Source organism: Ictidomys tridecemlineatus, chromosome 3, assembly GCF_052094955.1.
Source record: "Ictidomys tridecemlineatus isolate mIctTri1 chromosome 3, mIctTri1.hap1, whole genome shotgun sequence".
Lineage (NCBI taxonomy): Eukaryota > Metazoa > Chordata > Mammalia > Rodentia > Sciuridae > Ictidomys > Ictidomys tridecemlineatus.
In genome coordinates, this window is record NC_135479.1 from 204,908,600 (window position 1) to 205,052,078 (window position 143,479).

At 47.6% G+C, this 143,479-nt stretch overlaps 1 protein-coding gene across 4 annotated transcripts; it reads left to right on the forward strand.

Moving 5' to 3' along the window:
• The first annotated feature begins 14,845 nt into the window (after positions 1-14,845).
• Positions 14,846-114,553, forward strand: Hunk (hormonally up-regulated Neu-associated kinase). Of its 4 annotated transcripts, none has more exons than XM_005323539.4 (11): positions 14,851-15,936; positions 54,528-54,820; positions 66,558-66,613; positions 72,386-72,521; positions 82,082-82,209; positions 90,204-90,339; positions 95,086-95,248; positions 99,058-99,141; positions 103,705-103,752; positions 108,712-108,895; positions 111,296-114,553. In XM_005323539.4, the coding sequence occupies exons 1-11, from the start codon at positions 15,676-15,678 to the stop codon at positions 111,952-111,954; spliced, it is 2,148 nt and encodes a 715-aa protein (XP_005323596.1). In that variant the 5' UTR covers positions 14,851-15,675; the 3' UTR covers positions 111,955-114,553. The 4 variants fall into 4 exon arrangements, with proteins under 4 accessions (XP_077900655.1, XP_005323596.1, XP_077900656.1 ...); XM_078044530.1 differs by lacking the exon at positions 14,851-15,936 and adding an exon at positions 30,705-30,845; XM_078044531.1 differs by lacking the exon at positions 14,851-15,936 and adding an exon at positions 44,915-45,178.
• The last annotated feature ends 28,926 nt before the right edge of the window (positions 114,554-143,479 follow it).

The window sequence follows — 143,479 nt, forward strand, 5'->3', positions numbered from 1 at the left end:
TGACCATGGCCCTCAGCTCCCCCATGCCTCCTCCAGGTTTGCCCTGAACATCGCTCATCTGCTCTGGGCTCCCTGTCCTGGGGATCCCCCCCGGGCTTGGCCATTGGGAGACCACAGCCAGAGCAGAAGTGGACAGAAGAGAGTGGCCCTGCTGCCTACCTCCCCAGTGGGGGTTATAGGTGCAAGAGCTGCCGTTCTCTGCCGGGGGCCACGGCTTGTCCTGGACCCCGCTCCCTCCTCAGCTCCTTCAAGCCCAGGAAGTGAGGTGCTCCTTGGGGGGACTTCCTCTCCCCTGCCTCCCTCAACCCTGCCGCCTTTCATTACTCGGCCTCTCTCCACTGAATCATCATGCGTTTCCCTTCCTAGTGTGCCATCTGTTTGCAATGGGAAGGAACCTCAATGTGACGCCCTTTCATTTTTAAGATGACATTTTGGCTTCTTTTTTTTTCCCCCTCTCCCCTAATTCAAACTGTAATATATGATGACCACAGGAAACTTGGAAATTAGAGGCGCACAGCAGGAAATTTGGAGGGATTATTATTCTGAGTGTTCCTCTTTGCTGCTAAATGCCCAGTCCCTGGGTGGTCTCCTCGAGGTCCCGAGCCTCACATCCATGTGTATGCTGTGGACGCCCACGTGGATACCTTCAGCCACTCTTCTGAGTTCCAGTTTTGTGTGACCAAAGCCTCGTGCGTGCTGGGCGAGGGGTCTACCATGGAGCTACAGCCCCAACCCCAGAGCCTTTTGGCTGCGTCTACCTCGTCTCCTTTCACCTCTATGTCCCCTGTTCAACACTCCATTCCTCCTTCAGGGGGCTTCTCTTAGGGCACCTGGTGCATAAGGCTGCCTGAGTCCCAAACCTGGAGCCCCTGGTAACCATTTCCCCATTACTCCCAAACAGGCTGACTGTCTCCTCCCCACCTCATTTTGATCTCCTCACCCCACATGAAGGTGTAGGATGAAGGCTTTGGGAGGTGATTAGGCCACTCGTGAGTGGAAGTAGTGTCCGTAGGAGGGAGTTTGGACAGGTCTCTTGGGCCATTTGAAGACCTTTGCAGAGAAAGGTGCCATCATAGGAAGGGGCCGTCACCAGACACTGAATCAGCCAGTGGCTTGATCCTGGAATCCTAGCTTCCAGAACTGTGAGAAATAAACATTGTTGAAGCCCTCCAGTCTGGGAATTTTTTTTTGTTACAGCAGCTCAAACTGACTAAGACACTCTCGAAAGACACTGACTAAGATTCACCTCCCATATAATAAAAGCTATGGGAATGTGGTCTTCCTCCCTCAAAATCTTACTGTACTGGAATGAAGTGAGCTGATACAGTGCTTACACGATAAGTGACATTGAGGTCAAGGACATAGGCTTGGTGACAGGCTATGACGGATTTTCTCAACAGGCATCAAAAGGAGGATGAACTTCTTTGGGTGATCCTGAATCCTTTCCATTTAATATTTTCAGATTGCTGTTGACTGTGGGAACCTGAAACCTCAGAAATTGACAAGGGGGCCTGTTGTGTTTGTGTGCATGTCTTTGTACTTTTTTTTTTTGGTACCGAGAAGTGAATCCAAGGGGCATTGAACCACCGAGCCACATCACCAGCCCCTTTGTATCTTTTATTTGGAAACAGAGCTTGCTAAGTCGCTTAGGGTCTTGCTAAGCTGCCGAGGCTGGCTTTGAACTTGTGATCCTCTTGTTTCAGCCTCCTGAGCTACTGGGATTACAGATGTGTTCCATTGCTCCTGGCTCTTTGCACCCTTTTGAAGGAATCCTTTTAAAGACAAATACCTAGAAATAAGGTTGCTGGGTTAAGAAAGATTTATAAAATCTTTTATATTTTTTAATACAGTGTGAGTTTCTCATTTCTGAGGAACCAAAGTTGAACATTCGACAAAATTCTCCTTGTATACCTTATATTTATTTTCCTGAAAACAATAAAGAATAAATGTATTCTAAACATTCACCTTTATGGATTTTGCTTTGTTATAGTTGGTATTTCAATAAAATCAGAGTGCTTCTGAAAAATATCAGGAGGCTTTCTAAAAATATCACATCATGGCAAAAATGTTCAGATTCAAAAATGAAATGTGTCCATCGTAATTGAATCCCAACTGCAAACCAATTCATCTCAGTTCCAAGGAGCAGAGAACATTGCACAGTGAGAGTCGTGACTGTAGCACATTACCCGTGACTTGGAAACTTGCTTGAACAAAAATCAGGAGGCTAGAGGTACATAAAGAGAAAATTCAAGCTTTAGAGCAATACGGGAACGCCATACTTCATCTCTATATACTACATACAATGGCATCCTTTAGGTTTTAGTTTTATTAGGGAGCATCCTATTTGCTATGGCCTGGGTATAGTGGAGTTCATGTACTGGAAGCGCAGTCTCCAGTGTGGCAGTGTTGAGATGGTGGAATCTTTAAGCATGAGCCCTAGTGGAGGAGAGTCAGGTCACTGGGGACACTGAACCCTGGTTAGTGACCCTGAGAGAAAGTTGTTATATAGTAAGTGAGCCTAGCCCTTGAATCTGTCTTGCTTCCTGTCTTACCATGTGACTACTTTCTCCCTTTCTCATGGGATCCAGTGTGGTAGTCTGCATTTCTGTGGTACAGCTAGAAGGCCCTCACCAGAGATTGAACTAATGTAACTTGATCTTAAACGTTCAGCCTCCAAACTGTGAGCTAAATAAACCTCTTTTTTTTTTACAGAACTCAGCCTCAGGCATTTTGTCATAGCAACAGAAAGCAGACTAATTCATTGTCTTTGCATTTTTGCACAACTTTAGTTATATTAATGATGAGTGTTGAACTGATGCACAAACTATTTTTTACAGCCTAACTAAACTTGTAAAGAAGCATGGTATGATATAATACAATATAATATTATACATATAATAAATCTGATTTACAATGTATGGTTTTTGTATAATTTCTAACTTTGTGTTTTAAATTCTACATGCTTAAAAGTACTCATTCCATGTTTGGTTTCATGGCATTTAATATTTAGTCTTTTCAGTGTGATGGCTACTTCAAGAAGATAACCATATAACAACTATGTATGTACGTGTCTTTAATATGTCTATCTATTCTCTTTTGAGTCAATATCAGTAGAGCAAAATGCCAAAGGCTTCAAGTGATTTAATAAGAAACAAACGTGATTGATAGTGATTTTCTTCTGCAGTACTGTAGCAGCATCTTGGAGCAGGGTTCATCTTTAATGACACTGTTGCTATTACTGATGGCAGCCTGAAATGAACACTCATTAGATCTTTGCTCTTGACTTTTCAAGTTCTTGACTTGTTCCTGTCTCTTTCCTGCCTTAGTTAAGTGAGCTGGCATTGTGAGGAATTCTTTGAAACAGCTTTGATCTTGTTCAAGCCACAGCTTTGTCTACTTGAGTAGGTGACTACGGGCTCAAACCTGGTTTCTTTGTTTTCTCCCCTAGCACCTGGGGAACATTGGCACTCTCTCTCTCTGGGATCTGGAAGATGAATATTAGTACATGAAGACTTTGAAAGTTTGAAAAGATGAGATAACTAGTGATTTAAGATCCTTTTATCCTTCTTAAGTCAATTCGATTTTTTTTTTCAGATGTGCAATAGGATGTATAAGTTTACTCAACAGATTTGGCAATACTTATTTTTTTTTTTCTTAGAGCAAGAAAATTTCTGTTAGATCAAGGTATGTGTACTTCATTTCAACCAGGAGTTTGAGGGCTTCAATTATTCAGGGACTGTGCACTTTGAACATGATGGGTCAAGGTTGACTGGCAGGGTGCGTAGGACATCTGGATTTTGAAGGACAACAGAGAGAACTGAGAAGTGTCTACCTTATTCTCTTTCTCCCTCTTCCCTCTCCTCTCTCTCTTTTTGTGGGGCCAGAGTCCCTTAGGAAAGAATCCAACTCCTCTTAATAGGCTCAATTCATAAGTCATGGTGGCATGAGACACTATCTCAGCATCTTCCCCAGCTCTGAAGAATTCCATAGTGTTCACGCTCAGGTGCATGTCAGTGTTCGATGGTCCTGTTTAGAGTCCATAGAAATTGTAAAAAAAAAAAATTCTCTTTAGATGTTTGAATTATTAATTAAAATTTCTGAAAGTTCAGAGGAACGTGGATATCTTAAGTAAATCAAAATGGAAATAGTCCACTATCTCAATTCACAAAAGCATCTCTTTCCTACATTTCTTTTTTCCTGAGGATTAAGTTATTTCTTTTTTTAAAAAAATTTTTTAGTTGTTGATAGACCTTTATTTCATTAATTTATACGTGGTGCTGAGAATCGAACCCAGGGCCTCACACATGCTAGGCAAGTGCTCTACCACTGAGCCCCAGCCCCAGCCCTTAAGTTATTTCTTTTGAACATATTTCCACCAAGTGGCTTTTACTATGGTGCCTGGCCACCTTCAGTTTCTCTTGGAGGTAAATACACACCGTTGGTTGGTGTCAAACTTCGTTTTTTATACTTGTTTTCTTTTGTACTGTACACTGCACCACCAAAAGCTACAATTTTGATTTTAATGAAGGTGGACCTCATTGAAATCTTTTATTCCATTTTTGACCCAAGGCTGGACTCTGAATTTTCTGGAATGCATCCTGATGTCTGTTGGTTGGACCTTAAATGTGGATACCTTTGCTGATTCTGAGATGGGTTTGTATTTTGAATGGTGTGCTTTTGCTCTAAACAGAGGATTTGGTTTCCACGTTTATCTTACTTTTCAAGTCCGAGTTTCCTTGGAGCACTCACTTATCTTCACTGGTGTAGGCTGGACTCCTGCTTCATGTCCCTCCCACAACTATTTCTCACCATTTGCACAAGCTCCATCTTCCCTGGGGAGGGCAGCCCCTCCTACTCTTTCCTCAAAGCTCTCATCCCTGAGAGATTGACTTAAGAAGCATAAAAGGATCTTATCCATCCACAAGGGCACAGAATCATCACCTCCTGCAGGCTCCACCGCTTACGGCTGCTGCATTGGGGACTGGATTTCAACATGGATTTTGGAGGGGATACAAGCATCACGTTATAGCAGCAATGAGTTATATTCCACAGGAAGATGCGGAGGACCTTCCATTTTCTTAGCACTAAGGAGTGTGCTGGTGAGAGGACACTACTGCAATGAGAAGCTCCGTGGTGGCAGTCCCAGGGCTGCCTGCAGGAGGACACGCCATTGCAGAATTGGCTTACGGGATTAGGCATCAATAAGTTTCATGGGACTGTGAACTAACAGAGACCAGGTGGCAGTCCTTGACTACCGGGAGCCAAGAGGGTCAGTTATGGTGAGGAAAACCAAAGTGGAGAGGCAGCCAGGGAGGGCTCCCCACAGAGCCCTGTGGAATGTGATGTGAGGGGCAAGACAGATGGCAAGCAAACAAGGACGTTATTTCATTTATGCAAATAGAAGAAGTCAAGGATGAATGATCAGGAGGCTGAGGGCAGCTGGCCAATCACCAAACCATGATCCTCTGCTCCATTTCCAGACTTACACTAGTTTTTCGGCCTGTCAACTGATGACTGAAGGAAAGGCCAGGCCTTTAGGAAGCAGGACTTTACTATATTACAGCTAGCATGCACAGTGACGATCCAGCCAATCTGTCCCCAGAGGGACCTGAGGCCACTCACTTGGAGAATACAAAAGAGAAAGGTGTGTGGCAGCTGACCTTCAAGATGGAATCTGTGGTTCTAACCTCCTAGACTGCACACCGCTGTGTGGTCCTTGTCCATGCTAATAAGGCTGAGCTGTGTCACCAACAGACAATGTGGAAGCAAGGGAGTGTGCCTTCTAATACTAAGCCACAAATACATGATGGCTTCTCCCTTGCTCTTTCTTAAAGATCAACGCATCTGGGAAAGGCCAAGGGACATCTCATAAGGACACTCACATCAGCCTTTCCAACGGTTCAAGTGTTCTGGTCTCCTGGCAGCAGCCAGAGTGGAGTTCCCAGTGACAATCCTTGAAGTGGGATCACTGAACCTCAGTAAAACCTTCAACTGGCAGCAATCTCCTGAGAGATCCCTGAGCAGAACAACCCAGGAAAGTCATTCCCAAATTCCTGACCCACAGAAACTCTGTGAAGATGATAAATGTTTATCGCTATTTGAAGCTCCTATATTTGGAGATAATTTGTTATACATTGATAAATAATTAATATAGGGAAATACCCAAACACTTCAATGACTATTAGGCCTGAATTGATACCCAAAGACCTGAAACCTCATCATGAATCCCCTGATGAAGTGGGGGTGGATAGGGGTGAGAATGTCAATGGAGTTTCGACTCAGGTCAAAGCCACTGAATCTATGGATTTATGGGATGGTTTTCCCCACAGTTTCCAAATATACAATTTGTAATGGTCAATTTGAATCGTCAACTTGATTGCATTAAGAGATGCCCATGATCAAGAGGTTTATGGGTGTGTCAATGAGGGTGTGTCTAGGAGTGATTGGCATGTGGGATAGCCAACTGAGATGGAGACCCTCCCTAAGCATGAGCAGCACCGTCCAATAGGACGATGGCTTGGATGGAATAAAAGTTGGAATAACAAGGAAGTAGCAGCAGATGCAAGCTTGATTCTTCTCAGGTTCTTGATTGCTGCTGTGATCATCTGAGGATATTGGACTCTTGCTTCTTCACTCTTCCAAGGCAGACTCTGCCCGTGAATCTCCAGAAGCCTTCTGTGTCAGACTAGGGTGGCACCACCCTCTTGTTCTGGGGCTTCAGCCTCCTGTACTGTGCAGCTACTAGTTCCTCCAGCTCTCCAGCCTGCAGATAGCCATTGTGGACTATCCAGCTTCTGGTTATATAAGCCAACCTAATAAATCTCCTTTTTATAATTATACTTCCTGTTGATTTTGTTCCTCTACAGAACCCTAATACACAAATGGAATGGACATATCTGGTACCTGTTACAATTGCTGCATTGATTATCTGGAGTAAAAGATATTATAGGGAGGAAGGCCAAGTGAAAGACAATTGCACATCTCACGAGAAATGCCAGAGATTAGTACCACGCTTAAATACTTAAAAAATACAGGTGTGGGGCTGGGGATGTGGCTCAAGCAGTGGCGCGTTCACCTGGCATGCATGCGGCCCGGGTTCGATCCTCAGCACCACATACCAACAAAGATGTTGTGTCCGCCGAGAACTGAGAAATAAATATTAAAAATTCTCTCTCTCCTCTCTCACTCTCTCTTTAAAAAAAAAAAAGGATACAGGTCTGATTATTCCCAGCATATCTCCATGTCACTCAGCAGCTGGCCTCTGCAAAAAACACTGGATCCAGGACAATGACAGTGACCACTGCAAATTCCAATAGAAGTAGCCCAAATTGCAAATGCCAAAGCAGCACTGTTACTAAAATAGGTGAATGCAGACTTTAATATGTGGTATGTGACTATCAATCTGGTGAATGCTTCCTTTTCTAGTATCATCAGAAAGGAGAAAAATTAAGTTTGCCGTCACTCAGATCAGATAATAGTATATATTTACAGTCTTTCTTTGGGCTATTAACATTTCTGCCCTCTCTCATGTATAGTCCAAAGACCAACTGGGCATCCTGTAGGACATCACCTGGTCTCCTGTTTCAATGCCTCAAGTCAATGGGATGGATGAGCAAGGAGCAGCAAGTGGACTGGAGGTTTTAGAGAGACACATGGGCTCTGAATCCTGTCACTTCAGCCCTATGAGTCTAGTGTTCTAAGGCAAGCTGGGCATTCACTTCAAGGTCAAGCACAAATGATTGCATCTTGCAGTTCCCATAATGAAGAAGAAAGCACAACATTGGTAGGTCTCCTCGTTTCTGGGAGCACCTATTTTATATTTGAGAATACTCTTTTGACCTATAGCCTGGCATACAAAGAAGGCTGCCAGTGGTAAGGTGTAGAAGAGAGAGATCTGTTGAGGATCCAGGCCATCGTGCAAACAGCCCCGCTGCTTGGGCCAAACGATTCCGCAGACCTTGGGTTATAAGTGACATCAGTGGCATGAAAAAGCTGCCAGGTGTGGCTTCCTGTAAGCCTCACTGGGAGAATCAGAGCAGATCCCTAAGGTTCTGCAGCAAGGTCCTGCCACCTAAAGTGGAAAACCTCTCACTCTTCAGGGAAGAGCTGTCGGTGTTCTGCCACTGCCTCTGGTACAAAGGGAGCATGTGGCAATGAACACCAAGTAGCCACTCTTCCTGCTCAGCACGGGCTGGGTCCTTCAGACTCACCAGGTTGTGAGGCTGGGAATGCTCAGCAGCATCCACTGCCAAGACAGAAAGACGCCAGGGTGAGGCCTGAGCAGGACCTGAGGGCCAAGTCAGATGCCCAAGCAGCCAGCCCAGGCTGCCCAGTCCCTGCCACTGTGCCCCAGGGGCTGTCCCTCAGCTCAGTCTTATGGCTGCATCCAGGAAGAGCCACCAATGACCCACTCATGAGGTGGAAGAGGCACGAGCTTGGATCCCGGATGGTGTGTGTGGGTAAGAGCCACAGTGCCTGCACTACAGCCCTGTGGATGGAGCTTTCATGTGCACTGGGTCATCTTCCTGGCGTAGGTACAGAATATCCACTCCTTCCCTCCCTCCCAGTCTCTCTCTCTTTCTTCCTTCTTGTTCTAGTTTGTCATCACCCATCTATTTATCTATTTTCCCATCTAGCTATATCGCTACTAAGTACCATCTAACTTTCTATTTCTTTATTCTTATCATCTATTTTCATCTGTCATCTATCTATTGGTCTATGTATCTCTCTCTAATCTACCAATTGTCTATCTATCACCTATTATATCTATGATTCTATAATCATCTATTAACCTCTTTGTCAATTATCTATCATCTGTCAATCATCCATCATAGGTAGAGCTACCTTCTACCTTTCTACACACGCAGAATGAACAACAGCAACAAATGGCTTGTCCAGAGGATCATGGGCCTGAAAGGGGAAAACCTGCAAAGTCAGGGATCAGGGGTGGAGGCATGCATGTGGCTGTGGGCACAAAAGCATCACACTCACCAGAAAGTCCCCACCAAATAGGCGCCGAACAGCCATGTCTGTTTTATTTTATTCTTTAAAATTTTTTTCTTAGTTGTAGTTGAAAACAATACCTTTATTTTATTATTTATTTCTATGTGGTACTGAGGATCAAACCCAGCTGGCACATGCAAGGCGAGCGCTCTACCGCTGAGCCACCACCCCAGCCCTCTCTGTTTTATTTTAAATGTATCATTTTTCTGATTTACGTGGTAGATCTTTCCACTCTGATGTAAGACTGTTGTGCTAAGAACAATAACCAAAATAGCTTCTATTTTTGTAGTATATTTACATAGATTTGCCTCATTTTGTCCTGGCAACCATCCTGGGACTTCAGAATGACAGGAAAGTTCTTCCCTTTCCAGATGAAGAAAGAAGACACTCAGAGATGATAAGCACCTTGTCCAGGGCAGTGGGGCCAACTGGTGAGGGAGGTTCTGATCTGAGCCTAAGACCTGCTTCCTGGTTCCTGGGGCTGCCTCTCTGTGCTGTGGAGGAGTCGACCAGCAGGGGGCGCCTGCCTCTTGTCCGCATCCGTCTATCTGTGCTAGGCAGACTGCTATGATCAGGTCAGCCTGGGTGCCTTCCCTGAATAGGGAATGGGGAGTGAGCTCGGGCCCAGAGTGCTCTTCCTCTGTGTCTCTGTCTGCGGGTCACACGGTAGAGTTGCCCGGTGGGTGTGCTGACTCTCTAGGTCAACTACTGCAGGCTGTGCCCAGTCCCCAGTAAGAAATGGACAGCACTCTGCCAGCCATCACCAATAAGCTTAGGGCTAACACTAAGCCTTCCTTTCCTACAAATTTCCTGTAAATGTGGATCTTGCGATGGAGTCGCACCTTGGTGGCATGAATACTGTTTTCCGGTCTGCCCTTAGGTTGCATACTTCTCTGGCAGGACCCAGTTTTGTGGTGTTTCTGTCTTTTGCCTTCTCATTCATTGTGGGGAATTGCAAATTCATAACCACCACAACTTTGTATTGAATTCCTCCCGGGGGTCAGCACCCTGCATAACCAAAATCCCAGCCCTCATGGACATTCTGGAAAAGAAGACAAACAATAATCAAAATAAACAAACTATGAGATGGCTGTAAGTGCCATGAAGAAAAACAAAGCAACCAAGGGGAAGAGGAAGGTGGGGTGCAGGGGGTGGGGAGAAGTCTGGGGATATTTGCCTTGTAGAGCAAAGGTCAGAGAAAAGGCACACACAGAAGGTAACGTTTGAGTAAAGACTAGAAGTTGGTGAGAGAGCAGCACTGTAGGTATTTGGAGGAAAGATACTCCAAGGATGTGAATATGTAATGCACCCACTAGGGGAGCAGCCAGTGTGGCTGGAGTACAGTGGGTGGGAGGGGGAGGGGAAAACCATGATGGGGGAGAGAAGCAAGTGGGGTGAAGATCCTGGGACCTTGTAGAGCCAGGGGAAGATGTTGGAGTTGATGTAAGATGGCACACTGCTTCCAGAGGAGAAATGTGTGCAGGGGACACTGTGTGATGGTGTCTTCCCCATAGACTATTCTAGATTTTATTCTTCCTCAATAGCCTCTACCAGGGATTTGGAGTCAGGGACCAAACACCAAGATGTGAAGTCCTAAAGCCCTAGGCTGCCCTATAGTGGAATGTGGGGGTACACTCTTCTTCCTGAAATAGCCATTCCATTCAGCTCTGGGGGACCGAAGGAGGTACAACCATGGTGAGCGGTGCTTTCCTTGGGGGCAGCCATGGGCATTGCTTCACATTTGCTGGAGCTGAGCATCTACAATGTGCCACGCAGGCACAGGTGCTGGGATATAAGTCCCTGCCTTCTTGGACCTTAAATCCAAGAAGGAGCAACAGTGAATACATAGACAGCTGATGTGCATTCTTCTAGTGCCTAATGATGAATGGCAATGGCAGAATGAGCAGGATGTGAGACACAGAGTGGTGACCAGGAAACCCGGGATAGTCTCCCAACTTCTGATGGAGAGACCAGGAACCTGTGTGAAGTGAAGAACTTCAGAAGGTTTTCAAGAACTGTGTTGCTGGCAGAGTATATGGACTCAATATTTGTATCCCCATACTCCAAATTCATATGTTTAAGCCTTAATCTGCAATGTGATGGTTTTTGTAGGAGAGATTTTTGGGAGGTAACTAGGATTAGTTGAGGTCATAAGAATGGTACCCTCATGACTCAGGAAGGCATCGGTATCTTAAGGCTGCCTAGTCTAGTTATTCTGTTATGGAAGCCTGAGCTGATGGAGACACAGATCCAGGCTCAACAACACACGGGCAGCAAGGCCCAAGGCTCTGAGTAGGGAAGCGCCTGGTAGCTCTCAGGAGGAGCAGGAGGGTGGATGATTTACTCTCAGGATGTGGAAAACTGGAGGGAGGCAGGGGTCCCAGCAGGATAATGCAATTGGGGTATCTTTTCTGCAGGGGTCAACTGAACAGTTAAGGGGGCAGGGAGATAATGTGATCTGTTTCCCAATTTTAAGGGATGGTTTTGGCTTGTTGTGGAGGAAGCAAGGGACATTGATTAGGAGGTGAGAGGATGGTGACTTGAATAGTGTGATACAGGTGGGAGTCTGAGACGTAGGATTTGCTGATGGATGAGGGAGCAAAGAATGACTGCTAGATTTTTGGTGAACTTGGGTGAAGCCCTAGGACAGGAGCAGGAAGGTGTGTGTGTGTGTGTGTGTGTGTGTGTGTGTGTGTGTGTGTGTTCCTAGGTGAAATCAGATAATGAAGAAGCTTAGCCACAGGACTCTGGATTCAGGGAAGAAATCCATCCTGGAGGTCATGTTTGCAATTTATTAGTAAACAGGGACTTCTGGGACATTCTTCAGTGACTTCTGTGTTGTGACGATGACAGAGTATATGGATGGAAGAAGTGAACTAAACACTTTAGATGCATGATCTCACTCAATCCCCACAATCCCCTGATATTTCAGCAGATTAATGAAACTGAGGCACAGAGAGATGCGTTGTCATGATTCATTTTTGAGAAGTGCTTCATTGCAGGGTACTGGTGACAGCCTGTTCCCCAACATGACAGGCTGCCTACATATACTTTATGAATGAGGAATCCTATCTTCCTCAGCCTCAGCGCTGTGCACATTCCACTGCTGGGTCTCGAGACAGACAGAGACACGAGACCCAGCAGTGCAATGTGGTGGACACGAGTTCTGGGGACATGGGTTCGAGTCCAGAGTCTGTTCTATGAGATGGATGCTTTATTTAGGACAATGAACGTACAGAGTGCTCAGGATGTCATCCGGGTGCTTTTTTCTCATGCCTGCTGTCTTTGGTTTCTGTCTGTTCCTTAGCCAGTTACCAGGCAGCTTCTGCCAGCCTAACCCCTTCTAGCCAACTCTCATTTCCTGGCCGTGCCAGCGTGATTACTTCTAATTGTCTCTGACTGCTTCCAGCTGGGTCTTCTAGCTGTCCTTCTGTGGGAGCACACAGACAGCCCCTCAGCCATATGGAAGGAGATGGGGAAGGAGAAGAGGAAGACGGAAGCAGCTGGTCCAAGTCAACCGAGTCCGCTCTGCGAGGCTCTGCGGCCCTCTCTGATTGGTCATGTTTTTTAAAGGGTTAACTCATCCAGGTTGGAGAATGGCCCTTCTTTGACAAACGATTATATTTGTTGGTCCCCAAAGACAACCAACAACGTAACTAAAGATGCTCTTAGAGTTATTAGTAATGTCTCCCCCAGGATAGATGGGGTCTTGCTATCAGGAGCAAGAAAACTTCACTTGAGAGTTAGTGAATGATTATTTTCATTCATTCAACAAATATTTATTGAACAATGACCATGTCTCAGGCACTGTGCTTTAGGCACTGTAGGGCAAATAAAAATAAAATCACACACAGCCTCCTGCTCTTAATTAAAAGTGAAGAAAAACATTCATAATAGGTGAAATGCATGCTATGGAGTAAGAGAAGAAAAGGGTGATTAGTTTCTTGCAGCTCATTGGTTAGAGAGGAGGGACAGGGAATATCTGTGCCAGGTGAGAACGGGTCAGAGACAGCAGACTGGTGGTGAGTATAGCATGGGTAAAGGCGTGGAAGTAGAGAAATCCAAACCTGCATGAAGATAGCTGGTATGTAATGCCCAGAGAGATCCCAAAGGTGGAGAAGGCCAGAATTGAGTTTGGGCTAGTTCTAGTCAATCAGATATTTCCTGCATCTCTAATATTAGGGCAATGCTGTACTAATTCCCTAGTCACTCCTTATTAAACCTGCCCATTTCAGCGATCAGGACCTGTAGTTCAAAATGCAGTTGCCAAGCCTAGGCAGGGTAGGATTTGGACTTCTCTTTGGCATCCATCCCAGTTGATGGAATTAGCAGTGAACTTGAATCAAACCGAAGCAGCAGGCTTGAAAAATATTTAATAGGCCTGGATTTTCTCTCCTTTTCATCCCTTTCCTGACCTCCACCTCGAAAGGATAATTGAAACATTTTAGGAAAGAAGATCTCTATTTCATTGTGTCTTCCACAATTTGCATGGAGTTTTGTTTTGTTTTTGCCATAAAGACACTTTGATGAACAATCTCTGAAATTTGCCTTTAAACTGTAATAAATAAATCTCTAATTTTTCATAAAGAGTTTATGTCATAAAATTAAATTCTTTCAAAATTAATACAACGTTGGAGAGACTCCAAAACCTTTTCTGATGGAAGATTTAGAATGATTTTGATCCTAAAGTAACCCCCATATTCCTCATTCATTAAACATTTGTTGAACATCTACTCTGCAGGCTCTGGCTGGTCACCATCTCTCTCCCACGTTGCTTGTCCTCTTAGAATCTGATTACTAAATTAGAAACGCGAAAGCCAGCAGAAATTGTAGATGTAGACCAGGGATTTAAAAAAAAAAAGTCCCTTAAGCACAGCAAGAGAATTAAAATTAAAGTGTATCTTTAATATAGGAAAAAGGGAACAACCGAGCGAACCAACAGAAACCACAAAATGCTCCATCATAATAACAAGGTTGGTGATATGTGGCACGAGTGGTTCAAAGTACCATATTCGAAATCATATCTATTTAAAATAGAAAATTGGTGTTTCTCTGGGTTAGTTTTCAGATGGTCTGGGAGCCCCCAAGCCTGGATTAACGACAGCTGTATGCCCCTCCCCCAGTTTCCCAGCACTGAGGTGGGTTGATGTCATACTTGTTTACTGAGGAGTAAACAATGAAAGGAACTTTGTTAGGACCAAATCCGAGGTTAAGTTTGCATTAAACGCGGGCACCTCAACAGGTAGCATTTTACAAATGCCTCCCTCCTACCTACTCTGCAGCTTCTCCCTTAGAGAATTCCTCATTTTTCGGTTCAGGAAGATGTTGGAGATCCCGAAGAGGGTCTGTGTTGTCAGAGCAGCTGCAATTGTTTATGCGAGATGAACATAGCCCCAGCGCTCATAGAACAAAAGCTCCGAGGTGCGGCGCGCGCACGTCCAGCTCAACCTGCACTCAAAGGCGGCATTTCGACCCGAGGCAAAGAAGGTGTAAACGTACACGCAGAGGCAGCAGACGCCCTGATTCCTACGTTGCAGCCGCTACTATTACGCTGGCGGCTGCTCCTCCTCCAATACAGCAATCGGGTCTGCGTGTGAACAGGGGCACTCGTCCTGCCACCTCCCCCATCCTTTCTTGGACCCATCCATCTAGCCATCCATCCAGGGTCCAGCGGGTCCTATCGTGCGCCAGGCTCTGAGCTGAGCACTCAACCCAATCCACAGTTCACAGGGTTCGGGAGCTTCTCCCTCCCTCCCTTCCCCACGCCCCGGGTGGGTGCAGCTGGTGGGGGGTATTTCACTGCCCAAAGGTCCAGAAAACCCAAACCCAGAATCTGGGTAAGCCGCAGAGACGAAGACTGCCCGACTTGGGCGGTCCGGGAGCGCGCGTCTCCGAGGCCGCGCAGGGTCCCCCAGTCTGGCGCTCAGGTGGCTCCGCCGCCCACTTCGGCGCTCCCCTCCCCTTTCCAGCTAGGGGCGAGTTTGGCTGTTGCGCGCGGGGAAGGAGGGGCTACGAGGGATTTGAAAGTGCACAGGCTGCGGAGTGGAGCTCGCATCTGTTCCCGCCGCCCGCGACCGGATTAAATTTCTGCAAATTCAAACTGAATGGGGCTTTCTTCTACTGCCTTCCAGAGGGCGCTTGCAGCCCGCCGCGAGTTCCTCTCGGGCGGGAGCGCCTGCCCAGCGCAGGGCTAGGAGCAAACCAGCCGGACCCGAGCCTGTGAGGGCCAGACGGCTGCTGCGAGGGCGGAGGCGGAGGCGGCGCCCGGACTCCGGGACCCAGCCACCGAGACCCAGCCACCGACCGCACCTCTTCCCTGGCGTGCAGATCCCTGCGAGCCCGAGAAGGGGGACTGTCATCAACCCCCTGGACGGTATCGGGGGCGGCATCGCGGGTCCTGAAAGGAGCCCGGGCGACCCTCGGAGGAAGAACTTCTTGGGGGCGGGTCCTGGAACGCCCCGTCGCCTGGGCGGCCGCTATTGTCTGCGCGCTGCTCTCGGTGGCGCGGGGGGCGTGAGCGCGGCGGCCCCAGGAGCTGGGCACCGAGACCCGGGCCGGGCGGGGCCGTGGTTGGGGTGGCGGCGGGAGGAGCTGGGCAGCTTGGGAGCCGGAGAAGGAGGAGCTGCACGCGCGGGAGCCTAGTCCTAGCAGCGCGGGCTGCGGGCAGGCGGGATGCCGGCGGCGGCGGGAGATGGGCTCCTGGGCGAGCCGGCGGCGCCGGGTAGTGGCGGCGGCGCGGAGGAGGCGGCCAGGCCGGCGGCGGCCTGTGAGGGAAGTTTCCTGCCGGCCTGGGTGAGCGGCGTGCCCCGCGAGCGGCTCCGCGACTTCCAGCACCACAAACGCGTGGGCAACTACCTCATCGGCAGCAGGAAGCTGGGCGAGGGCTCCTTCGCCAAGGTGCGCGAGGGGCTGCACGTGCTGACCGGAGAGAAGGTGAGCTTCCTGGGCGCCGGCCTCTGGCCCGCGGGTTACGGGCTCCGGGAGGGAGCGGACGGCCGGACCCTGCAGAGAGCATGGCACCGGGAGTACCAAAGCATCGTCCCGGGCCAGGCGCCCCCCACTCCACCTGGCTTTTCTCCCTGGCCAAAAGAGGGGTCGAGCTAAACGCGCACTCAGCCCTCTCCGTAGGGGGTCATCTGGCACCTACTGATGGGTGGTCTGGGATCATTTTCCTGGGGCGGGTGGGGGGTGGCGACCGACTCACCGCGAAGTGGTCCCACGTATCCTTTTTGCTTTTCGAAAGGCGCCACCTGGCGGACACCAGAGCAGGGGGGTCAGGGCGCAGGAGTTTGGGGACTCTGCGCTTTCTGTGGGTAGGGGAGACAGATCCTTGGAGAGGCAAGAATAAGAGATAGAGGACGACTCTCACGGGCGAGGCGGGCGAGGCGGAAGGGCCGATTAGCCGGCCTTAGGGGTGGCTTAGGGTTTGATCCCTTCCTAGGCTCTGGGGAGGAGCTGGGGAAAGGCTGAAACCCTACAGATATTCCTCTTCACCTCTGGGCTGGGGCAGCTAGGGGATTTTTGTGCACAGATTTCAGATACCCTCCCTACACTCCACCAGTCTGTTCCTCAACCTGCACTTCTCTCCATTTGCCCCTCCCACATCTGCATCCCATGAGCACCAGCCAATGCTCACCCCTACCCCTTTCTCCCCCCCACCCCACCCCTGGATCCCTCCCATCCCTGGGTGGCAGCTTTAGTGCAGACCCTGCTTCTTGCAGGTATAGATCCACACAGACTTTAGAGGTTGGGAGTTGTGTTCTTATCTTTCTAGAAAAGGGGCAAGTAAAAGAGGCCCTCCTAAAGACACGGAGGGACACCTCTCTAGCCAAGTCAGAGTGGGATGGCCAGGTGTAACTTGAGGAGAAACCCTAGAGACCACTTAGTTTTGAGGCTGGGTCAACCCCGGCTGTGAGGCGTCCCAGGCAGGGAGTTGTCCCAGACTTGGAGCTATTCCAGGTTGCCCAGCTTATGTCATCTAAGACTCAAGATTCCCCCCAGGCTGGGACTTGCTCACACTAAAGGGGAGCAGCCCCTCTTGGAGGGAGGAGGGAAGCTCAGGGCTTCCTAACTGGGCAAGTAGCCAGAGAGCCAAACCCTTCTGGCCTCAGAAGTGGATCCTCCATCCAGACTGCTGTGAACCTGGTGGCCCTTCCTGCCCTGCCTGCCTTCCTGCCCCAGCTGCTCCTCACCTTTAGTTTCCCACCCTACTCCCCACCTTGTTCTGGAGCCCCTTGCATTTGAGTGCACACCCCCATCATCCTTGTGAATTGTCCTTTATTTCTGTAGCCATTTCGATTGGGGGACTCCTTTATTTTGGGTGAGTGGGGTAAGAATGAGGAGTTTTAAAAGGTGCTTCTGGACTTCTATGAAATGTGAGGGTCCAGTATGAACTCACTACAGTAATCTTCAAAGAAAAAAATAAAAAAGCAAAAACAAAAAAAAAATCACAGCCCTCCGAATTTCTACTCCAAAGGGAGCAGGGAACACCTTACTTCTTGGTTAGAATGGGCTATCCTCCTTACCTGTGGTGGGTCTGTTCAGGGCACATGGGTGTCGCGCTAATTGGCGAGCTCACTTCTGTCCCTGTGTAAATGGGTGGTAGCATTTTATCTCATTTGGAATGTATAGGATTCTGTCTGGTCCTGCATGTTTCCTCTCTAAACATAGCAAAAAAAAAAAAAAAAAAAAAAAAAAAAAGAGGTGAGTCCCATGCAAACCAGGTAGTGGCAAACATTATGAGTTCACTTTGGGAGTACACTCATCTCCCTGCCCTGCCCACAGCTTCTCTGGCTACTCTCCACTTTCCCTTGTTGGGCTGTGCTTCTACTCCTCACCGGTACATTTTTGCTTCATAACATAAAGCTCTTGGCCTTGCTGAACTGCCTGGGGATGTATTCAGAGCTCAACAGCTACTCGATACTCTGCTACTCGGAGTGATTGGGTTCTGGAGCCCTTTACTGGGCCCCCTTGGAATGCAGGGAATTGTGGCCCAAATGAGTTACAAATGAGGAGCTGGGTGACACCCCCAGTGTTCCGCTCCTCCCCCTCCCATTTTATCTTTCTTAATTGATGATTCTCACTTCATCTTTGCAATGAGAGGAGGTATTGATTGGATGTGAAATTATTTCCCTGGACCAATTGATGTGATGTGATCTAGTTAAGGACAGTGGTTCCTAGTGGGGAGGCAGAGGCCAGGGAGGGATGTTTATGTTGAAAAACTTGGTTTTCCAGCTCTGTTTCTCTCCAGCGTGAGAACCAGTGCTTCCATGGCTGTAAGTAAGCATTAGGAGAAATCTGGATTTTAGTACACTCTGTTGCTGGCTTTAAAGAAACAATGGTGTCATTCATAGCATTTATCTCCCAAATTCAGCACCTTTAATGCTTAACTAATAGATGTGGAGTTTAGCAGATTGTAGAGATTAAAATGTGTGGTGGTTTTGTGTGTGTATGTGTGTGTATGGGCATGGAGCTCTTGCATGCATGACTCTGCTTGGGAAGGATCACAGAGTTAATGAGTCTCCATTCCCACTCTTGTTTTGGGTATTGCCTTAATAAGTTTGGACCAAAACATAGGTGAAAGCAACCTCAGGCTGTTTGCAACCACCAGTCCTTTTTAGAAGGAGCAGGCTTCAGCTGGGAAGCTGTACTGAAGTGAGCAGATCAATCAGTGGCAGACCTTGATATGAAGGGAACCTGGAAGGCAACCCCCTTCCCCTATTTTTTCCTCCTTTCTTGGGGTGCATACTTTTTAGATAAAGTACTTTTCTTCTTTTCTGGGGGGGAGGGGTACCAGGGATTGAACTCAGGGGCACTCAACCATTGAGGCACATCCCCAGCCCTATTTTGTATTTTATTTAGAGACAGGGTCTCACTGAGTTGCTTGGTGCCTCGCTTTTGCTGAGGCTGGCTTTGAACTCGCGATCCTCCTGCCCCAGCCTCTGAGCCGCAGGGATTACAGGCATGCGCCATGGTGCCTGGCTTCTACTTCTTTTTTAAAGGAAACAGGCTATATGGAAAGGGAAATGAAATCATGAACATGATTTAGAAATAGATGTATCCTGCTCACCCACCCGGAATGGAAGGATTCAGGGCAGGTTATCTTGGAAAATCAGTTCATGCAACAGGATAGGGAAAGAGAAGATGAGGGGTGCCCTGGGTTTCTCCTGTTTCGTAGCTATGATCTCAAACTGTGTACTTTGTGTTGGGTGATTTCTGCCATAATCTGGAGTACTGGTGGTCGAAGGCATCTGGGGAGGTGGTGATGGTGGTGATGTTTGTGTGCGTTTTCAGTGTGAAACACATTTCCAAAACGCTGTGAGTGAAATTCTCTGTGTTTTGCCTGGAATTACTGTGAGTCTCGATGACAAAGGAACCACTTTTTCCTGACTTTCTTTCAGGCTTTGATCCTATCTTATGCAGAGGCCTCTGTTGCTACTGGTGCTTGCAGGACAGTCTTTTACCTGCTCTGTCCTCTGAAGTCGTTTGTTTGGAAGTAATTTGAATCTAGATGGCCCTTTTACTGCTTGAAAAGAAAGGATGGCTTTAGGCTGAGACCTGATTTTGCCCCCTCTGGTTTTGAGTTAATGTAACCTCTGTAAATCTGGCTTTAAAAATGAATATTCGCTTGATCCTATGAAATTGTTAATTGGTACATTCTCATTCAGGGCTGAATTGAGTTGATGTTTAGACCAGGAAAATGATCATAGAATTAGATTCTGAAAAGTATCTCAATGACTTTGAGACAGAGAACCAAGTTGCAGAGCAGGAGCACGGAGTAAGGACTTTGGAAAACCCGGAGCACGTGTGCTTCCCGCCCCTGGTATTGGTAACTGACATCTAATGCACAGTCTCTGGCCCATAATAGATTATTATCACATTTGATAAAATTGATAAAATATAGTTAGACAAGCATTATTGAGCAAAGTGTAAATGTGTATCGAGAGTAGAGCTGATTTGAAAGGCAGGCAAAACTCATTATAAGGGCAACCAGAGTCACCCATTACCTTCTTTTGAGATTAAGAGGCAAAATTGGGTACATAATTACTAGTTAGGATGTTTAAATATCTTGTTCTAACCTTTGGTTAAAGAAAGAAAAAAAGCCTGTTTATCACTTCATTATCTATTTGGGGCTAAAAATAAGGATTGCGCACTTAGTAAGTTGTCAATAATCACGCAATAGAGCATGACAGTGACAGATACCTGGAGTGAAGGAGTTACTAAAAATACAATTTACTATGTTTTGCAGAGCAGGAAATATGACTAATTTTAGAGTTGGCCTTTTGGCAGATCTGTTTTTAGCAAGTATTTCTGAAACAAACAGGTGTTAAATCCTGTATTTCTTTTTAAGTGCTAGAAATTTAAGGGGTAATAGCTCTGGGAACAAGAAATGCTTAGAGAACTGGAAATTCCTATTAATCCCCAGCAGGGACTTCTTGGCAAGAAGGAGGCGTTTGCAAAAGCACCTGCTCAGTGTGTCCTGGGTGACAAGGCAGTGCCTATAATTTCCCAGATTGCATGCTGCAGTTGCGGGCACATTCTTTTGAACTTTCTGCCTGCCTCATCTTTTTGAAGTACTTGGGAATGGTGGAAATTGGCACCTAGAGCTGGGTTCCTAGTGTTCATTGATACAGGTCCCGGGGACTTCAAAGGGTGGCTTCGAGTCAGCGTAACAGTGCAGAACGGTGCCCACGAAGAGGAGTACAACCCTACATTTTCTCTGCAGGAGTTGGTTCCTGTACATAACAATCAGACTCGGGTCTGCAAGAATAGAGAGTTGTGCATGCTGCCCATTGTCCCTGAGCAGCGTGGCAATCATCCATCCCAGAGCTTACCTTCCCAGGAGGGGTTGGGAGTGGCCAGACATGCCCACCCAAAGAGATGGGCAGGCTGAGTGTTCTCTGTAGGAAGGCAGTTTGGACTTGAAGTATCCTTTCCCTGGGAATATACACCCTGTCTCGGTTATTCATGGAAACCTGGAGACTTGCTCTCTCGGCTAATTGCAACCCAGTAGACAAGACTTATTTTAGCTAAGTGCGGCAGACACTTCATTTGCTCAGCGAGGGCGCTGGCCACTTTCAAGTGCTGACCTGCACTGAATTTCGCGCTCTCTGATGCGGGTGCCACTGACTAGTAAGGTTCTAGCAGGAAGGAGGGAGTAACTTATGGCCTGAATGCTACCTGTGCAGTTTGATGCCTTGGCAAACCTGAGAGAGCTTTCACCTCTCCTTTATCATCCAGTGGTATTGAGTTTTATGGCTTAATGAGAATGTGCCTTGCAGTTTCTCATTAGATGCTGGCAGCAACCTTGGGCAGGTGAGAACCAATTTGCTGGTGTTTTAACTTGCATTGCCTAAGGAGAGGGATGCTATTTTGGTTAGCCTTGTGTCACTGTGACCAAAAGACTTGACAAGAACAATTAGAAGAAGAAAAGTTTGTTTGGCTCATGGTTTCAGAGATCTCAGTCCAAAGATGGCCGACTGTTGCTTGGGGCTCGAGGTGAGGCAGAACATCATGGTGGGTGGGTGTAGAGGAGGAAAGCAGCTCAGGACATGGCAATCAAGAAGCAGCAAGAGCTTGCTCACCAGGGTCATAATATATACCCCCAAAGGCATGCCCCTAGTGACCTACCTCCTCCAGCCACATCTTACCTGTCTACAGTTACCACCTAGCTAACTTAATGCACTGGGTAGGTTAAAATTCTCATAACCCAATCATTTCACCTCTAAACTTTCTTACATTATCACATACCTGGGCTTTTGGGGGACACCTCATATCTAAACTGTAACAGATGCTCTGAGTAGATTTACTCTCTGACTTTCTTTGTTAGTTTGCCAGGATGACTATAACAAATGATCACCAACAGTGTGGTTTAAACAGCAGAAATTTATACTCACAGTTCTGGAGGCCAGAAGTCCACAATGAATGCCTTGAAACTGCTCTAGGGGAGAATCCTTCCTTGCCTCTTGTGGCTTTTCTGGTGTTTGCTAGCAGTCCTTGGAATCCCTAGTTAGTAGCTTTCAATGCTGCAATCCATGTTATCTCCTATGGTTTTCCCTCTGGGTATTCTGTTTCCAAATTTCCTTATCCATCTCCTTATAAGGACACCAGCCATAGGATTTAGGGTCTACCCTCAACTAGTATCATCTCATCTTAACTTGATTAAATGTACAAAGATCCTATCTGCATATAAGATAGCATTCACAGGTACTGGAAGATATCTCTTGGGGCTAGGGGAGCACAGTTCAACCCAGGACCCCTTAGATCATTAGTATAGTGTTGCAGGTGACTTCCTGGCAAACTGACCTTGGGAAGGAATTGAATGTGCTTTCAGGGAGTACACAGCAGGGCCAATGCCATTGAGGGAGAGGGTGTGGGGGAGGGGGTGGAAGGGACAGAGCAGCAGTGTGCAGAAGGAGAAGCCAGACTCTCATGCAGTCTGGAGCAAAGCTCTGCCTAAGCCGTGGTCAGCCCTAGAGCCCAGCTGGCCCTGGTCCCAGTTGGACCTTTATTACAATTCAGGGATCAGGCCCTGAGAAGGCAGCATAACCTTGGACAGGATCCATGTTAAGGGCAGTTCCTGGGAAGGTCTCACAGCTAGGAGTAGGAAGCTGGGGGAGTCATCCACCGCCTGCTGAGAGGGACTGGGCCAGGCTCTTCATCTCCAGCACAGCGGGGCAGTCTCCTCACTTCCTGCTCCAGTCAGGTGGCTGATGGGCAGGCTCCGCGTTCCAACCGCTCTGATCTAAACTTGGCCTCTCCTTTCTCTTCAGTTTCAGTGTTTGGTCCTTGTAGGTTGAAGTCTCCCTTTGCTCTGTGTATTTTTCTTGGCAGAACTTGGTGGCAACGGAGCCTGGCTGACCTGTCACCTGTGTGCCTGATTCAGAGATGGTATCGCCTTCCGTGGGAGAGACCCTTCTCCCCTCATCATGAGTTGGGCCAGAGTCGTTGAGGGGGTGGTGGGAAATGGGTTTTGACAACTAGAGTACCAGTTCAGACCTTCTGATGGACACCGAGACGGCTCAGGGCAGAACCACCTTTGACGTCCTCTTATCGCCTTACTGTGCCCACTCTGCCCTAGCACGCAGTTCTAATTCCTGGGTTCCTTTTGTTTTGCGATCATTTTTTTTTTTGTTTTTATGATGCATTTGGTGATGTTTTGGGATAGGTCATACAGATTCATAGTCTGGAATTCAAAGTCTTTGCAGGAGCTCACTGTGAGAAATAGCTGCCTCTTATATATGAGCCTCTGTTCCCAGGTCCTGTGTCCCCAGAGGTGACCCCAGGTTCTAGTTTCTCATGCATCTTCTGGAGGTGCCCCATATACACACATGCCCATGTGCATATCTGTAAACGTGTGGGTGTGCACAGTGTCTTTACACTGTACATGCTCTTCAGTACCACATTTTTGTTTTAAACTTAGCACTTAGCAATAAGTTTAAAACAAAAATGTGGTACTGAAGAGCATGTACAGTGTAAAGACACTGTGCACAGTGTACATGCTCTGTAGTAGTTCTTTAGAACTACTACAGAATTGCCTCATTCTTTTTAAACGCTACATAATATTCAGTATATGGAGATAATATACTGACTTAACCATTCCATGTTAATGGATATTTAGATTTTAAACATTTTGGGAATTGTTATTTCCATATTATGCTGTGATATGTATGTATGTGTATATATATATATATATATATATATATATATATATATCCATTTGTTATTTCGTAAATGTTTTCAGTATATCTGAGGGGTGTTTTCTGTATATCTTAGTATTAGGCCAAATCATATGTCTGTTTTAACTGTTGATAAATAGTGCCAAATTGTCTCCCATAAAGGATGTCCCAATTTATACTCACAACAACTTGTTTTAGGGTGTCTGCTTTTTTGTGCATTTTTGCAAGCAAAAAGGATATTTTTATACTTTTTGATCTTTTCCAATGTGGTAGATTAAACATGGTATCTTGTTTATAGTTCCTCTTATTTACAAGGGAATTGAGTATATTTTCCACAGGTCCTTGGCAGTTTACATTTCATTTCTGTTCACTTTTCATGTTTAGTCCTCATTTTTTCTCTTGGGTGTTTGATCTTAGTGATTTGTCAGGCCTCTTTGTATATTAAGGAAATTAGTTCTCTTTGAGTGATATGGTTTGCAGGCTGCTTCATCTTTCCCTGTTCCTCATTTATTCTTTGTCTTTGTGTCTTGGTGGTTCTTGGTATCTGCAGAGGTTACTTCCTTGGATTATACTAACTAGAGGACCACTGATGGGTTGGGTGTCCACGAACCTCTAAAGATTGTATATGTAATCATATTTCTGGGGAGAGGGTTTATGAGGAGTTACTTGCTTCCAAAATGTTAAGAGCTACTGCTTCATTGTCAGCTGTACTGACTGCAGAGAGGTTTCTGGGTTACTGGGACAATGGTCTGAGTCTCCTTGATTTGTTAGCATCAGTGTCATTGGGCTAAAGTTGCAGATCATACTCAGGTTAGGTGGGTTGGTGGCACAAGCAGGACCCTAAACTAAGCATGCCTGATTATTGCCCCAGCCCTGCCATGATTGGCTTTCAGGGGACAGGCATGATCAAGAGTGGACATTAGCATATTTGACCCTAGCTGGGGTAAGCCAAAGAGGCATCTATGTCTCATCACCTCTTCATAAAACAGGCAATACAGTTTATGGTGGATTGTTGCTTTGGTTGTTTGGAGATGTGATGTCTTTAGAGATGGGGCCTTTGGCGGGTTATTAGATCTGCTTCCTATCTGTAATTAGGAATTAATTTTGTCCACTGTGTGTGGACAAAACAAGAAACCATTTAAATGAACCAGGAAGCAGACTCACCAGACACCAAATCTTCCAAAGCCTTGATCTTGGACTTCACAGCATCCAGAACCGTGAGAGAGAAATTTCTGCTATTGCCAAACCATTCATTCTATGGTATTTTGTTATAACATCTCAAAGGGACAAAGACAAAGAAAAAGGGGGAATGTAGAGGGAAGCGACTTTTTAAGGAGCAAGAACCACCATGGAACTTGGACACCGAATGCACTAAGTCAGCCGTGTGCACACGTGTTAAAATATGCCTTGGCACTCTGAGTTCTTCCTACCAAGAGTCCCCTGGGAGCAGCAGTGGTGGGGAAATCACTGGGTCTGCTGGTCGGAATCAGCATCAGCGTGGCCTCACTCTGACAGCTGTCCCTGAAATGCCCGTGTCCTCTGTCACCTCTACTCTCCTCAGAGCGTTTCTCACTGCTGCTTGGGCTGCAGTAACTAACTGCCTCAGACAGGGTGTCTGCAACAGCAGAGGCTGTGGGTTCCCTGGGGGTTAGAAGTCCAAGGTCAAGGTTGTGGGGGGGAGGGCTGGTCCTCTGAAAGCCTTGAAGGAGGATGGTTCCAACCTCTTCCAATTCTCAATGGCGACTTCTGCCTGTGTCTTCTCACATTTTCTTCCCTGGAGGCCTGTCTGTCTCTGTCATAACAAGTGTCCCCTTGTATGAGGACACTAGTCCTACTACATCAGGGCCCACCCTAATGACCTCACTTCAACTTGGTAACTTCTGTAAAGACTCTGTTTCCAAATAAAGTCATTCTGAGGTATGGAGGGCTAGGATTCCTATTTATGAATTGAGGGGGCACAATTTGACTCTTACCTTCACTTGACCCTGTGTATATTTTATGGTTTGGATATGAGTTGTCCCCCAAAAAACTCCTGTATGAATGCAGGAATATCCAGAGGAGAAATAGTTGGATCATGAGAGTTGTGACCTAATCAGTTCATCCTAGTTTGAATGGACTGACTGGGTGGTGATTGTGGGCAGATGGGGCGTGGCTGGAGGAAGTGGGGCGTGGCTGGAGGAGGTGGGGCGTGGCTGGAGAGGTGGGGCATGGCTGGAGGAGGTGGGGCGTGGCTGTAGGAGTGGGGCGTGGCTGGAGGAGGTGGGTTGTGGCTGGAGGAGTGGGGCGTGGCTGGAGGGGTGGGGCGTGGCTGGAGGAGGTGGGGCGTGGCTGTAGGAGTGGGGCGTGGCTGGAGGAGGTGGGTTGTGGCTGGAGGAGTGGGGCGTGGCTGGAGGGGTGGGGCGTGGCTGGAGGAGGTGGGGCGTGGCTGGAGGAGTGGGGCGTGGCTGGAGGAGTGGGGCGTGGCTGGTGGAGGTAGGTCGTGGTTGGAGGAGGTAGGGCCATTGGGGTGAGCCCTGGAAGGGTGCATCTTCCTTGTGGCCCCTTCCCCCTCCTTTTCTGTGCTTCCTTGCTGCCTTGAGGGGAGCAGCTTTCCTCTGCTAGGTCCTTTCCTCCATGATGTGCTACCTCCCTTTGGGCCCAGAGCCATGGACTGGATGCCTGTGGACTGAGACCCCTGAAACCGTGAGCCCCAAATAAACTTTTTCTCCTCTAAGTTGTTCTTGTCAGATATTTTTGGTCACAGCGACACAAAAGCTGACTAACACAGTATGTATTTCTGTGTCGATGTGCTTTTCGTTCATCCCCCCACTAGACTGTAAACCTGGTGAAAGTGGACCACTGCTCTATCCCTGGTACCTAGAGTAGTACCTGGCACAGAGAAGGCTTTGGGTAAATAGTTTTGGGATGGATCTAAGAAAAACCTTCCATCTTCCAGGACATGCGTACAGCCTCCTGGATGGCAATATACAAATTGGCAGGCTATGGATCCGCAGGCGCTTTCTGTTTCTCTTGCTCCTTGCTGCTTCTGGGAACGAATGCCTGAGGTTGAATGGGTTGCTTGGCTGGCGCTCTGTAGAAAATGTTGTCCTGGAAATAGCCATGCTTTCTGCACAGATTTGTTAAGGTAGGCACCTGAGGGTCTGAGTGACAGGTGATCAACAAGAAGCAGACAAATATTTTGCAGTGACACAGGACTGCTAATGGACCCTCAGCTCTTTCCTGAGAAATGTACCAACACTGCAACAGATGGGAGAAGCTGCTATTTGCAAACATACATTTCTTTGGATGTTTCCCATGGAGATATATGTAGGTTTGGCGTCTGTCTCTTTGACTATATTTTTTTTTATAAGTTTATTAGTCTCCAAAGCCAAGTTCCTGCCAAAACATTTTATAATCCTGCTTGCTTCTCTTGCCCATTTTCTGAGCCATTGGATTCATTTTGATCCCCCTGCCTGCGCGGTACCTCTGCTCTAATCCCCTGCTCGAGTTCTAATTGTCTAACATCCTACCTCATGGCTTTGGGTAAGTTGTCAGGCCATCTTCCTGAACCCTGTTTGGACATTTTTGTTCCATAAGGCTTTTCTCTTGGTCATCTGCTCTTTGCCAGAGCTCTGTGTGCAGCAAGAATGGGTGTCCACCAAGCTCAGAGGGCCACCACAGAGTCTGCTGTCTCAGTGAGGGATGATAGGAGGAAGTCCAGATTCATCTTCCTGGAGCAGGATCTCCAAACACTGAACCAAGGAAAACCTTCCATGAAGAAATGAGCTCATGTACTTTTCTTTGACCATGAGGTGGTGACTGTACTGATAACAAGGATAATGATTAACCTTTATAGGTTGCACATCATCTGCTGGGCCTTGTCCTCGATGTTTGGCTGCAAAAGACAATATATACCTCACACAGCCTCTTGTGGTAGGACCTGTTGTCCTTATTTTGCAGAATAGATTGACCAGTGTCCTGATTTGCCCAGGACTATCTCAAGTTTAATACAGAAAGCCCCACATTTTAGGAAAACCAACAGAAAATGGCAAAACCAGATTGAGTATTTGGAGTCTTAACAAAGAGTTTCCAAATGAAAGAATTAGTAAGCAGCTAATTAGGTCACTAATCAGTGATGAATGAAAGCTCAAAGCCCTGGACATAACTGCTGGGATGGGTGTTGTAGGCAGTAACCTCCACATGGTCTGGGGACTGAGAGACACCTTCCTGCACCTACAGTTCTGGTCTGCTATTTATTTACTTTTGTGTGTTTACTATGAGATGAAGAGCTTGAGCCAATATGTATTTCTCTCTCTGGGTACACACCCACAAAGGTATCTGTGTGTAGCATATGTATGCACAAATGCATATGCACTTGTATGTATACTATTAAATATAAGTTACAGAATACCATGCAAAGTTTACCATGCCATAAATTTGTTGCAGGAGACTTTCTCAATGAAGGAAGCAGGGGAGACTGAGTTTCTCAAGTTAGCATTCAGTCTAAATTTAGTTTCTCTTTTTCATTGGAGGAAGAAAAACCTAGGGGAGGAGAGAGGTTTTTGAATCCAGTAGTAAGTGTGTGTCTTAAGTGCAAGTGTGTGTCTTAAGTAGCACAACGTACAGGCCCTTCGAGTCTGTTTGTTCAACCCTCCTCTACAAGAATGGACACAGAATGTTTATTAAAAGCAAAATAGAATACCTGGTGCGTCTCCGAGTTTAATATACAGACCATCTGGAACTAGACCAGCTTTTTCAAGCCTTTGCATAGTTCTCATTTGAGCTGAGAGGGGACATCAGAGACAAATGGAATGAGGAAGTGCCTGGGGTGAAAGTAAAACTTTAGGAAAGTTGGCTGTAGAGTCTGGGATCTGAATATTTTAGTGTTTTATCTGAGCCCTGCTTCAGTGAAGCCAAATGGATGAAGATAAGTGTTATCACTTATGTAATCGGGGTATTCATTGGAATTCCTGCTGTTCTGATATAGAAGTCTAGCTTTCCAAGTGCATTCTTTGTTCCAGATTAAAAATTTAATTAGAGAAACTAGTCTATGACTCAGTTCTCCATTGAACATTTACATTTAATAATAGGAATAAAGAAAGCTTGTTTTGAAAACACTTCTGCAGGTTTGTAATGTGTCATTCCCATAGGATGACATTTTATTCTATTAAAAACTAACATTTGTGAGCAGTAGTTGCAGTTTCAAGGCCAATTTGATGTAATAAAACTTGAATTTCCCTCTGGAGGGCAAGTGCTATGTGACTATTGTGCTCCTATCTAATTCATTACTCTGAGATGCTTTTTCTTAGATCAGGAATGGAGTGTTGAAGTATTTTTTTTTTCTTTTAATCTTTCTCGCTTTTTTTTTTTTTTAAATCATAGAGGGCCATTAAAGCAGCTGATAAAGTACCTAAGAGTGTTTGGAATAAATTTTTTTTTTTAATTCTAATAATCAGATGAAGAATGTCTTCCAGATTTTGAAGGGATTTATTATTCAACAGCGTATGTACTTAAGCACAGATAAATTGTCCAATATATCAGTGCGGTTCCTATGATCAACTGTGATTTTTTTTTCCCTTTGCTGTGGTGCAGGTAGAACCCAAAGCCTTGTGTATGCCCCACCTGCGTTCTTCCACTGAGTGCCCTCCACCTAAATGTTTTCAAATAATGATTAAAAAAGTATTTTTGACCAAGTATTTAGCAATATAAGATTCCTTTAATCAATTCAGTCACAGGTGCATTTTAGAATAGTTGAGGTTTTTAACACATTCAAATGAATCCTGGGCTAATATTTGTTCCATGAGGCCTAATATTTGGTAATTGTAATGTGCTTTTTAAAAATACCCCCTACACCTACTCTTGGCTTGCCCTGCGCTTTACCCATTCTGCTTCACTATTGACTCCCCCTCTGTGTTAGATGACTTACAAAAAATGTTAATTTTCTTTCCGGTGAATTAAACAGGACCCCTCCCCTAAATCCTTGTGCCTTGTGGAAAACAAACAGGAACACAAATAAGAAAATAAAAATCATCCGTAATCACACATTCCGTTGTAGATCACTTGATTTTTCTTTTTCCCTCTTTGAATTCATATGCTCCAAAATTGTTCACATTGTGTTGCAAGTGTTCTTTATTTCACTGATAACAGAACATTTCCCCATGTTCCTTTATAGTCTTTAAAAATTTGATTTTGATAGCATTCCATTCTTTGAAGTTACTGTTAAACCAGTAGAGTAGGGACTTTTGCCTGTGTTCTCTAATCTGTTGCATAATGGTGACATGTACTAAAATATAGGCTTTAGGGATGACAGCTTTGGTTCCCATCTTTTGGCTCCTTAGTATTTGGGTAATCTTGGGCACAGCATTCAAAACTCTTTTTTTTTTTCCCTATTGACGATTGAACTCAGAGGCACTTTAGCACCTCCAACTCTCTATTTATTTAATTTCTATTTTGCTCAGGCTGCCTTTGAGCTTGTGATCCTCCTGCTTCAGCCTCAGTGGCTGAGATTACAGGGATGCCCCACCAGGTTTGACTTCAAAGACTCTTAACTTTAGTTTCTGTATCTGTACAGTGGTGTTAATCATGGATAATCAATGGGTATTTGGTTAAAAAACAAAGCACACACACAGAGTTAGCTTGAAAGCATTCATTATTGTTTTAGTGAACAAATGGCAGTGGGTTATTCTCTTAATCCCACAGCTATGTTTAAAATTTAAAGGTGTAAATTAGGCTCTTTCACATAGCAAGAAACAGATCTGCGGTTTATCAGGGGTGATGGAGTTTCACTTTTGGGATAAAGGGGAGGAAGCTAATGGGGCCCTTCTGCTTTAATCACCCCCCTGAGGCCTGGAAGGCTTCTGGGGACCCCCAGAGGGGCCAGATGTCTGCATTCCTCAGATTCCACTTCCCTCCTTATCTGCCTCTGCCTTGGAGCTGCCTTGGCAGCTTCTTTGGCTCCTAGAAATTATTCCTCCAACCAGCCTACCCTCTGCCTCTTGGCTTCTCACTGTCCCTGACATTTCTGGGGCTGACGACATAGTGCTGGGGAGGCTATGATAACTGAACACTTAGCGGCCTCACCTCCTCCTTATCTTCTTAGCACTGCGTGCCTTTGGATGGCAGAGTCATTTTCACAGTGGAAGAAAGAATACACCTATAGGCGATGCTCCACGAGTTCCCAAATTGGTATGGTCTGGACAACTTCCTTCCCCATGTTCTTGTTTTGGTAGCTGCCTCTTTGCTCCACAGTCAGAAAGACATTTTACCGTCCTCAGGGGGTATGATTTCCTCCACATTTATGATTTTGGGGGTACCTAGCTGCATCTGTTATCTAACCTTTGATTTGCGTGATCTAAGTTTGAGTGATCTAAGATCTCTTTAGGGGTTGGGACTGGGTTGAGAGAATTTTGTCTTGCATTCCGATGGCCAGATTTTCTGTGTTTCGATTGCTATCATGTCCCCAAGCCTCCCATCCTGCAAGGCTACTTTATTCCTGTACCTTTTCAGCTACACTTGGCCGCCAATTGTTGTATGATGTGGATAGCGATGGTTTCCTGTTGCCCGTGGGACAGGAATGCTTCTTGAATTAGAACTAATTCTGGAGTTTAAAGTATTAAATGTCAAACGGAAAGAAAGCATGTCTGAGACTTCTTTGTTGCAGAGGGAAGGGCATCCCAGGCCTAGGGGAAGGGAAAGGAAGACAGGAAAGGGAAAAAGAGAGAAACACTGACGACTCCATCCTTTTCCGTGTCATTCCCTCTACCCTCCTGGGAAACTCTTTCTGTTTCTGTAAAGGTCATCTTAAAAAGTTTATTTCTTCATCTAAAGCCATTTGCTAAATGGACTGTGAGGTCAGTCTTCTCCTTACTGGGAAATTTCCCAGTTATAACTAGTTTTAAAACAAACTAAAACAGGACTGGGGATGTAGCTCAGTGGTCCAGCACGTGCTTTGCATGAGTGAGGGCCCGGATTCCATTCCCAGCACTGCAGAAAGAAACAACAAAAAACCAAAAAAGTACCAAAACATATTACCTTTCCCTGACTATCCAGATGACAATTTATTTTTCATTCAAACGTGATTGCCTTCTTCTTGTGGAGCTGCCGATAACCTGTATAGGACTTTTGTACAGATCAGTAAAGCTATACCTAGGCAAACCAATTAGAAAGGGCATCACCCTGGGAAGACCCATTAGAAAAAGGCATCCCTTCTGAATAGGCCAATTAAAAGAAGATATATCCTCGAGTGGACCAATTAGAAGTCTCCTCTTCTGGATGGACCAGTTGGAGAAATGCTTCCTCTTTGAGTGGATCCAGTTGAATGGTGCATGGTTTAGCAAGCAGCCCCATTTCAGGAGAAAAATCTGCCCTTTCCTCCAGGCACAGAAGCTGGCAAGCCAAGAGAGGTCTGGGTTTCTGTGCCCAGTAGTATTTTCCAATGGGTACTGGCATCTAAAGCACCAAAGACTCTATAAATAGGTCCAAAAATCAGATGTGTTCTCATTGGAACCTGCCTTGTAGAATGGGAGCTGGGCATGAATCACAGACAGAACTCATGCTGTCACAGTGCAAAAGGAAATGTTTCCTACTAGGGTGACAGATTAAATACTCCAGGACTTCTGGATATCTCAAGTAAAAATCTGCAAAACTGGTCCTGGTCTGTCTTTGGCAGTCTACTTTGCTGCTTGCTTTAGAAGAGAAGGAGAAAAGCAAGACGAAGAATCTGGGTGAGAAATAAATTCACTGTGTCTGTGTCAGTCGCTACCAGCGAGACACAAGACATCTTGCGGCATATATAACAATTAGGGTCTTGGGGAAATGCCCTGCACTGGACCCTCAAGACCTATCACCTTCTGTCTCCGGAGCCATCACTCAACCTGATGCAGGGCCCAGGGCTCAGACTTCCTGTGTGTTAAGAGCTGAAGCAGCTGTTCAGTCTGGCCTGAGAGACCCCTGGCTAAGTTCAGGGAGAAAAATCTCAAAGTGTCGATTGCTTGTGGGGCCCCCCTCTGTGCTATTTCTTTCTTGGATGAGCAAATAGTGTGACAATTTAATAAGGGACCTGTGACAATTACATGCAAATGGAGAGAATGGAATGCCAGAGCCTTTGAACAGGGATTTTTTTTTTTTCTCCCCTCTGGGAAAGGAATGTGGCAGTTTTGGGTTTCTCTGTGTGTAATCTGAGAGGTACATCCATCTCTCTGTGACAGAGGAAAAATTTCAGCATTAGGAAAGGAACTTATGATTTATAACAAACAGCTGGGTGGGCCATGCCTCACTGGTGCCTAGGCAAAAGTAACCTTTTAAAAATAGCTGCTCAGCATGGCTTCCGCTTCTAGAGAGACTCCCTAGGCTGGTACTTAGTGTATTGCAGTGACCCCAGAGACGCTGTCATTCTGAGCATACGCACACGGAGGCCCAGGTGGAGCCAGGGTCACCCTAGACCTAACAAGTCTTGCATATGCCAAGGTGTTTGCCTTGCTGAATTGTGTCCCCCTAAAAGGCAAAAGTTGAAGTCCTACCTCCCAGGACCTTGGAATGTGATTTTTTTTTTGTAGATACAGTCTTTAAAGATGTAATTAAGATGAAGTGAGGTCATATGTATGGGCTTTCATCTGATATGACTGTTGCGCCTGTAAGAAGAGGAAATTTGGCCACACATGGGGGTGGCAGGGGTGGAGCGTTCCTATGAAGACACGTGGAGAAGGTGGCCATCTGCAGCCCAGGAGAGGCCTCAGGAAAAACCAATGCTGTCCATGTCTTGATCGTAGGCTTTTCTGATCTCCAGAAGGATGAGGAAATATATTTTCTGTTGCATAAGCCACCCTGTCTTTGGTGCTTTGTGATGGCAAGCACCAAACAAGCCAATGCCACGTTCATAAATCCAAATTCTCGGGGTGTACTGAGTGCTCAGGCGAAGGCTTCCAGAATGAGGCTGGGACACTGCAGTTAATTATTAAGACCTCTTGTGAGATCCTTTTCCTTCTTCAGCGACTTTTTTCCTGTGGGAAAGAGCCTGGGGTCTGCCTCTCACGCCCTTGCTTGTTCATTTCTGCTTTGTACTGAACCATATTATGTCTCGACCAGGACACCTGTACCGGAAGCAACCTCCTTGGAGTCAGGAGTGGATCTTGCTGGCACACTGCTGGTTTGCTGTGCGGTGTGGTGCCCTGTGCTGTCTGATTAGGTGGAAAAGGGGGACGGGGGGCACAAAATTCCTCCTTGAAAATATTTAGTTCCAGAAGTAGTTTCTTGATTTCTCTGGCATATTTCTACAACCATCAGAAAAAAGAAAAAGGAAAAAGAAGTGTTTTGAGTTTATTGGAATTTCTTCAGGGACACGTTTTAGATATACGGAATTATTAGAATGGCCCATAAAGGCGTTGGTGTTAATTGTTTATGGAATATTTGCATGTGATTAGTTTGCATAGAATTTGCATGAATCTAAAAGGCTATGCTCTGTGGCTCCCGAAGTGTTCACACTACTTAAAGTTGTCATTACCGGTAGCATGGTGTCATGGGTGATCATTCTCTGGGGTTCCTGTAACCAGCTACCTCTGACTGTGGGGCTTAAACAGCAGAAATTGATGGTCTCCCAGTTTGGAGTCCAGAAGTCTAAGATCAGGGGTTTGCATGGTTGGTTCCTCCTGAAGATTGGGAGGAAGGGTCTCTCAAGGCCTCTCTCCCGGCCTCTCTCCCAGCTTCTGGTGGCCTCAGGGGCTCCTTGGCTTGGCATGGCATTCTGCCTGAGTCTTCACGTTGCCTTCTGACTGCGTGTATCTGCCGGATTAAGGCCTGTTCTGATGACCTCATCTTAACTAGATCATTTGAAAAGTAACCCTATTTCCAAATAAGGGCATATTCACAGATAGTGGAGATTAGGACCCTTGTGTCTGTTTTTGGATGAGGGACACAATTCAACCCATAGCATTATGCTGTGTTTTTCCTTACTATCTCCAAGAAAGATTGTCGGCTCCTCAAATCAAAGAGCCAGAGACAGGCAAAGTCCAGGGGCAGTGGAAGGGATGGGGTCTTAGGGCCCAGAGATACACAGTTGTTCCTTGGTATCTGCAGAGGGTTAGTTCCAAGATCCCCTTAGATACCAAAGTCTGCACACGTTCAAGTCCGTTAAATACAGCAAAATAAGTGTTGCATTTGTATATAACCTGTGCTCATCCTTTTACATACTTCAGATCTTCTCTAGATAGCTTTTCATACAATTTAAATGCTTTGTGAATAGTTGTATTGTTTAAGGAATAATAACAAGGAAAAAGTCTGTCCATATTCAGTACAGGTGTGATATTTTCCATCCATGATTGGTTGAATTGTGGACGTACAACTGTGGATACGGCCTGACTGTCCTGTCCGGGCATTGGTATTCCTTGGACTTGGGGAAAGAGCTGCGTCTGGACCCCCGGGTGGCTGAGTTACCCTCTGTTCCCTGTGTTCCAGGAGTAAGGCGAGGATGACCAATGTCAGACTGCCTCTGCCTGAAGTGAAGTATTCGGAAAGTTTGAGAAAAGAGAGGTTTTGTAAAAACTAAGAGATCTGATATTTAAGTGGAGCCTTCACCATCCATGAAGCTTCCCATTGACCTGCCAACAAGTATTTAAGTATAAGAGGAAAAAAGCTCATTCTGTCCTTGGCTCCGAGGAGGAAAGGATTTTAAAAGTCAAGGCCGGCGACAGTTCCCTGCTGGACTGACCCCACTACATTCTGTATTAATTTCCTGGGGCCACTGTGAGAAAAGTCCAACAGATGAGGGGTATGGTTGGGCTTAAGGCCATGGAGATGGTGGAGATGTCTGCTCACCGTCTTGAAGGCCCGAAGTAGGAAATCAAGCTGCGCTCCCTCTGAACCTAGAAGGAGGCTCTTTGCCTGGCTTCTAGGGGTGGTCTGTGTATGTAGTAGCCTTTGGCTGCCTTCGGTGTTCGCTACTGGGGGTGGTTTGCATTATTCCTTGGAACTCACGTGCTGGAAAACTAGTCCCCAGTGCACAGTACCGAGAGGTGGGACTCCAGGTATTCAGTCATGGGGCTCCACCCATGAATGGATGATGCTGTTCACATGGGACCCGGGTGGTTAGCAGCGGGATGAGGCCCTCTGTTTGTCTTCTGCACGCATCTGCTGGCCCTTCTGATTTTCTGCCATGTTATGACACAGTACAAGGCCCTCACCAGAAGCCAGGCAGAAGCCAGCTCCTTGCTCTTGGATTTCTCTAGGAACCACGAGCTAAATAAATTTCTTCCCTTTCTAAATTACAAAGTGTAATTACAGCAACAGAAAGCACATCGAGACCCTCGTCACTCTAGCTCTGCCTCCATCTGCACACGGCCTTTCCTCTGTCTGTCTGTGTCTCCTCCAGCCACATCAGATTAGGGGTCCACCTAAATGACCTCTCTTAACTGATTATATCTGCAATCCTATTTCCAAGTGAGGTCACATTTGGAGGTCCTGTGGTTAGGACTTGGACGTCTATGTTGGGGGGAACCCAGTTCATGCCACAGTATGCTCTAAATCCAATCCGTTGTCCTTAACCCCTGAGCATTCCATCTCCCCATTTCCCTCTTGGCCATTTTCTGCTTCTCCAGGCCACACTGTCTCACTTCCTCCATCCTCCCCAGGCCCCTGGGAGTTCCATCTCTGGCTCTATTTGGATTTTTCTCCTGTTGCCCAGTGACTCTGCCATGGTCTGGTCTACCCTCCTTCACCCTCTCCCCTAGTTCCTCATGGCAGAATCCATCCCATCTAGAACAAACCTTTGTCATTCCACAGTCCGGCCAAGAAAACCATGACCAGTTCCCTGATAATCGACAGAGCAAAGTCTGAATGGAGTCCTGTGTCCCGGGCTCCTGAGGCAGTGCCTGTGCTACTTCAGAGTTTCTCCCCCAGCGCCGTTGGCTTGGGGTTGGCGGGCGAGGTGGGTTCTCTGTGGGGACCCGTGGCTGCCTCTGCTCTCTGCTGTGCCTTTCCAGCCCTGTCTACTGAAATGCCATGTGTGCCACAGAGCCTGCCCCCGTCCGCCCAGCCTGGAGCACTTTGTGCGTCTCCTTGCTCTGCCTCCTGCATCCCCCCTCGCGTTCCTCGTGGCATCTGGGCATTAAGGAGTGTTGTTGACTTCCTCACTGAATTGGAGGATTGGTGAGGGTAGAACCAGTCTCAGTGATTAAAACAAACGAGCAAAACAACCACAGTGATCCAGAGCACGACGGTGCTGTGCCTGTCATGATTTCTCACCGACAGTGGCTACTGAGCCAATCTCGGGCTAGGAAGATCTATGTGGAAGCTCTGGCTGCACTTTTGAGATTTCATCATGGTCCAAAGGTTTCCTCTTTGAGTTTGCCTCTCATAATAAGGCCCTCCTGAGCCCTGCGTGCACAGGGCAAAGTCAGTCCTGGGGTTATTGTGGTTTATTTTTTAACTTCCTGATGGCCTGGATGCAGAGGGGTTGGAAGGAATTTCCCAGACAGGTTTCAGGACAGACCAGCTGCCATAATCCTCAAGTGCTGTACTAGATTCCAGGCACTGCCATTAACAATGCACCAAGACGCGGGTGGCTTAGAACAACAGAAATGTACAGTCACACAGTTCTGGAGCCTAGAAGTCCCAGATGGAGGTGGTGACAGGGCCACGTGCCTCTGAAGGTGCAGGGAAGCATTCGTCCCAGGCCCCTCTCCCAGCTTCCCATGGTTCCTCGACGTGGCAGCAGAACTTCAGGCTTCCCAGAGTTCTCCCTGTGCATCAGCATCTACATTTCCTCTTTTGGTAAGGACGCCAGTCATCCTGGATTAGGCTCCGCCCTAATGACCTCATCTTCACTAATTGTCTGCAGTGACCCTGTTTGCAGATATAGTCACATTCTGAGGCCCTAAGGGCTGTACTTCAACAGGAGCTCTTTCAGGAGACACTATTGAACCCATGGCCAGTACTGGCCAGGGCTCTCCTGAGGGTTTGGGAGTGTCTGCAGGGTGATTTGTGCAGTGCCGCAGTCTGGCTGGGCGCAAAATCACCGAGCCACCACAAAAACCTTGTAGATTCAAACAGCAACTCTTCATTCCCGAACTCTCACCGACACTCTACCCACACTTCCCGGGAACACACTGCCTCCACCAGGCTCCGCGGCGCCAATTCTCCCAGAACCCTGCGAGAACTCAACGGGAACTCCAAAGGAGTGGGCGCCTGAGGCAGCAGGATATGCCCTAAACCTGGAGCCGCCCTATTCCCAGTAGGATCCACCCTAATCCCTGAGCAGGGTCACCTTTCAACCCCAAATGCCATGCGTCATTCCTGCTTGGCCATGGCTCTCAGCAGTGCAGGTCACTGAAGTTCCTCAGGTCAGAGGGATACTCCCTCAAAGGTGAGGGGAAGGGGGTGACCATCTCCATCCACCCATCCTCTACTCCTTGAGAAGACAACTTGGGGATTATACATCTGGCTGCTGGTACATAGCCGGGAGTTCTGGATGTGGAGGCCCCAGGCTGGTGACCAAGAGTGACAGGCCTGGACAGAGGGTGTAGGCAGTGGTCAGCCTGCTCTTCCAGCAGCCGAGAATAGCAGGCCCTCTTGGAAGGAGACTTCAGGATCTTAGACTTAAGGACTGAGCATCATACACATCTGTCTTAGCTAACGTCTAAGTTTGTCAGTTGCCCTTTTCTGTGGGCCCTGACCCACCCAAGCTGCCTCTTCCTTTGTAAACCAAGTTCGGATAACGAGTGATTAAAACAGATAGCAGAGGTTATCTTGTAGGTTGCAGTGTATATAGGTTTGGGAATTATGCTTTTGAAGATAGTGCTGTTTTTCCCTGCTTACACTGAATTATCCCATGTAACTACCTACAATGACCTAGGGCCCTGACCCAGATCCCATCACACTGCTAGATGTCAAGAATCAGCTTGGCCATGCATTGAGAGTCAAATTCAGGCCCAACTGGGCGACCCTCGGGCGAGTTTCTTGCTCTGTGTAAACCAAAGAGGGAAAGTACTAGAATCTTCATGAGGTGACACAGAGTTGACATGAGACATGTAAAATGGGTCTTGCTTGTCAAACGCTTACTAAGTGGGACCAGTCTCAATTTGAGCTTTACAGGGTATGATGAGTGTGGCCCCAGTGTGCTTCTTTTTGTTTTCATACTATGTGGTTGACAAAGAAGTGTCCAAATCAATGTTATGCCCATTGACAGCTCCACCAGATAAGTTAGACCAATTTGAATACATTCATCCCTCGGTATTCATGAAGCATGGGTTCTAGGACCTCCCCAGCCCCAGTGGATACCAAAGTCTGTGGATGCTCACGTCTTTGATGTCAAATGGCATAGGATTTGCATATAATCTACACGCACCCTCCCTTATACTTTAGATCATCCCTAGATTACTCAAAATACCTAATACAGTGTCAATGCTCTATAAGTAATTGTTGTACTGTATTATTGGGAGATAAAGACAAAGAAAACAAAGTTTCTACATGTTCAGTGCAGAGCAGCTGTAGTCTTAACTACAGAGGATGTGAATGAGACTCTGGGCCAGGGATGGGACTCAATGGTGGGAGACCACAGCAGGGAGTGGCTGCATGTCATTCTCATGGGTTTATTGTAGTGTAGAGAATTCAAGTTTTGCTTTTTGGAACTTTCTAGAATCCTCCCCACCCCCACCAACACACATAGTATTTTCTATCTCAAATTGGTTTACTATTTGGAGGTGGAATCCAGGGATATGAAGGACTATTTACAAAGTTTAAGTTTTATTGCTTGATTGGTTCATCGATCTGTACCATGGATGGTGCTTAATTATGTTGTTTGTGCGATGATGAAAATAAAAATGTGTTCAGTATCATGGGATCCATACTACTGATCCATTTTTTAAAAAATCGTATAAATCAAAGTACCTAATTCTTCTTTCTTTCTTTCTTTTTTTGATGGAGAGGGAGAGGTTGGATTTGCAACCAGTACATCTTATTTCCCATGAAAGCAACATTAAAATCTTTCCAACCTTATTTTGACATAACAAAGCTCCACTAATTGTGATGAAAGAAACGGATAACTGATGCTTGACCCAAATTCGCAGAGTGGGGACCCAATAGGATAGGAGATCACAGACTGAGAAGAAAAACTCTAATCACAGCTATTCCTCCACTAAGAATTTTTTAAAAAATCTCAGAATTTAAAATGTGTTTTCATAGTTGGTGATCACATTCTTCTAAATGGGAAACATCCCTTTGAAGTCTGTGATAGTCTACTTTCTTGAAATGATTCTTTCATCGGACTTGACTATATACATATTCATGTTGTTGTCTGTTTTTATTTCATATCATTTTACTAGTTTTTTTTAGCCATCGGAATAGTTTTAAAAAGTTTTCTAAGTACTGAATATACTATTGAGTTGAAATTAATTCTTGCCCATTCAGGTTAGTTTATTCTTGAAAAAAAAAATTACCTTTATAGGGAGGTGGTTGATGAAATGTTGAATTAGAAATCTAACATTTTAAAAAGATTTCTGAACATTAATATCTTGGATAGAATTCAATGTATTTCAGTCTCGGAGTAGCCATGGTGCCTTGTGTGACGCTATGTGAGTCCCCAGACCTCCATTAGATAAAGCTTGCCCCTCCCATTATTGGGGAAAAAAAACCACCCCCAAACCAACCAACCAAACAAACAACACTAAAAGCATCGAACACTAACAGCACCACTAAAAGCACTAGTCCTTCCTAAAATGGTCACGTTTTCAGAGGGCTTGTTCCATTCTGCATGTTCAATGAGATGAGATTCAGAGGTGTTTGGAGAATGTAAGTGCACTGTTTCAAGTTAATCTTCCTAAAACATTCTCAGATTGTATCTAATAGGATGAACAATATTGGTTTAACATGGTTGGTTTCCCTCTTTTTGTTTCCTGCTGGCTGATTTAGGTGATGTTACTCTTAAGTCATCTACCATTTAAGAAAACTAAACAAAGTCAGTTGAAAAAAAAAATTGCTTATCTGGTTGCTTATTTGGGTGGAGACTATGCATTTCTCATTCAATGATTTCCTTACTGAACTTACTGAAAGGGTTTTAAAGGCTTCTTTATGGGATTTGGTACTAGTTTTTTTTTTTTTAACTGCTTTAATGGTTAAAATTGTTTCTTCCTCTTATCAGCTTGTGTCTGTCCAGTATTCAAATCATGGCCATACACCAATGAATTGCCTTTTAATGTTCAAATGTGAAATCCAAGATGCTTTTCGACATGGATTTGTTTTAAGGAAATCTCCTTTGGAGTCTACTCTTTTGGCCCCTTTCAGTGTCTTTATGTTTTCACTAAATTTTGTATGGTAAAGAGTAAAAAAGAGCATTTATCTGATGTTTCCTAAACTTTGAGCATCACTAAAAGCAGCTGATTAAAGGAAAACTCATGTATGAAGGCAAATTAAAAGTTGGTGGCTTCCTGTTTCAAAGATGAGCTGGAAGCAAACTTGTGCAGAGTTAAGATACGAAAGATACATTTATTTGTGGAAAAGTTAATAACTTAAAAAAATAGTAAGTTTGTTGAAATTCACAAGCTGGGAAAATGTGGGACAGAAAAGCCCCGGGTGTTGTGTTTGCTTGGAGATTTCTTAACAACTCGCTGGAGCTGAGTTTGCTCAAGACACATGACTTTCTGTAGGCGCTTGGGCTTCTGTCCTGTAGAATCTGTTGCTTCCTTTGTTATCACTAAAGTCATTGACAAGTTTAACTGGAGGTTGTGGGCTGAGTTGTGTCCACATTCATACCTTGAAGTCCTAACCCTGAGAACCACAAGATGTGACTGTGTTTGGAGATAGGCTCTTGAAAGAATTAAGTAAATTTAAATGAAGTTGTGAGATTGGGCCCTGATCCCATGATGGGTGTCTTCATAAGAGGAAATCTGGGTCAGACACACACAGAAGTCCATGTGACAGCGTGGCCAGAAGATGCTACAAGCCAAGGAGAGAGGCCTCAGAAGAAACCAACTCCGTTGGTGTCTTGTTCTCAGACACTCTGCCTTCAGAGTTGTGGAACCGTGGATTCCTGTGCGTTTAGCCACCCAGTGTGTGCACCTTTGTCATGGTGGCCCTAGCCACCGAATACATGGGAGATACTAATGAAAGTGACCGAAAGAGCAACCTGGATTAAAGGGAGAAAAAGGAATCAGGGCCTGAGTCGGGATCTCAGGCATTCTCCCCAGGCAGCCCTGGCCCTGGCCCTGGCCCTGTGCACACACAAGTGCAAGCACATGCCCACCTCCCACTGAGTGCCTTTGTTATCTGCTTGTGCATTCCATGCTCTTCCTGAGAGCCATTATCTGCAGAGCTTCTGAATTCCCATCAAGCGGAAAGGAGGATTCATGGAGTCCTCGCAGGAACACAAATTCTGCTTTATTCAGACTGACACAATAAAGGCACATGAATAAATCAGAGCTGAGTGGAAAAAAGGCCTAGTTTTCCCTTTCTGATGAACACAGCATGGAGGCTGGCCCTGACACTGAGCGGGGGATTTAGGCGGAGGGGAGGGAATTCTCCTGTTCCTGTGACATAGTGGAGCACCTGCAGAGGTGTGCTGAGGACCGCCTGTGAATGGCAGCCAGTGGCTCAGGACTGGGGTCAGGCGCCATGGGAAGGACTCCTGTGCTCAGTGTAGTGCACAACTGTTATTCCAGCTTTCCTTTTCTGGAGCCACCACGTCTGTCCCTCCTCGGGGGTTTTTGTCCGTCCAGCCTCGCAGCACCACCTCCCTTCCTTTCCTCCTCTCTCTTTCTTTCCTTCCCCCTTAGCACCATCTGCTGATACCCACGGTATCATGATCCCACTGTGCTGTCAGAAGGTCCCGTGTGCTAAGCGCCTTGTGTGATTCACCTTGGCTGCCATTTTTAATCCCCAGGTTGCTGGTGGACAACTGAGGTTTGATTGAGGTGAAGTTTCTTGGTAGGGATTTCTCAGCACTGGAACTCTGACGGCAGGTGGGTTCTAAAAGGCATGATTTAATTTTTGCCTCAAACGTGTATGATTGGCCACGTCACATGGCTTTGCCTGATGAGAAAATGGAGCACATCTTCATTTCTTTACTGGACTTTTTAATTGAGGGCGAGGTCTTAGGCAGGTAGTGTGCTGGGTCCCAGCACTTAGGGGGTAAGTGATCTGGAGAAAGCCATGTGGCTAGAGCTTAGCTCTCTACTTACAGTCACTTCTTGCCACAGGTGGCTGTTGGAGTGTGCCTAAATGTAAAAGATGTGGGCTTGGGGATGCAGCTCAGTTGTAGGACACTTGCCTAATGTGTGCACAGTCCTGGGTTTGATCCCTAGCACTGGGGAAAAAAAAAATCTGCTGCAGGTATATACATGCACATCAAACTTCAAAGACCTAGTACGAAAAAGAGCTTATAAAATCACATGCTGAGATGATCATGTTTTGGATAAATTAGGTTACAGAAAATATGTTAATTGACTTCATCTGTTTCTCTTTACCTTTTTTATGCGGCTACTAGAAAATGTAAAATTATATATGTGGCAGGCATATTTTGGTCAGACAGCACTGGACATGTGGCTGAGCTATGATTTTAATACATATATATATATATATATATATATTTTTTTTTTTTTTGGTACTGGGGATTGAACTCAGGAACACTCAACCACTCAGCCACATTTCCAGCCCTATTTTATATTTTATTTAGAGACAGGGTCTCACTGAGTTGCTTAGTGCCTCGCTTTTGCTGAGGCTGCCTTTCAACTTGCCATCTTCCCGTCTCAGCCTCCTGAGTTGCTGATATTATAGGCTTTGCACCACGGTGCCTAGCCATGATTTCAATCTTTTTTTTTTTTTTTAATACTTTATTTTTTAGTTGTAGTTGCACACAGTACCTTTATTTTATTTATTTTTATGTGGTGCTGAGGATCGAACCCAGGGTCTCGCACATGCTAGGCGAGCGCTCTACCGCTGAGCCACATCCCCAGTCCCATGATTTCAGTCTTAATCCAAATGTTGTACCTGGAACTCCAGGAGCTTCTCATGTATCATTCTGATGGAGGAACGTTGGGATGCTCAGAGGTGATAGTGATTCATCCTGATCAGTAATTGACTCCATAGTTCTGGGCCGGAGGTGAAGCAGAACATCATGGCGGAGGGTGTGAAGGAGGAAAACAGCCCAGGACATGGCAGGCAGGAGGCAGAGAGCGCTCCCCTAAACAAGGAAAAAATATATACCCCAAAGGCACACCTCCAAGGATCTACCTCCTCCAATCACACCCTGTATGTCTACAGTTACTACCCAGTTAATCCAAATAGGTGGATTAATCCACAGATTAAAAACTCTTGTAATCTAATCATTTCACCTCTGAGCATTCTTGTGTGTCCCACAGTTGCCTTTTGGGGGACACCTCGTATCTAAGCCATAACAGGGTACATTGAAATTTGATGTGGTGTTATAACAAGGTGAGCCTAGTTAATTGCTGAAGATGGTAACTTTTATGTTATGCATTTTTTTTTTAACTGCAGTAAAAAAGTAAAAAAAAAAAAAAAAACTCATGATGAACACAAATGTAAGGGGTGTCTTCTGGGAGTCATATAAAAGCATTTAAAGAATGATAAGGGTTTGACCAATAGCAACAGGTCTAAAGTAAAAATGGATAGAATATAAGGTAATTAGAATAAAATCTGTTTCCAGAACAAGAAAAGTGGAGAGGGAGGGGAGAGGGCCTGGAGCCAGATCATGAAGGACATTTATGTCTCATCAAGGAATCTGGCCTTCAGATTTGCCAGCACCAGTTGGTGCTATGACTATCCTTGGGAAGAAACCCTGGGGCCTTGACTTGAGAGGGAAGGGAGAGGGGAGAGGGCTACCTGGAGAGACTTGGGGACAGGCTATGAGGAGGGGAGGGGACAAGGTGCCAGGTGGGGATGGCAAGGCCTGAACTGCAGGTGGGTAGGGAGGGCTGGGGTGTGGGCTGCCTGCTTGGAGTGTCTGTCCCCCACACAGTGGGGCCGCCTCTCTGAGTTCACTGTGGCTGGTGGGGGGCAGTCATGCAAAACCAACCCCTTATCTTTTGGATTCCTTGCCTCTGTGTGCAAAATTTTAGATTATGTAAGTGGGTGCTTCCTGTCCCTTGTCACTGACTGACTTTGGAGAATTAGAAATGGGGCCCAGTTGGGAAAAAGTGGCGCAGAAAGAGCTGCTGGAGGAGCAAATGGGAATTTGAGAGATTTGTCCTGATTTTTAGCTAATAACATTAATCAGTTGGCTTCAGAGACCAAGCGTGGTGGAGGCTTCCTACCATGAATTACACAGGGTCTCTGGAAACTTGAACTCTACTGTCTTCCGCGCCTTTTGCACGCTTCCAAAAGCCAAAGAAAAAGGAGGTTTTCATTGCCTGTTTTAATCAGTACCTCACCTTCCATTGAGATTACTGAGTTTTGGTGAACTCTGACCGGGAAGCAATTTGGGTTTTAGTTGGCCTCACTTTTTCCTTCTGGATCGTAAACCCGTGTTGACGACGACGAAGGAAGAAACACGTTGTGTCCGGGTCGTGGCGGGCTTTCTGGTAAGAGTTCCAGCGACCTGCAGACCGTCCTGGGATGTCAACCGGCTCCTACCTGCTCCCTTTCACATTCTCTCCTCTCCTGCAGGAACGGAATCCTGGTTTCCCACCAGCAGGATGTGTTTCCAGGGTGATTTGTTGAGTGACTTGGAGCTGGAGCGGGGCAGGCCCAGAGTGTCGCTGGGAAAGTGGTTTCAGAACTCCACAGGGTGGGCGTGGGAGGGTCTCCCAGTCCTGCCCCGAGAGCCGGCTTTACCCAGCACCAGGTTATGTCAATGTGGACAAGATGGGTCCTAATGAGCTCTGTGATTTCAACTGGGGGAGAAAGCCTTTTTCCCTTCTTTTCCCAAAATGGGGAAAGGATACTTTCTCCCTTCCTCATTTACAGAAGGAGAGATTTGAGCTCTCAGCAGGAAGGTGGCCCGTGGGGAACCAGGGGTCAGAAACAGATGAGCTTGAGTATATAAATAGCAGCAATTAATGGGCCCCTATAACAGACAGCCCTGTGTGTTTGCTGTCTACCATCGTTTCTCTGCGAATCGGAGCAACACCGAAATTAATTATGAAGCCAGCAAAGGATATTTTCTGCTTCCTGTTAAATAAGTATCATCCACACAGGGGCACGTTCCACCCCGATGCTTTTGCACACATCTTCTTTGGAAGAAGGCGTGAAACCAATTTATTTTCAAAACGTCCCACCGGGTCACGCTAATTAGCACAGTTTTCAGCCCTTTTACACTGAACTGGGGCTTAGGCTGCAGCGCAGAGCCCTTGGTCTCTTGCATTTTCTTCCTGGCACTGGGGGCTTCCCTTTTTGCCCACCCTGCCCAATCCATTTCACCCAGCCTCGTCAACCAGATTTTCCTGTTTATAATGAGATTTGCTAAGCAAGCTATACGAATAACTTGGTTAGTCTGCTCAGGCTGCCGTAACAAGATACCTGAGACTCTGCCGTTGTAAACCACAGGAGTTTATTTATTTTCTCACAGTCTGGAGGCTCAAGTCCCAGATCAAGATGCCAGCAGGCTTGCTGTCTCCTGAGGCCCCTCTTTGTCCTGCATGTATTCATCTTCTTGCTGTGTCCTGGCATGGCCTTATCTCTGCGTGCACACCACCGGTGACTCTCTTTTCTTATAAAGTCACCCGTCCTATTGGATGGGGGACTCACTCTGACGTGACCTTAATTAAGACCTTATTTAACCCTAGTTCTTTTCAGATGCTTTTTTCGAATACATTCACGTTGAGGGTTAGGAGTTTGACCTGTAAATTTGGTAGGGGATATAACTCAGCCCGGACAAGTTCTAGTTAAGAGAATCTCTTTTTAATCCAAGTATACTCGGATTCTTTCATTCATTTAAGAAATATTCCTTGTGCGGTGCTGTTCAGGACGCCGCGCACACCGTCAGTAAAGAGGACAGGACCATCCCTTCCTTCCTGGGGTCAGAAAGACCCCCACATCCAGTCATGTGCACTTCTGAAGGATCTTAGAGGTGCTAAGTGACGCTGGGAAAAGAGTCTAGAACCAGGGGGCTGTGAGCGCAGGTTGTGTGGTTGGAAGTGGGGCCTGGGAAGCCTCTGAGAGGGGACATTTCCACGAAGTCTTGCAGGTGAGTGACAGTGTGTGGCTGAGGCTCCAGGTGGCAAGGCACCTGTGTCACCCAAGGGCCAGGGAGGAGGTCAGCAGGGAGAGCTGCAGGGGAGGAGGACAGAAACAGTGAGGGGATCAGACAGCATGGATGGATGGATGGATGGACAGATGGATGGGCTTTGGCTCTTGGGTGTGTTTTCTTGGATCTGGGGAGTTTTCCTGCCCTCCTAGATTAGCTGCTCTGGCGAAGGTGCAGATGGCTCAGACAAGTTTGGGAGAGAGAAAGTGTATGCGGCAGGAGCTCCACCCAGATTTAGCCGTTGGAGTGGGAGGGACTTTAGAGGGGCAGGAGGGGTTAAGGGTGAAGAATGAGGGTCCCCTGGCCATGAGACCCAGGGTCCCCCAACAGCCTGCTTTAACATGGGCGATGTAAGCTCTCCCCTAACCCCCAGCTCTTAGCCGTGTCTTTAGGAAGCGAGAAACAGTTGAAAGGCTTGAACTTGGCAGCGATCTTGAATTTCTTTCTCGGCTCAGACTCACCCAGAGCCATGCAGGATCCTCTTATCCACTTTCTAGCATTGGCATTTAGCCAATGGCTGCTGTCCAGTCCAGTGTGGAACCCACCAGACACCCACGTAATTGGGGAAGAGCAGGAGTGGAGCCATCCATCTGTCCATCCATCCATCCATCTATCCATGCACATATCCATCCTCCACCCTTGCTCTCTTCCTCCATCCTCCTTCCTCTCCCCTTCCCTGTATGCATTGGCTCTGTCACTATCCAGAGCGCGTTCACTGAGCTCCATCTCTGTCCTGACACGGCCAGGCACTGGGCATCTGAGGGTGAGCCACCTTTTGGAATATCACAAGGACTGGTGCCAGAGGGGAGTCTGGAAGTGTGTTCTAGGGAAAGAATAAATGCCTTGAAGGGCGAGAAGGACTGGATCCAACAGGCCTGACCCCAGAGTCTGAGTGGGGTGGGGCGGGGGTCTGGAGTGGGGAGAAATCTGTGCTGTGAAAGAAAAGTCCTTCTTATAATCTGGTGAGGGATGGGGAAAAACAGAAGAGGGTAAGAGGATTGTGGATGCTGGGGTGGGCCACACGGTTGTAAGGCTCTCTCAGAAAGTGGCGTATTTCGGAGGGGGCTCTGTAAACTCTGCATTACAGTTACTCACTGGCTCAATCCATGTCCACGGGTGGCATTGACATTTGAGCGTTTCAGAGGTGGAAGGGAATCTTTGGTCTGCCTATCTTGTGTTCCAGGAAGCTGAGGACTTAAGTAGGCAGAGATGTCCAGGAACTTACACTGACCCCCTGGGGGACTGGTAGCTTTTTCTACTTGGTCACTCATTCCTTCCCTCCCTCTTGGCTCTTGACCTGCTAGGTGCTGGGAGGCCAGATGCAATTCCTGCCTTTTGGAAAATACAGGGGAGGGTGTCACAAACAGCCACGTGTGGGTGATGGATGTGACAGTGGGGGAGGAGTTGCAGGGGGGAGCAACATGTAACCCGAGGCCAGAGAGAAGGAGTGGGAGTTGGGAGCCCTCGTGGAAGGGAATTCCAGGCAGGGGTGGGTGGGAGTCAGAGGACAATAGAGGGGTATAACCCAGGTCTGTGCAGCAGTCAGGAAGGAACTGGAGAGGGGTGGTTAGGAGGTGGAGGGGACAGGGCCGACCCGGGATAGGGTGGTAGAGGAGAGGAGGGGTTGGGGCTGAGGAGGGCAGCACATTGGACCCACCTGAGCATGCCCTTCCTGCGGCCCTTGTGAGGCTCAGGGGGACAGGGCCACAGGCATGTTGGAGCTCAGGAAAGAGGTGTGAGCAGGACAGGTGTTTGATGGTGTTGGGAGTCAGGGCAGTGGAGGAGGTGGGCATGCACCTCCCTGATGGGAGGAGGGGAGAGGCCTGGGACAGACCTACCAGGCTGATGCGCCATGTTGCTTTGCTGGGACACCCTGGACTTTCTGCAATGGGGACAGCAGGATGAGGTCGGGAGTGGAACCATGATGTCTGACCCCAGCCTTCAGTGAGCGATGGCCAGCCCCTTGTTCCCGTTCCTGTAGGTAATCCTGTAGAATCATAAGATGCTTGGATGGTCCATTAGTTCTGCTTGGTAAGACTATAGAGTAGCTTAAATAGCAGGCATTTGTTTTCTTGTGGTCCTGGAGGCTGGGTGTCTACGAGATCCAGGTGCTGGAAGGGTTGGTTTTTCCTGAGACCCCTTTCCTTCGCATTTCAAGTGGCCATCTTCTAGCTGGATTAGGACCCACCTTTAGCACATAATGTACATTAATTGCTTCTTTAAAGGCCCTGTCTCCCAATACAGTCACATTGGGGTTAGAGCTTCAATAGATGCAATTTAAGGGAGACACCATTTATTTGAAAAGAAATAGTCATCTTGAACCACTGCAAAGAATCAGAATCATCCCCCACAAATGGTCCTGAAGAGCCCATGTGTTTTCCTAGCACATACTTGTTACCTAGAACAGGATTGGGTGTACTTTAAGTGCTTAATAAAAGTTTGTTGAAGAAGGGGGGAGATTCTTTTCAGTTTAGCACACACTAGTCATTAAGAAACCAAAGTGTTCTGGAAAGAAAGCTTTTTTTTTTTTTTTTGGCTCCTTTCCATGTAGAAAAAAAAAAAATCAGTTGAGCAGGACCTCCCATTCCCTGTGCCTTTTGATTATTTAAAACATTACGGTATAAAAGGGCTTTGATGAAGGATGAGTTTTCTAAAGTGCAGCATACATTGTGTAATGCGTAACACATGCATGTGTATTTCTGAGATATTAAAAAGGAGTCTCTTTGATCAGTACTTTTTTCTTCCTCTCCGTCATACGGAAGGTTCGTTTTACGTCTGACTTTTCCTTTTTGGAGATTGGACACATTGACAATTCTCGGTGTGGCTCAGAGTAATGAATTTTTAAAGGCAAGGGAAGGGTGATTCAGGGCGAAAGGATGAATCTAAAATCCTGTTAACTCGGATCCTGTGTAGACAGTCTCCCCTAAGTCAATATTTAAAGAAGATGGGAGACTGGACGGATAGGAGACCACTGTTGTGGGATTTAAATGTACTTTTACTCCAGAGTAAAAAAATAAAACCACTGGAATGTGGTTCAGGTTCTTGTTTCATATGCTACAACTGTGAGTCAAGGAAATGTACCAGTTTTCCTCTGCTGACTCCAGCTTGGATGCCTTTCCACTCTCTGTACAGGTTGATTCATGGCAAGTACAAAAGTAATGACAATAATGGCATCCATTTAAGGCGCACTTACCATGTGCCAGACCCTGTACTCAGAGCTTTATGTGCATCGTCTTGGGGACCAGTTGGTTTATGGGAGTGTGTGCCAGTACTGCTTCCCGGGGATTTTGTGTGTTCCTCATTCTTTTCTCCTAGTGTGTGACAAAGCCTTGGAGCATGAATCCGATTGTTTTCCTCTGGCCCCTGTCCTCGTGGATTGGGGCCCCTGTGCATCCTTTCTTCCTCGTCTCTCTTGGTAGAGCGAAGCTCCCATTCCATCCCGTCTGCTCCTTCCTCTGGGTTGTGACATCTCTCATATCTTTTATTTCTCCACCCTGTGGCTGCTGCCTAGTGATGGAGTTCTACTCCTTTTTTTTTTTTAAGCTTTGGAGGATTTCCATTTCTTCTTATGAGCTTAGCCAATTTATTTAAAAGTTGATTTTGCTGGTTTTATTCATCTTTGGAAGGCTTTTTTTTTTTTTTTTTTTTTTGATGGAGAAAGGGGCACCATGGTGGACAGTTGCCATATTATGAGACACATCTTATTCCTTAATTAATGAACGAAGTTGATGAATAATCTGTTGTTTTCTCCTGTCACATGTCAGAACCATGCAAGACATCGCTACTTAGTTTTTTGGGCATTTGGGGGGCAATCTTGAAAACAGATTCCACTGTAGAATTCTGGGAGGCTTTGTAGCTTGGATCCATTGAAGAGCCAGAGTTATAATTTCACAGGAAATTGTTCTGCCAGGTGTGCACAGGATGGCATTGAGCCTTAGACATTGCCCTGAGCCCCTTCCCTCTGGTACACACACACTCACACCCCCCAGACCAGACTGGAGTTCCTAGACAGCATTGCCCGCGACAGTCCCCCACCACGTCAGGGGATCGGCAGAGCTGGTATCAGCCACAGGTGTTCTCTCTCCTGTTGTCTGAAACATGCTAAACTTGCTTATTTTACTGCCATTTGAGAGCAGATTTATTTTTCCTTAAAATAAAAACTCTCCTGTCCATAGCCTATTTTAGTCCCCTTGTTGTACTCGGCTTTTACCCTGATAGAATCAGTGTTGGACCTGTGTTGCCTGCAAACCTGATTGCTGTCAAATTAAACTCCCTGTCTCCCTTGGCCGGCCATTGATGGCCTTTTCCTTAGTTTCCCACTTATCCTCCCCCCCCACTTTCAGTTGTTGTAGATGAAGCTGATAAGCGGTGCTGTGTCATCAGAGTGGCCTTGTGTTTTTACCGGGTGTCAGGTGTCGGAGCTCGTGAGTGTAGAGGTGGATGGAAACAAGTAGGTGCCCAACTGGTTCTTTTTTTTTTTTTTTTTTAATATTTATTTTTTGGCGGACACAACATCTTTGTTTGTATGTGGTGGTGAGGATTGACAATGGAGAGGGAGCTGAGGCGACACCTCCTCCCAGGGGGAGTGGCTGCCAGTTCAGGGTTTTCCCTGGGGGCCTCTGGACCAGTAGAACTTGGGGCCTGGATATCAAATGATGGTGGGGCCCATGCCTGGTATGTTAGTTTCCTGGGACAGCTGTGGCATATTACCATCAACGTGGTGGCACGATCACTTTCTCATGGTCCGGAGTCAGGAAGTCCAAAATCACCGCATTGGGCCAAAACCAAGATGTGCACAGGACCACGCTCTGCGGAGACTTCAGGGGGACGTAGACTTTGCCCTCTCAGCTTCCGGCGGCAACTGGCATTTCTGGGCTTGGGGCCACCCCAGTCTTTGTCTTCAAATGGCCTTCTCCTCTATTTGTACAAGCTCTCCCTCTGCCTCCGTTTTGTAAGGACACTTGTGAGGACATGTAGAACCCACCCGGGGAATCCAATTTAATCTTATCTGGAAGCCCTTCACTGAAACCCGCATCTGCAAGACCTCTTTTCCCAAATAAAGTCCCACCGATAGGTTCCAGGGATTAGCACTTCCTATCTTTGGATGGCCATTATTCAACCTAGTACAGGCAATTAACGAGCCAAATAAATTATCCTGACAATAATTGTGTGCTCTGTTAAAAAAGGTGGATCGTATTCCCGCCTGGCGTAGTGCTTTGTAAGATTTCATTGCCAAGGGGTGTAATTTTTAAAACATTGCAACACAGAGTCAAGCAGAGACAGAACTTAATTGTACTCTTCAGCATCTTTCTCTCCACCCCCCCTAAGATGATGGCAAAATATACTTGTGTGTGTGTGTGTGCGCGCAGGGGGGCTACAGGAAGAAGTGAAGTTTATAAGGCTTCTTTTATCTAGCATTCATGCAGCGAGTTGGGGCCCATCTGCGGCTGGAGTGTCACTTTAACTTCTGTGGGCTGGAAGTGTTGGCCTCGGGGACTTGGGGTGTTGCAGGTGCCCCTCTGAGTGGTGCATGCAGAGAGGGGCTCCCTAGCTAATTTGTTTCCCTCTGCTGATTGTCCTTGGCGTTGGCTGTTTTTAGGTCTTTGGATTAAGGGCCTGAGGTTCCCTATTAAGATGAAACTTTGTTCTCCGGAAGGGATAACAGGCGAAGCTGTTGATAGCTGTTTTTGCTCTGTTGGATCCAAGCTGTTGGTCACCTATTGTGTACTGTGGCGAAAGGGGAGTGGGCCCCTGGGCCCTGTGTGAAAGTGGCTAGTGCTGTGCATCTTGAAATGCCTGTGTGCAGGGCAGTGGGCAAACAGGTGGCAAGAGGACCTGGAGAATGACGGACGTGTCCCGGGGGAGCACGAGACCCTCCCCTGCAGACAACCTGGAGACCCAGTGGGTCCACGGTGGTGCTGACTGTGGAGAGGTGGGGTGCTCCTGGGGCCGCAGAGAGCCCCGAAGTGTTTCAGCCTGAAATCAGGTTCCAGGCCCACGGATTTGGAGGCAGAGGGCAGAGTGAGTTCAGGAGGCCAGGATGGGTCACCTAAAAGAGGAAGGACCTCCATGTGCTAGTGCAGGCTGACGGGTGGTGGCCAAACTTTATTAACTTATTTGACTTAAAGTTTGCCTCTGATTTGTACTCTTTTTTTTTCCATTTTCTTTTTAAAAAGTCTATTTGACAGCTTTATCAAGATTTAATTAACAGGTAAAAGTGCATATATTTCCCGCGGGTCGTGTGATGCTTTGATATGTGTAGACATTGTGAAGTGGTTACCACAATCAAACTTATGAACATGACCTTCACCTCCTATCATCATCATCATCATCATCATCATCATCATTTGTGTGTGTGTGTTGAGAACATTTGAAACCTACTCTTTTAGCAGTATGAAGTATGCAGTAGACACAGGGACCCTGGGCATCCCTGGATACAGTGGCCCCAGAGTTCTCTTAGACATAGTGGCCCCGGGTGTCCCTTGAACAGAGACCCTGGGCATTCCTTAGACACAATGGTCCTGGGGGGTCCCTTGGACACAGGGACCCTGGGCGTCCTTTGGACACAAGGGCCTTGGCTGTCCCTTGGATGCAGTGGCCCTGGGATTCCCTTAGACACAGTGGCCTTGGGCATCCCTTGGACACAGTAGCCCTGAGGTTCCCTTGGATGCAGTAGCCCTGGGAGTCCCTTGGACGCAGTAGCCCTGGGCGTCCTTTGGACGCAGTGACCCCAGCACGGAGAGGCAAGGTGCCTAATCGACAGAAAGGAAGTGGGTATGGAGGAATTGACATTGTGTCCGTGGCTGGTCACATGGGAGAGGAACAGCAGGATGTCTTGGGCCTGGAGGGGGAAGAGGTGATACCCCAAAAGGACCAAGGAGAGTCGGGGTAGAAAAGACGTCTTCCCTCCCTGTCCTCCTCCTTCCCTGTGTCCCTGCCTCCCACCGTTTAGGATGACTTGCTGGTGGGGAAACCTCGCCAGAGCAGCTTCCTACGGGAGGCTGAGCGGTGAGGCTGGTCCTGACTGGGCGTGGGTTCACCCTAGTGACTCACTAAGGGAGAGAGGTCAGGGTGGGAGGCCAGGGACCGCCTGGGGGTGCAGGGCTCAGAGAGGGCCAGGAGGCCAGAGCTGCATTCTTGGGCAGCACCTCCTGCTGCTGCCTAACCGCACCTGGAACTGGAAACCGGGGACAGAGTTAGGTGTTTCCGAAGTGGGCTGGAGTGGGGGGAGCCAGACCCAGGAGGATGATGGAGAGTCCTGAGAAGTAGTGGGCACCTTTGCTCCAGGAGAAGTTGGTATCTAGCTCCTGATACCCTCCCTGCAGACAGTGAAGTTTGACATCAACCCTTTCCCAATCCTTCCAGGCTACTGTTCAAGTTTGCTTAAGTAAATTCCCTTCTCTCCTTTAATAAATGGATCTCCCCCCCCCCCATGATCTCTTTTTTCCCTTTGATGCCATTTAATTAATTAATCAATTCACATGTGCTAGGGATTGATCACAGGGCTGTGCATGCTAGGCAGGTGTTCCCCCGATGAGTGGGACCCCAGTCCTGATGGCTTGGGATCCAGTGTTTCTCCTGGTGCAGAGAAGTAGCTTGTGTTTCCCTAGAGATCCCGAGAGTGGTCGAGGAGTCTCCTTTGCCAGCAGCGTCTGTTAACACCCATGCTCTTGGTTTGTCCTCAGGTGGCCATAAAAGTCATCGATAAGAAGAGAGCTAAAAAGGACACCTATGTCACCAAAAATCTGCGGCGGGAGGGGCAGATCCAGCAGATGATTCGCCACCCCAACATCACGCAGCTCCTTGATATCTTAGAGACAGAAAACAGCTACTACTTGGTCATGGAACTGTGCCCAGGCGGCAACCTGATGCACAAGATCTACGAGAAGAAGCGGCTGGAGGAGTCCGAGGCCCGCAGATACATCCGGCAGCTCATCTCTGCAGTGGAACACCTGCACCGGGCTGGGGTGGTCCACAGGTGAGGTCCCTGAGGGGCTGAGATCGCCGAATCTGTGCTGAGTGGACGCTCCAAGAAATGGGAAGCGACCACATCCTGTTTTGCAATTTTTCTTCCATGGGATTGTTTTATGAGTTGAGTTCATGCCCGTGTGGGGGTTCAAAGAGAGTCCAAAGTCAGAGTACCTTTTCTTGTAGCCTGGCTCTGCCTTTGAAGGGTTGTTTGACCTTGCACAAATTACTGAACAGCTCTGAACTTCAGTCTCTTCATCTGTAAAATGAGAATAATAATACTTCATTTTCCATTGATGTGGTGGTCAGTGAGTTCTTAGGTAGAAAGAGATGAATGGTGTTCGGTGCACGGTTAGTACTGCATAAACGTTAGCTGCTGTTCTTGTCATTTATGAAGTCAAGAGACCAACCGTAGAGGTGCCTGAAAGAAAACTCAGTGATAGATGATTTTTCAGCTAGGGAAAGGGCTTTCCTGGTATTATTTGCTTTCAGATGTAGCTGCTCGATAGTCGTCTTAGTCAACTGAATTGAATCACCAAATCGTGGACTTGCCCCCAAAATCAAGGGGTGTTCCCCATAAATCAAACCAACCTTGCGAATAATTATGAAAATCGAACTTGCCTAGCCAACTTGTTCCCTCTGGGGAGGAGGCTTCCAAGAAAGCGAATGGAAATGATCTTGTGCTGCTGCTGGTGGGTGCTTACGTTTAGTACGACAATGAGATAAATTTTAAAAAGTTAAAAAAGTTTCTTAGAAACTGTTGGCTCCACCCATAAATGCACAGTTCTTTCTTCATGGAATTAAAATCAATAATTACAATTATAATTGAAATTATTGAGAAAAAAATCAATAATTACAGATAAAAATAAAAAATCATGTTTAATTAATTCTCATTTAAAAAGTCAGCTGATAGCATGAAGTATGCATGCACACACGTATTTGAATATTTTTAAATGGAGATACAACTCACATCCTCTAAGATCCACTTTATGAAAGTGTATAATCCAACGTTTTTAGTGTATCCAGAGTTATTCAATCATTACCACAGTCTAATTTGGGAATAATTTTATTATCCCCACAAAGAAACCCTGTTCTCATTAGACACTCCCCATGCTTCCTTGTGCCATTCCTTGGCAACCACTAGTTGACTTTATGTCTCTATGGATCGGCCTATTCTGGATTTTTCATATAAATGGAATCATATAATATATGGTCTTTTGTGATTACGGTCTTTTGCTTAGCATGATGGTTTTCAGATTCTGTCATATCAAGTATCAGTACTTCCTTCCTTTTTATGGCTGAATAACATTCCATCGTATGGATATACCACAGTTTGTGAATCTCTTCATCAACTGATGGACATTTGGGTCATTTCAGTTTTTTTGGCTGTTATGAATCGTGCTTAGATGACTGTTTATGGATAAGTTTTTGGGTGAACACATATTTTCACTTCTTTTGTTTCTTTTGGAGAATTACATGCTTAGGGTGGAATTGCTGGGCCATACAACAACTCTCAGTTTTGCCTTTTGAGGAAACATGTGTTTTTTAAAAAGTGCACATCTAAGCCGGGCACGGTGGCGCACTCCTATAATCCCAGCGCCTCAGGAGGCTGAGGCAGGAGGATCACGAGTTCAAAGCCAGCCTCGGCACTGGTGAGGCACTAAGCAACTCAGTGAGACCTTGTCTCTAAATAAAATACAAAATAGGGCTGGGGGTGTGGCTCAGTGTTTGAGTGCCCCTGAGTTCAATCCCCAGTACAAAAAAAAAAAAAAAAAAAAAATTGAACATCTAATGGTACCTTCTCTCTGTCCAAAAGTCATTCATTTTCTGATCAGTGAGGGAAGCAGCTAGAGACCTTTATTTACTAGAGCTCTCTGTGGGAGCTCTGTGGGAGCTTTGCAGATGGAGAGGGCTGTCTCCTCCTTGGGAGCCCTGGGGAGTCTAAACCCAGGGGCGCTGTGGGATATCCATTGCTCGGGCCTTTCCCAGAGCCAGCCCGGGCGGGGCACTGTTCCCATTAGTCACTTCCTCCTCACCGAGGTGCAAGACCCTCTTCACAGACCTATTCTTAGCCCCCGGGCTGTCATGCTATCATCATGCTTCATTACAAGTCTTTGTGTCTCCATCCGCGAGGCAGGGAACACTCAGAAACTGGAGGTGAAGAACACTATTTTTGGCTCTTCCCCACCATACCCTCCTGTGGCCTGTGGTGTCACGGCTCTGCCATTATCAGGAAAATGATGGTCGTGAGGGTGCCTGGCACTGTCTTTGTTTATTAAGATGACAAAGCCAGAGACCTCATGAATGAATCAGCCGGGAATATTGACTCTGTGGGTCACAGCAGAAAATAGAAGCCGGGTGGAGCAGGGGGGCAAGTGGCAGAGCTTTCGGTGGGACTTGGGGTGTTTTTCCAAGGGTTCTGTGCTGTCAAAAATAAGATGAGAGAGGAGTTTCTCAGGATGTTGAGGACAGCAAAGCAAAACCAGGTGAAAGCCGGCATTGCACTCTGGTTTTCCTCCCGCAGGAAAATTCTCAACAACCCTTTTAAAGTAATTTTAACAAAATCCAATCCTTCTCAGTGCAATTACTGTCAGAATGTCAAAGGAATGAATTTAATAATGTTTTGATAGCAAAGACAGGACGCTTTTTCTTTCATCTCCAGCTTCTCCTTCTTACTCTCTCTCTCCTTGGAAATATATTCATAATCCAATAATGGCGAGGGCTCAGATCTTTCAAACTTAGAAGAGATTGGAATCTAGATAAATATAGATTTAGGAGGATTTCTTTGCTTTTCTCTGTAGAAATCATGTTAATGTGTGTCTAGCACCTGGACATAGGTGATCAGGTAGCTGAGACATTGCATTAAAATGTTTTCATTGGATACATTCATGGGTAGCTTCATCTGAAGATCTTGACTAGTGGAGATTGTGATTTGACTGGCTGCTGGTATTTTTTTTTTTTTTTTTACTGTAGCCTTCTCCAGTGATGGGGGAATTTTCTTTGTGCTGCAGAGGAGGAATGAATTTCATAAATTATTTTGAGGTTAGATTTTTTTCAAATGAATAAGAGAGCCTAGCATTTCAGAGAAACCCTGGAGTCCCTGGTGCGAAAATTTCTGAGCAAATAGATTGGATTATTCAAAAGGAGCTAGAGTGATTTTTTTTTGTTTTGTTTTATTTATTTATTTTTTTTCCAGCGGCAGGGATGGAACCCAGGGCCTTGTGCATGCTAGGCAAATGCTCTCCAACCAAGCCACATCCCTAATCCCTTGGAATGAGTTTTTTCTGGCTACGTACATGCAGTCACGTAAAGGGCTTTTGGTCCTGAGTGTTAGAGGATGCTTTAAAACTCAGTTCTTGATGAGGCTGATACTGTGTGTGCTGTTAGGTCCTAATCAGCCTAATACTGGCAGAGCCCTCATTTCTTCTGACATTAAATCTAAATATTTAATTATCTACCCAGAAGTTCTCAATATCGTTTAAAATAACCATATCTTTAAAAGTCACGTGACTATTACAGGTAGACTTGGAAACAAGGAAACTAAGCCGTATAAAGCAGATTCCCAGCTTTGCAGGAACCTGGACTTGTCTGGAGCCTGCATCTTTTGCTTCCGTGGGGGCTCTTAGGAACTTTCACAGGAGCAGAGCGTGGTCTAACTTCATGACTCTTGTTCCAGGACTAGTTTCAGATACTACAGATTTACAATATAAAGAGTTTGTTTATTTTTTTTTTTCCTTCCCATCCAGCGTGCTCTCCCGGCAGGATGCCCAGATCTGATGATTTGCCTATTGTATACAGAGAGTTGACTCAATAAGACCCGCTGGTTCTGCTAAGAGCTAATTTGAGATTCATCTGTTCATTCCAAACGACAAAGTCCAATCAAACTGTACAGACAAAACACTGCAGGGTAATACAATATCCTTGTCCCTCAGCAGGAAGAGACAAGCCAGGGCACCTCCGGACTAGGAGAAAGGGACCTCTGATCAAAGGGAGCCCGTGACTTGCTTGGATGTGTGTCAGCGCCACCGTCCCCCAGGGCTGTGACCTTACTCATTCATCAGTGTTGGAAAAAGGTCCCCACACTTGGGAGGACGAGGAGCGGGCATAACCTGTGCCGGGAGGGGATGAAGAAGTTCTTTTAACTTTTAGGAGCCTCCCCCACTCCCCACAAAGGGAGGATTGGGGAAGGCAGACGAGAGGGGAATAGTTTCTGCTCACACCCAGGAGCTGCTTGGGATCCTAGGCCTGCTGCTAAGAGCAAGCACGGATCGTATCTGGAGGTGCTGGTTCTCCAGCCCAGACTCTGCAAGGGTGGGGTTCCATGTAATATTATTGATCCAGCTCCTGCTGTGCGTGACCCACAGTCGTCCTCTGCCTCTGCCCCCCTGGCCATCTTCGTTGGTTGGATTCTGCTTGTCTTCCAGGTTCCAGCTCCAAGCTCACCTTCTCCAGGAAGCCCTCCAGGCTGGGCCCTGGCCATGTGCCCCCAGGGCACCCTCCCATTGCCTTCTAAATATCTCTCCTTGGTCATACTAACCTGGTTGTTGTCTCCTGCCCATCGTTTAGCCCAGGGCCAAGGTCAGTGGGCACTGGTAAGACTTTGTGAAATGAAGGAAGGAAAATCGAATAAATACAGCCAGCCTCGGAGTTGGTACAGGGATGGAGGCTTTCTGGTAGGCGGACCCAGGTTCTTTCCGGAATATTCCGTATTCTCCTTGGAATTTCAAGGGAGTTTCTTCCCTGACTTAGTGCCAACTTGTTTGCTTTTCAGGTCACAGTCTACCTGAGAGTGGCATCTCTTTAGTGACTCGCACTTTGATTTTATAAACAGAACTGGTTTCTACAACACTTTAGAGGAACCAAATAGAGGTTTTGCTTTGAATAAATAAACCAGGTCCATGCTTAGCAAATTATTCTTGCGTTTTACCAACATAAGAGTTCACCATATTGTAAACTAATAGAAGATTCACAAATCACTTGGTTGTAATACAGTGCTTTTGAAGATAAGACCTAAAACACCCCTCTCATTCACTACTCAATGTCTTCTGCTTTGGGGAGGTACAGGCTTTTCTCCAATGCTTTATTCTTAGCTTGTAACCAAAATCCATCTTGCAGCCTCCCTCAGGCAAAACTCGCCCCCCACCACCCAAACATGATCTGTGTGTTTGGTCCACCCCTCGGACCTTCCCCTTGAGGGCTGGGCCCCCAGCACGGTTGGCTGATTGCCAAGTAAATCCCTCTGTACCTCTGTTCTGGAGACTTCCCTCCCCACCTCATCCTAGAATCCGCCCCCCCCCTATGGTGCCCGGGGCCTCGTGCATGTCATCCTAGAACCCTGACCGCCAGCCTGTCCTCCTGGAAGGACCCGTAGGCAGACGTCCTTTTCCTCCGCTACGGCCCAGCATGGGGTCCCTGGTATGATGCCATGTTTCAAGGAATAATCCGACTCAGGAGTCTGGGTGACCTTCGCGGGGTGGGTGCACTGCCCAGGCCGAGGAGGCGGCCTAAGCCGGTCTATTCACTCCCCAGGCAGCTGCGTCTTGGTCCCGATCTCTGCTCTGCTCCCCGGTTCTGGGGACGCACTGCTCCCCAGGTCTTCTCGCTGGTCCTGGAGGCCTGGCTGCTGCCGTGGTGTTCTGTCACTCACTTCTTTACTTTCCTCTGGGGTATCAACTTTGGTGGCTCCCTGGGCTCTTCTTGTCCCTGAGTCTAGGCCTCCTGTGTGATGGTGGCCTGGCCTGATCCTCACGGCGGGGTTGGGCACAGCATGCGGAGGCCCCGGAGAAATCTCCCTCATTCCCATCTCACGGTCCTAAATGTGCGTGATGAACACGCACACACGCATGCGCACACACACACACAAAACCATATTCACTGTGTTGCCACACTGCCACAAACGATTCCCACATGTGTGTATGCATGCAGCACACGTGTGTATTTACAAAATGTGTGCACTCACACACACACACACATGCACACTCATGCTCTTCCCTACACGCACACTCACAGACATGCACACCCACGTGAATGTGGGCTTGCACCTACTGTGTGCACTCACACACTCAGGTGTGTACCCAGCAGACGCGTGCACATTCTCTGCCCCAGCTGCTCCCCTCCCCAGCGTCGCTCTGGCTGCCTCTGCTCTGCAGGATGTGAGCAGCTGCCTCCCTGCACCATCCACCAGGATCCGGTGTTGGTTAGAGCTAGAGTCTTCCCTGAGTCCTCTTATACCTGTCCGTCTGCCTGGGAGGGCCACCACTGGAGGTCAAGGTGGCCTTTCTCCAAACCTTGGAGATGACCATCTTTAAAGAAAGGTGGGCAGAGCTGGGTGGGTGGAGGAGAGAGGAAGGTCACCTAACAGCCTGTGGGTGAACTTCCAGTGGTTAGTGGTGACCTGTTGGTGCTAGTTCTTTCAAAAGAACAAAGGGACAAAGATCAGGTGGTGCCTGGGTGGGTGTGGAAGAGCCCTCTGCCCTGGGGTCCTCTCTGCATCTCTGGAACCCCCACATTCCTCAACTCAATGGTAGATCTTCCCACGGCATCTCTCCCCAGAGCCCGCCGATTAGCAGAGAGCCAGAAGCCTTTTCTGTTCTGGTGTCCACTGTCTGGCCACCTCTTCCTGCTGGGCTCCCTCCTCGTGCTTTGCCAGAGGGGTGCTCCAGGGGCTTCTCCCTCTGTGTGCCCTGGTACTTTCCTTTTTCCAATGACACCTGGTCCCCTCCAGTACTGTCCTACAGACCCGCCTCCTGAAGCCACCTTCTCTTGTGGCCCGCCCACCCCCTTTCTTGTTTCCCAAGGTTCTCTTTTAAGTTTTAAAAGTTCTTCATTTTTCTTTATTTACATTTATTTTTAATCAGCACGTAATTGTACCTATTTATTGGGGTGCAGTGTGCTGTTTGGACACGTGTGTTGTGAGTGTGGAAAGACCAGATGAGGGTAGCCGCCATATCCATCACCTCCACGTTTCTCATTTCCTGTGGTAAGAACCTTCAAAATCCTGTCTTCTGGGTATTTTGAAATCTGCAGCAAATTATTGGTAACTGGCGTCGCCCCACGCTGCTGTGCCACACCAGCCTCGCATCTCACTGTGACTTTGTTCCTGATCACTCGTCTCTCTCTCTCTCTCTCCCCCTCCCGCCCCTTCCCTGGTAGCTACTTTTCTTTCTATTTCTATGAGGTCAGCTTGTTGAGCTTCCACAAATGCTTGTGAACATGCAGTATCTAGCTTATTTAAGGAAAGGAAATGAGCATGTCGAGGAGATGCCAGCACTCCGTGTTTACTGTGGCACTGGCCACAGCTGGGGAACCAACCGAGGCGTCCATCGGCAGATGAATGAGTAAGGAAAAGGTACATGTACATATCAGGACACGACTCGACCGTAAGAAGAATGGACTCCTGTCCTTGGTGGCAATAGGCATGAACCCGGAGGACGTAGTATTAAGTGAAATAAGACTTGCTCCTCTTTTGAAGCCTGTAGGGCCAAGGAAAAGCTATTTTTCACCCATCCTGGGGCCCTTCCCTTGGTTTCCAGTTAGAAGTTAACCCAGAGCTTCACGTCTACCTCCCATGCGGAGAAACTCCTCAGATTGCAAGACTGAAGGAAGAGGCTCCTAGTTCTCTCTCCCCTCTGCAGAGCGGTCGATCGGAAGAGTGGTATGACACGGGCGCTCCTCCCAGCCCCTATCACCCAGCGTGCACTGGTCTGCCATCCCTGCCTTCTGTCCCACAGAGCAGATCTGACACATAACAGAGCCAGATATTTTGCCCTTGGGATGGAGCTAGAGGAAATGCCACACTTTCCACTTGGACCGCAGCAGGTTTTCTGATGGAGCAGTTTCCTAGATAATAGAGTCCTGCTAGTATTTTCTAAAGGTATATTGTAATACACTAACACCGAAACATGATGAATAACTTCCTTTTGTATTCAAGATGTCTTTTATTACGTGATCCCTTGGGATCATTTGATGATGGTTGAATAGCTGGGCAGAGGGTCTGGGTGGCCCACTGTGCTGAAGAGACTTAGGTAATAACTTCAGGCACTAAGGATGCCCCACGGTGGACAGCCTAGGGGCAGCTGGTGGTAGCCACAGCATTCTTCATCTGAATTTCTTACAAAAGGGAAAAATTTCTAAAAGCTACTTTAAAAACATCTGTAGTCGTGGAGATAAAGCAAGCAAAGGAGGCAGGCCGAGTGCTTCTTTCACCGGGGCACGTTTTGCCCACTGATTGCCCTTTCCCATAAACCAGCCTCAGGCAGTCAGACAGGTGATGGGAAACCTTAGACTCCTGGACACAGTGTGATTGGGTAAGTGCCCTGGTTACCAGGGCTTGTTCTCTGCACTTTTTCCTAGGGGTTGGGGTTGGTTACTTTGGGAAGCCAAGTGGGAAGGTAGTGGCTTTGAACTGATTTTATTTTTCTCATTTTTGCCTAATAAATCATTTTTTTTATACATCCTCCCCTGGTTTCTGACCTTTCCTGGATTTTAAAAATGGGTGCTTTTCCTGTGGTTGCTGCCTTATCTCTTCTTTTGAGTTTCCCATTCATACCATTCTCCTGATCATTGTTCTGGTTCTCTGGACTTTTTGCCGACCCAGAATGACCCAGCTGACTTTTATTATTCTTGGCGATTACTTGCGTTTACCTATTCTCTTTAAGATGTTTTTCTCCTCCCTGTTTCTTTTGAACCAAATTTTTCCTGGTGACTTAGTGTGCCTTCTGTTCTTCCCAGGCAAAGAGGTTAAATTTCACGCAAAACACACTGTAGTCTCTCTTTAGACTTAAACAGGGCTGCTGCTGTATAATCAGTTTTCACAGAATTACAGTTTGGGCCGACACTCGTGTGTGTGTGTGTGTGTGTGTGTGTGTGTGTGTGTGTGTGTGTGTTTTAAAGTTACTGTTTGAGTAGAAGCCAGGCTTCTATCATGTCTTAATTATCTTTGGGAAAGAGGAAGCATGCTCATGAACCTCTCATATTATTAATTAATTCATTCATTCATTTATTTGGTACCAGGGATTGAACCCTGGGGCTTTTAGCCACCAAGCCACAACCCCAACCGTTTTTAAATATTTTACTGGAGGCAGGGTCTCGCCGAGTTGCTTAGGACCTTACTAAGTTGCTAAGGCCATCCTCCTGCCTCAGCCTCCGGAACTGCTGGGATTACAGGCGTGAGCCACCATGTCCAGCTCTCATATGATTTTATTATGAAATTATTTTTTCCTTAACAATGCAGTACTAGTTGGAGAAGACACATCGGCCTTGATTGGATTCTTTGATGACTTTGGATGCTCTAGATGTCACCCGAGAAATCTGGTAGGAAGAGAGGCGCGCGCTGGGTGGCTTTAATCACAACTTCTAGAGGTGTGGCCTCACAGTGGCGACCGCCTGAGACCCTGCCATGACAGCATTTCCCTGAGTGGTTCATTTCCATCCAATTTAAGTGGCCGTGGAAGGACTGGGATCCGATTTCTAGCAGCGTATCAGACTCCGACTCCAGAAATGCTTCATTGCAAACTTCTAGTCAAGAGAAAGATGACTTTCCACCGGAAGCATCGTCCAGTGACGGAGGGGGCCACTTTTATTCTGCCTTGACAAATTTGAATAACGTTATTTCACGAAACATGAGGGTATGTGGAGATAGTATTTTGAAAATTAAATTCTGCTAAGAGCAGATAATCTAAATATGATGGTGTAGCTTCATAAATGATAGCAATAGTCCTCTGATGATTTCGTTCCATTCCTAAAATCATGTATCTCTGTTTTCCAACCCACCCTCCACCACCTTCTAGGGGGCAAGCTCTTCCTATTGGAAGAAGGAATAGGGGACACGCTATATTTGGGTCACATGGTATTTGGACATTTGTGACACCTTTTAAAGGCAGCCGTGGTTTTGATGTACGCTGTGTACTGTTCTCCTTGAAGCTGGTGAAGTAGACGGTCCTTTCCACTTGTGAGTGCATTTAGGTGGGAATAATCCATTATAATCCTGAGCCGGGCATTTTAAACAGAGATCTTTCCTCTCATCCACGTATCCAACCCAAGGCCGCCTTCCAATTTCAGATCCATTGGACACTTTGTAGAGCTTAACTTTTTTCTCCATTTGACTCCTTAAATCCTCGTCCTGTCTTGAAATCCCACCCTTGATGGTTCCTTCCAGAACAGCCTGGCCAGCTGCTGTCCTTGCCTCCCTGACTGTGGATGGCCCTGTCCTCCCGGTCACCTGTGTTTCCTGGTCCTTTTTCTCTCATTCTTTCTCCTCTTCCTGGGCAACCACAAGTCCTTTCAAAACTTCAGCTTCTACCCATATGAAGGTTGGAAATTGGTATTTGGCAGGCCGCGTCTTGCCCGAGATGTTGGCTTGCATGGTGTTGTTATTGTTTTAAATGTGAGTTTGTTGCCAAGACTTAAAAATTGAAACCAAATCCACAAATCTGGCTTCTCTTTGAAAGTGGGATAAGCTGGCAGGACTGGGAGCAGCCTTTGAGCCACTGTCCCCTATTAAATGGGACACTGTTTGTCCTGTTTACCACAGACAGCCCTAGTTACTATTTTCTTTGGTTTCTGGACATTGAAGCCACATATCAGCTGCCATTTTCATTTTATCATGATTATGATACTCAGTTCCATACAACAGAGATAAGAAGAAAAGGAGTCCCCCCCCCACCCCTGTCTCACTATTCAAATGTAAACACAAAAGCTGGACCAAGAGTGGACTGTTTCAAAACAATGGGGAAAGAGAATGTGTGCGGATGTGTGTTATGAAAGAGAAAAATATTCTTACATCATTAACATTCAGGGTGTGTCCAGAGTTGGTAGGCTACAGTTTAAGGTGCCAGAGTTTATAATTGACATAGATTTTTTTTTTTTTTTTTTTTTTTTTTGGTACCAGGATTGAACTCAGAGGTTCTTACCCACTGAGCCACACCCCAGCCCTTTTCATTTTTAAATTTTGAGACAGGGTCTTGCTAAATTGCTGAGGCTGGCCTTGAACTTGCAATCCTCCTGCCTCAGTTTCCCCAATAGCTGGGATTATAGGTGTGGGCCCCAGCTCTGATGAACGATCTTTATTCTGTCTGCAAACTCAGTTGCCTTTGACCATGTCAGGTTTGACATATCCTCAGGCAGAACACCAGGGATTAGAGCACCGTTCTCTCTGGACTCCATTATTCTGCCTGGGCTAATATCGACTTGCTAAATAGATTAATATTAATCTAGTTTCACTTGACAATTTGCCTGACACTTAGGCCCTAATCAGGGCGGTTGTCATACTGATAAGTCAGCTTTCTATCATTATTTTTATTATTGTGATGATGATGATGACGATGATGATGATGTACCTGCTTCTCCAAATTTATTTCTGCCTCTGGCTAAGGTTGCTCACTGTCCCAAACCCACGGCATGTTTTTATTCCCGACTGTTCAGATAGCCTCTGTCTGGAATGGTGCGTTCTGGTTTCTACTCATTCTGGTTGTATTTAGCTTCCAGGTTCTAGTTGAGGCCCTACTTCTGGAAACTTCATGATTTCTTTTATGCTCTTGTCTTCTCTGAAATCCTTTAGCTTTTGCAGTCAGTGGCAATGAATTGTGTCATGTCTTGTAAATATTTACCTGAGTGAGTGAGTTTTGGCAGAAAGCGTTATGGGTTGGTTGGAAGGGACCCTAAAACAGTTCATTGCCCTTCAGAAGCGAAATGTCTTTCCACTATTTCAAATGCTTATCTGAAATATTGTGTGGTTTTATTTATTTCAGAGACTTGAAGATAGAAAATTTGCTTCTAGATGAAGACAATAATATCAAGCTGATTGGTATGGCTTTTTTTTTTTTTAAGCAACATTATCTTTTAAGGGTTGTGTTGTGAATTCTCAACTTTGAAAATTATCCATGTTCTTCTATGTGTAATCCCTAGGCAAGAATTCTAGATTACCTTCATTTATGTTTAATATTTAATAATAGTTTTGAAAATGAAAATTAATTTTATAAAGTAATTCAATAATTCATTTAAATAATAGTTTAAACATAATTAGTAAGATAAAAATACTGTAATTTGTGTTGTGAAAATGAATTTCGTCGTCGTCCCAAATAAGTACTTGTTGGCCATGTGTTTCTTTGGATTATTCAAAATTCAGCCTCTTCTGAAATTGAGATGGAGCTGAACTTTTATGAATGTTATTTTTATTCAGATTAATAAGCAAGCATCTTGAAAACAGTTGAAAGGGGGCTGGGGTTGTAGCTTAGTGGCAGAGCGCTTGCCTCGCATGTGTGAGGCACTAGGTTCGATCCTCAGTACCACATAAAAAATAAATAAACAAAATAAAGATATTGTGTCCATCTACAACTAAAAAAATATTTTTAAAATAAATTGAAATTAGTTTGGCTCAGAAATGTAGCCTATGACTTTGCCATGTTTCATTCCACGTTTCATTGAATCTAGGGATTTCCAAGATAAGCAGAGGTGAAACTTGCTTCTCTTTTGATATAATCTTTATCCAAGCCTCCAAGCCCCATGATACAGTGGTGGCCGTGCAGATGGATGATTAGAATCTGTACCAATTGCAAGGAGACTCCAGGACAGTGCGGGTCAGCACTGGTTCATAATTCAGGATCCATGAAGGAATTTGCTCTGTTGCTCCTTCTCTGGAAGAATCAAGGCACTTTTGTTTGTTTGTTTAGGTGGTTTGCCGGTGTGGTTGCTCTTGTTTACTTTTGCACCCACATGTTAGCACCATCTTTTTTCCTCTGTTTTCTCTTTTCCCACCTCAAGTAATTTCGCCCACTCCAATGGCTTGAAAAAGCTTTATGTTAAGAGGAAAGAGAAGGATCGATAGAACTTTGTGAGTTTTGGTATTTTTGTACCTAAGATTTTTGTTAAGCAAATGTTGAAAATCATCTCAAGACTCTCCAAAATATATCACTGAAAGGACTTGTTAGATACCTTGGGATCACAGCCAGCTCCAACAGAAGCAGGCAGAGGCTGCAGGGACTCCAGCCCCCTTGGCTGGGTGATGGAGCACCATTGATAGCGGTTGATGGATATACCCATTATTAGGAGATTAACAGTTAAAAGGAAACCAATCCTTTTTCCCCCAAAGCATTTGAAAGCATCTATTCTTAGCAGATTCGTAAACCATCCTAAGGATTTTCACTTTGTTTTATTTGTTTTATTATTGCATTTAATTTTCCTGAGAACCAAACAGAAACAGTAAAATAAAGACAAGGCCAAATGTCTGCAGGATGTTGTTCTGATCCTGCTCTTGGGGACCCTCAGCCCTAAACAAAGGACCCTCCTGGAGGGAGGTAAGCCATGGAGGAAAGAAGATTTTTAAAAAGTTTTTCTGGAAGGCTGACCTGTATTTTGGAAAATGTGGAGGTGAGAGTACAGAGTTATTGTAACAGCAGAGATTGTGAAGAAAACAGGCTTGGTAAATGCTGGATTTAGATTACAGTAAAAGACTGAGTCACTTCCACTGGGCACTGCCGGGCATCACGTACACCAGGCTGGTGAACCAAGTGAGGAGCGGTCTACCTGTGGGTAGTTTCCAGGTCCCAATTGAACACTGCTTGTTCTGTGTCTTTCCTTCGCTTTGCCCCCTCTTTCTTCTCCTCATGTAATAGCCCTAGATGACCATGTAAAAAAAAACAAAAAAACCCCCAAAAAAACCAAAACACCCCGTGGGATAAGCAATGTTGAAAAGCACAGACCTTTTTATTGATTAGAAGGTTGCTCTGATGTTTCTGGAAGAACCAATCAGCGTAAATTGCAAATGCATTTACAAGTAGCTTGCAGATTGGCTGAATAATAAAACCTCTTAGAGGAAACCTGTACAGTAATATGAAGCAATTATGTACCTAAATTAGAGCCGGCAGTTCCCATTTTAGTGGGTTGCTTTTTGGAGACCAGGAACTACTTTACTCGGATCCTTCAGAGGTATCACCTCTCCCCGGCAACCACTGGATGGGAACTAAAGCATGTATTCCAGGTCATTGGAATAAACAAAAATAAAGTGAATATGGTTTTCCAGATCTGCTCTGTCTGTTTTTTGCAATCTGTTTGGTTGGGCAGCAGTCCCAACCAAAAATGGTTGTATTTACAGCTAGAGAAAAGGAAGTGACATGCAGAAAATGGAAGTGAGGTGTGAGAGCCTGATTGGTTGCAGAGCTCGCCACTGTCTTACCTGAACCTGGCTTGAACAGTTGGCGGCTTGTGAGTGGCTCAGACTCAGATCCTTTGTAGAAGAGTGGGTTGCAGTTTGTTTACACGTCGTTAGGTTACACCTCACTATCTACGGGAAGCCTTTAGGCCAAACTTAAAATATGCGCACAGGAAGCTTTAAGCCAAACTTAATTCAGCTCAACAGGAGGAAGTAGGCCCAGTGCTTGGAAGAATGGCCAGATGTTAGAAGCCAGGTTTCCAGCCTGGCTAGAAAGGAGGCTTTGAAAACCGGGTCTCCCTGTTAGAACTCTTCCATTAGCTCCCAGTTCTCCCATCATCAGCTAAAGAGCCCTGATGTTCACCTATAAATGAAAGAGACGTTGGGGCAGCTGGAAATTGCATTCTGTTCGGCACAGTCTGCACTTCCGCCCTCCTGAGGGAAGAAGGCCCAGGGTCTTGTGGATTTTCTTGCCTCTGGGTTGGGCAATGCAGATCAAAGTCTCCCCGGCTGCCTTTTTGTGTCTGAAAGCCCTTTGAACCTCTTTCCTTCAAAGGAATTACCTGCTTGTTTTTCAGAGGTGATTATAGCTATTATCATTTCCTCTTGGTACGTTTCTCTTTCTTTGAAAGAATTTGGTTTAAATAAATCTAGTTAAGCCATGTTTCAAATTAACTAGAATTATCAGGAGTAGCATTTGATTTAATCAGGACTTTTCCCCCTTCCAAAAAGAAAAAAAAAAGCAGCCTGATGTTTGTGAGTTTAGTAGTTTAATCTCAAAATAGGGAGCCACGGCTCGGGACAGTTTTGTACATATTTCAAAGCAGCATTCACTCGGGTGCTCTTTTGAGATTCATTTTGCAGTTCTCAGGAAATCGAGTGATAATTGGCTTATGTATTTACCAAATCTAATTGAGGCAGACCTGGGTGACATTACCGGGAGGCGGACTTCTCTTTAGCTTCACGATTCTAATTATAGGCCTATGTGTAAAATTTTAATAATTTCAGTTACAAATGTGAAACACGCTGGCTGTTCCTCTGCCATGCATTTCAGTTAAATCAACTTTTAGCCAGACCAACACAAGTCACTTAAAAGGCGGGTTCTGTTCCTTCCCTGGACTACTCCCCAAACCCTCTGCTAATTTATCTTCTTGAAACTGCTTAAGATAAAGCCAGACTTTTAACTTGCCTGGACAATGCAGGGTGATCTGGTCTCTTATCTGGTCTTTCCCACCCTTTTTTAAATTCCGAGATCAGGGGTGTTAAGAAGTGAACGGAATGAAGGAGGCAGCCTTTTGCTCCTGGGAACCCTGCTGATTAGAAACCCAGGTTTTTGCTTTAATCTCTGAGATTGAGGGAGAGATTCTCTGAGTCACCTATGATGAGATTGGGCCTTTAATGTAACAGTTCATGAAGCTTTCCTTAAAATGTCACCCTCAGTAAGACGACCGTCTTTATTCTGTGGTGGTATTTCTGTACTAGATGCCCTTTGGCAATGAAAGAATCCTCCGGTGCTAAACACGGTATGATTTTTCTTCTTAGAAAAATACTTATACTTCTTGCCTGGCGTGGTGGTGCATGCCTGTAATCCCAGCAACTCTGGAGGCTGAGACAGGAGGATGGCATGTTTGAGGCTGGTAGCTTCAGCACTAACCCCATCCCAAAATAAAAAATAAAAAGGGCTGGGGATGGAGTTCAGGAACAAAGTGCCCCTAGATTCAATCCCAAAAACCAAACCGAAACAAAAAGAGAACAGAAATACAAAACAAAACAAAAAACACGCTTCTACAGTTTCAGAGATATCATAGTCTAGGACCCCAGGGTCTGAAAACAGGGTCTATCAGGTTCTTTGTAACAGACCGCTCCTCCTAAGGTGGGAACCCAGGGACCCTCCGTGCCTCCTGGGGGGCTTTTCTGTCTGTGGTGTCTCCCGGTGTTGTTGGGGCTGCTGGAAAAGGGAGTGGGGCAGGGTGTGGGTGGGGGTGGGAAGACCAAGGGAGCAAAGAAAGGCAGCAGGAGGAGGGGAAGACAGAAAACTCCAACTGGAGCCAGATGACACCAAAGACCCCAGTGTTCAAACACACAGCCTCCCTGGTTGGTGGCTTGGCCAATTCCTGTTGCACGCTCTTCCTCTGTGGGAGCCAGGGGATGGTCTCCAGGGCCTTTCAGAGTTTTGGAGCCCTGATTGGATGGGGTTCTTTCTACAAAGGCTATTTCACTGCACAGCGGAATCCAGTGGCAGCTGGGGGACTTTTTAGTCATATCATCTTGATCCACAGTGTGGGGGGATCTTGGTGGGCTCCCCTGTGCTGAGTCTCCTTTCCAGAGCCTTCCTACGGCTTTCTTCATCGCCGTGCTCTTTGCCGGTGGAGGCACGTTGCGGCATGCAGGGGGAACACAGGCGTGAAACTCGGTGCCAGTTGAGAAAGTACCAGGGTTTTGTTCCAGACCCAGAGCCAGTCTCCAGCGGAGCCCTGCAGCCTGCAGTCCTGTGTCTCGGGGGGGTAGGGCCGAAATATTTAGAGTGAAGTTCAAAGGAGGAACCGTGATCTTAATTCTGAGATCAAAACAAAGATTGAGGAAAGATCAGGCGAGGGCATGACACTAACAGCTCTCTAATTACCTGGCAGTTGTCTATCTTGAAGATCAAAAGTCAACCAGGCTCAGAAGGCGTAATGGACCCAGAGTTGCTTCAGATGCCCTGGGCTTGCCTCAGCTCGGCCCAGTTCCCCACCTCATCCAAGAACAAAGCCATGCAGCGCGAGGTCACTGGGTCTAGTTTGCATCACATCTGGACAGCATCCTTTTGCCAGCCAACGTGGAGCGCTGGCTTAATTGCTGGCTCCATTTTTTTTTTTCCCTCTTCAGATCCCTGTAGGTGCCACATACATGAGGGAGGAATTTGCAAAAAGACTTATGAAATGAAACATTCTGCTGAAGTCAGCCGTCAGTGGCGGGATCGCATGTCACCGAGGGTGACGCCCACGACCAGCCAGAGAAAGCCCGTCCTCCTCCAGCCTTCCCCCGCTTGGCCCCTCGGAAGCCAGAACGTGGACTGCAGCCTCTCGGCCTGTTCTCGCTTCCTGCCTTAGTCCTAGAAAGCACACCTCTGCTTTCCCCGATGACTCATTTACAAGACTTGTTGGAAATAGGTTTTGGTTCCACACGCTGTGCACTGTATCTGGATTTTATGGTAGGAAGGGTGGAAAATGTTCACCTCAGCAAGGGAACCGCCACCCGACGCTCCTTTGCCCTGAGTCTCCTTATCCAGAGGTTGTGGTGTGCAGCTGCCGGCTTTCCTTGTGGGATGCTAAATGACACGTTAGCCTCAGAGACTGTTTCCTTTCCTGCTATTTATTCAATTATCCCCCCCCCCCCATGTCCACATTTTGCTAATGCAGAGGCGATTCTATCCTCTTCTCTTTGCAGACTTTGGCTTGAGCAACTGCGCGGGGATCCTGGGCTACTCCGACCCGTTCAGCACACAGTGTGGCAGCCCCGCCTACGCCGCACCAGAACTGCTGGCCAGGAAGAAATACGGCCCCAAAATCGACGTCTGGTCCATGTGAGTGATGGAGCGTGTGCAAGTCAGTGTTCCCTCCTGCTGTCTCTGCTTGCTCCTCTCCGATGAGATGATTCTTTCGTGTTTGCTGAGAATGTGTTTAGGAAAGGTTCTGGAACATGTCGTCAGTGATTCTTTGGAACCTGGCTTTCCTTCTGTATTCCTTCTAGTCTTTTCTGCATAAACTGTCAGAATGGCCATGACCTAAATTCGTTAAGATGCTGGGGGGGGGGGGGAGAAGAAAACCAGGTCCTGCACTCACGGACCTCACACTCTGGTTGCACGAGCCACTTAGGTCCGACTTAAGATCCGGCTGTGACTTTCCGAGCATAAAGCCTCATCTCACTTCTGCCTGCTTCTCTGGCCTCTCTGAGCCCTACCTCGCCCTCCACCCGGGATTCCTCAGACATTCCACCACCCTTTCACCTTGTCCACCTCTGGGGTTTGCACCTGCTATTTCCTGTGCCTAATCTGCTGTTCCTAGCTCTTCAAATGGCCCACCTGTCCCTGCATTCCAGCCATAATCCAACAGCTCCCCCCCCTGCCACACTCTCCAGCGCCCTGCTGGAGGACCCCGGGGGCTCTTCCTCACTCTGTTCATTTCCTCTTTGACACCTGTCCCTGCCTGTCATTTCCTGTTTGACAGTGAAGGTCTGTCTCCGCCAGTCAGAGGGGATGGTTCTGGAACAGTTGGGGAACTCTTCATGCTCAGTAGAAGGCGGTGGAGGGGAGAGTTGATTGTGAATGAGTAAATCAATAGATGGGACTCTGGGAACCTGAGATTCCAGCAGGGCCTCCGAGGGTGTCCTGTGACTGGGGACAGGGAGACCTGATGACCAAAGAGAAAGAGAGGTTGGTAGGTCAGGGAGCAGGGGACCTAAGGGGACGGTCCCTGCTGTGTGGTCTCTAATCCTCAGACTGAAGAGGCTCAGCCTGAGGAAGGGGGCCTTTTCTAGACCGTGTCAGGTGAAGCAGGCATCTCCCCCTGGTCTAGAATGGGAGCAGGAGGAAGGGCCGCAGGAGGCACCGAGGCTGGGCCTCCCGAGGAGAGGCACAGCAGGCTTTGTGCTCAGCCTGGGACTTCTGTCTCCTCGGCTCTCTGCGACATGGAAGTGCATCAGTTATCTGTCTGGAGGGAGACCACGGGAGATGAAAAGCTCCGGCGGCAGAAAGGTCAGGCTTTGTTCTTGCTCCTCCTGCCAGGTGGCTTGACCAGGGAAAAGAGTTCATTTTTAGTAACCGCAGACACAGTGCTTCTGCGCTTCAGGCCCCATGATTAAAAGAAAGCAGCCTGCTCCCCCGTGAAGGCTCTTTCCAACCCTCGTGGCCCCTTGCCACCTTCTCTGTCTCTGTCCATTAAGCAGAAACAGCGACTCTGCCTAGAAGGAATGGTGGCATCGGCTGAGAGGGACAGAGATGATACCAGACCCGGGTGCCTGGACGCTCTGGGGTCTGTGGCTTCCAGCCAGGGAGCAGCTCACTTCCCTCCCCAACCCTGGCTCCTGGCATGATGGGGTCACTCCTGGGGCAGCTGGACATTCCCGAGTTCCCCCTGCTTTATTGCATTGTTTTTCCTCCAAGAAGGTGACGTGCAGCTGCAGGTGCCCAGAAAAGCTCTAAGAGGTCACATTCTTAGTCCTGGTGAAATATAGTCATGGATGCAAAAGTCCTAGACAAGTGGCAAAATACCACGTGGTTTTCCAGTTCGTGGAGGCACACACGAAAGCAGAAAATGCGTAGAATTGCGTTTATGTGAGAGGGCAAACTCGAGGGCACGAGACCCTTCCAGGTGAATCTCTCATGTTTGCTAATGTCCCATTTGGCCAAGCCAGTTGCCTGAGTAGGCTCTAAGTCAGAAGGAGAGGTAGACCTCACCCCTTGTTGAGGTGTGGCCAAAAACTATAGCTTTGTGTGCGTGTGTGTGTGTGTGTTTGCACTTGTAAACACTTACCTACCTCTATGAACTGAGTTGTACCCTCTACTCCCAATTTATATACTGAACCCATAACCCTCAATGTGGTGATATTGGAGATGGGGCCCTACATAGTTAATTAGGTTTAGATGAGGTCATAAGGTGGGGCGCCATGATGGAATTAGTCCTTATAAGAGACACCAGAGAGCTTCTATTCTCTGTGCCTTGTGAGGGGACAGAAAGCTAGGAAGACCATTCTCACAAGAATCCAGCAGACTAGGAAGAGGGTTCTTTCCAGAACCCAACCTTGCTGGTACCCTGATCTTGTGCTGATAGCTTCCAGAATTGTGAGAAAACAGGTGTCTGTTGTTTGAGCCAGCCAACCTGTGGCATTTTGTTATAGCAGCCTCTGTTAGTCAGCTTTTTATACTATAACAAAATATCTGAGATCATTAACTTATAAAGAGGAAAGGTTTAATTTGGCTCACATGTTTGGAGGCTCCAGGCTATGATTGATGGGATCTGTTGGGCAGTAGCGATGCAGCCGATTACTATGGGTATGTGGCAGAGCAAGACTGCTGACTTCATAAGCCAGGGAGCAAAGAGAAAAGAAGAAGGGATAGAGTCTCACAGTCTTTTTCAAGGATGTACCCGCAATGACATTAGTACCTCCTCAAGGTCACCTCCCAATAATCCTACCCTGGGGACCAAATGTTTAGCATATGGACATTTGGGGGACATTTATTCAAACCATAATATCATCCAAGCTATCTGAGGTAGCTACTTGCTTGTGAGTCTTAACTGTATACAAATACAATGTGTCAGGTGGAGCAGAGGAGCAAATACAGGTGTACTGCTGGGGTGAGTGAAGAAAGCATCAGGGGAGGCTTCATCTGCCTCTGCGGGATGCGTGGAGCTGGCCAGGTGGAGAAGGAGAGAGGATGCCTTCCAAGTAGAGGGTACAGCATGTGCAAAGGCCAGGAGGTACGGGACATCCGACTACCAGTGTGCTTCATCTTGGTGAGAATCAGGACTTCAGAGCTTCTTTAAGAGATTGATTTTCCACTGCCTTAGGGTATTGTGTCTGAGATACAGGTTAGGCTTACCATTTGGTGCCCACAGCTTTGCCAACAGAATTGCAAATGGAAAACCCAAAGAGAATTTAATTTAAAAGCCTATTTAAGACAAAAGCAAAAATGGGGCCAATTTTCTCCCTGGATTAGACTCTGTTGTCATAAAATATCTTCTTTTTTCATTGCTCTGAAACAACCACAGAATGAAGAGTTCCCTTCCAAGATCAAAATTCCCCTGTACAGAGGTTTTAGATTCTAGTGGCTGACAGGAACTTATTCTGAGACCTAAGTGGAACACTGACTCAGGGGGAAAACCAGCCTGCTATGCCAGGGAACCTTGGGAAGCTCTTTCCCACACGCAGGGTCCCTGGAACACTTCTAGTGAAACAGGAGTTAACTGGGGAAATGGAAATGTGCTCTTCCTTAGAGATTTTCCATTATTTTCAGGACCATAAAAAAATATCCTTAAAATTACTCACTTTTTTCTTTTACTTTGGATGACTAAAATACATACACACACACACACACGCACACACACACACACACACATATACACTGTCTAAAATCTCCATTGAACTTTGAGACTTTACCCACAAAACCAAGATGTTCATACTGGTGCATCAAATCTTTACTGTTGCTAATTGATCCTTTTCTAGAATGGTATATATGCTAATTTAAAAAAACATTTAATGCAGATATACTTTTTGGTTGAAAAGAATCAAAATAAACTTTGTGTTAGGAATATGACAAGGCTTGTTTAAGAACATCTGTGAGCCTCTTAGGGTAAGGACAATGGACTGTCAGAGTTCTGTCCCAAAGAATGGAGACTGCAACCTTTCATACATCAGCGGAGCTGCTCTTTGCTGTCCTGGGGGTGTTTCTGGAATGGGTGGAACATTGTGTGAAGGCAGAGTGCCTCATGGAGAGTCACGAATGGCACACCCAAGTCACCTCCTTCGCTTACTGAATTTATTTTCGCTGAGTGAGGAAAAAAATCTCTGCCAGTCTTTGAGTAGATACATTGACCAAGAGGCGCCATCTTGTTTGTTCCCAGGTCTCCCATTTCCATGAGAACTGGACACCCAGGATGCAGAGTGGGAGAGTTTGTTTCAGGCCTCAGGCTCAGTGCTTGGTAAAAGTACTATCAGATACCACCGGCTCTTAGCAGGAATCAGGTGTAGAAGGATTTTTTCCTCCCCTCACACTCCCTCAAAATGAAGGACGACTGGAGAAGGGAGGTGGAAAGAGACTTATGCTGCTTTTGGAAAGTTCAGGGCTTTTGACTTTTAAAAGTTATAAAAAAGTCTGAAAGCTTTTGAGCTTTCAAAGTTATAAAACCCAAGCCTCCCCTCCCTTTTGGCAGCTGACACGAGCATTTCAAATAGGAGAGGTGAAGGGGGAAAGAAATGGAAACACAAGTCTTGAAACCCACAAGAAAATCCACAGAGCCTTTATGGAGCAGGACTGAAGAGTGAGATTATCTAAAGAGATGGATCTGTTCCTCTTCTTCTTATAAGACCTTAAATTGAAAGTTGTATTATTGAAAATTGATAGTGAAAAATGGAAGGGTATTGCTTTCAGGTGGAGTGTATTCTCATTTTTCCAAGGAGGTTTCTTCCTGGAAGACTCACAGAAGCAAGGTGTATGTATCTGGGAGCTTCTCTTAGCTGCACTCCAGCCCGCTCTGGGTGGTTGTTGAGACTCCTTTCTGTGTGCCCTGTGAGGACACAGGATCTGTTCCTTCCAGTGCACTGCTGCCAGTTGCTGTGTCCCTTGCATCTTGGTAAAGTTTCTGGAGACTTCTGCAGGGAGCAGCGAGTCTGTGTCTTTCCTCTCTGGGATGGCAGTTGGACCCCAGATTTTCCTTCAGGAAATGTCTTTGTGTCTCGACTAAACACTGGGACCACCACTTAGCTTCTGACGTAACTTCAAATACTCCACATTGGTGCTTCATGGGCCCCTTTCCTTCCTTCAGTCCCTTAACCTCACTCTTTCTTTCTCCTTCAACATCAGAGGATTCCACGGTCCAGTCTCCCATCCAACAATGACTCACCAATATTTCCTTCTGCTTGGAAACATGCTGGTGGCATTAGCTGGTTGATCTCCCTCATTCCTATCTCTAATTATTCCTTGCTTCAAAACTATCTTCAATTCTTAGGAGTCCCATGTCTGCCACAGAGAACCTAGGAAGCCCCTGAGCCGTGTTTCAAAGACCCGTCAGGAAATTCTGAACATGTTTGGGAACTCCTCCTAATTCCATGGGATTACAGAGGTTTATCAGCTGCATTCCATGTTTCCCCTTGGTATTTCTGCACACTTGTCAAACGTCAAAGGGACTACATTTCTCTTTATCCAGACATGAAACATGTTTGAAACTCCAGGGGAGAGGAATTCAGATGCCCCGTCTGGTGGTTTCCTTTTTGACATCTGGAGCTTTCTGACTACTAACGTAGGTTTCCATGATTATTTGGCTACAGGACACAAATATAATGTTTCCTGTTGTTTTTTTAAAAGATTTTTTTTTTAAATGAAGCGGCAGATCACATGTACTGAGCACTTAATTTTTACCAGGCTCAGCCTTTGGTTCTCTCTCTGTGGTTTCCTTTGTTTGACCTCCATTTGACCTGGGAGGTAGGTGCCATTGTTATTCCCATATTTTAAATGAAAGACTCTGGGGTAAGAAAGTTCTTTAAGGATGTGTGATGATTGACGCCTCTAAGAGAAGTGGAATTCTAGTGTCCACTTGGTAATCAAGTGTTTCTATAGAAACCACTTGCTGGACCTTGGTTGGACCATGGAGCTCCCTGGAGCCATCTTTTAAGACAGCATCTGTCATCTTTATCTGTGGCCCAAGCCAGACAACAGAGAGGCAAAGACAAGGGTCGTGGGCAATGACTGGAGAGTCAGTCATCTTTAGAAGCTACTCAGTGACAAGGAGGCAAGCAGTTTGGCACCTCCAGGTCTCCTTAAAGAAACTCTCATAGAGCTTTAGAGTGGACCCCATGTACTCCCCAAACCCCTTCAGCTGGGTACCAGCCCCCTGGCCACAGCATCCTGCAGGTTGGATCCACTCCACCCATGACAGGAAGACAAAGGGCGTAGAAAAGGTCTTCAAACTTGAGGAGCGCACACTCTTTTTAAAGGAATCACGTTCTCGATCATCTCACCTGTCGACTTAGGTTATTTTTACTTAAATGTGACTTACAGGTTCATGAATCCAAAATCAAACTCCTCTGCCCAAACCAAAATTTACAAGTTTAAATTGACCAGACTAAAAGGACCCCCCAAGTTTTCCAGATAAGCAACACTAGTGAGACGCAGTGGCGGATGGTCCGGGGAGCTGAGTTGTTGAGTGCAGTCTCCCTGCTGGGCCTCAGTTCTCCACCACTTTTCCGTCTTCCGATGGCTTCCAAACTGAGTGTGCAACAGAAGCACCCGGAAGGTTACACCACAAGCGCTTGCCGATGTTGCAGAAGTGGGAGACACCCTTTGGGAACCACTGCACTGTTCCAGCTGCCAGGGATATATATATGTCTTTTCCACAGATATAAGCACAGAAGCTTCACTTCTGCTCTGTTCCCATTAGGCTGTGACCATGAAAGGGATATGTCTTGGTAAAAATCGTGCATCTTTAAACAGGCTTGCCAAAGCAGCACTGAAATTCTGTGTACAGGGGAGGGTCTTGGTTATGTGATGGTCCTGTTGGTGCCCTCGTTCTGGTTTACAAAATGTGTGTGTGTGTGTGTGTGTGTGTGTACGCGCACGTGTACAATCATCAAAAAGAAAATCAACATAAGAACTGTTGAACCCTAGAGAACATGCCTGTGTACCTCAATTTCAGAAGCACCGCATGGGTGGGACATTATAAGACACTGATCTAAGTACCACCAGCCTCTTTAGCTTCAGTGTGAAGGTTGGAGACGAGAGGCACGCAAGTGAGCAGGGGTAGAATGCTTTAAAAACATTTCCATTTTTATTTATTTTTTTTGCCCTTAAGTTCAATTCAATCAAATTCTGTTTCCATATTAGGAATTTGTTCTATAGCATGAAAACTTTAAAATTCATTAAGTACATGAACCAGCTGGTGTGTTTTCAGGGCAGAGAGCCAGGTTGTGGATGGGACTCTAAGCCATGGCACATGAAGCACAGGCAAAGGGCCTGGGGAGGGGAAGTCCTGATTCCAGCTTTCAAACGTGTCAAGTGCTGACCACGGAAGAGCAGCTGATCTTGTTCCAGAATTGAAGCATGGGAGATGTCGACCTCGGCCTAGTGTTGGAAGCCCTTCCTCCTGCAGAGCTGTCCTAAGTGGATCAGGATGCCTTAGGGAGGGTGGGTGCTTGCCCTTGAGGCTGTTCAGTGCTTCCCATCAACTTTCTGGGATGTGCTAGAGGGTTACGTCCATTAAAGCCTCTTCATATTTATAAATTTCAGAATTTTTCTGCTAAGTTTTTTCTCTTATCAAAATCTCCAAAAATCCTTCAAGGTAAAGGTGTTTGGTTTTATCTCAAACCTATCTTAAATGCAGCATTGTGTAGTAGGTTCTCGATCGTGTTTCCAACCCTCACGCTCCTTCCCTCCACCCCCAAAATCGCTCTCTCAACCTCCTCCGTTGTCCCTCTGTGGCCACCGTAGCTGGTGTTCCACGATGGCGGTTTTGCGTGTCCCCTTCAGATGCTGCTGATTTGCTTTCTCTGTCTATTCTGTGCCATTGCTTTCATTCCGACGTCAATGGTGATCACTGCCTCTGCGGCCAGTCTCCTGCTCCCTATTCTGAACCCCTTTAATCCATTTACAGGAGAGGGCTACTCCCCACTTTGGCCCTCTTTTGTGTTCATTTCGCATCTGTCCGTATCCTGGGCAGTGAGATTCGTTGAACCCACAGTGAGAATTGCTGCTGTAGATGGCTGCCTTGTCTGTTCTTATCTCCATTTCTTGATTTATGCCATTCCCCTCTCCCTCTTCACCTCCAAGCAGCCAGAGATATTTACAAGTAGAAGCTTGTACCCTCGGTACTCACCGCCCGGGAGGCCTTCCTGTCTTCCCGTGCCTGTGGGTCTACCCTTCCTCTCCCTTCATTGAACTGCTGCTAGTGGCCGTCCAAAGCAGCTCAGTTCAGCATTTTCTTACTTCCTGTGCACTTGAAAGGATATGCTTAGTGATCTGTGTATCCAAGAGCCTGCTTCTCCCCAGCCCCAAATCCAAGATGGCGACGTCCTTCTCGGGTACCTACAACCCTGTGTGGGCAGAGAGGCATCCGGCAGGAATTTGAGGAATGAACATTTGTGTAACTGTCTCCCTCACTCCGCTGCGAGTTCAGAGCAGGAACTGCCTTTTACTGTGTGTCTGAAATTTGAGAATGATTTCTAGTCGGAGCCCGTGGGCTCCGGTACCTGTCATTATCTGGAATGCCGTCGTTCAGAGGCGCCTCTGTGGAATGAGGCCTCCAGGGTCTTAATTTCAATCAGTCTCATCGGATTTGTTTTGACTGGCAATCCTACTGCCTGTTTTTAAAACATATTCCCCTGGGTGCTTTTGAATGGTGGAGACCTCTTGGCAGGCAGGCATTTCATCCCCTTCAGGAAATCTCATCAAGATGATATTAGGCTTGCACATCAGGAAGATAGAAACCCTCTGAGAAGATGTTGCTGTTCTCTAGATGGGCTGTGGATATCAGCAGTTAGACCTACTCAGAAGGTATTTTGACTGTAGCTGAGGTTTGGGGCCAGCGCTGGGTGACAGGGTCTCACAATAAGGAATAAAGTAAGAATGGGGGTGGAAAGGAGTTTCCTCCAGTGAGAAACCAAAGAAAAATTCAAGAGAAGAGCCACACGCCGGTTTTCCGAGGGCTGATGGTGAACCTGGTTTCAAAGTCCTGGTTGGTAACCTGGTGAGCTCACGCATTGGGGTGCTCACAGGCAGGTCTTGCCCCGGATGTTTTGGTCTGCCTGGCCACTTGTAGATTCCACCTTGTAAAGCACACTTGAGCAATTGCATCGTGGCAGGACCACTTCTGAAATGCTTGAGACCTGAATTTGGGGGATTTGGGATATTATCCAGATTTTAGAATCTTTGCACGTACATAATGAGATATGTGGGGGACCAGGCCCGAGTCGAATCACTGAATGGATGTTCCGGGTCCACTGAAGGTAACCCTGCCACACGTGTCGTGAACCCGTGTGCTGATTGACCTGTCACACGAGATCAGAGGTCGGGTTTCCGCCTGTGGTGGCCAATTGGGACTCGGTAAAGTTTCTGAGTTTGGAGAATTTGGTGTGTGGGGGGCGGTTCCCATTAGGGATGCTCAACCCACTCATGTCAGAGAGTAGAGAGGGATGTGGTTTCCCCTCCCGAGGAGGCAGGTCTGGAAGTTCTTTACGCTCCTGCTCGTCTCTGGAGTCCTGTCCTCCCCAGAGCCCTTCGGTGTGGGTGCTTGGACGTGGTGCTGCAGGTTCTAGAAAGATGAGCGGGAAGGAGAACTGTGGAAGCAGCAGCACGGAAGCGTGGACTAAGCCTGTGTCCTCTTTGTCCTCCTCACCTGGGGCCTCGCCCTGGCCTCACGCTTTGGTGTCTCTTTTCAGAGGTGTGAACATGTACGCCATGTTGACGGGGACCCTGCCTTTCACGGTGGAGCCGTTCAGCCTGAGGGCTTTGTACCAGAAGATGGTGGACAAGGAGATGAACCCCCTCCCCACCCAGCTCTCCACAGGTAACTCACCTGCGGCTCTGGATTCAGGGTGGCAGGACCTTGGTTCTGACTGGCCTGGGTCCATCGGTGAAGCGGCATTGTGTCTTGCAGGGGTGCTGTCATGGCTGTCCGGGGCGTGTACGTGTCTTCCCACTGTTTAGTCTCCAGGGGAGGCTGGGGTTCCCCTCTCTGAGCAGCCCGTCTTCTCGCCTCACCTGTGTCCTCTCCATTTCCGTTAGAATTCCAAAGCCCTAACTCCTCCCTTCTAAACAAGACACACATATCCAAAGAACCTTCTGTTCTCCGCTGGGGAAGTAATTGCAGGCTTCGCTGTTTTAAAACTCTCCACGTCATCACGTTGCCTTGAAGAAGAGGGTCTGTCATCGTCCCGTTTCTATTGTGTTTTTCCACAGTCCGTTCTTGGTTTCAGTCACGTTGTTTTGTTATGGGAGTTTCTGAGCCTGTTCAAAAGCTCTTAATGTAGGTGGATGGGTTCAGCGACTTCATTAGACTGACTCATCAGGTGTGTTAGAAAAGTACTCTCAGACTTTGGCTGGTTCACGTTTCTGTAAACAGTTCGTATTAAGGTTTGGTTTCGGAGCCTTGTGAGTTAGGACAAATTGTTCTTTGGTTTGGTTCAAAGTTCGTATCAAGTTCCTGACCTAAGCCTGGCTTTGGTGATCCTTTCATTGTTCCCTTGGAATCAACACAGCTTCATTGGGAGGACGCTTGTGACACCCCCCAACCCCCACCCTGCCTCAAAGTAATTTTAAAAATTCAGTTACGATCCATGGTTAAAATAGCATTTATTTTACTACTGTTAGGTGTTGTTTTTTTTTTTTCCTTGAGTTTATAAAGCATCCATGAAGCTCACCTTGAATTCATGCTTGCCCAGTGGAATCAAAGCTGAAATGAGTTCTCAAAGGTCCTTTAAAAAGAATTTTTTTTTTTTTTTTTTTGTGATACAGGGGCTTGAACCAGGACCTTATCTAGGCTAGGCAAGTGCTCTAGCCCTGAGCGGCACCCCAGCCCTGAAGTGAGTTCTTGTATGCAATCATGAACTCAGGCCACACTGTCACCTTCGTGAGGCAGGGTGGAATCCCTGGAGGTTGCAAGCTAGTAAAGGAGGCCTTCCATCCTTGGGAAGATATGGTACAGTTCTGTCTTCGAAAAGAAACATTTCTGCTTTGAGAGCTGTTAACTCTTAGAGGTAGAAAATGTGCAATATGGTGAAGGAATGATTATGTGTACTTTTACAGCTTTCAGAAATTTGGAAAGTGCTGCAAAGCACCATGGGGAATTCTCGTTCCTTCATTCACTTTTTTGGTGAACATGTATTATGCACCAGTTGTGTGCTGGGCACATTCTAGGTGCCAGTAACACAAGAAACAAAGTCTCTGCCCTTATAGAACTTATACTGTATTCAATGAGTAAGGCCAATCAATCCATCAATCAATCAATACACACACACACATTTAAATTGCAATATTTGGTAGCGTAAGTGCTTTAACTTAAAATCAGCATAAGGGGATAGAGAGTGAAGGGGATAGTTTTTATTAATAAGATGTCTAAAAAATACTTTTCCTTGTGTGAGCTGAGTTTGTGGCTTAGTGGTAGAGTGCTTGCCTAGCATGTGTGGTGTGAGGCACTGTGTTTGATTCTCAGCCCTGCATGTAAATAAATAAATAAAGTAAAGGTCCATCAACAACTAATAAGAATATTTAAAAAAAAATAATTTTCTTTGTGGCATTATTCCAGATTCACAATTGTAAGAGTAACACGGAGAGGTTCATATAGCCTTCATTCAATTTCCTCCAATGGCAGAACCTTGGATAGTGGTAGCATGATATCACTACCAGGAAATTAACACTGATAAAATCTATTGGCCTTATTCAGATTCCACAGGTTTCACAGGTTTTCATGTCCGTGTTGGTGCGTAGTTAGTTCTATGCAATTTCATCACAGAGGTAGGTTCATATTATAGCCACCACAGTGAAGAGACAGCGCAGTTCCATCTCAAGAATCCCTTGTGTGGTCCCTCTATAGTCACTGCTCCTCCCTCCCTCCCGTTCTCCCTGCCAACCCCTGTCCTGTTCTCCATATCTGTCACTTTTGTCATTTCAAAAATGCAATATATGTGCGTGTGTTTATGCATGTGTATATGTGTGTGTGTAGGTGTGTATACATATGTGACTTTTTGTTCACTAAGCGTAATTCCTTTGAGGTCCATCCAAGTTGTTGCATGCGTCAGGACCTTGTTTCTTTCTGATGCCGAGTAGTGTCCCTGGCATAGATATATCAAGGTTGGTAACAGTCACCCACTGAAGGACCATTGGTCATTTACAGTTTGGGGCTGTTATGAGGGAAGCTGCTGTAAACATTCACATGCAGATGTTTGTGTGGATATGATTTCACTTCTCTGGGGCAAATGCCTAAAACTGAAATTTTTGAGTCAATAGTAAGTACATGTTTAGTTTTGTAAAAAACTGCTATGCTCATGTTCAGAGTAGCTGCACCATTTTGTATTCGCTCTTGCAACCTCCATTTGTAGCAGCATTGTATAGTCAACGAATGTTGCCATCTCTCAGGGTGATTCGAAAGTGATTCAGATGGTTTGGAACTTGCTTTGACCATAACACAGTACAGTAGCAATGTGTTTGCACTGCATGCCTGGAAAAGGCAGGTGGTGCTCACTCTGAATCCCACTGAGAGCCTGAGCAGCTGGAGAACTGCTGATCTGCTGCCTTCTCACTGTATTAGTCAGGATGGACCAGGTTAAGCTTCAGTAACAATTATCTCCCACTCCCGTTCTTAGAGTCTTGAGATCATGAAGGTTTATTTCCACTCATGCTATATATCTGTTAAGAGTTGGATCAAAGATTGAAGGGCTCTGCCCTCCTATAGCCCCAGGCTAGTGGAACAGCTACCATTCCAAGATTATTGGTCCATGCAGAGGGAAGCAGGGAAAGAGGTGTTTCACCAAAGGTATTTCACCAGCAATGAAATCTCCTACAGTGTGTCCCTTCCACTTAAACCTCTTAGCTTTCTAAAGCATGGCACATAACTTCATTTAGGAAATGAGGTGGAACAGTGCCACTGTACCATGTGTATTGAAGGTGGGAAGCCAAAGAGATTTGCCAGGTGCCTTAGTGTGAGACACACACAGGCTGTGGCAGGAGGACTGGCAGTTCAGCCTGCTTTCATCATGGGCCTGGGCTGGGCAGCCACACAAAGGCAAGTGGCTTAAGAGCACGAGACAATCAGTTCATTACTTCAGAGACGTGCCATGTTTTTCCTCCCAGTATCCTTGCCCACCTACTAAGGCTGGTTTCTAAGTATTTTTTTTAATTGGGAAGATTAAATTTTTCTTTAAAAAAGTAAACAAATGCACACTTTGAAATGTTAAGAAACGGTCTAGAGGTCATTGCAGAGAGGAAATATTGAAACCTTTCCAAGTGCTTTCAGGGTCACTGGAATTGGTGTCTGACTTTGTGACTTCACATGGCTCCTGCTTTGAGCAGAGAGCTTTTTACTTGGACCCTGTGCACAGCTCGTGAGTGTGCCTGTTAAAGGGCCTCATGTTTCTACAGGAATTTATTTTTTTTGACTTGTCAAGCATGAATTGCATTTCTAGATCTGATTTTCCAGTTAAGGAGTCTGGTTTCCCTTTTCTGCTTTTAAAACTATTGGTATACATAAGGAACTCAACCAGGGCTTAATCCTCTATGCCAGGTGTCAGGTGTAGGGTTTGCCCACGGTTGATGCTCAGGGACTCTATGCTGCTGCCTCTGGAGTTAAAGTGCGTGTGTGGCCTGGGCAGACAGCCTGCTCATTCATTTGACTACTCAGGGCTGGAAACTGGCCCTTTGCAGAAGGGTCCAGCACCAGCTGCTAGGTAGCCCCGGGCATCATCTATTGTTTATGGACTGAAGGACTCGGGCTTTGGGCATCAGCTGCTGTCCTCATCGTCCCTGTTTTTCCAACCCACTGCACCCCACCTGGTTTATCTCCTCTCCATTCCAACCAGCCCAGCTCACCTGTACCTGTATCTTTCAGGAAGACCAGTTTACCCTAAAAAAGAGTAGTTGCTGTTTATGGAATAACCGTTCGTAGGTGCTTTTCACATATTTTTCCAACTCAACCTGTGTGTAAGTACCATTATTCCCAATTTACCAACGAGGAAGCTGAGTCTCAGGGGGATCACATCTGCCTGCCTGGCTTCTAGATTTTGCCACTGTATTGTGCTATTTTCATTTCCTTATTTTATTGAGTATAAGATGCCTCCCCTCCCTAAGATTTACTAGTATCTAGTGCCGGTAGGTCTTTGTGCTTTGAGTAATGTCAATCCAGATTGAAAATACGTCAATTTGATCGTGCCTCAGTAACACACATTTTTATTAATTTGACAGTTCTGTCACTCCCAGTTGGAATGATCATATCTATTTTATCCTCGTCATCTTTTTAGAATCAGCTGAAAGAATCTTTGAAATCTGCGTCGAATCAGCATTGTTATCCTTGCAAGTCCTTGAAACCTGCCCCTCATTTCTGTCACCTCAGTGGACGTGCAAGCTTCTGGGCCCTTCCAGATCTCTCTTCTAGATGATTTCCTCTTTCCACGCATTGGCCCTTGTGTATGATAGAGCAGTACTGCCTTTCACGGCTTAGAAGTTTTGCCTCTTTGCTCTTTGATCGTTGCACCCCAGCTGTAGCATTTACAATACAGCCCAAGAGTCACTTCAGAGTTAGAGGGTTCTGTGCCACGGATTCACCGGAGCGAAGCTGGAGAAGTGTTGGCATGGGTGAGGGTGAGCCCGTGCTAGTTAAGGTTTCTAAGAAGACTTGGCTGACAGACTCAAAAAATTCCTTCTCCAGGGAGGTGAGGGGGCACCAGCCCTGGAGATGGGGCTCCACTCCACTTGTGTCCGACTGGAGTCACTCCTGAGTCTGACGGCTTCCTCCCTGTCGCAGCCCTTTGCCTCGGCACAGTGACGGCTGCAGAAGGAAACAGGGTTCCACACCGCGTCAGCATGTGGCTTGTGCTGTGTTGAGGGTGACGGAGCCTGTGGCTCTTCCCAACTCTCCCAGCCTGAATGGAGAGACGAAGGGTACAAGGGAGAGAGGTGGCGTGAGGCCAGGCTCACTGTGGCTTTCTGGGACGGTGGGGAATATTTTTAATCCCTTTTGCCCCAGAGACCTAGAGGTATTCAAGACCTATCACAAACTCCAAAGAGGTCGAAGGATGCACTCAAAGTCCTTTTAGGATAGCAGTGCAATGCCTGTGACGTCCAAGGGAATAAAACTCGTCAGCAGAGATTTGAACTAAAATTACTTGGGCTCATCAGCAGTTTGTGAAGATGCAGAGCGCTTGGCTGTGAAAATAGAACAAAAACGCACAGCCGGTTTATCCTTAGCTTTTCTGGTTAATCACACTCTGCCAAGGCCCGGCCATCATCTGGGAGGGTTGTTCATGTCCTTTGAGGGTAAGCAACAGAGACGTCTCAGAAGTCATCCTACTCAACAGCTCCCCGGTTCCCTTCATCGATCCCGTATCTTGATCCTTTGACCAGCAGGTGCCCCTGGTTAAGATCCAAATGACCGGGCAATGGAGGGTGCTAAGGGAAGGGAAATGAAAGGTCCCAAAAGAGGGACCTCTTCTTTTAGAGAGCTGTTGCACTGAAGAACATTTTAGGAACATTTTATTTGAGATCCAGCTGTCACCTTTGTGACATTAAACATTCCTCGTGATTATTCTGGTGTCTAACATATGTTCTCACCTGCTTCATTCTTAAATGGACATGACCTTCTGGTGACCTTGTTAGCTACTTGGGAACCCTCCCTGGAGGAGTCACCTGGGGCATGACCTAGCAAGAGAGAGTTCCATTGAATTGATTCTTGTATCACAGAATATAACTTATTTGGGGGGAGATACCAGGGATTGAACTCAAGGGCACTCAGCTGCTGAGCCTCATCCCCAGTCCTATTTTGTATTTAGAGACAGGGTCTCACTGAGTCACTTAGTGCCTTGCTGTTGCTGAGGCTGGCTTTGAACTTGTGATCCTCCTGCCTCAGCCTCCCAAGCCCCTGGGATGACAGGCATTAAATATTCCTTAATACGTTTTTAAGACTAGCATTAAAATGAAAACAAAAAGCTGGTAAGAAAATGAGAATTTTTTATGACTTTTCCTTGCAAAGTGGAGCCCTCGTAGAAAACTGGAAAAATAACTTTGGAGGAAAAGATAGAAAAATTTGGAGACCAAGTAAATTCAGATTATTTTTCTGGGACTTACTATTTGGGATGTTGGAAATTGGATATCATGTACAAGGCTACATAAAAGAATATTTTTATATTGCAAGACATTACAATAATGCTCCCTAAAATAAGAAATATAGAATGAGAAAATGTCGTAATCCCAGAACTCAAGCAAGTCAGAGCATCGTCATTTTGCAGTGATCCCCGGCATTCTCTGACCACAGGTGGACACCCTGCCTGTTTTCAAGCTGAACAGTTTTGCAGTCCGTGACCTTGATGTGCATATATTTATGTCATGTAGTTATCTCCCTTGTTAGAATCTTAAAAGATGCAAATGCTGTGCTTGGAGATGAACTAGCTTCTGATCTCCAGAGCTCAGCAGATAGCAGGTGTTCTGAGACTGTTCAGCGAAGGCAGACCCAGCGCATTTTAAAAGATGACTTTTGCCTGCGATAGAAGGAAAGGGGGTTGTTGGGATTTTATAGTTTTGTCAACAGGTTTTCATATCCTGTCCGCACACAGCATGCTCGGCATGACTAATGTGACTGCGGCAAACTCCTGAGGCCAAAAAATAAGGGGAAACTTTATTGGCATACACTCTGCCCATGCACGAAAAGGAGGGAGTCCACCTGGTCAGCGTGGTGCTTGCTGGAGCTCTGTACACAAATTAGGAATTGAAGATGCGAGTCGCCATTACAGAGCTTACTTAGCACTTTAGCCAGAGCATGTGGCTCTCTGGTGTCACATCAGCCTGAAGAGCTTGACTTGGTGGGCATGGACTCTGTCCAGTCTGGGCACTGCGTCATCTGTTCAGAGAGTCTGGGGAGAAGTGGGCAGCGGTGGAGAACTGTTTAAAAGAAAGGACCCGGGCTGGGGCTGGGGCTCAGAGGTAGAGCGCTCGCCTACCACGCGTGAGGCACCGATCCTCAGCACCACATGAAAATAAAAACAAAGATTTTGTGTCCACCTATAACTACAAAATAAATATTAAAAAAAAAAAAAAAAAGGACCAGAAAGAAAGAACCTCCTTGGGCTTCTGAGAGCTGGGTGCCTGCCCCATGGAAAAGGCCAAGCGTGGGGTCTAATTAGAAGGCCTCTCCTGTCCCTCTGGCTTCCTTTGGGTGCTGAGTAACTCCCTGAGAGCAGGCATTTTCTGTTTACTTTCTTTCGTCCTTCAAGTGTGTAAATACACACTTTCTTGGTTTATTCTAAACAACAGTAAGAGACCACTGGTTGTGCTGGGAAGCACACAACTTAGGGAAACCAAACTGGTTCTTGCTGTCACATACCAACGTGCCAGTTGCATCCCTTTTTAGAGACAGAGAGAGAGAGAAGGAATGGGGTTTAAAACCCTATCTGGGTCGGGCACAGTGGTGTGTACATGTAATCCCAGCAGCTCGGGAGGCTGAGGCAGGAAAATCGTGAATTTGAAGCTAGCCTCAGCAATTTAGCAAGACCCTGTCTCTAAATAAAATACAAAAAAGGGCTGGGGATGAGGCTTAGTGATAAAGTACCCCTAGGTTCAATCTTTGGTACCAAAAAAAAATAATAATAATGAAATAAAACCCCACCTGTCGGGGGGAGGTGGGGCGGAACTCATACTCTGTGAGTGATTGAGTCAAAGCGCTCCCTGGAGACACAAAGATCCCAGCAGCAGTGGCCTGGGAGGGACAGGCGAGCTGGTGGGTCTCCTGCTGTGACGCTCATGGCGTCTGCATCTGCGTTCAGCCTGTAACTAGCATGTTCTTTGCCAAATGTCTTCCAGGAGCCATCAATTTCCTGCGCTCTCTCCTGGAACCAGATCCCGTGAAGAGGCCAAATATTCAGCAAGCACTGGCCAACCGCTGGCTCAATGAGAATTACACGGGCAAAGTGCCCTGCAACGTCACCTACCCCAACAGGTAATTTAGTGCACACAGAGGGACTCCTCTGGAGAGACAGGGCCTGTCCTTCAAGCCCTGGGTTGTCCTCTGGACAGCAGGTCGCACAGGGTTCAAAGCAGAGCCGCCTTTTCGGTGCACAAGAGGAAGAAGACGGGGCCAGCGTGCGTGGTTGTTCAGAGGGGCAAGTGGAGGCTGAAATCCAGGCCGTGCTCCCCTCTCCTAGCCTTTATTTAAGGGCCTGTGTCTTCCCTGAGGGGTGCTGCTCTTTAGTTCCCATGAAGGGACCATGTAGACAAACTGTGACGTGTGTATATTGGAGTGTGTGTGTGTGTGTGTGTGTGCGCGCGCCTGTGTGTCTGTGAGCCTGTGTGCCTGTGTGATCCACCCCCGAACTCTCCTGCCAACATGAGGCAGACTCCTGGGGAACTTTCCTTCAGACCACTCCTCAGAGGCCTCTTGGTCCCTGATGTTTCTTGCAGACCTGAGACTCCAACTTAATGCACTGGGGAGCAGGAAGAAGAGGGGGTAGGGGTCACTCGCTTCCTGCTGGGTTTCCCTGTGGACTTCCTGTCAGGCTTGACCTGTCAGTATCCATGAGGAGGGCCTATTAAGGAGAGTTATGGACAGGGATCCACAGCCAGGAACACTTGGAGGCGTTTTGTGTGGCCCAGGCTTCTCCATGCTGGGGTGCTGACTACAGTTTTGAGAACAAGTACAAGAAAGCATGTCCTACTCATCTGACATAGTATTAACCAATGTGAGCAAGGGAGGGAGGGACCCTCACCTTGGCTGCTTTAGAGCAGACCTGGAGACCCCCCGGCCCGAGACCTTGCAGGTCTGAGCACCGCTCTTCTTCTTTCAGACCTAGGGAGGCCTGCACATTTGACCACACTTGCATGGGGACCAGAGGACTGCTGATCGAGGGGGGACTGACAGGGCAGGGAACTATGTGGTCATAGTTCCAAAATGCCTAGAAAATTCTGAAAACACGCTTCAGGTCTTATCAGAGCTGCAATGCTCAGTAGGTCTAGAAGACCTGAAGGGGGGGCGGGTGGACCCCTTCACACCACTTTGTCCACACTGCTTGGCCAGATTTACACTTGCTGTGGTCAGGGAGGAGGTGGTTTTGCACAGTTGCCATCTAGAATTCTAGCATTTGGCTCATGGGCGGTAATTTAGACAAAGTCTAGATTACTTAGGTTACCAAGGGAACCTGAAAATAGATTGCTGTTTTCCAACACCTGCTCAATTTGGGCCAGTATCTGAAACACACACCAGAAATATTACCCTAACGTGAGACAGAAAGCAGAGCTGAGGGGCCGGGCCTCATTACCAATGGATAGCAGCACTCAGGTGTGCTTTCTGTTAAAGGAGGGGGCATTGGTGGCAGCCAGATGAGCCATTAAGCTAATGTAATCGCCACCTAAATGAGCATAATCCATCCACCAGCTCCTCAGCTGTGGAAGGGGTGGGGTTGGTATTAGAAATCCAGCCAGCCTCCTCCTTGTTGGCCACATCTTTGTTGACCGAGAGTCATGATGTGGTGTCTTATTTTGGAGCTTTCTCACATTTGTAAACAGGATTTGGTAGATTAAAACTCAAGTTCAAGTTCCTATACTGGTTTTGCCAGATTGATATTTTTTGATTTTTTTTTTCATTTGAACTTGGTCAGAAACACAGAGATGGAACATGTAATTGGTTAAGTAGGTTGTAAACATGGTTAAGATCTCATCTATAAACCTCCCCTTACCCCCACAGCTCAGTGTCTTCTGTTTATGTAAGGCCCATTACTCATTTTATACGAGAGTCAAATTAGTGCTCAATTTTTAAGACAGGAAGCCAGAATTCCAAACGGTTTGGGGGAGGTCCATGTTATTTATAGTCTTTATTTTGAAAAATGTTTATCTTTTAAGATGAAAATATATTTTTTGATACTTACTTTTCTTGTTTTACTAACACATAGATAAAAGGAGAAAGAACATACAATTAAAGAAAGGACTATTTCTAAAGTATGGTTTATAGTTTCCCAACATTCCTAGCCCCAGATTTGATTATTTTAGACATTGTCAGTGTTTTCCTTTAGGAAAGGAAGGTCCCAGGTTTTGTATCACTCTTCTGTGAAACCTTCTCCTATAAAGTTATTTGGACTTCTGAATTGGTCTCTAAAAGGAAAGAGGAAAGTAACTCTGGAAGTGAATTTTTTATAATAAATGTTCGTGCCAATCAGTCCATACATGTTTGTGGGGAGCCTGGCTGCCCCTTAGGTCTAGCACAGACATTTTTTAAGCCACCCTTGCTGCCTCTTGCTGCCTCCCCACAGGGTCCTGGACAGCTCCCCACCTCTCCTTTGGCTCTGGAGATGGGTGGGAGGAAAGGAGGTGATGGGCCATACAGAATAGTCCAAAATGGTATAAAACCAGATTCAATGAGATGTACTTGGTTTAAATTATACCTCACATTCTGGAACAGTTTGCTATTCTCTGTGTCATCCAAACATTCAGAGATGATACAAACTCAATAACAGACATTGGAGAATGCCAAATATATACATTATTTATTGGAAAATGTTTTAAATATGTATTACTTGCAGCCAAGAAACTGTTGACAGCCTGTTTGGGCAGGCCTCTCCTGTTTTTGAAGACAATTGATATAAAGGGAGCCATGGAGTATCTGCCCCAAGAACATCCCTGGCCACACTATCCCCCATTCCCTGGGCAGTGGAGCCTCACCACCTCCCAGGAACGTGCTCTGGACTAGGGGGTGGGACCGTGTGAGTGTGGGTGCGGTCGGATTGGCCAGGAGCAGAGCCACGCAAGTGTCGCTGTGATCTGATTGGCCAGGAGCAGGACCACACCCCCAGTGCCCCTACCATGCATTTTCAAACAATCTTCACCCTGCGTGTTGAGAGGTTTAGCCAACCACAAGTGGTTTTATAAATTTGAACTAACATTATTAATATCTTTTTTTTACAACTAGTGGTTTCAACTTCCCTCCTGGCCATTACCTAGAATTTGTAATTTTATAGTACACAGGAGTGAGGAGAAGGGTCCCCTTGTTCTTTGGGCCTGTTTTTTTGTTTGTTTGTTTTTGTCTGGGATGAGGCAGAACCGACTCCCATCTAGTGAGAGGAGAGCAGAGGTAGGTCACACCTACGGATGGTAAATGATGGTCAGGAGGCAGTTTTACCCTCCGCAGGGTGCCAGCTGGCCATGTGGGCTGGGCAAGTGGGGCCCCTGCTTTTTTACAATTATAGGTTGCACTGTGGGGTTCCTCTGAGGTTCCATCAGAAATGTCTTCAGACCCTCTGGTGGCAGTTATGGGACTCTCCGGCCATTTGCTTTAGCCTTCTGCTCACGGAGGGCCCTATTTGTGTCTCTTGAGAGATTTAGGATGATGCACCCTGCACTACCTGCACACAGTGCCTTAGGACCCTCCGCCTGATTTCTTGTGCTCTGTAGCCATTCTGTGTGTCATTGAGAGGGTGTGAGTGTAGAGGTTTAGCCTCCAGACCCAGCCAGGCTGTCCAGGTCATAACTCTGGGGCTGCTCTTTCCGCCTGTGTGACTCTGGGAAAATTACTTCACTCCTCTGGGCTTTGGTTTTCTTCTCTGTAAAATGGGCATGATGATGGAATCTACTCACAGGACCATCAGGAGGACTAAATCAAGTTACATTCTCTCTCTCCCACTGGAATGTCAGCTCCAAGAGGCAGGGATTTGGTGGGTGGGTGAGTGAATGAGTGAATAAGTAAATGCCCAGGATTTCTTAAGCCTTCTGACTTAGTGAGTTTTTCACAATACGCCTGTGATGAAGCTTCGGCTTGTCTTCCTCTGAGAGCACCCCACTTCCCAGCTGAACCCCGGTTCCCCGCTGTGAACTTGTGAGCGTTCACTGGCTCCTGACCGTGGTGTGGGCCAGCTTCTGGATACCTTTATTTCCCGTCCCAAAGACCAGGTTGAGTGTGGGCTCCACCCATGGGCAAGAAATACATTTTATGGAAAATGTCTATTTGTAAAGAGACTTGGGAGGCAGTTGGAGAATTTGAATGTGATTTGGGTATTAGAGGATACCAAGGAATTATTAAGATGATACTAAGGGAGCGTGATCCTATAGGGGATATTCTAGGGGAGGTTCAAAGACATACACTGAAGGGTTTAAAAATACAATGTTATAGTGCCCGTGATTTAAAATACCTTGGCAAAAAAAAAAAAAAAAGTGAATGGAGCAAGTGTAGTGAAATGGTAGTTGTTACATCCAGGTGATGGTGTGACATGAGGCAATTATGGTCATCCCTCTGTATCTGGGGGGACTGGTTCTAGGATGCTGCCTTGGGACACCAAAACTCAACAGATGCTCGAATCCCTACGCACAGTGAAATACTATAGTTTTTGTATATAACCTATGCACATCCTCTTATATATCTGAAACACCCGTAGATTACTTATAATACCAAATACGACATAAATGCTATGTGAATAGTTACAATACTGCCTTTGTTTAGGGAGTCATCACAAGAAAAATGTCGGTTCACGTTCAGTACAGAGAAATTTAAAACACATTTTCCATCTGTATTGGTTGAACCTCATGGGTGGGGAAGCCCTGGATCTGGAGGGCTGGCTGTATACCGTTCCCTTCACTTTCCTGGATGCATGGAATTTCTCAACAGTCAGGTGGATGAATGAAGGATGAGACCTGGTTGTCCACAGGGGGCCTTGTTTGTGAGCCACTCAGTGGAGAGGTGACCGCTTGTCTCTGTGCCTCGCAGGATTTCTCTGGAGGACCTGAGCCCCAGCGTGGTGCTGCACATGACGGAGAAGCTGGGCTACAAGAACAGTGACGTGATCAACACGGTGCTGTCCAACCGTGCCTGCCACATCCTCGCCATCTACTTCCTCTTAAACAAGAAACTTGAGCGCTATTTGTCAGGGGTAAGTGGGACCCTGGGGGAGGTTTGTTTCTGTCCAGCGTGGTCGCCCAGTTGCTGACACTTGATCCCAGCTACTAACTTCACCTGATGCAAAGCTGAGTTTCTAGTCGGAGGGACAAAGGGGTAGCAAACCCTGCTTCTCAGGTAGCGCTTTTAACCTGAGATTCTGCCTGGGCAGAATGGTGAGGGGTTGTTGCCTGTTTTTCTTCTGCCCCAATGAGATTCCCCCGGGTTAGAGCTGTTGAGGGCTTCTCTCATTAAAGTTGGGGAGAGGACCCTCTTGGGCATTCATCCATACAGCATGGTATTTGAGAAAGCCATGACAGCCCTCTGTCATGTATGTTCTACTGAACACATACAATTTTTTTTCCTTGTCGTTATTCCCCTAAACAATACAGTATGACAGCTAGTTACATAGCATTTATCTTGTAGGTAGCCCAAGTAATCTAGAGATTCAAATAAGAGAGTGTGCATAGGTTATATGCAAATTCTACATTGTTTTCCATAAGCATTGGCAGCTTTTGTATCCACTGGGGGTAGGGGTGGGAGTCCTGGAACCTATTGCCCGAGGACACTGAGGGATGCCTGTAGTGACACTCACTTCTCCAGAAAATAAGAATGAAATTGAGCTTCACTAGCTTGACCCTGTATCTTCGTGCAGTCTGGGTGTCAGAAAGTTCATGCCTGGTGTCATGTGTCAAGTGCATTTGGTGTCCTGTACCATTCTGGCCACAAGCAGTTCATATTGTGCCTGGGAAGGAGAGCTGATGTGCTTCGGCACCTGTTTTTGACTAAAGCATCTCTTTCCAAGTTGACAATGACTTAAACTAATTCTACACCTAAAATGGATCTAAGACCATAAAGATCCTGTACCAGACTACCCCTGCTTCTATTCAGCTGGGTTAGTGCAGACCAGATCTAACAGGAGGTCAGTAAAGAAATTCAGAATTGGTAGGAAGCCCATCTAAGATTCGATGGAATATTTGCTTTCATGAAGGATTACCTTGATCCTGTGTAGGTGGCACCTGGCGATCTGATAGAGTGCCGTTGTCTCTGTTGGGACACCATTTAGAATCTAGATGGTAAGAATAATCTTTTAGAGCTTTCTCAGTGCTATTAAAAGTCACATGATAGCCCAATAATGTCACAAAATTCTTCCAATCATATTTTTGAATATTAGAGCAAAAGATGAAAATCCATCTGTAGCTGGGGAACCCATATTCTCCCTGCCATGGCAGAAATGACCAAAATACTATCCATAAGGCAAGAGGGTCAGTTTGTCTCATTAGCGGATAGATTTGGGAGATGGCTAGAAAACATGGCTTGATATATGAGGGAGCTCTACAGAAGGTTTGTTGAACAGTTGGATGAAAGTACAGATGTTTCCAAGCTGATTCAGCTTCAGATAGTTGCTAGATTTTGCTTCCGTAGGGAATTATCCACAGATTTTTTTTTTTTTTGATGAACCACCAAGAGAAGAAACATTCTCTACAGTGAAAGGCATTTCAAAATGAGAACGATGTTTTATGGGTGTAAAATATGCTCTGTGTAAGCAGAGAATCTATTCCACTGGGAATAGATTTGTAGCTTTGAGGTTGCATTTCAGTGTTGTTGCATCACTCATAGGAATCTACTGTAGGAAAGGTGTCAAACCCAGAAAAACAGGACTTTTGACACTCAGTGCATGTATCAGTCCATTTTCTGTTGCTGTGACAAACTACCTGAGGTAGTTTGTTCATGGTTTTGGAAGCTCAATGTCCAAGATCAGGAAGCTCCGTCTGCTTGGCCTCTGGGAAGGACTCCCTGGCTGTATCACAATATGGCAGAGAATAGGAAAGAAAAGTGACCACATGGATAAAAGCCAAGTATGTTGGATGGCCTCACTTTGTAACTGCCTCCTCCTAGAGTACTGCCTCACTCCATAAGATAAAGTCTCCAATGACCTAATTATCTTGCACCAGGCCCTGCCTCTATAAGGTTCCACCACCTCTTAACTTGACCACGTGGGGAAACAAACTTTTATTAGCACATGAATTTTCACAGGTCATACCATAGTTTATTATTTTATATTTAGGATTTTACTAGGTGATAAGGAGAGATTAAAAAGATCTCTGTACCACACAGTGTTCTCTATTCTCATCATGAGCAATTCAAAAGACACGGGACCTGAAGCTGAATCATATGCTCCAAATTTCTTTTATCTTATCCTTTTAAATTCCTATTGCATATTTTATAATGCAGATGATATATTAGTACAGTGGTTCTTGCTTATGATTGATGGCTGAATGTGCATATCATCTACGTCCCTCTATACTTTTTCCACTCCTAAGGGCTCATGGTGATACTCTTTGGAGACCACCATGCTAGAGAGGGCAAAAGTTTTCAAATGGTTCTCAAGTAAGAGAAGAGTTAACACACTGATTTTCTTTTTTAAGAGACAAGTGTTATTTGAAAATCAAGAAGGATTTTCATGAAACTAGCCATATTATAAAGTTCATGATTTCATGTTTTACGGCATGACTGCCGCTTCCCTAAGTTAACAGATCCAAACATTCTGGTTTTTGAGTGCTTTACCAAGTAAGATGGGAGAGGTGTTCATTTTTAAAATAGTTTCCTGTGGCTGCTTTCACATTTTCAGATTTAAAAAAATTTGGTCATTTGTGCACTTGTGAAACAATTACATGGTGCATCTGAATCAGGAAAGCTGTTTTGCTGAGAACTCTTGATTCGTTTGGGTGTTTAGCTTTTTGCTACGCTTCTGTCCCTCTGCTTTGTCTGGACTTGGAGTGTCAAGTGTTGCTGGGCATGGTTTTGTCTGCTGAGAACATTCCCTGGAAACTCAGCTGACAGTTCAAACAGGAGAAGGTTTTCCTTTTTTGTGTGTTGGTTTCACGTTTAACCCTTCAGTTGTCGGGCATGCCTGGTCTGATAATCCAAACTGGAGGCAAGTGGCTGTTTTTAATCCAAAGTGAATTAATCTCCACAGACAACTACGGCTGGCCTGCTCAGGGATTTCCAGAGGTGGCTAATTTAATCGCACCGTACGCACCATCCCGGTTACTAACCTTATCAGCCAATTACTAACCATCCACATATAATTTTTTAAATCTAATCCACTGAACTAAAAAGTAGTATATGATACCTTAATTATTTTTGCCTTTTCTTTATTTTCTCTTGGCTTCTTCTTTTTAAAACGAGGAAGCTAGAGAGTCTGTAAGGGCACTCTTGATTGTCTTCCCACCCCTAATCCATGCCATCATTCTCCTGCCTTCTCCACTTTCATATTGATTGATTGATTCGATAATTAGCCACTTCATTTTCTCTGTCTCCAGTCAAAATTCCACCTTTATCATCTTAGGTGCAGTTATCCATCTTCTTTAAGGCACAGGATGAATTGCAGTGGCTTCCCTTTGGAGGGTTATGTTGTGCTAAAGTAAGCAGACAAGTGAGATTTAGACCCCGTTCAGTGCTTTCCAAAAGATAAGTTGTCTTGCCTGCTCCCCCCGTTTGGCTTCTGCTTTCCAGCCTGGAGCAATCGCTGTTCCTCAGATGAAAGAACCCAAGCCCAGCAGTGGGTAGTGACTGGAGGGTCACCGGCCCTTTGCTTCAGAGCCCATAATAGAAGCAGCCGCCAGACTCTGGGTCCAGTCCCCTCCATGCTGCGTCCTCGGATGAGGCGGCACCTTGCCAAGGCTTACCAACCCTTCTTGGCACTGTCCCAGACAAGCTCTGGTTTAAAAATGAATGACTGCTTAATGGACATTTCCATTTCTCAGACTTACGCTCTGCTTTTCTTCCCTCTGCTGGTAGAAGTCCGACGTCCAGGACAGTGTGTGCTACAAGACCCAGCTGTACCAGATCGAGAAGTGCAGGGGCCCCAAGGAGCCGTATGAGGTGAGTGTCCCTGAGGAAGAGGGGAGGGTGGACAGGAAGCTGGTTACTGTGGGACAAGAGGTACCAAGAGACGGACACCCTGTCACTGAGCCCTTGGGAATTGGTTTGCTGGAGCACCGCGGCCCAGTCCCCGTGCTGCAGTCCTCCCTGTGGCCACCTGTCAGAGTCACAGGGAGCATTTAAACATCCGGGTGCCCAGGCCCCGCTGCAGAAAGTTATATCTAATCTCGGGTCAATGTATTTTAAAGCTCCCTGAATGATTCCGATGAGCAGTCAAGGTTGGAAACCCTTGTCCTCGCTCCAAAAGGAACAAACAAACAAACAAACAAAAAGACAGGTGCCCAGAATACAGCTGGATGCCAGGAGAGAGCAAGACGAGGAGCAGGGAACGTTCCGGAGGACAGCGAGCTTGTCCAGTCAGCTCTGTGGTGACTGGATGCCGTGGAGAACATTCCTGAGGGGAAACGGTTAATTTCAGAGTAAAAATCAGTTACAACCTCCAATCCCACACACCCAAGGCCAGGAGCACGGGCCTCCCTCTTGTCTCCGTCAAGTGGGCTCTTCTTTCTCAGTTTTTTCCCAGGGAACCCACTCCCACTCTCTCTCTCTCTCTCTGAAAATCTCCGCCATGTCCCCTGTGTCCCCGTCACAGGAACCTGTCCTGGGACACTCAGGAATTCCCTCATGGGATCTTCCTTGCCCGGCCACTTCCGTTCCTTTCTCTGGTTAAGTTTTCCTGGTCCCCCGAGTCCCGCACACACACTGCCTGCGGAGGATTCTCTCTGGGGCTCCCTGGGTCTAGCTGTGCCCAGGACGAGACGATCCTGTGTGAATTGGTGGGAGCTCGGGACAGGGCTCATCCCTAGGCGCCGGGCCAGGGGCGAAGGCATGGCTGCCCTTCCTATAGAGAGCGAGGGGCAGAGGGAAGGGGCAAAGACGGTGACGAGGAATGGCCAGGGAGGAGAGGCCGGGGGGACCCATGCCAGGGAGACTGTGGCATGGAGAGGGTGGCATGCAGACCTGAGCAGAGCTGGCCGGGCAGTTAATGCCCAGAGGGTGTGGGGAGGGCCAGCCCTGAGGAAGTGGAGGAGGAGGAGAGTGATGGCGTGGGTTAGGGGTGGCAAGACGGTGCGCCTCGGGCTCCGGGTCAGGCTGCTGGGGTAGAGGAGAGCGAGGTGGCCCCGGTGGAAGGACATGCAGGGCCGGAGGCGGAGCCAGGGTAAGCCTTGTCCCTGGGCTGATGCCTCTTCATCTGAGACCAGCTGTGGGGCACAGGACGACGGGGTGGAAGGAGCTTTCGGAGGGTGGGTCCTGCCTGGCAGGGGCTGAGCCACCAGCTCCCATGTGGCCGTCGGGCGGAAAGCAGCCGAGCAGGGATGGGTGGGGACCGGAGCCCCAGCCCCTGGCCAGTTCCTACCACATGTGACCTCTCTTGCCTGAGTGAAGATGATTCCAGTCTAGTGTGCCCAGAAGCAAGCTGTCCTCCCACGCATCCTCCCCAGGGACACGGGGCAGAAGCCTGAAAGACCTTCTTCAAGCTTTCTCTTCTTTTCCTTATCCCCAGAGCCAGCCCCTCGGCTGAGTGGGCTCCTAAGTCTCTCCTCTGCTTTCTTGTCCCTGTCCCCCGCCTGGTCCCAGCCTCTGCCCTGCCCCTCTGCCGTCTCCTCCCTTGTTCCCTGGGTTCCCCGGTGGCTGCCCCCCACCCTCTTACCCACACGGCAGCCAGAGCGAGCTTTCACCCTCTGCTGGCCTCTTGTCAATCATGTCACCCCCTGCTTGAAGCCCGAGGGGGGTCCTTCTCCCAGAAAGTGGACCCTTGGCAGGGCCATCCGTGTGGGTCAGCTTCTGCCTGATGTCCCAGCCCCATCCCCTGCTGCTTGCTCCGTGCCTGCCACCCTGGCCCTTCAGGCTTGCTGTGCCTCCTCTGCCCGCCAGGGCTGTGCACACACTGTTCCCTCTTCTAGAAGTTTCTCCCCACCCCTCTTTCCCAGCCAGCGTCCATGTATCCTCAGACCCCAACACGAGTTCAGCTCCCCACGGACCCCTGCCGTCCCCTGATCTCTGTCCACCCTCCTCGGCGGCCGTCACTCCACATTCTGCATTCTGCTGTTCACATGAGCAGTTTTTCATTTGTTTGGGGATTATTTGGTCAGTGTCTCTGTCCCACTCTGGACTGAGTTCCATAAAACAAGGATCAGGTCAGTATCTCTGGCATCTACATGATGCCTGGCATCTAGTAGGTGCTCAATAAATACTTGATAAATGAATAGATCAGAGAATCCAGGGAGCCTTGTCCCAAGTCTTGGGAAATGGATAGGACTGAGGGAAGTAGGTGGAGAAGGTAAAGGTTTCAGGTGGGACACCCCGGGGATTAAAGTGAGGGGGAAGGTGTGGCCCATGAGGCATTATCACCACCAGATGGCCTTGTCTTAAGGCAGGGTGGGGCCTCTCCTGGTCACCCGCACTGAGCGTGGCCCTCAAGCTGGAGTCTGGGGGATGCAGAATTAACTGGTAAGCTTCCCTGCCTGTTGGTTTGTGTTTAATTCAAATAACACTGCAAACTTAGCTGCAGCAAGTGCCCAGTCTACGTGTCCTAAGCAGCCCCGGGTCTCCTTGCTGATGCCCTTGGCGCGCTCCTCAGCCCCAGCGTTTGTCAGAAAGTGCCAGAATCCTGATGCGAAATGGCCCCTTCTTTCATTCAGAGCCTTTTTCTCTGGTGATTATTTCACTTGGCCCAGAGACACATGCTGAACGTTTTAAACATTTGTTGAAATATTGAACGGTTAGGATTTAAATAGGAACACTAATGGGCAAACAGCATTTCAATTTTCTATGATCCATTTGTTTTCTCCAAACGGCAGCGATACTTCTGCTAATTAGATTACAGGCTATTACTAGATGGCACAACTTGTCTCGGTTGGAGCCTAGAAAGTGGAATGGGGCTTGTTAGAAAAAGCGTTCAGAGGGTCTGAGAGGACCCAGCCCTCCCGGTAAAGCCACTCACAGCCGCGGGCTCCCACCAGTTAGTTGCCATTGGCTGGCCCAAGAGGAGAGGTGACCCTGCATGGGTGGGGCAGGGCGTGGGGACAGGGGGCGCGGGGACAGAAGTTGCAGGTCGCGTGCAGGTGACTGGGGTGTGACTCAGGGTCCATGTCCCCCAAGGATGTCATCAGGCTCTGTCCCTGAGGACAAGAATGGCCTCTTCTTTCCTATTCATTCCAGATCTTTTTCTCCTAGGAGACAAATGAGCTGAATTGAATTTAAAAAAACTTCCCCCTTGGGATTCCAGTGCTGTGATGTGAAGACTTACCCTTCTATTTCTTCTTGTGGAAGGCAGAGATTGTATTTGTAAAAGTGGGACGCGTGTCTCACCTGAAGACACCTGTGTGTGTGTGTGTGTGTGTGTGCGTGTGCGCACCTGCCTGAGGGACCCTCTTCCTCAAAAGGGGGCTGTGGAGGACAGAACTTAGGTTGAGGTGGGGCTGCAGGCAGCATTTTTTATTTTAACTGGTTGTTAAAGCTGTGTGGAGCCCAAAGTCAGTCTTGTTTAAAAAAAAAAAGTAATGTTGCTTCCTAGAAAACAGAAGTAGGAGGTCTTCTCTACCATGGGACATTGGGGTTTTGGAAGACAAACTGTGCAGGAGGGAGGCGAAGGGCTTATGGTGATCCAGCTGCTGTGACAGAGACCTCCACTGGGCGGAAATGCATTGCCTCTCGTCCTAGAGGCTGGGAGGCCAAGATCTAGGCGTCGGTTGGGTTGGTTCCTCCTGAGGGCTACGAGGGGGATCTGCTCTGGGCCTCTCTCCCTCGGTCAAGCTCCAAGACCTGCTGGCCATCTTGGGCATTCCTTGGATCGTACGTGGCCACCATGGTCTCTCCCATGGGGTCCTCCTCTTCTCATGAGGACCCCACTCAGATGGCATCGGGGTCCACCCTAATAACCCCATTTTAACTTGATCATCTCTTATAAAAGTCCTACGTCCAAATAAGACCAGATTCTGGGATCCTGGGGGTGAGAACTTGAACAGGTAGATTTTGAGAGTGTGACTGAACTCCCAACACGCACTCGAAGTTTAAAGGGGAATGATTAAACGTTCACTTCGTGTTCACTTCAAGTTTATGTAACTTCTTAAAGTAAAGTTCAGAACCAGCTCAAACAAGCTGCGCTGTGGGCGCTCAGGTCGGTGATTCCTCCTGGGGACGGAGAGGCTGGGAGAAGACGGGGGGAGACCCTCCCAGCTGCTGGCTGGGTTGTGGTTCTGGACCTGGCCACCATTCCTGGGGGGGTTTCTGCTGTTTAAGAAACGAGCTGCTTGCCTCTTTTCGGAGCCCTCTTTTGTTCTTTGTCTCAGCTTTTAATAAAAAGTTGACCTAAACGATTTTTCCAGCGCTTGAATCAGGACATCTGCCACTATGACTTAGAGATTTAAATCTTTTTTTTCTATAAACGTTGAAATGAATGATATTCCATCAGAGCTATAGGGGAAGTTGTAGGGAGGAGGGTTTAGGGAATAAAGAGCAGATACAGCTGCTTCAATTCCTGAAAAATGCTGCTTTTCACAGGCCTCCCTGGACACCTGGACCAGAGACCTTGAATTCCATACTGTGCAGGTAAGAGCACGGAGCAATTAGCCAAGGTCCCTGGGAGGCAGGCATATCTCCTCTCTCTCTCTCTCTCTCTCTCTCTCTCACACACACACACACACACACACACACACACACACACACATTTGGGGATATATATGGGGGGAGGGGCGGGGGGAAATTGAGATGTATTTTAAGGAGTTGACTCATGTGATTCTGGCCTGGCCAGTTTGATATCTGCAGAGCAGGTCAACAGGCCTAGGAGACCTAGGAGCGTGGGTGCTGAGTTTCAAGTCTAACGGCATCTAGAAACAGAATCACATTTTCCGGAAGACCTCTTTCTTTTTTTCTCAAGACCTTTAACTGATTGGATGAGACCCACCCACATTATGGAAAATGACCTCTTTGCTTAATATCTGCCGATTTAAACGTTAACACATCTTAAAACTGCCTTTGCAGGAACATCTAGTCTGGTATTTGACGGAATAGCTGGGTACTAAACCTGGCTTAGCCAAGTTAGCACGTGAAATGAACCATCACGTAAGGGTCCCTACGGATTGCTCAGTCTCTGCCCAGGACAGCAGACACTCTGCATGCCTGTCCTTATCCTGGATTGACCTGTTGAGGGTGGGTTTATCTGAGTCCCCTCAGATCGGTGCTTTCTGTGCTGAGCTGAGGTAGTTTCATTGTCTTGCATGACCACACCCAGCTGTTCATGCCTGTTTACTGTATGTGGAGTGGGGTTTGCAATAGTCCAGCGTTTCCTGGCTCGGTGACCTAATTTATGCCCCAAGTCCCTTTTATGAATTCACTCTTGCTTTTTTTTTTCCCTGTGGCAAAGCCATGCTTTCCATTATGTGATGAGCAGCAAGGAACCAAAACCAACCAGCCAATGCCACGTGGGCCCTGGGCCATCCCAGGTGGTAGTGGTCACACCTGGTTCTGTTGCTCCCAACAGCTGGTTGAGGCTGCCCGTCAGGAAGCTCCAGAAAAGCCCCTGGTGAGCTGGACCTCATAGTCACTCAGGAAGGCAGCTTTGGCCGGCTTCAGCCCACAGGGCGCTGCTGCCAGAAGTGCTGTCGTAGCCTGTTTTCAGTTTCCCAGGCAGCAGCTCCTCCCCAGCCTGGGGTGACGGAGGCTCCGAGCATCCATCCATCCATCTTGAGCATCCGTCCTTCTTCAGTCAGTGCCTTTGCTGTTCAGACAGTGAAGCAGGTGTAGTGGGGATTCTTGCTTATCCTCACCAAGGGGGGTAGGACCACACTTTCTGTTGCAGAATGGGAAACACTTCTCTCAAGGTGAAGTGACTTGCCCCAGGGTCACCCAGCAAGTTATAGAGAGGACCAGGGATAGGTTCTAGATTTCCAGACCGCCCAGCTGCCGCCATGGCTGGGATCCTGAGAGCTCCAGGAGCCTGGAGTCATTAAAAAATGGCTGTCACGCCCCCAGTGGCACTGCACTAGGGAAGAGTCCAAGGGGGCCACCTCTCTGGAGCTCAGACCTCAGAGGCGGAGGACTGGGCCTCCTCCTCTCACTGGCTGCATGAGCCTACACAGGTCTTCCTCTAGAAGCCCAGGGGACCATCACCCCCATTTCCTTTCCCCCATGAAACAATACAAGACACTAAAAGAGTCAGGGACAGATAATCCTTATGGGCCCATATTTCCCCATCATTCGGTTTTGTCAATGTCCATGCACATTTCTAGAGGGTGCAGTTTCTAGAAAGCGAGAAGCTGTATTGTGTGTGGCTTGCATCTGGGCTTCTCTGATCTGCCACGGGGGTGCAAAGGAGATGTTCTCAGAGCCAAGAGCTTGAAGCCCTTTGCCGGCCCCCAGGCCCACGTGGGTGCTGGGGAGCAAGGCCAGGAGAATGGAGGGAAGCCAGGTCACCACAGGCTGCAGCACTGCTGGGTAGGGAGCATGCATGTGAAAGGGGGGTGTAATTAGTCCCTCTGAAGATCTTTTCCTGTTACATAAGGCAGTTTAGCATCCTGCTCCCCAGGAAGTTTCTTCTGGAGAAAGTAGGCCATGCAGATGCAAAGGTAAAATTGGGCGATCGTTGCAGTTGGTAACCTGCTCAGAGGGCAGTGGGCGCAGCTGGTTATAAACAAACACGTTGACTCTGGGCAGTGACCCTTCTGCATGGGCTGATGCAGGGTTTGTCCCCCTCGGGGAGTGGTCAGCAGTGAATTCTTCTTCACTTTTCCTAGAAACCAGTTACTGTGGAATCACTGATTTTGTTTAGCCTGGGGAAGGATGTTCTGGGGGGTTGGAGAGGACATGCCCGGGTGCAGGATCCTGGGGTCAAGTGCAGCAAGAGTGGCCTTAGCCTTTTTCTGTCCAGCAGTGAAGTTGCCCTTCCTTCTGCTCCTGTAGAGGTCTTTCTGCTTGTGGGCACACATCCCTTGGTTACAGGAGAACTTTGGTCTCCCAGGCCAACCTTGGTCTCCTTCCACAGCAAACTCTCAGGCCTTGGATGCCTCTCGGTGCTACTGAACTCCATCCGGATGGCGATGCTGACCCCAGAAATGTTGTGATTGAGCTTTAAGATTTTGAGACCCCAGGAGGGTCAGAAAGGAGCTGAAGTGGACCCCTGTCACCGCCAGCAGCTCTCTAGTCACGGGGACACAGAACAGCTTGAGGGAGACTTTGCTGATCATTTTAGAAAACAGTCCCCAAAAGGGTGACTGTAGTTTGATCTTCTCTGCCAAGGATTGTTTCAAAAACATATCACAAAAGTACATTTTGGGGTTTTTCCTTCTTAAAGTAGAAACGGCGAGTTTCATATAAAAACAGAGAGAACAAGCAAAAGAAGTTCTGCCCGACTTTTCAGGTCGGACCAGTCGTGCCCCCTTGGATCCTGGGTAGGGATGTGTGTGTGAAAGGATGTTCTCCTCTGCCTTAGAGGAGGCCTGCTCTTGTTTCATGGAAACAAAGGAGCAGAAAACAATTAAAAATTGCGATTGTCCTCTGCTGGCCTTGACCAGGGTGACCTGGAGCACATGGTCCCCTTGGTAGCTTCCCCCGTATCTTAATCCATTTTCTGCTGCTATGACAGAATACCAGAGACTTGGTCGTCGTTAAAGAACAGAGGTGTATTCCTTACATTTCTGGAGGTTGGGACGTCTCAGAGCTTGGTCCAGCATCTGGTGAGGGCCTCTGCGCCACACTGTGCCGCGTGGAGGGCGTCACGTGGTTAGGAAGTGTTTCCAAGAGACAAGAGGAAAACAGCTGAATGCACTCAGCCTTCATTAGGAGCCCACTCCTGCAACAGACAGCTAGGCCACCCCTGTGATAGCTAACCCACTCGCAGGTTAACTGACCTGCTGCAGCCATAATTAACCCACTCCTGCAGTCACGACCGTAATCCAGGCAGGAGGATAGTGCCTCTGACCGGGTCACCTTTTAAAGGTCCCTCCTCTTAATATTGAGACGGTGGCAATTAAATCTGAGCATGGGTATGGAGGGGACATTCGAACCATAGCACCAGATGGAGACCCAGAGCACATGCCTCTCCCGGCATGCGTGTGGCTCTCGGGAGCTGGCTGCCTGCCTCTCTGCACCCCTGGCATCGCCGGACCCACCCCAGGACTTGCAGGCTGTGTGGAGTGAGGCCATCACCGCGCCCACCTCAGGGTTGGGCAGTCTCCGTGTCCAGCCTGCTCTTGGTGAATTATTCAGCCATGCAGGCCATTTCCTTGTTTCTAAAGGGGCTAACAGTCTGCTCATTGCAGGTCACACTTGGTGCCGCACACGACTGTGTGTGTCCCCGTCCAAGGCCGGTGGTGACAGTGAGGATGCTGAGGAAGTTTCACCTCTCCTTTGGTCCCACCTCCACTGGGGACAAGCCACTTTGGCTAAGGGTTAGATCCTTAGGGATCTCCTGTCCCTCCAAGGGGCTCTGAAGGTTCCACGTCCCCACTTCCCTTTGTCCCCTGTTGTTCTTTCCCACAAAAAAACTCGCCTGCTCTGCAAAGGCGCCAAAAGTCCTTATTGGAAAGGCACTTTTATAAAAGTGCAGAAGTTTCCTTGAGAAGCTTTTCAGTAACAGAAATGAAAAATAGATGAGCTCTCTTGAATTGCAAATGCTCTTGAAGTTGGAGGCAAAAACGTGGCAATATGTCTTTTTCCCTCACCCGGGGCGAGGTCAGGGATGCCACTGTGTGTTTAACAGTAAACATCAAGCTTCTTCTTAGTGGCCTCCTCCTTCCCAGAAACTTGAACTTGATTAATTTTAATCAGCTCAGCCTCTGCTGACCTTTTTCAAAAAAAAATTTCAATAACTATTTATTATGCTTTCTCTAAGTGCCTAGTTTTATGGCCGCGGCTGTGGAGCTAAAGATGCATCAAATAGTCAAATTCTCTCCCATCGGAAGGATGATAGTCTAGTTGCATATGGGTAAAATGTAGAGCAAGAACTGGTGGTGCACATGCAAGTGTTAGATTCTCAAGTAAGTGCTCATAGGCTTGAGGGCGCAAGGGGCCAGAGCCCCCTGCCCAGGACTCCATGGGGCTGCATAGTTGCCTCGTTGTCCTGAGGGCCTCCTTGGCTTGACTGAATAATCAGGACCTGGTATTAAGATGGAAGCAGCGTATCTCAACCTGCAAAGCTGCCCCTGTGTGCAGAATCCCGGGGCGCCACTTTAAATGCAGATGGGAGGTTCCCATAAGTCCTGACCTGCTTCGCTCTGGCTCCTTCAGCTGTGCTAGGATAACAGGCCTCGTAAGTGAGGCCTCACCCTCGCTGGGACACCTCAAAACGTCACAGTGCCAGGGAACTGGAGACAGGCGAGGGCCCTTGTCGCCCAGGCGGAGGGACGCAGGCCCCGGTATCGGCTGGTCCTGGGCCTCAGTCCTTCCCTCGTTCAACATGCCCTTGAGAGCACACAGCGGGAAGAGCTGGAGAGTCTCCAGTCTCCTTGGTGGGTTTTCCAAAGAGGAGTCCCATTGAGTGTCTGAGCATATACATTTGCTTCTGATTTGAAGGACAAAAAGCCCAAAGAACAAGAAAAACGAGGGGATTTTCTTCATCGGCCATTTGCCAAGAAGATGGACAAGAACCCGCCGCCCTCGTACAGACAGCCTTCCGCCTCGCTCATCACGCAGATCCAGAACACCAAGGCGCTGCTCAAGGACCGCAAGGCTTCCAAGTCTGGCTTCCCCGACAAAGGTAGCTCAGCTGGGGCCCCTCTTGGCACTCATGTGGAGCTGTGAGTCCCCGGTGCTCCCCTCACAGGCCCAGGACAGAGATGATTAATGTGCCCTTGGGAAAGCAGCTGTCCCATGTTTGAGGCAACGGGAGCACTGTCGAGGGCCAAGCCGTGGGGGATTAGCCACCCATACAGGAAGGATTGGGAAAACAGGGTTCGGGCCAATATAGAAACAGAGATTGGGGCAGATGGTATTGCAGGAGCAGAGGCTGGGGTATGGTATTGTGGGAGCAGACGTTGGAGGGGGTGGTACCATGGGCACAGAGAGTGGGGCACATGGGCCTAGATTAGGGTCAAGGAGCAGAGATTAGGGTCAAGGTATTCTAGGAGTGGAGATTGGGATGTATGGTTCTGTGGGACGAGAGGTGAGGCTATAAGGTATTAAGGAGTAGAGAATGGGGTGTAGGAATAGGTATGCGTGGTCAGAAGTGGGGCTGTGGAGAACACATGGTGTTCTGGAGCCAGGGATGGTGCATGGTATTGCAGAAGAGACTGGGCTGCGGGAGCAGAGATCAGGGTGCAAGAACAGAGATGGAGCAGAGAGTGGTGGGCGGAAGCCTAGACTGGCACATGGTTTTGTTGGAACCTTTTTCAGAAAAGTGGCCCCAGGAAGGCATGGCAGTGTGACTGAGTCTGGGCTACTGGTAGAGGTAGGATGCTCGGACCTGAGTTCAAAGCCCAGCTCTGCTGCTCACAGACCCTGGGTCCTCACTGCTGCCCTTCCCTCTAACAGCTCCCACCTGTTAGAGCTACCAGGTAGATAAAGTGAGATACGCATGTAGGCCTCTGCTTGATTTGGAATCCAGCCCACTGCAGATAAATAATAAGTGTGGGTCTGCAACCTTAGGATGGGCGTGGGAGGAAGTAGGAGAGCTCACCAGGTGCGGGCTTAACACACTGGAGATGCTAAGAGCAGCGACACAGGAGCCAGGGGCCTCCTGACTCACAGCCATGAGGGAAAGGAGAGGTTCTTGTTACCAAGGGGATATAGAGGTCCCACTGTCTAATCCTTTTGTTTCAAATGTGAAGAAACCAAAATTCAGCGAGGGCCATAGCCAGCTGAGGCCAACTGAGGCTTGCTGGGCAGTAGTGGACTCATGGATGAGCCACTGTCCTGGCCCCACCCAAAGCCGCCTGCCTTCTTGGTGCAGAGGGGCAGCCCTCCTTGCAGGGAGGCCGTGTTCTCGGGCCAGCTGGTAGCACTGGAGGCCTCCGTGATGAACAAACCTGACTCCTTCCTGCTGATGGGCCTCAGGGCCGTGTGCATCTAGGAGGAGATTTATTTTGGTGACTGTGGGTTTATTTATGGGAGGCAAGGAGGAATACAGTGCCCTCCGCTGCTCCCCACATCTCTCCCCATGGGCAGCAGCTGGCACCTGCAGCTCGGCCTCTGCAGAGCCTGCACGCGGTTACGTAGAAGACAGACGCTACCTCGGAGCAGGAACTTGGCTTTATCTCCCTTAGCTCCAACTCTGGGGGGAGGGTTCCCTCTCTTCTCTGGTGTAGTCTGTGCCGACTTGAGATGGAAAATGCGGGGACTGGCCGGTGGTTGAACTACCCCGTTCAGAATGGGCTGAGGCTTCGTGGGGATCAGAGTCATGGGGGAGCCATGAAGGAGGGAAGTCCTGACATGCTGCAGCGTGGTGGCCCCTGAGGACATGAGGCTAGTGGAGTGAGCCAGTCACAGAAGAACAGATGCTCCGCACCGGAGAGTCCTCGAGTGGCCAGGTGTGCAGAGGCAGATGGTAGAATGGTTACCAGGGGTGGAGGAGAGAGTGGGAGTCCCCGTTTATCCTGGGCACAGAGGATTAGATCTGCAAGGTGAAAATGGCGCATGGGGATTGGTGGCCCAACAAGGCGAGTGTCCTTAACGTTACTGAACTGTATCTTAAAGGTGGCTGAGATGATACATTTTCTGCTATATATTTTTTACCATGTTAAATTTTCTAAAAATATACACGGGGAAATAGTCCTTCCCTTGTCAGTGTCTGAGGACAGGTTTGTGGTGCTCAGTGAGCCACGCTTCCTGCATTTCCACAAGTTCCAGGCTTGTCCCGTCAGGCTGGTGCACCTTTTTTATCCAGAGCCCCTTTGACAGGGTCTAGAATTTTAAGCCACCAAAAGGGGAATAAGATGTTAAGCCGGGGCCTCCGTCACCAGCCTTCTGTTTCCTGCATCTAGAAGGACTGTCACGGCCTCTGTGGGACCATCGGATGCCGTGGCTGAGTCCTTTGCTTCCTCCTCCTCCTGCCCCCCATGTGCTCAGCGTCTCAGTCAGACTGGGGGGCAGTGCAGGCGGGAGAGGGGCCGCGTCCCCGTCTCTGTGGCTGTCTTAATGGTTTTGTTTTCTGGGTGTGCAGATTCCTTCGGCTGTCGAAACATTTTCCGCAAAACCACCGATTCCAATTGTGTGGCTTCTTCCTCCATGGAGTTCATCCCTGTCCCACCCCCCAGAACCCCCAGGATTTTAAAGAAGCCGGAGCCCCATCAGCAAGGGCCTGGGAGCGCCAGCATCCCGCCAAAGGAAGATCCCCTGATGCTGGACATGGTGCGCTCCTTCGAGTCTGTGGACCGTGACGACCACCTAGAACTGCTGTCCCCTTCCCATCACTACAGGATTCTGAACTCACCTGTGAGCCTGGCTCGCAGGAATTCCAGCGAGAGGACTCTGTCCCCGGGGCTGCTGTCTGCAAGCACGTCACCTCTGCAGACTCCTTTGCATCACACTCTGGTCTCCTTTGCTCATGACGATAAGAACAGCCCACCCAAGGAGGAGGGCGTGTATTCCCCACCTCCAGTTCCCAGCAACGGTCACACTCAGCCTCTGGGGAGCCCCAACTGTGTGAAGAGCCGGGGCAGGTTCCCCATGATGGGCATTGGACAGATGCTGAGGAAGCGGCACCAGAGCCTGCAGCCTTGTGCAGAGAGGCCCCTGGAGGCCAGCATGCCCCCGCTGCAGCCCTCAGCCCCCGCAAGTCTTTCTTTTGACATGGCTGATGGGGTCAAGGGCCAGTGTTAACCTGGGTCCGTGAGATTCTGAGCCTCGGTAAGGAAAGCAATGGAACAGGGCTCCACACGTCTGAACCAAGGCCTCGCAGAAGCGTCCTCCACGGCCTCATCCGCTCTGCCCTGCAGTATCTCACCTGTGGATCAGCCGAAATCCACAGACCCAAAGCCTGCACCACCCAGCCTTGCTTAGGGACCCCCGAGGTGCGAGAAATCACTAGGAGGGTCAGCTACAGAGGCAGCCCGTTCCAATTCCAGTCTCAGACCCTCCTTCCTCCCGCCCCCTCACCAAGCCTCCTCCGTGAACCCCTGCTGGACTCGGGGCCGAAAACCACACTCTGACCTTCTGGGCCACTCAGATCTATAGACTGTTACCAGATCTTTCTTCACTCTGTGCTACGTGCATGCCTCCCAGTGGATTGCTCTCTGTTCGGCTGTGGGTCACAGTCTCACGGGGACCAGTAGTGTCACAAGGTCATTCATCCAGAACCTGTTCCGAGCATCCAACCCCTACAACCTAGCAGATGCTGTGACCAGGAGCACCGGGCCCTAGGAACCCCAGAGGAAGACGGGCAGAGCCTCAGAAAAGGATGGAACCCAACAGTATGAACTCTAGAAGGAAAAGACTGACAGAAACACTCATTCCCAAGCAGAGTTTTTAAGCAGGTTTTAATTTTATTTGGCCAAAACTTTCTGATGGTTGAATGATCTTGTCCAAAGAGATTTTTCTTTATATCATGTTGATAAATCAATATTGCGTAATTTTTAAGAGCCCAGATGGAGAGACGAAAAGCAGTTCCACCAAGTTAATGTCTTCATGAGAGGATTCAGCGTGGAGGGCTGGCTGGGGGGTGGTGTCTTCTGTGGTGTGGGACCGCGATGGCCTGCAAGAGGGGGCAGGACCCAGCCAGCCCGTCTTCATCCCATTGCATCCACAGAACCTTGATCCTTCCGGAAGGCGTAGAACACGGTGACAGTTGGTTCTTTAGAGACGAGAAAGGATGTGGTGGCAGAATTCAACAAGGAGGTACCAGTTTTTAGGTTGCCCAGAAATCTTGTGCGGGTTAGAGCTGAGCTGGTTTGCTGTGAGCCGTGAAGAGGCTTGCAGGAGCCCGCTCAGACACAGGACAGCTTCTTCCTTGAGGGACGCAGCATCCCTCCAACAGGGTTTCAGTTCGTGTTGTGTGTTCACACCTTTTGCCAAGGATCAAACCAAAGACGCGTTTCCCGTCTCGTGACTGTGCCGTCCCTGTGTGTGTGTGCATTTTGTGGCCCCCAGTGTTGTCTGACCGTGTCCAGCTGGAGCCTGACGGAGGCTGTCTCCACGTGGGAACTGGGTCCTGGCACTTGGCAGGGGACTCAGCCGTGGGCAGAATCGCAAGGGAAAGTCAGCCCGGGCTGAGTAGCAGTTGGTTTAGGAGACAGGCTTACAGAACAGCCTGGAGTCTCTGACTTTCGACTAGTGCGAGAAGTGACCATCGACCACTGCTTGGCCACCTCCCGGGAGTCATCTCAGTCCATTGTTCCAGTGATTCCAAAACAGGCCGGTCCCTTGAGAGTCGCAAAGCCAGCCTTCATTCTCCTGCAGCTAACCCTGAGCCAGAGAGTGGTGAGATTGACCTTTACCGTTTTCTCGTTTCCTGGTGGAGACTTCCTCTGGCCCCTCATGACTCTTACTGAGCAAGGAGAGAACCGACATTGGCTGTTGCTGGAAGCCACTGAGAGGCCCCAGTCTGGGCAGACCTAGGCAAGACCCAGGGCTGCCTAATCCCTCTCGAGGGGCTCCCTCCAGCTCTAGGGCATGTTAGGAAGAGGTCAGGATCCTGGCTGCTGGTGTTATCCCTTTATGTGCTTCAGACTGGGTTCCAAACTTCACATTGAAAATAGAACTTTATAAGTGGAGAGAAGAAAAGAATCATCTGGCAGAACCCCCAGCCGTCTGACATGAAAAGTGGACTCTCTGATGGCGAAGGATCCTTTTTTAAAGACGGCTTCCAGCTGCACCCGCTTTGCTCCGCAAGATGGCGGGACACCGACCTGTGTGTTGTGAACTTGTTGTAGCCCCTGTGTCTCTTTCTTGCATTCTACTTTCCTCGCACGTGTGTGTGCTTTTGTGTCGTCGTTAGCGTGTGAGAAACATGTTCCCCATTCTTCTCACGCTTCAAGAAAGGCCGCAGATGTCTACCACTAGCTGAATCGCGTTGCCGCTGGTAACTTGGACTCTGAACTCAGGTTTACTCTGAACCCAGTGAGAGGAAAGGGAATAGCTGTATTTTTTGGTGTGTGTGTGTGAGCATCCGGCAAATCTATGAAACCAAGTGAAAGAAGAAATGTTAAATTCTTTATTATTTTATTATATTTATATGGAAAACTTGACTATCCCTTTGGTAAGTACAAAGTGTGTTGTCTGTTTGACCCATGACTGTCCCCCCTCAGTCTGTGCCTGTGATTTCAGTAGCTACTGATGGGAATGACTGAACTGTCAACTGGTCACAAAGTCTTGCAGGAAAAGTTCATTGTAATTGTATGATTTGGTCATAAGTAAGTTTATGTCACCATTGTTAAATATATGTACTTTTATAATGACTGTGAAATACACTTTTTCCTCACTATGACGGCTTCTTTATTTGCTCATACATCTTAAAATGAGGAGATTTAAAGAACAGAATTATCCTGGGCATTTTCTACTCTAGTGCTCCAGCCACATTTCACCTGCACCAGGTATGTCTACAAAAGCCTCTGTCACTGACACACTGCAAATGGCAGCTCGGGATGAATCAGCATTTTACAGTGTTGAGGGGTCAAGATTTCCCATGGAGACTCAGAAAGCAGCACTTGCAGAATGATGTCTGTGAACATTGCTTCTGGATATTGTCCTTCCTTCAGGCCTGGCTCAAGGATGGGGTGGGGAATGATGGGAGGGGATTGAGGGGGTTCTAGATTACCTGGGTGGATTGCCCCAATCGTTGCTTCATTCCTAACTGTGCACAAGACGTTTTTCATACGTAGCAGCTTGCTTAAGCCTCGTACCCCTTTTACAGTGATGAAATGAGGCTTAGTGGACAGCATGTTTAGAAAGTAGAGAGGCCTCCATCTCTACCATACAAAGCTCACTATGGAATTGACGCCGAGATAAAGGAACAGTATCTAATTTTGATATTTTCTTGTAAGAATCACAACATTTTAGAGCAGAAAGAAAATCTGAGAATCTCTGGTTCAATCACAGCCTTTTTTTTTTCTTTTAATGAAGAGGAAGTGGGGGCCCCCAGTAGTTTCAAGACACCCAGAGTCCCCAAGTGAGCTAGCATCAGAGCTGGTCTGGAACATATATATTCCTCTCTCAAAGAACAGAGAAGTTTATGTGTGGCCACTATGTTTAGAGGGTGAAGTTGACAGCAAATGAAGCTGTCATTCCAACAGAATTTCTGAGGTTCCTACAAGGATCCAGTCTTCATTTTTAAGTTATGTGCAAAATTGTGCAGCTTCTTGTGATTCTGCACCATTCGAGAGTAACTGTCCTAATGGTGCAGATTCTTGAACATCCCACTCTTTCCACCCTCCATCACCACGTTATCGAAGCTGGAAATAGCTTTCTTACTGGACTCTGTCTTCCTTGATAGAGCTCCCAGGTAAGCAGCAGCCTCTTGATAGCGTGTTACTACTTTAGCCATTCTAAGTCTATTGGGTTTAACTGGGTGAAATCGATAAAACATCTTGCATTACAGCCATATCACAAAGTTAGACAAATTCAGAAAGGATGCAAGACTGATGTATTTTTTAGGGGGGGGGGGTCTGGAAGTCTGTTATTTTGTTTGTTTTCTTTGTAGGATCCTCCGTGTGCCATAGGCACAGTCAGAATAATTGAGAGCAGTCCTGGGAGCTGGTTCAATTTAATGTCATCACTTTTCAATGAAAGGAGCGTGTTTCCTGAGTAGTCAACGAGTGTATTATTTGTGGCAGCTTTTTTGTCAAGGGAGCTTTTCAGACATCTGGTTCCAAAGACAAATGGGGCACATATTTGTTCTTCTTCTCTGCGGATGTGTTCCCACAACGCACGGTGATGCCTGGGATTGGCTGCCTGTGGGCATCCAGGAAGGGGGAGTTGGGGAGGTTGAGCTGAGGTCTTTGAGGGAAGATGAGGAGCATCTCAGGCTTTGCACCCGCCACCAAGTATCCACATCTGAGCTGGTGTTCAGGCGATAAGGCATTTGGGGACCCACATCTGGGGGCATAGAATAGCTTGATGTGGAGCAGCCTTGGGGATCAACTGGAGTGGACTGGTTTACGTGGACAAGGTGGCACATGGCAGAAAGGACGATGCCAGGAAACTGTTACCTATTGGAGAAAAAATGAATAGCTCCGATTCAAGGGCCTCAGCTGCTTGCGTTCCCTCCTCAGAAAAGGACCTGAAAGCTATCTTGAAAGCAAAGGCTTTAACTTACATTTAAACTCTATAGGGTGACAAAAATCCATTTTTTCCTAGACCTGTGGCCACAGTCAGGTGGAGAAGGGTAGACTGCCATCCTGTCACCAGAACCAGGCTTCTTGTCTAGAACGGGTGATGGATTCATGGCAGCTCTCCTTGCCATGAACGTGACCCCTTCATTTCTGTTCTCCCCTCTGGCAACTAGGCGTTACTTGGGTGACACATTTAACCCCGAATCTCCGTGACCTTCCCCAGGAAGATTTATTTCCTACTGAAGTTTTTATGAGGCTCGCTGACTCCAAAGCAGCGATGTGGTAACTTCCATGCGGTGACTCAGGGATCCTGGCTGCTTCCAGTTTGTGGCTCCAGCCACTTAAAACGAAGCTCCTCTGGCTGCTGTAGCAAGAAAGGGAGGGCTGGGGAGTTTCCCAGCAGCCCCGGGTGCTCTGTGAGGGGCGGATCACTTCCCCCCACAGCTCATTGGCTTCAACTAGTCTTCAGGGCTTCTCGGTGAGCAAGGGGCTAGGAGATGGGGAAAGCAAATGGCTATTTGGGATACAGATGATATTTCTGTCACTTTAAATACCTGACATTTAAAGGTACCCTACAACTAGACTGGCCTTGCCCCATCGTGACACCATTTATAGCATCTCTTGGTGGGTGCCGCTTTTCTTAAATTAGGGGATTAGCGCTGGGAAATTGTAATGTCTCGTTTAGGGCTCAGTTGTGTCCTCCCCAAGTTTATACATTGAAGCCCCATCTCCCAGCACCTCAGAACGTCACTGTATTTGGAGATGAGGCATTTAAAGAGCCACGGGAAAGTGAGGCTGTTTGGGTGGAACCTCATCGGATCTGAGCAGTGTGCATGTAAGAGGAGATAAAGAGGGCGCTGGAGAGACCCGTGGTGGCAGAGGGAGAAGGCAGCCAGCCCCTCAGCCAACTGAGGAGGCAGGCCTCGGGAGAATCTCTGCCAGCACCCGATGTGATTGGCAGCCTCCAGAACCCTGAGAAAGTACATTTCTGTTGTCTGAGCCGCCCAGACTCTGGTATTTTGTCATGGCAGCCCTAGCAGGCTGTCCTGGGGGCAGGCCAAATAGTAATATTTACATAGTCCACATCCCTTAGAAGTTTGATCTGCGGAATACATTTACCCTTTTCTGACAACTGAATTACTCTTAAAAAGTTTCCTATTTGGGGAGTGACCTTTTATATCTGTTCCCTGAGTGCTAAGCTTAGTGTGCCAGTTATTTTCAAGAATATATTTCCTCCTTTGACCCTGAGATCTGCAAACTTTTTCTGCAGAGAACCAGATAGTGACTAGAGGATCACCAAGCAGACTGTTGCGTATCCTTTTTTTTTTCCAGTTTAGTTTTTGTACTATAGCCACTTAAAAACGTGAAATCCATTCTTATCTTTGGTAGACATATTAAAACAGACCACAGCAGATTTCTACAGCTCCCAGGCTATGATTTGCTAATCCTGATTTAATCTTCACAAGAACTCTGTATAGTGTCATATTTTCTCCACTTAGCAAATTCTGTCTAGGACTCACAATCAACACACAGAACAAATGATCACTTTAGGAATTCACCACTTGGAGACAGAGAGAGATAAAACTCTTTTTGTTGTGTCTGGGACCGCGGGCTGGGTCTCTGGACTCTCAGAAGGGTCTGTTAATAATAGTAATGAACAGGTCAGGAGTTTGGCCAAATGATTTGACTTAAGTGAATGTGGAGGTGGGCAGAGAGCCTGGCTTATCTCTTTAATACTCCTTCTTGTGTTGCTTTGGGTAGATGTATTAGTCTGTTTTTCATTACTATAATGAAATACCTACGGTGGGTTAACTTTATAAAGAAAAGAAATTTATTTAGCTCAGGGTTCTGGCCCAAGGCCAAAACAGGCTTCTTGTTGCCAGGGTGTTAAGGTGGCACAAGGCATCACATGGTGAGAGACAGGGAGTGTGCATGTGTTCCTACATCCTTGGCCTCTCTTTCTATAAAACCAATAGTCGTCACCCATGGGGCTGCACCCCAATGACCTTATCTAGTTTAAGTCACCTCCCAAGGGCCCCACCTCTAAATACCATAGTTGGATTAAGCTTCCCCCACTCCTAATGCCTCACAGTGAAACTGAACTTCAACACGCTCGCTGGGGAACACACTCAGACCACAGAGGTGGATTCTCAGGCTCTCTGCCATCCACGGCATGGCGAGGCTTCAGGAGCCCGCCTTTGCCTCTGAGTTCACACTCTCAGATTCATTCCTGCCTTGTGCAGTTCCGTGTTTTAAGTTCTTCAATTCTTTTCCATCTCAAGCCTATTTCCTCTTTTGAGAATGGATTCTTAAAAAACAAAAAGAAAACAACAACAAAATGGCTCATTTGCATATGAGAAGGGAGAGTCCTGGGGAACCAGGGGAAACCTAGAGTGGATGTGGAGCCCAATGATGCTCCCAGACTTATCATGACCATTACTCTCAACTGTGTGACGTGGGGCTGCGGGCTGGACAGTCGCCCCCTCTGCTGAAAGATGAATGTGTCATCTGAGTCAGAGCGTTCCAAATAGCCCATCCAGTGTCCCTCCCACCCACGGCCACTTCAATTTCATGAGCCACGCTCTCTCACAACGTCAGGCCCATGTCAGAGAATCACAGGGACTTTGGAATTTACTCGCCTCTGGGCCTAGATTCCCCAGGAGTTTGGAGAAGCCCAGTGCAGCTCCTTGAGCATGGTTTTTGTGACTCTGCTAATTTAACAACAAAATCATTTTCCTTAAAACGAATGGGTCACACATACTGGTGTAAAATCAGCGTGAGTTTTGTGAGTACAACCCTCATCATCCTATCTGCTTTGGGACTTTGGGGGAATAATTTGAAGAAGCAGGGGCCAGGTGCAGCTGCCCTCATTTGCTGAGGCTGCATTGGAGGCCTTGAATGGAGAAATGATACACTGAAAAATTCATGGTTTGATGGTGGCAACATCTGTCTGCAAGCTCAGTTTTCCTCTTACTAACCCAGGAAAACCTAGAATTAAAGGAGTCCCTGGTGGATTGTCAGATGGATATATGAGTAGGTGGATGGTTGGATGGATGGATGGATGGGTGGGTGGGTGGGTGGGTGGGTGGGTAGATGGATGGTTGGTTGGATGGATGGATGGATGGATGGATGGGTGGGTAGATGGATGGGTGGGTAGATGGATGGGTGGGTGAGTGAATAGATGTATCTGTGGGTGGATAGGTGAACAAATGGTTGGGTGAGTGGATGAATGGTTGGGTGGATGGAGGGTTGGGTGGGTGAATGGATGGCGGGATAGTTGGGTGGGTAATGGATGGATGTATCTGGGTGGATGGATGGGTGAATGGTTGGGTGGGTGGCTAGCTGGAGGAATGGTTGGGTGAGTGGGTGGATGGATGGAGGGATGGTTGGGTGGATGGATGGAGGGATGGTTGGGTAGGTGATAGATGGAGAGATGGTTGGGTGGGTGGATGGATAGATAATTGGGTAGATGAATGGACTTATAGGTGGATACATGAATGACTGAGAGTAAATGTTAAAAGGAATTATATGGCTTACATTGGTGGATTTCTGGAGGGGCAGTTAAGGGAAAAGAATATACTCTCCTAATCCAGAGCATAAGTTTTCAAATATGTGATTCTTTTTTTTTTTAGAGAAGGAAGGCCTGACTCTGGGTACTAAGATCCTTTACAGATCCTTCTAACATAAGTCCCTTCACTGCCCTAGAATTAAGGGATCAGGGACCTCAGTTGTATGGTAAAACCTCTATTAAGTGCATGTATATCTGTTTGATTGTTTTCCTTTGATGAGCCTGTAGGGATCTGGCCAGATGAGGCTGACCATCAGGTAAGCCGGAACAGTCACCTTGCCACTCCCTCCACACACCAAGTTGTTCATCAGGCTGGTGTCTGGAGACCAAGCTCCACAGTAAAGCAAAAGGAAACTGACTTTGAAAGAGTGGGTCATCCTCAATTTCAGTCTCGTCAGCCCAAGCTCCCAGCTGTGCTGTGCCCAGACCTCCCGGGTCCACAATCAGCTGGAGGCATGGAACCAATCCAGATGCGGCATCCACACAACGCCCTCTTACCCCAACTGACCTGGTCACTTCCCCTCTGTTTATAGCCTGAAGTTTGTCTCCCCAGTTTCATACTGAAACCCTATGCCCTCCTGCTGCAGACTTTATTTAGAGGTATGTCCTTTAAAGAAGTGACTAAATTAAAATGAGGCCCTAGAGTAGGTCCTAAAGTAGCCCAACTGGCATCCCTGTAACAGGAAATTTGGATGGACAGAGATCCACACGAGGGATTCAAGGATGGAGAATAGGGCCCATGTGAAGACCCAGTGAGAAGGCGGCCATCTGCCCACCAAGGAGAGAGACTCAGAAGGAACCCAACCAGCAACTTCTGGATCTTGGACTTCTCATCCTCAGAACAGTGAGAAAATAAATTTGTCATTTAAGCCACCTCATCTGTAGTGTTTAACTCTAGCGGCCCTGGCATCGTCACACAGCCACAAACCCCAGGGGAGAAATAATGAAGCCCATCCCCTGAGGACAGACAGGAGTTCACTCAGACCTGACTGTGCAAGGGAGTCAGCCACCGTCACCTGCATTTGGCAGAGACACAAGGACAGACGGAGCGTGGCAGCTGTGGATGGTAAAGCCTGTATCATTGTCCCAATGTCATTGTGTAGAAGAAGAGTATGCTCTGAGGGGAGCCTGCTGACAGGAGGAGCCCAGAGGCAGCCTGGCCAGAAGCAGGACATGGTGTGTGACTAGTTTGGGGAACTTATTTGGCTTCTTTCTGGTTGGAAAGCAGGAGGGTAAAACTTAGGGAAGCTGATGGCCCTTGGCCAAGTCCTGACTGCTCCAGGTTTGGCTCAGGGCTGCAGGGCTAAGGATCAGAGTCCCCTTGTCACATTATATGGCCTGGCCGTTGTCCGCATGTGTATTTAGTGCCTCCAGGAGTGGCAGGATGTCTCCGATGTATTTGTGTCCTAGGTCTGCCCTAACAAATCACCAGAAACTTGGTGGCTTAACACAGAAATTTATTCCCCTACGTTCTAGGGACCAGAAGTCTGAAAGCAAAATGCCAGCAGGGCCACCCTGTCTCTGGGGTTCCTGTGGAGCCTCCTTCCTCACCACTTCCTGCTTCTGTGGTTCCCAGCGGTGCTTGGCGTTCTCTGCCTCCATCTTCACACGGCGTTTTCCCTGGTGTGTGTCTAATGACACTCATGGATGGACATGGGCCACCCTCCTCAGTATGACCTCATCTTTACTAATTGCATCTGCGGTGACACTGTGTCCAAATAAGGCCACTTTCTGATGGACATGAATTATTTTGGGGGAGACACCATTCAACCCACTCCCAGTGGTAAAGGGCCCTTCTGCTGTCACCATGTCTGAAAGTTACCCAGGTTTGGACCTGGCATGGCACCTTGGGCATGGTGGGGGATTTAACTCAGTGAAGTCTTGAGATGTCCAGGGGAGTAGATTTTAGGAAGTGGCCTTTTGGGTGGAAACTTTAGGGTCTTTTGAAATGGGAGAAGAATCCACATCTGACCAGGCAGAGGGTTTGGCAGGCCAGGGAAGGCAAACGCTGAAGTTCAGGGTCTGATGATCTCCTGACAGACTTTTAGAAATGAACAGAGAAACAACTGAGGGTCACTTAACTGTGGAAGTGCTATACCGAGGGTTTATAAAATCTTAAGGTTATTTGTGATTCCTTTGCAAAGCCCAGATTATCAACATGTTGCTGACCCCAAAACTGTCTCTCCAAAACAGAATGGACCCTGCGGCATTAGGCACGTTTATGAAATTCCAGAGAAAGTCCACATTCAAGGCAGTATGTCTAAGACTAGTGATCTCATCTCCCCAGAGACTCTCTTCTGAGCTCCTTCTTATGGTGAAGGGCATCACAGATTCCATCTGACCCGAATCTAGCCCATTCATATTTCCCAAATCACCCCCACATCTAGCCCATTCATATTTCCCCTCAGTTCTTCCACCACCATCTTTCCAAAGATGAAAGGCTAGCAAAGGTCTTCCTGTAACCTCCAGATGGAAGGCCTGACACCCACTCTCTTTCCACCATTGCCATTTGGCATCGTGCAGTGGAAGACATCAAATCAGGAACCCTCTGCCACACAGGGATTGGAGAAAGAGTATAAGTGAGAATTAAATAGTTTATACCAGGCTCAACTTTCTAGTACAGGAGAGTGCTATAGAAATAGTACTTATTGCACTGTGCAGCTGCATTATGCTGTTGTGTAGAGTCAGAAATCTGAGTTCTCAGCCTTGATTGGTATTAAGGAGTTACAAAGTCACCTTTTTCTTGAAGGACCAATCCCACCACAACAGCACAAGAACAGAAATTAGAGTTGAGTTCATCCCCTTGAGACTGAACACCTGTTTTCCTGCTACCACCATCTTTCAAAATGCTTTTGTGGGATTCTGTTTTGCCCTTGGAGTTGGCTATGGTTTGGATCTTGAATGGCCCCAAAGTTCTCTAGGTGAAGACTTGGTCCCCAGCCTTGGCACCGCTGGGAGGTCATGAAAGTTTTAGCAGGTGGGGCCTAGTGGAAAGTCATTGGGGGTATCCCTTGACCTAAAGGGGGTCTGTGGGATGTCCTGGTCCCTTCCTCTTCCTCTTTAGCTTCCCAGTCACAAGGAGAAAGGTTTACTCAGTTCACAATCCCATCAGGATCTGCTTCTACAGGCCCAAAGCAACAAGGTCAATCAATCATGGACCGAAACCCCCAAAACTGTGAGCCACAAATCACTTTTTTCTCTTTATAAGTTGATGCTCTCAGGTATTATACTAGTGGAAAGCTGACACCGAATTCACCTTTTTTAAAATTATTTTGGAATAATTTTAGTTTTATAGAAAAGTTGCAGAAAGTTCAAAGAGTTCTTAAATACACCTCCCCCAGTTTCTTCCATTGTTGACATCTCACCCAACCATGGTAACATTTGTCAAAAACAAACAAACAAACAAACGACATTGGGCATTAGTGTGCACACAACTCCAGACTTTATTCGAATGTCATGAGATTTTTCTGCCCCGGGATCTAATCCAGGACACCCCATTGCAGTTGACTGTTATGTCTTCTTCCTATGTTTTGTGGTCTGGGACAGTCGGTCGGTCTTGTACAGTTTTTCCTGAGAGTCTTGAGAAGAACTGGCTTGTGTTCTGTTTATTGGATGTCCCCTGCCTGGGGTTGTCATCGTCATCGTGAGTAGACTGGAGCTGTGCACGTTTGTAAGGAATGTCACAGAGGGGAGGTACCTTCTCACCACGTCACACGGGGGAGTATGTGGCAGGTGCATGATATCACTCAGCATGTGAGGCGCTCTTTCCAGCTGGCTAAGTGTCCCTGGACAGGCCTTCCTCCCCTTTGCTTTTTGAGCACTTCCTAAACTCCTAAAACTACCAGATGCTCCAGGCTCATCTAATATTTTCCTTGTCCTGGCCCTGGAACCAACCATTTCTGCAAAGAATTCTAGTCCATCATGTTCTTTTGACATTTACCAGTAGTGGCAAATCGCATTCCTTTGTGGGTGCATTTTAAAAGCCTAGTAATGACTGCAGATCCATTTGGAATTGTATCTGGCAAAATCGACTGGTGATTGAGTGCATTAAATCATTTATTTCACCCCAAATCGTGTGACAGAAAGTTAGTGGCAGGCCAAAGGATTCTCATTCCTGAGAAACGAATCACAGCAGGAGTTCTTTAAAACGTATTTAACATTTACTAATCACTTTCGTATTTATGCATAAAATAATCTAGCTTTTGTGAAATGAACTGAGCATGAACAATGTCACTGATGTTAAGAAAACAAATCAGCATTCTCTGCCCTTTCGGTTTTGAAATGGGTATTTTTTTCTAAGTCTCAATGTGGAAGTTTTCTGCTACAAATCATGAAGCTTTTTTTCTGGGTTATAATAGAAACACCATGTTCCGTGATCAGCGACTATTTTTTTTTCTCAAAAATGCGTGTGCTTTTTATTTATTTATTTTTATATTTAAATCTCCCTCAAAGAACCAGAGCAAATAAATGCCGAGGCTTCTTAGTTGAAGGTTCATCATTCCAAATCTTTGGCAAATGTTCACAGAAATTTCTCTGGTGTTCAAGTTTTCTTCCATCTAAATGTAACATATCAGCCGCCTCCATGCGTGAAACTCACTGTCCCAGAGGCTGAACTTTTCAACATCTCCCCTGCTCTTGTGAGTGACAGGGAAGGTCCTTTGTGCTTCACTGATAGCCCTATCCTTCCTTCCTTAAACTTTCTGTGACAACCACAATCTCGCTTGTCTTGGCATTTTCTCCAAATATTCCATTTTAACATGTCACATATCTTGTGTGCCCAATGTTTTAGTTTATATAAAATTGGAGAGTCTTTGCTCTCGAAACGGCTCTCATTTATACAGAGGTGGGAAGCCACATGCCCCCTGTCTAGCCTCTGCACAATTCCTCTTCAGATCAGTCTTTGATTTCCACAAGCCACATAGGATACCCCTTTGCAGGCACAGAAAGCCACTGCAGTGGATGGACAGTCGTGGTACAAAAAGAGTTAGAAATATTTATTCTGTCCTTAGATGGACTGCATGTGATCCAGCAAGAAGACACCCCAGAAACCTCCACCAAGTTGTATTTCATGAGCCTTCATAAAGGATATAAGCTAATCCAGTACTACCCTAGCCTGACCCAACACGGTTGGCTAGAATCTACTTTATTCTTCCCTTGTCATCTTTACCTACCCAGACTTATTGGAAATGTTGAATTGAAGCTTATTGAAATCAAAATCGCTACCTCCATCTCTTAATGTTGTCCAGTTCATCTTGCAGTGTTGCATTCTGGACTCTTCTTCTATCACTTCATTGAAATTATTCTCGAGCATCACTAGAAACTTCCTCATTGCCAAATGTAATGGACTTTTTTTTTTTCATTTCTTTCACTGGACTCCCATCTGTTATGGCCTGACTTCTATGTAGAAGACACAGAATTCCCTTCCTCTGTAGAAGTCCTAATCTCCCATGTGACTATATTCAGAAATGGGATCTTTGAGGAGGCAATCAAGACTTCATGAGTTCTTGAGGGTGGGGCCCTAATCCAGTAGCACTGGTGTTCTTGTAAGGAGAGCAGCCTCACCCCCAGCTATGTGCTTTGCAAGTTTAGGAATATCTTTTTCATTGTGCATTCCCAGTGTCTAGCTGTGCCTGGGGCATATTAGGTGCTTTGCAAATATTTGTTGGAGCATAAGTAGACACCTCTTTTTGGTTTTAAGCTCTGTCCTATGGCTGGGCTAGATATGTGCCAACATTGCTAAGAATTTGCTCGTTCCGAGAGGAAAGGGCACAACTAATTGTTTGCCTCATGTCCTGCCTCATGTCCTGCCTCCCGGGAAGGCCAGAGAAGCAACATTCACCTCCTGACATGCACAAGTAGCACAGTCCTGCAGAATCCAGATAAGGAAGGCTGAGGACTCTTCCTCCATGTTGCTAGAGAGTCAGGCTTATGATCACTGTCAGAATCACTGTCTATATGTTACAAGAAAAGTACAGGGAACTTTAGGAAAGTAAGCCCCCACCCCCAACCCCACTGTGATAATAGAGCTTATTCTGCAAATCCTCAGAAAAGTAGAAGAAGAAAAAAGCTACCCCAAACCCCATGACCTAAAACATTTAGGGTATTCTCCTAATTTTTTCTTGTGTGTTTATAAATACATTTGTTACCCCTTTGTATAGTTCTTCCGTTTGTTTTTTAATTTTATCTTGGAATAATTTTAGACTCAAATTCCAATTGCAAAATGAGTACAGCAAATTCCCATGTACCATTCCCCAGATTCCCCAGAGATGGTTTTGAGTTTTTTTGTTTTAAAATTGTATTTGAATAACATAAAATGTGCCATTTCAATCATTTTTAGGTTATGACATTCCCTTTTGTTGTACAACCGTCACCTCCATGCAGGTGCAGAACACTTCATCTTGCAAAACTCAAACAATTGGCCAAGCTCCCTCCCACCAGGCCCTGGCAACCACCATTCTACCTTCTGTCTCTGTGAACTGGCCACTCAAGGCATCTTATGTCAGTGGAACCATGTGGGGTTTGTCCTCTTGTGACTGGTTTTATTATACTTAGCATAACATCAGGAATGTCTTCAAGATCCACCCATGTTGTGGCCTGCATCAACATTTCACTCATTTTTCTTTCCTCCTTTAGGGCTGTGGATTGAATCCAGGGCCTCACACACGCCAGCCTGCCTTTTTATAGCAGAAAAATAGCCCATCGTATAGATATACTGCAGTTGTTTACCCATTCATCTGTTGATGGACTCTTGGGCTGCTTCCATCTTTTGGTTATTGTGAATAACACTGTTATGAATTTTGATGTGCAAATACATGTCTGCATCCTTTCTTTTATTTCTCTTCATCATGTACCTAGAAGCAGAAATGCGGGATCATGTGGTAATTGTTAGGGGTTTGTTTGTTTGCTTGGGTTTGGTTGGTTGGTTGGTTGGTTTTTAATCCACTCTACTGGGGCTTGAACAAGGGTTGCTGTACCTTTGAGCTACATCCCAGCTCCACCTCACATTTATTTATTTATTTATTAGAGAACTAGGATTGAACCCAGGGCCTTGCCCTTGGTGGCCAAGCACTCTACTGCTGAGCTACATCCTGGGCCATCTTCCCCCCTTCATTTTATTTCGACACACAGTACTGCTAAGTTGCCCAGACGTGGTCTTGAACTTGTAATCCTCCTGCCTCGACCTTGGCAGGGACTACAGGCATGAACCTAGCGTTTTCCACAAAAGTTGCACCATTTTATATCTCCACGAGCAATGTGATTTCCAAATTCATTCATATCCTCACCAACACTTGTCACTTTTAATTTTTTAAAATAACAACCATCATTCTAGGTGTGCCCGGGGGTAACATCTTATGCAACTATCATATAAGGAACATCAAGAATATCCATATTTCAAGACTTTCAAAAAGCCTTATTTGCACATGCGATCTTTGTTGCCCCCATCTTTACTTGCTAAACAAGACATTTATATATAACGAAAGCATTTGGCCCTGACAGTAAAACCTCTCCATGGGTACTATTTATCTGGTAGCCTCATATTCCCATGAGGGACCACAGCTTCCCTCCTAACAATGATGTCATGGGGGAGCAGAGAGGAGTCCCTAAAATGGCCTAATGGTATTCACTGTCCCAGGTCGGGAGCCCAGCATGCCACGGGGGTTTACTGTGCCCTGGGCAACTCGCAAGTCTGACCTGGGATGGTACAGAGACTTCCTGGAGTGCTGGAAATACAAGTCTCCTTTAGTTTGTTGACACAATAAGCTGCCAGACTTGGCAGTGCCAGGAAAGGAGACGAGAGGGAGCCCTGGTTTCCATTATGTGTTCTTGAGGCTCAAAAAGGAAGATAGCAATTTGGGGTTTGCTTAGGGAATGAGGCTCAAGCTAACCATGGATGATGGGAGAGTTGTTCCAGTAGGGACTGGGTTTGACCTTGACATCAGGACACCAGCACGGTTGGACCTCAGGACACCCCAGCTGCCTGGGGACCTCATAGCCACACCCTCCAACCCACAGTCCCAGATCCCTTCTGTCAGGTCCCTGTGGCTGTAACCCAGCACCACACACTGGGGGGGTCCGGAGCAGCAGGGGTTTCTTCTTTCACAGTTCTGAGGCCAGATGTTTGAAGTCAGGGTGTGCAAAACGAAAACTCTTTACCCTTCGGGAAGTTACTCTCTCTGCACCTCACTGTCTGCAAAATGAGAGGATAATAGCCCCAGGGGACACCCTGGTGCTCTGCCCCGATCCCAGAGTTCCCTTTCCTTATGGGTGTGTGCTTGCCCAGCTCCTGTGTGCTTTCCCTCCACCTGCCTGTACCTGTGACCCTCTTCTAAAGCCTGCTTCTGGACCTGGCTCACCTTCAAGAGCCTGGAACTAATAGTCCTGGGAGTTCACATCTGCTGGGGCAGCCTGCAGCCCAGGGCTGATGGGTGTTCTTTGGAGATGATGCAAAGAGCACTGGCCCTCCCCTGGTCGAAGGAGGGCTCAAAGTATTGACCCTGAGGCTTTATAGGAAGAACGATGGAGGGCTAAGGGACACCTCGGTGGGATGACCACCTTGTCCCAGGTGGTCTCTCTTTTAGCACTGAAAGTGCCTGTGACCAGTGCCTGTGGCCACAGTCACATTAGCCAGATGCAGGATCCTAGAAGTCAGCCCTCCTGGGTAGCACTGTAGAAGGGGGTTACTGTCACTACTGACACGGATGATGAGGTACCCTCACCTTGGAGGGGCTCAGGAGTCTCCAGGCTCCCAGGGCTTTTCCACCATTTGGACCTCTCTTGGGCTGCTGACCGCAATGGGTTCACAGAAGTGGGAGTGGTGGGGTGTCCTGGGTATTGCTCTTTCAGGGTCCCTGGTGGGGACATTCCTGGAGGAACCATGTTGGCAAAGCTCAGGGACTATGAATGAGAGGCAGGTGCCAGACACCATCACCTGCAGGCGGGAAGCTCTGGTGCCCAGTCTGTCCCTGTCTATGTGGTGCCGGAACAGCTCCTGGGCGGACACCGTTGGGAATTTCAAGGCAGGTCAGTGTTTTGGACCTCCGTGCTGGCCACAAACCCCAGCTTGTAAGTTTCAAAGGCTTGAGGCAAAATACACCACTACAGTTTATAAAAGAAGCCCAAGCTGAGAGGTTTGGCCAGTGTTTCTGTTTCACATGGTCCTGCTCTGTGGTTTGCAAGTTTGGGTAAACTTCCCTGCCTGTCATGATACTGTTGACCAAGGAAATTCTAGAAACCATCCTGCACTAATTCTGCCCAGAAAATGGTGGGGAAAACCCAAATGATGACAATGCAGGAATTTTCCTCTCTTCACGTTCAGAACTCTTGCTCCATTTCTATGAGATCTATGGAAGGGTGGCCCTCACCCCTCCTGTACCCCTGACATCTTATAGAGCTATCACTTCTGGAGGTAGAATGCAGACAGCCCAAAGCACAAGGAAATGCCTTACGGTGTTCTGCCACACAGAAGCTTCAAGCATTGACTGACATATCTTTCCTAGTGGAGTCAGAGGAGCCTGAGGAAGAGAGGGAATAGGAAATTCCTTCCAGCATGCAGAATAAAATCTGTCCTTCCACAAGTGTCGGTAATGAGGTCATGTGAACATTCCCTTCTGGATATTTCTTAATGATACCATTTCAGCTTCATTTCACGGGGAACCAGACTCTTAGCTGTACCTCCAAATCCCAATTTTCTCTGTTGGGGAGAGAAGAAGAGGTGCTAGCAAGAAAGGGACCCGGGTCATGAGAGCTTGTTGGTCCTATTGTTCAGAATGTGGAGGACACAATCGGACCAACAAGCTCTCAGAACCCGGGTCCCTTTCTTGCTAGCACCCTTGTGGCTTATTTTGGGTCTCGGCCCTCCTTCGTCATCCTTTCTCCTTCCTCTTCAGTGGTTCTTCACGGGCCCTGCTGGAGCTGAGTTCCGGTTAACATGAGGAGGTGCAGATGATTTGTAGAGCACTCATTTTCATGTAAGCAGAGAATTTCACACATGAATCCAGTCAAGCCTTTCCTCCAATAGAATTTGAATTGAGAAGCCTTCATGTCAGCATCTCTTATTTGCTCTCAGACATGGAATAGTTTTGCGATTTGGCCCAAACTGGGGCGCAAGCCTCTCAAGACCTGCGTGAGGGCCATCGCCATCTTCGAAGGCAGTTTCTCCTCAGCTGGGACCAGCTCTTCTTTAGATACGTCTCATCCAGCATCTTAAATCAGGACTGCCTGGGCTTTATTTGTGTTCAGGTGTTTTTATTTCAAAAACCAAACACAGAAACGAACTAACGAGAAGCAAAGCTTCAAGAGAAATATGGAGTTTAGCCATATGGAGCTGCCACTTTCGTGGGCCTGTTTTATATGGCTCAGCTGAATCCAGACAAGTCTGCTCACAGCTAACGCCGTGGTTCTCAGTTTGACTGCATGTGAGATTCACTGGGGAGCTTTAAAAACAAAACAGAATGAAAACAAAACCCAGGTCATATTCCAGACCAATTAAATTGGAATCTCCAGGGTTGGAACCCAAACAACAAAAAAATTTTTTTTTTAAAAAACTTCCCAAGAGATTTCCATAGACTGTCAAGACTGAGAATTTCTAAAATAAATTAAAATAGTCACCCCTCCTTGTGGGTGACTGTCACTTAGCGGATGCTTACAGGGGGCTCACTGTGAGTGAGAGATTGATTAGACCCTTGTGTTAACTGCTGGTAGCTCCACTTCCTGCCCATAGCTCTGCACACCTGTGCCAGGTCTATGCCACTGGATGAGGTGGGGTCCCTGTGACTGTGCCTTTTGCAAGAGTTCTCTGGACTGGGTTATATTCTCAGGTGAGCCCACCTGTAGGCTCTTAGCTCCTCTTAGTTCTTTGCAACTTCTTAGAAGACTACATGTTTTCTGTGGCCCCCCACATGGAAGCATAGACTTCTCTGCTCTCTAGGAACCTGGTTTTCAGGGCCACATGGAAACCCGCAGGGAACCACCCGTCTTTGAGCCACGTGGTGATGTTTCTTAATGTGGGTCCTGGGCCCACCCTAGACCAATTCAGGCTCTACAGGTATATCCCGTGAGCTGCAACTTTAGACAAGACCCCTCCCCAACCAAAGTGACTGCAATTTCCCAAAAGTGTGGGAACCCGCTGAGACTCAACCTTGGCCACAGGACCACTCTGTTCCCACTTCTCCCTGGGTCTCCGGCCACCCTGACTGCTCTGGGGCACATGGAGGAGACGGGGTCCCCAGGCAGCAATGGTGGCCCATCTCTCTGGCTGCTCAGTTCACATCTTTGAAGCCCCAAATGCCTCAAATCTCCCCTCACGTGAAGGGAGGGATATGTTTCCATGTACAGTGGTCCCCATTTATCCACGAGGATGCATCCCAAGACCTCAAGAGGAGACCTGAAGCCTCAGACAGTACCAAATCCTGCAGAGATGATTATTTTTTCTATGATGAAGTTTAATTCATAAATTAGGTAAGACTTTAAAAATAAGTGATAACAAGGTAGAAAATTATAACCATATACTATAATAAAAGTTATGTGAATGTGGTCACTCTTTCTTAAAAAAAGCAAGATACATATTAATATTTTCAGACTGTGAGTAACACCTCAGAAAGTGGAAACTGTGGATAAGAGGGGACTGGTATGTTATCTGACTGTTCATCTATCCACCCACCCATCCATCTATCTATCCTCCCACCCATCCACCCATCCACCCACCTATCCACCCACCCACCCACCCACCCATCCACACACCTATCCATCCATTCATCCACCTGCATATCCATCCACCCATCCTCCCACATTATCCACCTACCCATCCATCCATCTATCCTCCCACCCATCCACCCACCCATCCACCCACCTATCCATCCACCCATCCATCTATCCTCCCACCCATCCACCCACCCATCCACCCACCTATCCATCCACCCATCCATCCATTTATCCTCCCACCCATCCATCCACCCATCCACCCACCCATCCACCCACCCATCCATCCACCCACCCACCCACCTATCCATCCACCCATCCGTCCATGCATCCTTTTTGCCCCCCCTCCATCCTTCTCTCCCTCCCTCCTTCTTTCCCTCCTTCCTCCCTCCCCTCCTTTCTTCATTTCCTCTTCCTTCTTCTCAGGGCAGATGGAAAGCATCCAGCTTGAGCACTGTTTGGGGCCATGTGCAGCCAGACCTTGCCTTCTCTTCTCCCCCTAAGATATAGAAGAAAGACCTCTGCCCATCTAACACAACAGTGGTTGGGTTCCCATTTGGGGATGTGGGAAGGTGAGGGTGTGCGGAGGGGTAACCTGCAGGACTGGTCTATAGAGAACTCAGCAAATGGAAGAGTGAAGGAAATGTTTCCCAGGACCTAAAGCAGACAGGTCTGTGCTCTGACAGCAGAGTCTAGAATTTCCCTTTTAGAGGCCCCTTGCCGCTTTTCAACCCCCTGAGAAGAAGCATGATGTCACTGACGCCCCAGTTTGAATGCGTTTCTTAGGTTGCTTGTCTCCAGATGGGGGGCAGGGCCCACAGCATGAGCTCCAGGCCTGGGAGGAGGCCCGAGAGGCCATGGCTGTTCGGGGCCCTCCTCCATCCTGGACTTCACCCAATCCCACCAGCAGTTCCCCAAATCCTAAATTAAAACATGAATTCACCAGGGGCCCCCAGACAGAGTGAGTGTCTCTCTGTTTGTCCTCCTTACCTCCTCCGCTCAGGGTGGGGCGAGAACCCCTACATGCTCCCTCCTATTTCTTGTCTTCATCTGGGGCGTCTGAGGACTAGACCAACAGCCGTCTGGGAAAGCACCTGGCGGGCCAAAGTGCTCCTGGAGCTAAAGGCAGGGGTTCACGGGAAGAGCACCCCACTGTGTTGGAGACGTGGAAACACAATCCACCCTCCGTGTCTGCGGGACTGGCGGCTCCACCACCTCCCGTAGAAAACCGTTGAGAAAAGTTGCTTCAGCACATAGCAGGCTTCTCCTCCTGTTCCCTAAACCACCCAAAACATCGACACTTCACACAGCACTGACTTTGATTAGGTGTCTAAGTCATCTAGAGACGCTTTAAAGTGTGGGGGTATCTGGAAGTCGTATGCAAATACGGCACCCTTGTGTATAAAGGACTGGAGCATCTTGGATTTGGGTCTCTGTGGGGGTCCTGGAACCCCTCTCCCACCAATACTCAGGGCCCATAAACCAAGCCTGTGCTGGCTGGCTGGCAGAGAGGAGGGAGGCGAACAAATCCTGCTTGTCTGGCTCAGGCCAGGGCTGTTTTTGGAGGAGCGGATCTAGGGGCCCGCCAATCACCCCAGACTGTGAAATCAGGGGAGAATACATAGCAGGAGCAGCTTTTTTGGAAGTGAAAATGAAACCAACCCCCCTGGGAGGTGGCTGGGGCAAGAGACTGAGATGGCAACCAGATCCACCTTCCTCAGGCCCCAGAGAGGACTTTGTCCCCTGGCTGGGGCTGGGCCTTAGACCTGTTCAGCATGAACCACCAAGTCCAAGCCCTCTAGTCTGCTTTGACCATCCCTCAAGCCAGTGTGTTCTTCTGGGCTCTCCTTGCTGCCAAGGCCACATGAGAGGTGGGCCTCAGAGACTGCGCTTTGACAGAGGCTCCTCACCTGAGTAACGGAAGGAAAGGATTTTGGCTACCACCATCTATGCAGATGACCCAAGGGTGGCTGCCATGACTGGTGTACCTTTATGCTACAGAACCTGCCCTGTGGGGTAAGGTACAGGAGCCACGTTGACCTGCTTATTGAAGGGCCGCCTTGGCTAATGGAAACCATCGACTAATGGAAAAAGATTGTCCCTCTTAAGAGAGAATCATTCAGGTTCATCAATTGAGGTGATGTGGAATTTAGTGAGTTTAAGATTCTAACCTAATAAAAAAAATCTTTGTTTTCATACATTTATTTTAGTCTTACCAAAGTGAATCAAGAGAAAGAATTTCTATTTGGTTCTCTGCAGAGCGGGGCTTCTTCACCTTGCCCTCACGGACGTCCCAGGCTGATGGTGTTGAGGACCCTCCTGGGCATTGTAGGATGGTTAGCGGTACCCCTGGCCTTGACCCACCCGGTGCCAGCAGCATCCACTTCCCGTGGCGGTCATGACAATCCCAGATGTCCCCTGGTGGGCTGGGGTGGGGTCACCCATGGCTGAGGACCCCTGCTGCAGAGCTATCTTATCCAACACGTATGTGTTGAGCACCTGATGATAACTCAGTGTTTAAACATTTTACTTGAACTGGAAACTGGAGGGGTAAAAATGTGACCAAGAAGCCATCCCTGTTCTTTAGAAGCTTGCAGTACGCAACCGGCAGCGTCCTACAAGTGACCACACAGAAGGTAGGAGTTTGGAGCTAGAGCTGAGCTCAGTGGTACAGCACTGGCCCAGCATGCCTGAGACCTTGGGTTTGATCCCAAATACTGGGGAAATAAAAAAAGCCAATGAAAAGGTAAGTGCATCACAGGGCTCCGACTGAGTTCTACTTTGGACCAAGATGAATATTTTTCTCAGCAAGTCCCCTGTGGACTCCTCTATGTCTCATTGACCAGCACCGGGTCACGCGTGCTCACTTCTAGATGAATCACTGGCCCAGGGGAAGGAGCCGGCGAGGTCACCTTGGCCAATTGTGATCCCTGTTCGAGGGCGTGGTGTTTTCTGTGCCCGCCTGCCCACCTGCAAAATCGATTCTTATTGCTACTTCTTGAGAGGAAGGAACGGAATGGCTGCCGGTGATTCAGCCACGGTGTCCGTTATATCCTGTTCCAGGGCTGGGTCCTCCTGACCCTCTTTCATCCTTTTATCACTGCCCACAAAGTGTGCTCTGCTCTTTGCAGTCATAGAAATTGCCTTTTTTCTTTTTTGGGGTTTGTTTTTCATGAAGAAGCCAAGTTTGGGCTGCCTCTGATAATGTCATAGTAGTCAGCACACTGTGCCAAGTACAGACTGAACAAGGGTAGAGTTGGTTCTGCCTCGGAATGGGAAAGTTCATTATGATTGCTAAGAGCTCATTCATCCTCTGACCAAAGGGATTTACCAAAGCCCAGCAGCCAATAACTGCATTGTTAATAACCCGGCTGTTGTTTATAACAGAAAGACCACACACACACACACACACACACACACACACACACACACACACACACACATACACACACACACACTGGCTACATCTTATATTAGTCCATTTTCTATTGCTGTAATAAAATACCCAAGGCTGGGTTCTTTCTAAAGAAAAGAGGTTTATTTGTCTCACAGTTTTGGAGATGCACAACCCATGTCACCAGTATCTGCTCAGCTCTGGTGAGGGGCTTCTGTCTACATCACAGTATAGCAGATGGCATTATGTGGGAGCAAATGCAAGAGGAAGGGATCACATGAACAGGGAGAAAGCCAGAAAGTTAAGGGGCCAGCCTTGCTGTTTTCTGTCATAGCACCCTTTCAAGAGAAGTAACTAGACCTGCATTGATCCCTTCCAAGGGTGGCACTGCCCGGCCTCCCATGACCTAATTACCTTGCGCTAGGATCTGCCACTGCAAGATTCCACCACTTCTCAACACCAAGCTGGGACCAAACTTCCTGCACGTGAACCTTTAGGAAGCATGCGCAAACCATACCCAAGCCGTAGCATGGTGTTTTAAGTACTGAGGGTCAGCTGTGGACTCTCGTGTGGGCAGAGCTATTGAGTGACAGTGGTGTCAGTGTTTGGCAGATTGTTCTGCCCCAGCTGAAGGTCAGGCGTATGTAGCAACAGTAACCATTTATCACCCGTTACCTTTGTCTCTTGTTTTAGGCAGCTTTTCACCATTGTGACCAAAGACCCGACACAGACCATTTTAGAGGAGGAAAAGTTTATTTGGTGCTCATGGTTTCAGAGATCTCAGCCCCCAGATGGCCGACTCCATAGCTCTGGGCCCAAGGTGAGGCAGGCACCATGGCTGAAGGGCATGGTGGAGGACAGCAGCTCAGGACAGGCACCAGGAAGCAGGGAGAGAGAGTCTGCTCACCAGCATAATCAGAGGTACACCCCCAGGGGCCCACCTCCTCCAGCCACACCCTATCTGCTCACTGCCACGGCCCAGTTAATCCATTCAAGTGGATTAATTTGCTGATTAGGCCAAACCTCTCATAATCCAACCATTTCACCTCCGAACCTTCTTGCATTGTCTCACATCTGAGTTTTTGGGGCACACCTCCTACCTACACTACAAATCCCCTAGGCACATTTTCATTTAACCCTCACAACAGTCTTGGTAGATATTGGGATCACTGATCATCATATGAGAAGACGGAGTCAGAGAGAGACGGTAGCTTCTCCAGGCCATCCAGCCAGGGTGGGGCAGGGCCAGGATGCCCACCTGGGCTGCCCCGGTTTCCATCTTCATGTGACACCATCACTCTAGGTGCTGAGTGGCTTGAGAAGAGAAGGGATGGGTCTCTGTTAAGTTCCAGGACAGAGAAAGAAAAGAAGGCACAGAAGATGCTGGTGCTGTGATATCCATCTGGAGGGGTGGAGGACCAGGGTTCTCTCTCATCTTCTCCAGGGCCCCATGATCACCTTGCCTGATGAATCTCCTCTCTTCCATCCCCTCCAACAACTGACCTCGAGTTTCAATCCTTCATGGTGGAGCCTCCGTCAGCACAGACCTGCACGCCCTGGTCCACCTGTAACGTGCTCCAGCACATCCCCACCTGGGCGTGTTCTCAGCTTGCTTCAAAGGAGGTGCACCAAGAAGTCCCCCTGAACCCTCTGGATGCTTCTAATAATTTTGAAGTACACCCTTTTGTTGCTTCGTTTGTCTCAATTAGAGCTAGCTGCAGGAGATCTGCCTTTTAACCCAGACTATGTCTCCCTTGGGGACCATCCCCTTTGTGTCCCTCCCTAGCACCTAACAGGATGACTTAAAGCTAAATGCATTTATTTGACTTCAAGTAAGTCATTCAAAATTGATTATTTGAAGTGACCAAGCTTCAGCTACAGACTTCACAGAGAAGTTAAGAAGTTAGACGTGCCTGGTTCACATTATGAATGTCTGTGCCTTATTTTGGTTTCTGACCCTTACTGTCCTGCAAATTTAGTCTCAGCTCCGAGGAACTGGGTGGATGCTGAGGTAATTCAGCAAGATGCTCCTGATCCCTGCTGCTCAGTACTGTGTCTCTGAAGTGATCCTGATAAACAAGCTCTGGTCAGCCGAGGGACATTGTATATGCATCTTGTCATCCTTACCTCACCCGCCATGACACAAAGACAGAGAAAAAGTTGAGCCTTATTTTTTAAGGAATGTTTTGGAAAAGATCCTCTGTGGCAGGAGAGTCTGGTGGTTTGAGAACACCTCCTGTGTAGCTGGATTGGGGCTGATTGAAGTGTTTTGGGGTATCCATAGGTTAGTGGTGATGTGAAATATTGTCTGAGCAGACTAGGGGACGGAGCAGGCCCCTGATGCTACAGCTGGCTTCTATTGCAACGAAACTTGGAGTTTGGGTACAGGAGAGTTTGAAATGCACAGGGGGTGTCTGAAAGTCGAGAGAACTTCTTTCACTGTATATTTGTCTCGAGACCCCTCCAATCCCCGGGCCTCTCATTCTCCATTCCTTTGCTTACCAGAAGCCTGGGCTGTGTTTGGGGATGGGGGTTTTAAAGCCATTACACCATGGCCTAAGTGGTTCACAGTCCGGTGGGGGTGAGCGATGGGGCACACAGTAATCACAGCCCATGAGGCATCTTGGGAAGGGGCTTCGGGGCCTTCTCCGGTCTCCCCTCGCCTGCAGTCTTTGATATAGACATTTTCTCTGTTGTACTGTGAAGGTTGTCAGATTCAAAGTGGAGTCACTGGGTCGGACCCTGGAAAAATAGAGCTAGGAACGGCGGGGAAGGAAGGGCTCCCAAGTTCAGTTTGACTGATAACAGGAGTTATCACAAGCAATTGTTCCTAACCACCGCTTAGTACATGAGCCACAAAAGAAGAGCAACACAGGGACAGCCAGCAGATGACACAAGACCATGCTCCCAAGGATGCAGGGTCTCCCAAGCCCGATCCAACACCACAAGCTGGAACTGCAAGATCACAAGTCTCACCTGTCACTCCTGACACCCGCCCATCCCGGCCCCTGAAAGATACCTCGGACGCTCATGAACCGTCTTCCAAGCAGTGGACGTGGCTTCTCTTTCTTCACCTTTCCCTTGGTTCTTTGGACACACCAGAGGCCGTTCTGACCTGAAGCTCAGTTCTGATCTTTTTGTAGTTTTCTCAAATAAAACCCTTTTAGGCTCTGGGAACGCAGCTCAGTCGCAGAGCACTTGCCTAGCATGCACCAGGCCAGGTTCAGTCCCCAGGACAGGCCAGCAGGGGTGGACGTGGGGGAAGGTCAAATAAAACCCTTTTGCTTAAAGATTCAGTTCTGCATCTTTATTTAAAATTCACAAAAGTGAAGCCATGGCTTCGAGGCCTGGCTTCAAGGAGATGTCGCCAGTCTTCTAGAGAGTCGTTCTGGACCTGTCAGAGGGCAGCTGGAGAGGGGAAGAGGCTGGACCTCCCAGGGGCCTGGGCGTCCTTGGCTCCATGGGATGGACGGTGGGGTAGGGCCATGTACTCGGGCCTGCTGGGGGGAGGCCTTACCCTGAAGTGATGGAGCAGCTAGGAAAGAAGAAGGGCATTGGGAGAAGGTGACAGGAGGACAGGCTGGGGACCAAGTGGGACAAAGCCGTCACCCCTGACCTGGGCGGGGCTCGGTGCCAGGGAAAGTAGAGTTTGGGCATGGAAGCACTCAGCCGCGTGAGGCGCCACAGGGGCAGAATGCCCTTCTCACCTCTCTGCCACCATTCTGCTCTAAGCCGCCACCGTCTTCCTCCTGGTCTCTTCTGCCTGCCTCCTGCTTGGCCTCTCCATTATCCACAGGCGGCCAGAGTGGTCCTAGGGAACTTGAGTCTCCTGTGGTCCTCTGGCCTCCCACCTCAGGGGGTGCTGAGGTCCTACCCGGACGTCCCTGGCTCCCACCCCCACTTGTCCCCTGCACCCCTCATTCTTGCTTATGACACTCATCTTGGTCTCCATTTCCTGGTCTATGTTCTGCCCCTCCCCCAGAGCCCTCCAGCTGGGGCTGCACCCAGGGCCCAGTGGCTCAGGGAAGGAGCTTCCTGAGTGTCATTTGCTAAAGGAAAGAGAGAACCAAGGAGCAATGAGTGGCTGTGGGTTGTCCCCTGGGGTCTTCCAAACAATAGGAAGCCACAGCTGAGATGATAGGACAGGGCAGGAACAGTGGGAACGTCTGGATCCAAGGAACAGGGCTCTGAGGGAAAACATGATCACCTTAGTGACAGTGACCAAGAGACATGCAAGGGGACCCAGGTAGCCCACAGGAGGTCTGGAAGGGCCTGGCTCTGGGCCTGCTCTGGAAACACCCCTCACCCTGGCCTCTGCAGAGAGAGCCTCCCCACCGCGGAGGCTGGCCTGGCTGAGCTGGGCTGAGGCCAGGCCGGGGCCTGCAGGTGGTGTTTACAGCCCCCTGGACCACAGGCCACCTGGCAGGGCTCCGCACAGCTGTGTGACTCCCTGTGGGTGTTACACTGACTTCCACCTGTGAACATGTCTGTCCTCCTGGGGCAAAGGGGGAGGTGGATTAGCAGAGCTTTGTCCAGAACTAAACTGTAACGTCTTTAGGTGACATCTCTGTCTTCAGAAGGGCAAAAGTGTGTGTGTGTGTGTGTGTGTGTGTGTGAGAGAGAGAGAGAGAGAGAGAAAATCCATGTGAATGTGTGCATGTGTGTAAGTGAGAGTGTAAAAGTGTGGTGTAGGTGTAGGCACATTTGAGAGTAAGTGTGTGTGAGTGAGCCCAAGTGTGCAGGTGTGTGGTGAGTGGCAAATAAGAGGGCATGTACATGTGTGTATCTGAGAGTGCACGTACACCTGTGTGCAGAGTATGTGGGTGTCAGAGCATGTGTCTGACTGTGCTAGTGAGTGTGCCCTTATGTGGGTGGATGTGTGAGTGCCAGCATGTGTGTGTGCGTGTGTCTCCGTGGTCACATGTAGCAAAGCCGTTGAGCAGGCAGGGCCCAGGGCCCGTCCCTGACTACCCTGGATTTCGTCTGGAGGGTGCAGAGCTCTCCCAGAGGGTCACCCTGGACGGCCCGGGCCAGGCACAGGAGTCACCTACAGACCAGTGGCCCAGAACTTAAAATCAGCTCCTGGGGCTGGGCAGGAGGTGAGCCGAGCACCTCCCAGCATGAGCACGGAGCGCAGAGGGCTTCCAACATGACCTGAGTGGGCACCCACCAAGGGACAATGGCAGGCACTGGAGCCCAGAGGCCCTCCTGCAGTCCCCAGCGGGACGTGGCCCCCACATGTGTGGTGTCCATCAGAGCACAGCTCTGACCAGAGGAGACTTCCTGCCTTCCCCCTTCATCCACGGGCTGACCTCACGCCCCGCCCTGGCTGCTGGGAGACAGGAACTTCCTGAGCAGCCCCACGCGTCCAGACGGAAGTGTCTGCACCTCTGTGCTCCAGACCCGGGAGTGCCATCCTGGCAGCCCGCAGGCCTCGAGGTCTGGCCTTGGCCTGCGGATAGACACTGGAGAAGTCTGTGGGGACACTGTTTAGTTTGGGGGAAATGTGCTGTTAAAACTCAAAGCACCACGTCATTCAAAGTGTTTATTTGCAGGGTCTAGGGAGAGACAGGATGGCTGTGGGTACCTAGCCTTGTGTTTCTAGGATCCCGTTCTAAAAAAAATGGTCTGGACTTGTTCCCACGTGTGTGTGTGTGTGTGTGTGTGTGTGTGTGTGTGTGTGAATTCCCCCTTTAACTCTAGGAATATGGTGATCCTAAGGCTGCATACACCCAATAGCCACTGGACACTGGGAACACTGTATTCACATTACAGAAACTCAAAGACACAGAGGAATTCTGGAAAGAAACCAGAGAGGAAACACCTGACCTGCCAAGGAGCAAACACAAGAGTTACATCAAACATAACAGCTACTCTTCAGAAACCACGGGCTTGCTGGCTGTCATTCCAGTTGCTTGGGAGGCTGAGGAAGGAGGATGGCAAGTTCAAGGCCAGCCTCAGCAACTTAGTGAGACCCTAAGAAACTTAGTGATACCCTGTCTCAAAATAAGAAATAAGAAGGGCTGGAGATGTGGCTCAGTGGTTAAGCACCCCTGAGTTCAATACTTGGTACCAAAAAAGGACAAAAGAAACCACGTGTATGTGCTGTGGTCAAATATGTCCCCCGAATTTCATATGTTGAAAACTCAATCCTTGAATTCATATGTCCATGGTATTTGGAGGTGGTTGGGCCATGGGGTGTCTGTCCTCATGAATGGGTGGAGCCACTCACAGGTTAAGGGGTCTATGGGTCACTGAGGGAGTGGCTACATAATAAAGGGGGAGAGTGCTCTCTAGCAAACTTGCTTTGTCTTGCCATGTGCCTCCCTCTGTCACATGACGATGCAGCAAGAAGGGTGTCACCAGAGGCAGAGCAGGTGCCAGCACCAGGTTCTTGGATTCCCAGCCTCCAGAACCCTTAGTGCCACCAATATCTATTGTCCATCAACTGCTCTGTCTGACCCATAGCAACACAAAACAGATGAACTAAGACACCACGTAAGAAGGAAAATGGCAGAGTGGAGTATCTCCCAGGTGGAAGGAAAGGGGAGAAAACCCACCAACTCTGAATAAATACTGAACCCACTGAAATGATCTCCCAAAGTGAAGTGGGGCGGGGTGGGGTGAGATGTAGTTCAGTGGCCCTGATTCAATTCCCAGCACTGAAAGAAATTTTAGAAAAAATGGGAAGGAGGAAGAAAGCCTTTCTCTGACCGACAAAAATCAAGAGCCTGGCGTGTGGTTCGCACTTGTAATTCCAGAGTCTTGGGAGGCTGAGGGCTGGAGGATTGCAAGTTTGGGGCCAGCCTTAACAACTGAGGAAATTAGGGGGTCCCTTATCTCAAAATCTAAAGAATAAAATAAAAAAGGGGCTAGGGGTGTTGCTCAGAGGTAAAGCACCTCTGGATTAACTCCCCAGTATTGAAAGGAAAAATAAAGGGGGGGGGGCACCTGTCTCCAGGAGACCTTCCTTGCAAGAATTGTTAAAAGAATTCCTTAGAGAGAAGGTCTATGAAACTGGAGAACAACTGTAAAAGAAAATAATGGATGGTCTGAGTGAAACCATTCATCTTTAGTTCAGAACTGACTGGTCAAGCAGGAAACTGCCGGACAGAAGCAAAGAAGTCAAGACCGAAAGGAACACGTGGAAATGCTGGAGCCCACGACCCACGGAGGACAGGCCGGGAAAGATCAAGTGATCCAGGTCAGATCTCTGGCTCCATCGGGATGGAAACCAACACCTGCCTGATCTTCCAGGGGTCACACGGAGGATGGGAACCTGGGGGCAGAGAGAAGATCACCCAGTCAATTGCTCAGAGGTGGATCCGAAGGCTCACACTGATGAAAGATGAAATAGAACCACACGAAAGTGGTGCGAAGAAAAAAAGTCTTCAGTCTGCTCAAGAACCTTTGCAGTGTGAAAATCCCCAGCTGCAGCGTGAGATCCAGAACCTTCTCAGGAGGCATCAGGTACAGATATCAGCTTCAGAGAGAATGCTCAGAGGAGGAAATGTGCCCTCAGAGGTAGAGGGGAGACTTCAGGAGGGGTGTGTGTGTCTGTGTGTGTGTGTGTGTGTGTGTGTGTGAGAGAGAGAGAGAGAGAGAGAGAGAGAGAGAGAGAGAGAGAGAGAGAGAGATTGCATGAACTGCACACACCAGATCTGGCCAGCGAAGTAGAGACAAACCCTTCTCCCTACAGAGAGGAGGCTCTCCCTGGGGGTGGGGGGTGGGGGAAGAGAGCTGGGACTCCATGCTCACAGGGAGGAAGTGCGACTGCATGGAAAGGAGATCAGTGAAACGGGCTCATCCTGCCTTTTCCCAGCCTTTCCCTGGGGACCTTGTCCTGCTGCTCCCTACGTGACCCACAGAGGCCAGAGGGACCAGGTGGTCCCCTGGGTCACAGGTTCCCAGAAGAGGAGGGCGGCACCATGAAGACCCAGGGATCCATCCAGGGTCACCCGCAGGTGTCAATCATAGCAGCAGAGTCCTGAGCCACGACCTCAGCGCCTGCCTGGGTGCTCTGAAGGTGGTGCTGATTTCCCTCCTCCAGGTTAGCGATGGCCGATTCCGGATGCCACCCCCGGTCTTATTCAAGCAGAGAGAGCATTACAATTTTAAGAGCATTTTTCAAATAAGGGTTTGTTTAATATACTTCTTATGACTACATTATTTCTCTGTCATTGGACCCTCTAGATACAGAGAGTATAAGTATTGTACTTTGATTTAAATAAAAGCTCTATTATTTAAATCATCACTGAGGTTTCACGTGGATAAACCTCCACAGAGATTGTTTCTCTATGCCAGGAGCTATTCTTAGAAACCTGTGTGAGTGACTGAACATAAACTTGAATAAGACTGATTATAAAAATCAATTTGAAGGCTGGGGTTGTGGCTCAATGATAGAGCAATTGCCTAGCATGT

Bases quoted from the DNA above. Each gene is read 5' to 3' on its own strand.
- Hunk (XM_005323539.4), top strand. From the start codon at position 15,676: ATGCCGGCGGCGGCGGGAGATGGGCTCCTGGGCGAGCCGGCGGCGCCG. The intron at 66,614-72,385 runs GTATGGCTTTTT...TTCTCTTTGCAG, and splicing joins CAATAATATCAAGCTGATTG to ACTTTGGCTTGAGCAACTGC. The intron at 95,249-99,057 runs GTAAGTGGGACC...CTCTGCTGGTAG, and splicing joins TTGAGCGCTATTTGTCAGGG to AAGTCCGACGTCCAGGACAG.